Source organism: Pholis gunnellus, assembly GCF_910591455.1.
Source record: "Pholis gunnellus genome assembly, chromosome: 18".
NCBI lineage: Eukaryota > Metazoa > Chordata > Actinopteri > Perciformes > Pholidae > Pholis > Pholis gunnellus.
Genome location: NC_136545.1, coordinates 5,070,091 through 5,214,269, shown reverse-complemented (window position 1 = coordinate 5,214,269; position 144,179 = coordinate 5,070,091). Strand labels below are relative to the sequence as shown.

Here is a 144,179-nt window from a genome sequence, read left to right as displayed (position 1 = left end):
TTTCCTTTCCCGGTCTCTCTCCTCTTCAATAGATTTCCCAATGTCAGCTCTTGTTAGTGAAATAATCAAAATTAGTCAATTAATCACTTAATCGTCGCTAAAATCAATATGCCACCTGTTTCTTGTTAAACCCCCTCCGTCACGTCTCATTACTTTCTCAACCCCCGTCATAATCGTCCCCTCTCACCTTCACATTTCCTCAGGGATGTAACACATTTGGCTAATTTATCTCCGGGCATAAAACTCTCGTCTCATGTTATGAGCTTCTTTTTGTACCTTTTTGTATTTTCATGTTTTTATTCATTTAAAGATTGCAAAGCTGGATTTATACATGAAGAGCGTGGACAAGTACAAGACGCATTAAGTCATCAATATGTACGGCTTAAGGAAGGATTCAAACGACCACTTCCAGGTCTTTACAGCTGGATATCGTGTCAGAGGCCTCTTCTTCCTCAGCTTTCTTCTTCGCTGCCCGGTTTGGGACTGACTCCCGCCCAAATATGTTACAACGGTGTAGAGACCATGATCGCTGCCGCCCATCGTTTCTATCCCAGAGGTCCAAGCCTCCAGTTCAAGAATACAAAGCCAACATTTTAAAACCAAAATCCTGTTTGGCACAGGCAGCGTTTCATTCACACCCAGGCAGAAAAGCCTTCCCCAGTGGTTGTGCAGCCATATACGGAACGACATGCAAGAGTGGATCGTGCATGACCCATATAGAGAGCCTGGAAGCAGAATTTTCAGTTAGAACCAATCAAGATGCCTGTTTGTGTTTCAATTTGGAGCTGTGAGACCCCTCCCTTGTCTCCTGCAGGTGTCTCACATCTGCTCGCTACGTGAGGACAGGACAGCCTGCCGAGGCCCGAGGCGGTTTTGCTTTCGTTTACGGTGACTGTGGATGTGGTCTGTCTTTCAGGAGTGCTGGCTGTGTAGTCCCAAATTCATCCTCGGGCTTCTGAGTCCCGGGGGGCCGGAGTCGCAATGACCAGCAGACCCGAAAGTCAACATGGAATTACCCGGAGATCAGTTTCAGCCTCGGTTACTGAGACTGCGGTCGTCATCTACAGAGAATGCACATGCAGTTTATGTGTGAATGCATAAACAGTCCCAACCTTAAGGAAGCATGCAAGCAGACAAATGTGACTTTGCAGGACACATTCTTACAAAACCGTCTTTGAGTTGGGCCCCGATGGCGCCATGAGATCACGTCACCTTTAGAGGCGTCCTGAAGAGCCCAACCAGCCTGAATGTCAGAGAGTCGGGGTTGTGGTTTGGTGGCCTGTAGCTGAATCCAGTAATACTGCTGAGTATAAGCTTATGGTCCTGCAGCTCCCACAAGCGAATATAAATGCACATGCAAAATGTATGGGAATGTGATGCAGTGCAGCGCTGCAAAACTACACACTCAGCAATCCCCTTGGATAAGTAATGGTTTTAAAATAGATTAACAAGCATCATAGATTTTGTTACCAATTGAGCATATATATATATTTTTTAAAGTCTCTTGATTTATCGAGAAAAGTATCGTCTAATTTGCATTTAAGATTCTTCACGTTAGCGCAACTTCCAAACAAAAGTGCATACATGTGCAGGTCACTCTACATACTTTGATTCAAACGGACTACCAGTTGGTGAAAAGGAAATGAAAACCGGAGATCCATTAATCAAATCGAACACACACACACACACACACACACACACACACACACACACACACAGTGTGGTGCGACATGACTGGAGGGTTGCATGCGTGTGTTCTTTTTAAGCAATCGGCTTCATGCGTTGTGAGCGATGGACAGAAGTGGCACGAATGACTTGTTGTCATTGGAGCTGCGGCATTGATCAATCACGCCCCCCCCTGAGGTTGTTGGTCGGTGCAGAGTGGCGTGTTGCGTGTGGCATGATGGGAGGAGTGCAGGTCACAAAGGGCACGTTCTCTCTCTGCGACATGCGCAGTGCAAGGCTAGACGGGGGGGGGGGGGGGGGGGCTTCAGGCCTCAGCAGTCCAGCGTGTCGTCTATCAATGGTAAAACAATTAAGACAAAGCAGTAAAAGTCCTGCATTCAAATTATGACCTCAAGTGAAGAGTGAGAGAGGCATTATCAGCACAAGTGCGTTGCTTTCCTAACTTTCCGCTAACGTTCGCAGTGCGTTGCTTTCCTAACGTTTATAGATTGTTCCGCAAATCTGAACCTGCCATGTAACCAGTAACATTACTCTGTCACGTAAATGTATTACGACAATGTTTTCCTCTGAAGTAGAAGTACACAGTAAGTCGGCGGCCATACAGCTGAATTGTATATTTCTAAGTGCTTTGGGGGCCTTTTGTAACTTATTTCAGGGTATGATGTGTTAGAGTAGAGTAACAGCATGTATTATAAACAGCATAATACATCTATAGCTGTTCTATTTGGGGGCCCCAGGTCCAGGTCGCTAACGGTTAATCAGACTGTATCACCGGTGTCTCTGACTTGGGTGTTTGAAGCAACAAAGGCATGGCAAGTGTATATTGCTCAGGACACAAGGAAGTGCAGTGTCCAGTGTTTTGTATGAGCGGTGCAAGCATCAACACTACAGACATATAGGGATAACAGATATCCCCATGAAACTTACCAAGTTGAATACTTAACATTAAGAGAAGTATATATATTTTTTAGAAGTTTTCTGAACATGTAGGTTTAAATATGCAAATGATGCATAATCTTATTACGTATGTGCTAATTTACATATATTTCCAGAATTGAAATCTGAGCAATGGATGAAGCCAGGTTCATAATTCATTTCATTTTGTTGACGTATTAAGAGTCAAAGGTTTATTATGATGAGAATTTTGGATCTCTTTTTATCATAAATCAGAAAATACTGTCAACAGCCATTTTGCCATGTTTTGATTGATAAAATGTTTTAGAGATCAGGCTATGAATGATGTATGACCTAAGCCCTCAGTGAAAACCGTCAGAATACACAGGAATGGGACGTTTGGTGTATGGAAGTGCAACTGAAGCGGAGATTTGTGGCTCAGAGTCTGAGAAAAAAACTCATTTTGAGTAAACGGCCTTTAAAGAAATGTTTTGTAAAATTCCATTCATTTCGCAAGACACTTTAGGTGAATATTAAACTAAAGACATCACCATGAAACTTTCCCCAGTTCATTACTTACATTGAGACAATTACATTTTCTGAAACTTTATGCTCAAATATGCAAGTGAGGCATTATCTAATGCTAACTACAGACACGAAGAGACAAAGTAGTAAAATGAACAGCTAAATGTGTATTTTGGAAGTTTTCTTTCCACTAGTCTGAAAAAGACGACATGTTATTGAAGCAAAATAGCCCATAATAAAAATAAAAACAACTTTTCACTCTTCACTTAATGAAAATCACTTCAAGCTATATTTTCTTATGAGTAGATTGACAAATAATATATAATAAATGCATAAATAATAATCCATCCCAACTGCAGTATTTTCTAAAATACAACAGTGAAACCATGAAAAGTTATCTTCATAAAGCTGAGGATGGTGCATGATGGCCATCTCCTGGCTGATTGACTGAACTGCAAGCTCCGTTTAGCCACAGATTTCCAGTTTACTCTTTATCTTCTCTCCGCCAACATGAGACAGTCCTTCAGTACCACGGTCCTCTCACACTCACACACAGACATACCTCCAGTACCACCAGAGCAGTTGGCAGGCCAGCTGAAAGTGGAGTCAATGTTTCAATCAGGAGGGCTTTCTGTCACTGTGGTGCAAACTGTGGACTAAAGAGCACGACGTTGAGGGCACTTTACACCGACCCTGTCAAACAAACACAAGGCCACTGTTGTGCTTTTACTTTTATTAACAAAATAGAAACAGGAGAGCTTAAGCAGACAGATGAAACATCAGCTTATCACAAGTAAATTCATATTAACAGCAACCAAATAAAAAAACATGGTTCGAAACAAGAACTTACATACGTGTTGTTTTTCTTTCATGCTGTGGTTCATTTGCAACAAATGGCATTCCTGCTGTGTGGGCTGTTTCTGTTTTTTGAACATGGTTTTTCCAGGCCTCAGTTAGTAGTTTTATTTTGTTCAAACGGAATACAAAATCTAATTGGCATGATTTCGGTAGCCATAATTGTAGTGTTTACAGGTTAAAGAAGACAGCACATCGCCATGCAACATACTGGCAGGGGACATAAATAACAGTGGACATGATCTTCACTTTGATGGATCACCGGACTCAAGTCTCTGCAAGTTGACTTTCATACCACGGCGCTAAGAAGCCTGGAGGGGAAGACACAGTTAAAGCACTGCATCATGGGGAACATATTCAATGGAAGTCATTTGTAGTAAATGGACTACGCCGTGCTAAACACCGGTGTGGCCCTTCACAAAGGTCACGCAGTGGTTTGTTTTAAACTGCTCTGCTTGGAACAATAATCACGGACGGCACCCATAAAGGTGAAAGTCAAACGACATTCATGAGGAGACTTGAAATAAATAAAACTAAACGTGTTAAAAGGTAGAAAATAAAATTGTTACGTGCATTTAGTGCTGAACAGTTAAAAATGTATGTAGTGGGAAAATGTTTCAATATTCATTTTCCAGTTTCTTCCACAACTGAAACAGACAAGTACATAATACATGTGTGGAGCTGTGAACCAAAATCCTTCTCCCCACCCTCTCCATGCTTTCTAATGAACAAGACTAAATGCATACCATATTGTCATCATAAAGATGAATACCCATGTCACAGTCTCAAACAGCAGCCTTCATAACTGCAGCGTGCTTGAGACTAAATATGTTTGTTCATAATCATGTCCTACAATAGAAACTTGCTTCTCTCGACTTGAAGAGCTGCTATTGAGAGCCGTCTCGTGCAAGAATTGGAGGTGGAGTAGAATATTTCAACGGTGTGTTTGAAAAAGGTGTGGGTAAAATGAATGACGGAGACAGGATATTAAACTCAGATGTTATGAAATGTGCCCCAGTGAATTTATAACATCTGATAAGAAACACCAGCGCCGGATATTACCATTTATTAAGGAGTGAGAAAGGCCACGCTGAATAAAAGGAAGTTTCCTTTTCCAAATATTTCAACATAAGACAAATAGAAAAATAGGGATGATTAACAGTTGTTTTGGTCACAAACAAAGAAATAAATAAAAACATTACAGCCGTCACGAGTCGCCGTTTTCTGAACTGGAGTCACTGGAGGTGCTGGTGGCCGAATCTGAAGAAGTGCTGCAGCTGACGTGATGAGACGCAGCATGACTGCCTTTCTCTGGATGGAGGGAAGTAAAGGAAGCACCATCACCAAATCAATTCTACAGATGCTGAGGGCATTTAAATGTTTTGTTGTCGTCGATGTTTTGTGAGCACATTCATTTCAAACAACGGTGCACTCAGTTGGAGTGCAGATCTCCGCCAGGTGTGTGTGCAACAACCACTGCTGTAATGATCGATTGAATGAATACAACTCACAATTGTCTCGGCAACTGTCTAGACAACAAAGGGCTGTAAGGTGTCGTGAAACACACTTAATTCAAACTCAAAAACAACGGGTGATGTATGCAGGCAATCGGATACAAGTCGTCGTATGAGATATTTCATACAGTCTCTCTAAACTCACCAAGCTGTCTGCTCGCATAGCAGCGGCTGAGTGGGGGCGATGTACTCAGCAGTGTGTGTACTGTGGGCTGAGTGGCAGCGATGTACTCTGCAGTGTGTGTACTGTGGGCTGAGTGGCGGCGATGTACTCAGCAGTGTGTGTACTGTGGGCTGAGTGGCTGTGATGTACTCAGCAGTGTGTACTGTGGGCTGAGTGGCAGCGATGTACTCTGCAGTGTGTGTACTGTGGGCTGAGTGGCTGTGATGTACTCAGCAGTGTGTACTGTGGGCTGAGTGGCAGCGATGTACTCTGCAGTGTGTGTACTGTGGGCTGAGTGGCTGTGATGTACTCAGCAGTATGTGTACTGTGGGCTGAGTGGCGGCGATGTACTCTGCGTCGATGTACTCAGCAGTGTGTGTACTGTGGGCTGAGTGGCTGTGATGTACTCAGCAGTGTGGGAACCAGTAATTATGTTAGCTGTTAGCCAAACAAAGCTTCCTAAACACAGGAGTCAGTGGTATAAAACGGGCAAAAAAAAAAAAAAAAGGTGTGAGTCACTGCAACAACGAAAGGTCCTTGAGCATGCAGCCATATCTGCCAACCCAAAAAACAATGTAGTTTGCTGCAGCAAAATACAAGATTGGACAGACACAGAGGTGCACACACACACACGTCACCGATCGTATGATCCTCCTGGCGGAGAGAATACTAATGATTTGAGGGAAGGTGGGAGGACGGCTTCCTACTTACTTTGACATTTCTTGAACTTCTTATACAGACAAGACTTCACGTATTGCTCCAGCTCACGCAGAGTGGACGGCTTCAGTAACTCGAAGTCGATCTCCATCTCTTCGGGGCTGGTGTCGTGCATTGAGGGCTCTCGTCTCTGAATGATGTGCACCACGCGGCCCAGCTTCAGGCCGGGCAACCGGTTAATGTCGAGGCTCAGCTGCTGCTTCTCGTCGTACGTCATCTGCAGAGTTTCATCATCTGAATCGCAGACGTTGCTTCCCAACCACGACCGCCTGGAATTCCAAGACAAAGGTCTCTACGTGGTAGTGACATACTTTGATAATAGAGTTCTTCAGTTCTGTGAAACATCCTACCTGGAGTTGTAATTTGCCCCGCCTTGATGCTGCCTGCGGTCGTCTTTCTGGTCCTTTTCTTTCATCTTCTTTGGTCTAAGCGCAGGGACTTCACAGTATGCAGAGAGCTGTTCGTGAACAGTTTGAAGCCGTGTCAACAAAAAACAAAAGACATTTGCTTTTTGTGGTACATGTGGTAGTATCAAAACAGTAAGTGAGAGGAAAAATAGCAACAGTAGGAAATCATGCCAGAGAGTAGTTTCTGTGTGCGAGCATGCTGGAGTGACATAAAGAGTAAAGATAAGGAAGTGTCATTGATCGATTTACTGTCTGCTGGGCCGAGTTCAGCTCAGCATGTGATCATTCAACAGTCAGAGAAGGAGAAAAAAATACAAGTCTTCTGATATACTTAATGCAGCTATTTCTCCCTGTTGTATATTTGAGAGCCAGAAAATAAATCTCAATGCACACCCAACGCTGCTTCCTGTATTGTGCATACTTTGTTAATATGATGCCATTGGGTTTATATACACAGCATGATGCCAGTTACATGTTGACAAACCTGACGCTGCAGGACACAAAACATAATGTCTGCTCCAGAAAACTCGGTCATCTCATCTCATGTGGAAGTGAAGAAAAAGTCCTGCTGACTTGAGATGTGGTGAAATTTGAACTTCTATAAAAGCTATATTTTCATTGCATTTTTCTTTACAGGTAGAATAGATGCTATGCCAGCATTTGTAAGTAAAGGCAACACTTTAGATAATTAAACTAGAGGTCAATGAATCTATCAGGAAACCAGAGGCGTCGCAAAGCCAAGAGGAACTCTGGAGTTAGAGACGTGTGCAGAAGCCCACCTGTTCTTGAACCTCAGCAAGTCGGGTGGGTGTGTCCCGCTCGTCCGCTAAGTCTGATTTGTCGGCGTTGTAGGAGCCGTTCCTGCTAAAGCCCGCTCTCTTGGCTGGCGACGGCAACTCCACCGGCTCGTCCGGTATGTTTGCGAACATCTTCTCGAACACACCCTGAAGCAAACGCATGCACAGTGACGAAAGGAGGATCGAGTGAAATCCTAAAACAAAAACAGCAAAACCTTTTTTTTTTTTTTTTGTCAATTCAAAGAGCACCTGAAGCTTTATGGCCTTAGTGACAACATCATGATGCGGCGGGTTGTATTTGTAGCAATTGGAAAAAATCAGCCTGACGTCTCCAGCGAAGCCTTGTGCGTCCTGGTACTCTCCTCCATCCATCTTTTTCTGGAAATGGAAAAAAAGTCATCAAGACAACAACCGTCATGCCCGTGAGATGAACCATGAAGGGCACGCACTTGCACTTGCTCGTACCTTCACAGTGCTCAGATCCATGGGGTATTTGATGATGAGGTGGTAGTCGTGGAGCTGCAGAGCTTCAGCGTCGACGGGCTTGTAGAACGGCCAGGCGTAGGACAGGTATTTCTTGGACAGCATTTCCTTCAGGATATCGTTGCAAATCGTGAGCTGTTCGGGTTCTTGTTCCGGCAGCTCCTTCCCTCGGCCCGCGCTTTCACGTCTCCTCTTGCTTCCTGACGAATCGCTCAAACTGGTTACGGCCGCCGTGGCGGGATCAGCGGCGGCGTCCACCTTCTGCTTCAGCCCTTTCTTCTCCAATGAAACACAAAAACACACACCACAATAAGAGAAAACTCTCCTCGTGATCTGCGATTCCAAACGAATAGGAAGAGACGTAAACGGCAACTCACTTTTGTGGCGGTCTGTGACGGGTGCTTGGGCACCGAGGATGAGCTGGAGGGCGTGTTGCTGAGGCTCGGCTGAGTTGTGGGCGTCGTAGCTGAAGGACATTTGGTCACGGCTCCGTTCTGCCGACCTGCAGACGTGGATCAAACACAAACACAGGGCATTTTCAGTGATGATGTAGCTGGTATGAAAGACAGGGCATCGCAGCATACACTAATACATCCCCTTGTATTGTATCTGTTTTGGGGAGCTCTGGTGGATAGACTAGTGGTACATTATGAGCAAAAGGAAAATAAGAGAATGTCAAAATCAAAAACGTTTCACTTTTCCTCTCATTTTCCAATGTGTGTTTTCAATGACTGGAAAATTGGTCTTCCAATTTTGTTTTCCAGGACGCGTGGGAACCCTGACAAACTCAAATAAAATAGAAAAACCCCAGTAAAATATACATCTTAGTCGAAGTAGTAATATTTTATAATATCAGGTTTCAAGGTGCATCGTGTTGTAACAGGATTTAGTTTTTTCTGGCCAAAAGAAGCAGCGACAAACATCCAGTGTGTGTGTTCAATCTAAGCTAAGATTGATCGAAGACGACACAGCTTTCCGTGTCGCTGTGCGCAGGTTGTTATTTCCACTCTGATTTCTGAAAAAGCGCGCACACACACACACACACACACACACACACACACACACACACACACACACACACACACACACACACACACACACACACACACACACACACACACACACACACACACACACACACGTTGTTCTCAGTGGCCGTCGGTCTGTACGCTCCAACATGTACACGTAAACGATTTAAGAAACACCCAAAATTACCGCGCTAATAGCCGTATACATTTCCAGAGTGCAATATCATTTAGGTGGAATGAGAAAAACAACACTTTGGAAGAAATTCCAATTTGTGTGACTGCAAAGTTCAACCTCACTAAAAGGACCCACAGGGTACAGAGTATATAGTTAGAGAGCAGAGACATTTCAAAACAGACAAAAAGAAGAAGAAGAGGGGCAGAGGCTCCCTGATGCTGCACAGTGCTGGCTGAACCGTCGAGAGACTTTAGGGCGCCGCTGATTCATGCAGGCCCAAATATAAAGCTTCCACACACACAACAAGGCATGCCAAGATAAACTACAGCAGTGACATCACCATGTTTTGCGTTAAAAAAAAAGAAGTGAAATACTGAGGGATGAATTAAGGAAACATATTTGAAGGGAGATCTGGATGTAACCTTTTGATTGCATTTAATAGAACACAACATTAAAACTGAAAGCAGGACGCCTCGCTTGCCTCTCCGCTGCCCCGGCCTGGCACCTAATTGCCATGTCAATGAAATCATAACTATATACTAATGATGGTTTTTATAATTATGGCCTATATAATTAGTATTATTATATGACAACATGTAATTATATTATTGTTGTTAGCATATCGCTGATGGATATATTTATTTACACTTCCACTACATCTTTTGTCTTTCTGCCACACATCTCATAGACTACTCACACGTATGCTGTTGCCTCTTATGCACGCACACACACACACACAAAAAATATGTTTGTAATGAAACCAAATGTAAGGAAAGTGGCCTGAAGCAGTGTTGCCTGTTCATACCACACACTGTACATCCGATGGGTTCGTGCGCGTACCTTCATTACCGGGGGGGCTACTTTTCTTGCCCTTCCCCTTGGCGGCGTGAGGAAGAAGCTCCACTTCCCTCGGCTGCATCTGGGCAACTTTTTGCAAGAAAACCTTTTCCACGGCGAGCGCCATCAGCACAATGTCATCTGTGGGCTGGAGGACAGTTTTCTTAGTTTTCATGTGAGGCGAACCGCCGCATTGCATTCCCCGTCACGGAGCTCCTCACCTTGTTGTATATGTAGCAGTTGGTGAACATGGTGTTGAAGTCTTGCATACATTCACCGGCGCTCACGTAGTAGTCGTTCTCCAGTCGTTTCTTGATGGTTCCCAGGTCCATGGGAGACGTTATGATCGTATGATAATCCTGATTGAGGAAAAAAAAAGAGTCAACGACTAACGTTAATAACACCCAATGTTTAATAAACTAGAATTCTTCTTTAACGAGGTATCCAGCCATAAGAGATAGTTTTGGGTTTTATTTGTCCATAATTTAATTAGTAGTCATTCTATAATTGGAGCAAATACTTAAAAGTATTAAGTCATTAATTAAGTACTGACTAGCACGTAAAGACAGGTATGAAAACACAGTTATACAAGTTTAAGGTTATTTCTGAAGATTCTTAAGGTTATTCGTTATGTTATATTTAGAAGCAGTTTTACTTCAGGGAAAGAAAAGAGGAAAGCAGACTCTCTCCAGCGCGACGAGACAATCACGTGTGTGACGGTTACACAGTGGGATTCCATGTGTGCACAAAATGTACCGAGTTCAGGCATCAGTAGGCAAGAGGCTACTTTAATTTGGTTGTGAATAACATCGTTTTTTTTGTTTATTAGACCCTGAAAAAAAGTATTTCGTAGCAAATATACAGCTGCCTTTATCAGGGATGACTATCACGATTGTAGTTAGTACAACACCATATAGTGAAGTTGTGTTGTTTTACCTCAGGATTTATTTTCTGATGTGTTGTTGACTTTTAAATTTAGGGCAGGTGGTGAGCTACATAAAAAATGTCTAATAAGTACTTAATGTTAACAATCCGTCCAATTGTCATTAAAATACATTAGAATACATAAATAATTAATTGATATAAATGTCTTTTTTTACTAACAACAAGCACTACACACTGCAATGTGTTGTGGTGCATTCTGGACTGAAAGCATCTATAGAAGCTAGAAGAACATTGAAATCACTTTAAACTACTCACTGGCAGCCCAAGAGCGACTGCATTAACCGGCTGGTGAAAAGGCCAGGAGAACTGGTGCCGCCACAGGGACTTCATCACTACACTCTGCATGTAATGCAGCTGGTTGGTCCTCCGGACGGGCCCGTTGGGGTTGGTGACCTCGGGGGGCGGAGGGTTCACAAACCGCGGGGGGTCCGGGCGAGCGTCTGCCGACATGGCTGGGACCGGTCTCCCCGACAGAACGCGACCTCTGCTGGTTTGTGTTATCTCCCGTGAATCCCGCAGCTTTCGTCCGTCAGCTCATCAAAGGCTCCGAGGGAACGCCGGCTCGCTTCATTCATAGTTTTCATAACACACGATGTGATCTGCCGACATGAAAACAGAGAGGTCAGAGGTCATCACTATGGTTCAGAAATATATACAAAACAAGCCGCTACTACTGCTAATGTGTGATGTAACTACGGTTGATCTTCTATCAAATGGGGATGGCTTCTCAAAAAAATACAAAAATGGCTCAGTCGAATACACAATCTTGCAAACACGTGAAGTCTAGATTTGCACAACAGACTCCAAAGTTAAGTTAAAGCTGGCAACTCTGAGTACCACTTGGTACGTAGCATAAGACATCATTGCAGTTGCAAAGATGTTTATGAAGAGCTCACGTGAATGAGTCTGTCTGGTGATTCAGTTATCAGCTGCATGTTGTTCAACTGCTGCCATAGATTCAGGAGTTTTGGTGCACATTGTGTATAGGCCAAGGAGGGCCTAGAGGAGTGTGTGTTCCACTTGTTCATTGTTATTTTATTGTTAAACTGTGGCTTTCCCTTATCATAGTATAAACTGTGATTCTGGGCTGTTTTATCGTCACTTTTGCACGTGGCAAGGAGGTCAAAGGTCATCAAGGTGGTGATTTTCAAAGGAACGACGAGATGTTTAACAAGGTTTAAGAGGGGTTAGACAGTGACGCGCTAAAGGTAAGTACGGTAAAGTGTAACATTATAGCATTAAATAAAGGTTACTGGCTTTAACATGTAAACACTGATTTGTAACTCGACAAACAGCAAAAAGAAGAGCTTGACAGTTGTTGTTTTTAAGTGTAATAAACAGAGCGCCATACCAGCTACAGGACAAGCCTGTGATGTGCTGTTAGCTGTACTTCAGCTAGCTAGCAGGAGAAACTAAACGTGCACCGTGTCATCACAAGTCGCCGTTACAAAATAATGAATAGTCGTTCGAATAAAGTCTTATATAGCCTCCTCGGGAATTTGGCATACACGAAGTCAAGTCCGAGAGTCGTGCTTTGCTGTGAGGAGGTTTACGTTTCAGCTCGCAGCTTTAACACGGAGCCTTAGAGGCGCTACCTTTCGAGCTAATGTTACCTGTTATCCTCACACAACGGCAACTTAAACTGTCTCGCGAGGGGGCGGGGGGGTCGCGGACAAAAAACTAACATTTAGATAACTACAGGAGTTTTTACTAACTCCTTTTCTTAGCAAGGCACGTTGAAACGAGAGTTTAGGGACACCACGCACACAAGAAAACAGACTTTAGAGAGCACCGTTTGACCAACTTTGAAACTTTGTGACCGAAACAACAAACCTGAAGCCAGGAACGTGCGCTCCTCCCCAGACAGCTTCACTGGCGGATTGTAAACCAAAGGTCCACACCGCCACCTACTGTGCTGGAGTGTGTTGGGCCATGTTAGTATATTATTATGTCACAAAGGGACGTCCACGTTTCAGGCTAACGTTATATCCTTTGACAAATATCCTTGACAACATTTTATTATACTGCCATCAGCTTTTAAATAACATTATCAAACTTTATCTGCCCTGAGGTAAATTAGTCAAATGTTGATGTAATGACTCCCACTAATTGAGCCCAATACATAATGGTCTCAAGAAAAACAACATATGCAGGACATACAATCCACAAACCTACACTCTATCACTTTCGATTTATTTGTAAAAGTGCACTTTCAAACAAAATAAAACATCAAAATGATCAGGGTCACCTGGAACACCACTACTAAAACTCACAAGTAATGAAATAGGTACATTTGCCTTTGACACTTATTGTCCCTCATTGGCCTCCGTTACTTCTGAGAGTGACACGCATGCGCAGAGACGCACCAGCACACCACATTCCCCGCTTCTCCCCTGGCTTCTCGTCGCAGGCGAGCACCCAGCAGCCAGCCTATTGATTAACGCGTCCTCCATGGTCGTCCGAGTAAAAAAATACTAATTTCTCCCTCCAATCTTCACGAGGAGTAGCAATCTGACCGCGAAGCTGCATCGAATCCCCGTGAGTATCCGCTTACGACTGAATACTCACCGTTTGAATGGAGGGCCCCTCCGTGGCAGCTCAACCAATTTGTCAACAGCGTTAATGCTTCGCGAGCAGACTGCTAGCATGTTGGGACTCACATTAGCTCTCATGTTAAACCAGTGGATTCAACATTGACTTGTTGTCCATCTCTGTCTGGGCTTCAAATCGTAACCGTGTAAATGCTCAATATTCAGCATGACGACAGCTACTGTCACAGCTGAACTAACCAACGAAAGGGTTCCGTGTCGCCCTTTGTTTAATATTTCTTATTTTGGCTTTTGTCGCATTTAAACACGAATAAACTTGAACGTTTTAGTAATTGATACCAACTAGCCACACGTATAGTCTTAGCTAAATGTATTACATGTTTCTATTCAGTCCCTTTTAACCGTAACTAGCCAGATGACGGTAGCTAGCTAACTGCTAGCTGAAATAGCTAATTTTTTTTACATAACGCTAGCTATTTTAAAGTAGAAAGCAGCCACACAGGTCATGTCTGTTTAACGACTAAATACTAAGAATAAAGGCATCTTTTAACGGCCGATCTAATGGCTGCGTTTGTATTGAGTTAACGTTACAGTATCAAACACCCGTTGTCTCCCCTCCATATGAAATATCTACCATAGTTTACATTAAAAGCATACATATCGGGTGGATCGCGTCATTTATAAACTGTACAGTTAAACTCGCTTGAAGTGAATTATCTATGTATCCACTGTAGAAATCAGTCCTTTAATCATCATGAAGACCAACCAATGCAATCATTGTTGTGCATGTTCTAATTTACTACCATTCACTAATTAATACTCTAATGTCAATGCTCTAATGTCAATACTTTAATACTCTAATGTTAATACTCTAATGTCAATACTTTAATACTCTGTCAATACTCTAATGTTAATACTCAAATGTTAATACTTTAATACTCGAATGTTAATACTCTTAATGTTAATACTCTTAATGTTAGTACTCTAATGTTAATACTCTAATCATAAAGTGTGTGCTGAGGACACTGATGGCTGTCTGCTTACAACGCAGACGTCTGTTTCACGGCTACGTTCACATTGGTTGTCTGTGAATGCGACAGAGCTCAGACTCCTACAGGATTTCATTATTAAACTCAATATCTGTCTCCAGGAGCGTGTTCAGTAGATGCTCATTTCCTCACCATGGCAACGGAAGATAAGAAACCAGAGACCGACACGAAGCCTCCCGTCGTCCCATCAGCGTCTGCCAGTCAAAGCAAGGTCTGGGTCCCTTAAATATCTGCAACTACAGCACTTCACTTATTGGTTAATTGTGGGAATGGTGAGAACATTTGTGGGGGAAACGTAGGTTTTTCTTTGTCATTTTTCGATGAATGAATGTCTGCCTGTTTGTCGCACGTTTCTAAACGTCATGTTCTCATTCACAGTCTGCGCCCGGCAAGCCCAACTACAGCCTGAAGTTCACACTAGCGGGCCACACTAAAGCCGTCTCCTCCGTCAAATTCAGTCCCAGCGGAGAATGGCTCGCCAGCTCGTGTGAGTTCCTTTAGTTTCCAAAACCTCATGTGGGGCCACAGAAAGTTAGGGCTGCAATTCAAATTATTTCCCATTATCATTTAATCTGCTAGCTATTTTCTTGTTTAAGCGTTTCGTCCATTAATAGTTAAAAAAATATTGTGAAAAAATGACTTACGCTTTCTCATGTCTTCATCACCGCATGCTTACTGGAAGCAGAGGGTGGTGATGATTATTTCTGCTTAAAGAATGCCTGAAGAAAAAAAAAGTTGCAGATCAATCTACTAAACATTGCCGCTCTACTGTAAATCCTATTTGAAGATATTTTCTCATTTGCCTTTTATCATAAATATGTTGTGAAAAGAGTAGTGAGCTTGTGTTCACGGAGGCTGCAGCAACACTCACTGAATGCATCTTTTGTTTTTGTCTGTACAGCTGCCGATAAACTCATCAAAATCTGGGGCGCATACGACGGCAAGTTTGAGAAAACCATATCCGGACACAAACTGGTGAGTAAACAGATCCTCACCTTTTTACGCCGTGGTCGTATTATCTACGTGTGTTCCTAATCAACGCCCCGTGGACCTGCAGGGTATCTCTGACGTGGCCTGGTCCTCCGACTCCAACCTCCTGGTGTCCGCATCCGACGACAAAACCCTGAAGATCTGGGACGTCAGCTCGGTAAGAGAGCGCTCAATGAAACGCTCTGATCCACTGAGCAGAACAATCCCATCACGTTCCAGTGGTCGCCCAACACCGGGTGTGACTTCAGCAAATGAGAACGTGACATTTCTCTCTCTTTGCTTCTCTTTCTTCTAGGGGAAATGCTTAAAAACTCTAAAAGGTCACAGCAACTACGTCTTCTGCTGCAACTTCAACCCCCAGTCCAATCTCATCGTGTCCGGATCGGTGAGTACAGAGCTCCGGGCACAGAAGAAGCAGTCAGTGGGAATGATGTTCCGCTAAAGCACTGGACTTTAAGCATCTCCTCAACATGTCTGTGGTTTTTATTTGCTTCCAGTTTGATGAGAGCGTACGGATATGGGACGTGAAGACCGGCAAGTGTTTGAAAACATTGCCGGCTCATTCTGACCCAGTCTCAGCTGTAAGTTCTTATTTTTTTACAATGATATTAATATTCGAGGACGTTAGTAAGATAAACACGGTAGCAGATAACGTGATCTGTCTCGTTCTACAGGTTCACTTCAACAGAGACGGCTCCCTGATCGTGTCCAGCAGCTACGACGGACTCTGGTGAGAACAAAGCTCGTCTGCATCACACTACTCGTGCGGCAGGGCGGATCTTTAAAAGGGGAAGAGGAAAATGTATAACTGTGGTCGTCATTCGGGGGAAGTTTAAGACAAAATAGGTTTAATAATAATAAATCATGCAAGTATGAACATTACCTGCTTTGACAGTTAGTTTTATTTAATAAAGGTGATTTATTTGGAGTCTAACACCGGCTTGAAAACACGTAGGATGGGTGCTGAGTTATGAAGACTGAATATTTTAGCAAAACTAATTAAATAACTCGTATTCTTTATTATATTCAATCTATAGGAATATTTGCTCATAGCATTGTTAACATTGTTTTAAAATAGTGATGCTATGCTTCTGTTTTATTCATTGTATACCCGTTAAAGCCTAATTCCTATGTTTGGTTTATGTTCCCAGCCGGATCTGGGACACGGCATCGGGGCAGTGTTTAAAGACGCTCATCGGTAAGCTCAGCCTTCATGTGCGGGGCTATGACGGCCCTTTATCACAGGGGAAATAAATATTTATTTTGAGGTGACGAGTGACTGTTTGAATTGAGGCCTCGTAACACGTGTGTGATATTATCGTGTGCTGTATTTTGTGCTGACTCTGCTCCCGTTGTTGTTGTTTGTGTCAGACGACGACAACCCCCCCGTGTCGTTTGTGAAGTTCTCCCCCAACGGGAAGTACATCCTGGCGGCCACGCTGGACAAGTGAGTGTCAGCGCGCTGCTTTGTGTTAGAGGCCGGCGTTCATGTTGTTCAGGGTTGTCACCAGCAGAGGGCGGCGCAGCGCTACGATAGGCTTCCCTCAGCTACAGGTTTACAGAAACCGACTGTACATGGAAGTAATGAGATGAAGACTTATTGGCTTTATAGTCACATTGTTGTAGCTAAAGCTAGCCGCTCTAACGTTAGCTCTGCTGTATTTGTGTCTACTCAGCACGCTGAAGCTGTGGGACTACAGCAAAGGAAAGGTGAGCAACTATTCACTCAGGTTGATTTATGTTCTTTCACGTTTAAGCTTCCTTTTATTTTTTTTACTTTGAAAACAAATTAAGTTGCTGATAAATGTAGGTTTGTCCACGTGAAGCAGAAAATGTACTTATTGTTTTTTTTTTTACATTTCAGTGCTTGAAAACGTACACCGGCCACAAAAACGAGAAGTACTGCATATTCGCGAACTTCTCCGTCACCGGCGGAAAGGTTAGACCTGTGTTATTCCTTCATGTTCCTGGTGAACACTGTTCCTGCTATTTAACGCCTCACCGGCACACTTTATACTCATTTCTACCTCGTTCTCTTTCAGTGGATCGTGTCCGGCTCCGAGGACAACATGGTTTATATCTGGAACCTGCAGACGAAGGAGATCGTGCAGAAACTCCAGGGCCACACAGGTACAGGAGAGGCCCCGGGTCTTAACTTTTTAAAGGGGACAGTTCACCCCCAAATTAAAAATACATAGGTCTATAGCTCCTACATGAAGGTGCTCACAACAAGCTCTGTGGATTATCTTTGGGAACCGGGTCTTGATTTCTTAAAGGGACATTGCTGCAGAGTTTTTTTTTTAACGTTTTTTTTTTGGCACTCGGAGCACAGAGAAGGCAGACATCTCTATGGCAGAGATTTTGGGGTGAACTGTCCCTTTACGTGTTAATAGGCTCAATATCAGACACTTTGTCCTGATGCATTGTCAGCTGTTTTTCACTCAGATCTTTGTGGCTGAGTGCAATACGTTTATAAAACTCTCCCTCCCGTCTCTTACTCTTTCCAGACGTCGTCATTTCGACCGCCTGCCACCCGACAGAGAACATCATCGCGTCCGCGGCTTTAGAAAACGACAAAACCATCAAGCTATGGAGAAGCGACTGCTAAGCCCCCTTTTTCTTTTTGGATCTTTTGGGCCATTCATAACGAGTTTTTCTTCTGTTTTGTTGTAAGAAAAGAGGACTTTTTTTGTTTCCGAACAGAGAGCTCCTGCGGGCCGCAGAGGGCTTTCAGGTGATGAAATTCAACGAGGAGAATCAAATGAGGTCATCGACCACAAACCGTATCGGCTGAAAACCCCACAAAGCCACATCTGAGATATTCCATGCGTCCGTAACGTGTGCCAGATTTAGTTTCTTCCACCAGGAAGTTGGAGACTTTTTTATTTTTATTATACAACAATGTTGATGCTCTGTTCTGGTGCTTCAGTATTTCTGACACTGCGTTAACCCCCCCGACGTCACGGCTCCGTACCAACTCGCGTGCATTTCTGGTCTCTCACGATAAACGTAAAGCTTATTTGGCCTTTCTATGATTCGTTTGTGTTTTGCCTTTTTTTTTTTTGTTTGTCTGAGTAACTGAGTAGTGATTTCAAGGAGAAGTGACTTTGACATCAAGTATTAAAAAGAAAAGACTTTAAGGATCCTATGGCTGTTATTTATCATTCAAGGCAGCACTATCAGTTTTTTTTTGTCTTGATATTTAATTGCCAGATCTCAAATGTGCACCGCGTGCTGTAACAAGATATATTCAGTGTTTGTAAGTCCTTTAAGGGCAACAAACCAGGATTTAACGTACGAAAATGTGATGGCACAGAAATAGTTTGACATTTACAACAAAAAAGTCCCCCCCATGTCTAAATTGAACAGTTTAGGAAAGTGACCAAATGCAGCTGTTTAGTCCTCGAGCATCTGTACATATGACGTTGCCGTATTGTGATTTGATTATTTCAGCTGTCTTTGTTCTCCTCTGCTTGATTAGCTCCCTCTGTAGTTCTGCACATGAAGCCAGCAGCATCTGTTCTCCGTAGTTAACCTGGATTTATTATTTTTTTTTTTGGTGGAATACATGTTTTGACATTTGACAGCTATAACCTGCGACTTAATAAACCCAGTTTTTGTACGTTTCACGTGAACGAGTCGTGAGTTTAAAAGTTTACATCGCACACAATCAACCGGCATCAGCCAAGCTCATTGAGTTTTTTAATAACTTTATTTCTGTCCATGAAAGATAAGAACATCGGAGAACAACCCACAAAGAACAGAAGACAACAATTCCATCTCCTTAAAAAACAAATGGACAAAAATAGAATTAAAGAGGACATTCCCCGTCTCGCAGCGACGGGCTGAAAATGGCGAAGTAAAGGCGAAACAGTTTCCTCACACCTTCAACTTTCAATCTGAAAATCGCCTCGTGGAATAAGCTTTTCCACAATGTACGCGACAGCCCGCAGAAGAAAAGGGAGAGAACACAAGCAAAGAGATAAAATTACCTTTGTACAAAAATAGATCATTTTCCAAGTGTTTGTTTTTTTTGTCCTTTTTTTCTTAAACATTTTACCATCGATGCAACAAAGAAAGCAGTGATTGTGTCACAAGCCCAGCTTTTCCTGATTATTACACTTTTTGAACATACAATTGCCAAGCAACACACATTTGGGAGGGTTTAAAGTCTTTTTTTCTCTTTCACGGTTTTATTGAGGTCCCATAAACGGCTGAGAAGCTGGTTCTTTTTTGTAGCTTTAGAGCTGCTGCGGTTCTGCTGGTGGACCAGGGTTTGATAAAGTCACGGTCTGAAAGCAACAAAAACAACTTGTAGTAACTTGAGTCGTGGAACGTTTTGGTCTGACAGACTCGTCTTCCTCTTTCGATGTCGGACATACTGAAAAGAACAGATCTGTCGATATAGATTTATAAATATATACACATTTACATATTAACAAAATAGAGCTTTGTGTTATAAAGCGTTCATGGAGGTGATCCTTTCTGTATGGGGGGGGCTGAGCTCGCACGTCGTCCACTTTATGGCTTAAGAGACCTGCGCTCGGCCAATCACAGTAAAGTAAACACGGGGGGGGGGGGGGGGGGGGGTGGCGAGACGAGACATCGGACCTAAATCTGCTTTCCTTGATTCTAATCGTTCCTCTAAAAAAACAAAACAGCAAATCTAGCCCAGAATAATACTAACATTGTAAAACGTGTGAGCAAATTCAGATTCTTTCTGTTTGAACAGAATATAAATAGTGTAAACTGAGCTCAGACCTGGACGAATCGTGGTAATCAACACTGAATTTATTGCTTCTCCTCAGTTTTGCTGAGCAAAGTGATGACAGCTGACGCAGCGGGGACAAAGTGCCGTCTTCTTGTCGGAGTAAATACTTCAAGTAACGTCGCAGCGCCGCTGCTCCTCCACCAGAGGGCGCTCGCGCCTCTTAAATGGCCACCGCGTGCCCTCCAGTCCAGACTGAATGTGAATGTTGTCCTGCTTGCAGCGAGTGAACGGCATCTGACCCGGCTCTCTGCTTTATTCTAAGTGGGGAAATTGATCACTGGGATCAGCTTTACAGAGGGGGATTAACATCTGTAAAGCTGCCCACCCCCCTTTAGTGGAGGCCCTGCTGTGAAACTGGACCCCGATCACGTGGTCATGGTATCATTGGAGTCTTGGTGCTATGGAGCCCTGATGGTGCCACCGGAGTTTTTCCACCTTTTCAGATTCTAATTATCATACATTAATATGTGGATACAATTCTTTAACAGCGCGATAATGAAATACGCTCTGAGGGCGGATCAGACGCCGCCAGCCGGCCAATAGAAGCGCCTGTTGCTGCTCTGTGGTGGGACTTCATTTCATACTTGAATGTCGCTTTTATGTGAAAGCAAACGCACAATGGAAACTTTAAATGTTCACACTGAAGATGTGGAATATTCTAAAAAAATCATTTTAGGATTCTATTTCAAAATTGAATCAGTAATCAATGATTAGCAGAATAAAAACATATTTTACATTTAGTTTTTGTAATGCATGATTGAAATTCATATCTAATTAACGTTTAGTTAAATGTATTAAAATACGTAAATTGGTTATAATTAAAGACTGAAAAAGTGATGATTGAAGTGTCATTCTCGAGGCTCCATACACCAAAGACCGTTAACCATTTCAGTTCATCACAGGATGATGAAGACGCGGCGCTCACGTTCTTTCAGGTCCAGGTAGTGTCGAGGTGCTCATCAAAGCGTGTCGAATGAGCAGAAAATACTTCATCTAATCATCTTTTGGGCCTTTTTCTAATGTCGTACTTGGCAATAGCTACTATTTACCACGTCCTTAAACTTGGCTTGGCTCCACTGTTCCATAAGACGGTACAGAACGACGGGGAAAATAAAAACCTTAAACCAAGCGGTTTACATCCGGCCCAGTAAAAATATCACACCTCACAAACACTTGACCCGTTTGAGCCACGCTAACACGCTCCCGCTCTGTGGACAATCTTTGGAAATGCACTCGATGCATAGTTTCGCAGCAGCTGCAGCATTTAGAGGAAAGCAGAGGAGGAAGGAAAAGAACAACCAACAGAAAATGGGCATGAAGCAGAATTATACAGAACGTGGAGATATCGAACGTTTCAGTTCCACTTGAATGACACTGGGTCGTCCAGAGAAGTGCAGGGAGAGCGAGTGTGTGTGTGTAAGTGTGTGTGTCCCGCTGAAACTGGTGCGTCCCTGATCGGGGCCAGATTCCACCTCAGAGGTCCATCACAACATCAGCTCTCCGTTTAGGAACCCGACTCCGCCGTCATGAGGTTAAGTGCCAAGTAAACAAATAAACAAACAAACAAACAAACAGGCTCTGCTGCGACGACGAGCGCCAGGAGCCCTACGGTCGGACGGATTGGAGAACGGAGGTAATCGTGCATCGCTGCTGCTGAAGTCAAAAGAACGTCAATACTGTATTCGGTTGTAACTGTCTGTACAGGTAGATGTCGGTGTTTGGGGGGAAAAAAAGCTAATATCCCGCCGCGTGGGGGGGAGGGGGGTTTCTGAGTGTGGAGGTGTACAGATGGTGTGCTGAAAGTCACGTGAAATGAGAAGGGGAGAGGTGAAGGGTACGGAAAAAAGGGAGCTCGGAGGCCGCTGGCGAATATGAGGATGTTTCTCCCCCTCAACAGATGAGACTGTGCGCTCACTTTCTGGCCGACGTCGCCAGAAAAGGCCCAAAATGCTGTGACATGGGACGAGGCCAAGTTTCAGAGCGCCGCGCAGCGTCGTAAAGCTAATGTGCGGCCATCGGCCTGCATCTTCTCCCGCGTGCAGGCGGACTCCCGACTCGATCGATTGCCGTTAGCTGAAGGGCCGATTGACTACAAACGTCGTCCTCCCCGATGTCGCACAGTGCTGACGGAGTAAGACGTGGTCTGTATCCGTTGGAATCGGGCAGACACCTGAGGTTATTCTTCTTTTTCTTTTAAGCACTTGCAGTCTCGTGACCCCCCTCTCGTGACCCCCCCCCGAGTTTCGACTCCATAAAGTTCACAACGGCTAGTGCAAGACGTGACGTCCCTCCCCCAAAGTGAGTTCAGTCCTGAAAAAGAGAGAGAGAGAGGCTCAGGTCCAAGTCTAGGCGGCCTGAGGCTCTCCCAGTCCACGATTGTCCCCGATCACAACGCTGAGTGTCCAAATGTGACATCAACGCCGTGTTTTGTTGTTTTAAAATACCTGCAACTGTGGGTGTTAAAACCCGATCGTCTGCTTTTTGTCGTCGCCATGTAGGAAAAGCAAGGATGGAAAGGATGGAAAGGTTGGGAAGGATGGCTCAATGCGCTTCTTTTGTCTTCTGTCCGACCTTAGTTGAAGTCCACTGTTGTCACTTGTGTCGCCACGTGATTTTCATATCTATATATCTATATATATATATATTTCTTATTTATATATTTTTTACAAGGTATAAAACAGACCCACAGACATGATGCATTCATTGTCTTAAAACACATCCAAAAGGGAGAGGGTAGGGAGGAAGGGGGAGGTTCTCCATCCGTCACGTGATCTGTCCCTCGCTGGAGAGACACTGATGCCGATCCAGGGCTGGTGGTAGATGTTGGGGGGGGGGGCAACCCTCTCTGCTATTATGTCATTTGATGCGGGGCTTCTAGCATCTCCATGAGGAAGGTGTCGATGGGCGTGTCCCCGATGAGCTTGAAGAAGAACAAGTGCTCCAGACACTTGAGGCCGATGGAGCGCAGCGCTGGTAACCGCAGCAACAGTTTGGCAAACCTGTCACAACACAAGACCAAAATTAATTCTGGCATCCTAACAGCTAATTTACTCTTTTCTTTTCTAATCATTGCAATGTATTCAACCAAAGTAGTACATAATGAGATGTTTGGTAAATAATCATCAGTAATGTTGATATATTCTAAATAATTATAATTGTAAAGGGTAGCTTGAACAGTCTGGTGAGCTCAGAAAATGACATTACTTTACTGTAATAGAGCCTTATGTAAGTATGTGTAATAGAACACTACTCATATTCTGAGGCTACATCTCGCCTCGTATCCTGCCCCTAGTGAGGAGCAGTGCTGTATGAAGAGAGAGCCAATGAGGAAGAGTGTGGGGATGTGCACATGTTCATACCTGCCAGGCTGGTCGGGGTACTTCTGTTTGCAGTAGGCCTCTAAAGACGCGTACACCTTCTCTCTCAGAGCTTCCACCTCCCCTGGATTGGACAGACCTTTAGAGTCTGTGGAGACACAGAGATAAAGTACAAATAATCAACAACAACAACCCTGCCGCTACACATGCCTCTTCTCCACATTCTTGCGGTCGCTTTTGTCTCGTGAAAACTCTCGCAGCAGTTTCAAATGGAGGGCCTTACGAACTCACAAGTTGAGTTTTAACCCCGCGGGGCTCACTGTGGACGTGTGTCGCCACATTCTGGGTTAGTCCAATGAGGACGGCGCTAAGTTAAGCTCCGCTGGAAACCCCAACACAAACGCGTCATTGAGCAACATTTCGGAGGAACAAAGCGCTGCACAATTGATCAACAATGAATGAACATTTTGTTGTCAGCGGGTGGACTCCATCACACAGTGTGGGAAAGGCAGGACTGAGGGCCTTTTTTTAGCCCCCACCACCCACCAACTGCTTCCTCCGTCAGACCGGTCTTGTGAACCCCTAATTAACAGGGAATCAGGCCGAGATGTGAACCGGGGCTGGTGGGCCTGGATCTGGCCTGAACGAAACGAGGAGCACAGAGGATCAGTGTGTGCCTGGGCTCAACAGATCCACAGTGGCCCCAGAGGGACGGAGGGAGGCTCCCACACTGAGTCATTAAAAAAAAACCTGGGTCACACTCATGGGTTGGTTTGGGTTACTTTGGTTGCCATGTGGAGGAGGTTTAAATACAGAGCAGCACACTGATAGCGGGCGGGACACGCGCCGTGGCAAGACATGGGCCTCAATTAAATATAACGCGCTGTCATAAGCTTCCTTTCACAGTAGGATGTTGCATTATTATCATCCCTGCCAGGAGAATCATGCGATCGGTCGCCTGTGTCCGTGTCTATGAGTGAATCTCGCGTTCTGCTGCAGCAAACTGCACGACATTTTGGGTGGCCAGTAATGGCTGTATGCTCAAAGACCTCTGGTGGCTGCTGTGACTCGCACTTTCTCTAAACACCTTTTATTGTCTGTTTTATACTGCTGCTGACCGCCTGCTTTTCTCCTCACTCACCACTCTGGTGGGGGCCTCTAGTGATTTCACAGCTGAGTGCATCTCCAACAGTCCGGGGATAACAGTGTGCGGTGTGTTCGGCTAAGAGCTAACAGGTGACGCACTGTTGCGTAACTCCCGGACGCTACGGCTCAAATTTGATGGTTTTGAACTGTGTGTTTGGCTAAACCGCTAACAGCTAACGAAACTACTAGTACACGCACTGCTGAGTACCTCTTGGAAGCTTTTATTGTATTAAACGGTGTGACATCTAACCGCTAACACACTGCTGTACCAGCTCACCTTTACTGTTTCGGGCCGTGTGTTTGGCTAACGCAACGACTAGTGCACAGACTGCTGAGTACATCACCGCAACTCAGCAACGGGGGGCAGACAGCTTGGAATTTTGTTTTGAATGAAGTGCGATTCACAACGTGTGAGTGCACCTTCCTAGTTAAATAAATAGTTCATGTGTACGCCTTCAGTACATTCACATCAATAGAATATGCAGTCTCAGCTTTTATTTTACTCAGGAGGTGGAAGCACAGTTTTACAAGTCTCACTTTCACAAGAGAAGTCCAGAGTCAAGTTCAAAGAAAACACAGGCAAGTGAAAAGCCAGTTCCCAATTCTCGAGTTACATTAACGAGGTCAAGCTGAGTCACAAGTCCAACGCCCAAAATCTATCGCTATCAAAACTCTTTGGCTTGAAAGGTCCATATAAAACATATAAAACCACCTCAGATTTCAAGTGGATCCCAGCGGTGACACGTTTCAAATTTTTTAAATGATTTTTTCCTGCAGCATAATCCCCTTCTCCCTCTGTGTGCTCAGTACATTCAAAACATATGGCCGACTCCACTACTGCTCTGCCCTGCTATTATAAGCTCCACCTCAAGAGATGCATTCATCCACATTTGAGTGAAAATATGACTGTTTGTGAGACACTTAGAATACTGATGGGCAGTGGAGAGATTGGATTGTACTGCAGGGGCTGTTTGAGAAGGTTCTCTGGATGTTTGAATACATTTCTTTACAGCCATCTGTCCAGCATATTGGAGGAGTTAAAAATAGATTTTAGGTGGAGTATTACTTAGCTTCAAGTCCTGAATGAGTCATTCTATTTTAGGAATATAAATATCAGTTGAATGTTGTTTTTCTTGGTTATAGCTCGAAGCAATAGCGCTGTAAATAAAAAAAGTAAAAAAAGATTGGTATTCAACAAACAAAGCTGCTCAGCAACACTGTGTCGCTCTGAGAGAACAATCCCACATTGGAAATATGTCAACAGTGCTGTAGATTCTTAACATGTAGCTTGGTAACCCACTAAGCTGTTATTCTAAAGTCAAAGAACAACCGATCATCTTCAAAACACCCGATCTACAGCTTCCCTCAGCTGCCACAGCGCACGCGAGCTCACAGAGATAGTTACCTGGGTTGAAAAGGACTATAGCTCGAAGGCACCCCAGTTCCGTCTTATCCATCTGCATGTCCCTCATCTTTGACACCAGTTCTGTGAGCACTCTGCACAAAAGAGAGAGAAAAAGAAAAGAGAGTCAGAGATGTGGTTAATTCAAAATCAACTTTTTAAAATCATATTTTTCATCAGATAACGGAGTGCCAGAGAAGTTAAGCTCACAGGAAACGACGCATTGTGTGTAAACGACGCACTGTGAATTATCCAGATCCAGACTGGGGCGTTAAAAATAGGTTTTAATGACCATCTATCCAGCTCAAATCTATTTGAAAAAACAAAAACAAATACACTCGAGCATATATACGCTCAGCCCACGTTGGAACAGTTAGATGAGTGGAAAAGTTTACAACCCTGCAAAGCCATTATATTTAGTGCATGGTTTTTATAAAAGGGAAGCCACAGAGTAAACACACGCTGCAGTCCAACACCAAACACTCCCGCCGTCTGCCCGTGACATCACCGGTGGGAGTGTCGGTGCGCTGAGTCGCTCGAACTCCTCACCCCTCTTTGACTCGGTCACACCCTCTCCTCGCCCGCTCTATTTTTTTCTCTCTCTCACTCTATTTCTGCCTCCCTCCCTCGGATAGTAAAGTCAATTGTGGCTCTTAGCTCATTCTAATTCAATTTGTTCCAAGGAGGAACAACGGGGCTAGAGAAAAAAGAAGGAAAAGGAAAAAAGAAAAGACTCAAGTGTTTAAGTTAATCAGTGTCTTCATTTGTATGGTGAAGAGAGAGAGAGGGAGTAGATAAAGAAACGCTATCAGCGCCCTGCATCTTAATGCTCGCCACGGTTAATGCCGGAGATGGAACATGTCCTGTGGCTGATGATTGGGCACAGAGGCTCGGAGATCAGAGGGGCCGAGACACAAGAGGGGAGGAGGAGACAGACTGCTGTTAACATGGGTCTGATGGCAGCACCATTTACACTAAAACTGCACTTTTCATTTTCTAAATAAATCATCAAATTATAAAAAAAAAATATGATTTGCTTGTATCTTTTATAACTTTCCAAATTACGCATTCTGGGTTCAGCTGAAGGTGCGATGCTGCTGAGCAGACCCCTGTGTGAGATGTCAGTGTGTCAGACAGCTGGAATGTCGATAACAGTCACCGGGGTTGAAGTTTGTGCGCACGCCCGACCGACTTCACTGCCAGAAGCTTGTGCATGGATTTTCGTAGCAGTTTGGTGTTTCTGTGAGATCCCTGATGCGTACAGGTGTACATATTTAATATACTGGAATAAATCAATAGTTCTTTTGTGACTTCCAGTCTAGGTGTTGATATTTCAAATGTCTTGTGCTGTAAACCACCTTCTAATAAAAGTTGTATCTAATGCTTCATCAGTAGTTAATACATGATTTATTAAGACTTTATAGATCAGTAACAAGGTATTAATAATGGTTGGGGTACTTAGAAAGACAAAGCAAATGATCACAACCTGGCAAGCATTATGGCATTAATAATGGAGTATTACTGATTAAATCATTAATGCATTATTTATTAACATGAACAAAACATTACCTGTGTCTTGAGTATGGCTAAAATGTTGCCACTTTCTAATAAGGCTTACTTACCGATTGCTAAAGCTTTTATAAGTAATCTATTAGCATTAGCAAAACTTTTAGTTACAATTTATGAAACATGCCTATGATCTTATCACTTTCTGATGAGTCTTACCAAGGGGTATATCTTAATAGTTAGCATATGGTTTATGAATGCTTAATAGATCAGTAATAAGCCATTAATAACCAATGTTATAACCCAAAGATATTTTCCCAAATCTGGTAACATAGTTGTCCTTATTAAGGGCTTATTACTGACCTGTAAAACATTTATAAATCAGTTATTAACCACTAACAAAGCCATTAGTTTCAATTTATGAACCACTTATTAAAAATGTTTTGATAAGATTGAAAGTGGTGGCTGTAGGTTGCACTTATTTCATAAAAGTCCAGTAATATGGGAATAACCACCTGTCAAAGATGGCTCCCACTCCGGCACTGTGGGCGCTGTTGCGGTGGACGTGCAGCCCGGTCGCCAGCAGGATCCCGTCCTTAATCGATATCGAGCGGTGCGAAAATGATGCAATGAGGAGTTCGTTCCAACCTGCGGCAGAGATGGGGAGAAGGATGGAGGGGGGAAAGTATGAGCAAAAGAAAGAAGAGAAAAACAAAACTGAACTGGCAAATCCCGGTACAAAAGTTCACACAGCATTCAGGCAAAATGAAACTGACAACAAAGGGGGAGGGGGATTCCAATGAATCAATTAAGCTGCGCGTTAAGAGCTTTCTCAGGCATCAGGTTATTACGAAGACGTTTGAATCATGCTTTCTGGGGAGACAAGCGTGTAAAAGGGATGAACTGCGCCTGCCACCGCGATAAAGATGCCGGGCTTGACGTGCCAAAGCAGGGCCTTGACACACGAGGGGGGCGGAGGGGGGCGTGGCGAAGACACAAGGACGCCGCCTTTTGAGCGACGGGGCTCCTTTAACTGTTCTGCCTGGCAACACTCGCCTCTCCTCCCCGGAGTTGAGTTGGGTATGAGAGAGAGAGAGGAGCCCGCGATGCTTCTATCTGTGATACAGCAGAACTAAAGCGGTTATTTATAGAAAACCTGAGCTCCAGAATAATGTCTCTCTCTCTCTCTCTCTCTCTCTCTGCTTTGCTGAAGTGTCTCCATCATTGTATGTGCTGAGGATGAGGAGTGATGGGAGGATTTCTTTCTCTTTTTTTCTCAGGGTGTGTAATAGCAACTCCCCCCCCCCCCCCCCCCTCAAGGTGGATTTAGAATATAATGGTGTAATGTGGAGCGACAAGCAGGCAACGAGGGCAATATGTTGAAAGAAAACCCAGAAGACCTTTTCGTGCACGTGATGTTAGAGAATGGAAGAGAAGTGACGGATGATTCCCTCTGCGTTCTTACGCGGCTGCCTCTGTGATCCTCAGCGGTTAGCTTTGCCTCAGATACACACAGTGAGCTGTTCTGACCTTGGTGGGTCTGACTCTCGTCTCAGTCACGTGACCAAGAAGGCTATTCACCACAATGGCCAAATGAAGTCTATTCAAGTTCTGTTTGACGTTTCTACCTGGTTACAGATAGAGAGCCAGGTCTAGCATCTAGTTATTCAGTGCCTGTTCCTCTGTCAGCGGCTACAACATGTTTTTCTCATCAGTCGTATTTATCTACTGTTTCACAGTATCATAAAAATGAAAAACCTCGGCATGTTTTATTTAGCTGGCACTCAACAGCAACATATCCGACGGTTTGCGTTAGCCATTTGCAGTTTACTACATTCCTGTTTACATCTCTGCGTGTATAGAGTCTCGATTTGCTTTTCCTTTTCTGTGATGAAATAGGCCTACATATTTAATGAGCATTGTTGAAAGAAGCCTAAGATTTTCATTACCAACGACTGTTTCGTTGCAACAGTTGTTGCACATGATAACGTGAAAATAGTCCCAGAACCCACACATGTAAAAAAAAAAAAAACAGGCGCCTGCAAAAATGCGTCCCGCGAGTACGAGGCTGTAACGGGCGCGAGCTCGACCCTCCCTACTTCTTACTTATTTTTGTAACCGGCTTTTCAGACGTGACTGCCAAATAGTTCACTGCTAAAAGCCCTATAAACATGTCAAATGACTTTAAAAAGAAGGTAATTATTATTACTATTTGTTTATGCTTTAGAGCCAGGAGGTCTTAAAAATCTACATTTGAGTATATTTTTCTACCAGCCAAATCAAATTGTTCACAGGATATTCAACCTTCATTTCTTAATAATGCATTTAATACTCGACTCTCTTTTTTTACAGTGCTCGTATAAAGGTAATAAAGTAGTCCATGAATATGAGATGTGAGTTCACAGTTAATCACAATCCCTCCTCGGCATTGAGCAGGTTGGGTTAAGGCATTTTGCCGTTTACACTCGTTATCTTCTCTCTACTTCACAGTACATTTTGTTTGGACGCCCTCTGGCGTTTCGGGAATAATGCGACGAACAGAGAAATGAGCACAATCACCTTTGTGCGATCATCTGCGTAGGCTGGCGTTACACAGTGCGCGGGCGTCGCTAACCGTCCCGAGAGTTAACGGGAACGCTCAAGCTCCTTAGTTGCAAACAGATACATTCGGTTCACCGTTCACAAAAAACATGAGCATGTTAAATAGACACGCTGCTCCGATTGCATAAAAAAAAAATCAACTTCTTGCTAATCAGATTTTATGCATCTGTTATGCATATGTTCTTTATATTGTGACAGTTTTCAGTATTGCATTACATTGCATCATAAACCCTGTATCGTGATACGTATCATATCAGCAAGATTCTTGCCAATACGCAGCCCCGAGTTAAAACTGTTGTTTTATCTTTGTTTAAAGACAAGGTGATGAAATGTTAGTTAAGAAAACAGTAATATATACTCATGTATTCTTTTTTCACCACTGTGCTTGATGGATATTTCCTTTACGTTCAAATAATAAATGGCTAGATTCAAGTAGTCATGGAGCGTTTGCCAGAGTTTGCGCACTTGACTGAAGGAGTCATTGTGGAATAAAGCAGCCGGCTTTTGCACGACCCGGTTTGAGCCCTTTTCTTTTGACGGACCTGCTCGTAGAAGGATGACCTGGTCGTCCAGCGGCAGCTCAGAGAAGTGGGGGATCCTCTTGGCCCACTCCACCAGGGTGAAGAGCTGTTTGTCAGCCGCTTGACAGATATTTGTCACCGGGTCGTTGGGCTGCAGGGAAACAGATGAACGGACACAAATCTCAGTGTTAGAAATGAAAAGGTGTGACATATTTGTTTTCTTGTCTCTAATGTGGCTGCGAGCCTGGTGTCGGCTTTAGCCACCTATCAACACACACACACACACGCACACTTACATCAGTACCATGCTGATAACCTCCTAAGAGGAGCAAGTAGGAACACTAAACAAACAGTGATTCTTTCACAGCTTGTGGAGGAAATACCTGCAGAGAGCTGCTGGTGAGAGAGAGAAAAATAAATAAAAATAACGACTTTCACCAAGCAGGATCTTTCTTTGGGGACCTTTTCAGTCGACGCACAAATCAGCCTTTTCAGACGGGCGATGGGAGCTCAAGAGGCCCCTCCTGACACTTCACAACATAACAAGCACTAAAGAGCTCCAGTGGGACTTTATTATCAGGCCTTTAGGAGAACTCAGCCAATAATAGTGTGTAATGAGTGTTCATATTTACTCACAGTAAAACATACTCATGAAACAAATGTCCACCATCATTATCCGTCAGCAGCTCATATAATAACCTGGTATGGTGCAGTTATTAATACCGTTGAAAACAATTCTGAGGAGAAAAAAAAAGAAAGAATTCTGATAAATGATCAAAACAAGCAGTTCTCGGTAGTGGACCGGTCCGGCTAATGGACGTCACAGCACATTCTGCCTAAAATAGGACCGCTGACTATTTCCTCTGTGAAATAAAAAGGTGAGCCAAGGAGAAAGCTTCAATCCCTCATTGATTTCTCTGCATTAGATCTATTAAGTCTGGACGAGAGATGGGCATAAAAGCTGGAAGAAAGGCCAAAGATGAATATATTAATATGTGTTATGTAAGACATGGTGCGTATGCTTTAAAAAAAAAGAAGAGAAAGAAGCCTCTCTTCTCTTTAGGTGCTGAGTAGCGTTAAGTGTTATATCAAGGGTGACTGTGGCATATGTACTTCTGCTGTGAAAGCAAACTCAATTGCAGAACAATTGACCTCTTTACGCACACATCTATGAAAAGCTCCCATTCAAGTAAACACACATTTACCAGTGAGCAAAAGCTGGAGACAGGACTGCAGAACACGCACACACTTCGGTCTAAAAGCGGAGTTAGCTTGTGTTTATTTTAGGTTTTGTTTGTCCTAAATAAAGTGTCAAATTTAAAGAGTCTACAAAATACTGGCGTCATCCTGAATGTGCAAACTGTAAGACAGAAAGCTCAGCATTCCCAGGACTAAATAACAAGTTTAGGATCTCTGTGTCCGTAATGTTAGCTACGCTGCTGCACATGAGGAGCGCTCCTGTTGACATCATCATTTCTGTGTTCTATTGAAACGCCAGTCCAGAGAACAAGGACTGCTTGTCCTTAACCGTCACAACACATCAGATTGGGAGACCAACAGGGAGTTTATGAGCAGTGGCTGAATACTAATGCAACACACATACAGTGGAACTAACTGACTAGAATGTAAATTCATCTGGGTAGAGGTACAAAAAACAAAAAAAACAGAATACTGTCAATCTCTGACGAGTAATCTACCATCATCCCAGGAGCGCAAACCCATGATGTGCATGTGTGTAAACAAAGACTCTGTGCACACGCGTTTGTGCATAATTTCTTAAAAATCAAGTAAACATCCTTAAATTCTAAGAATCCCTGTGTGAACTCGACAAACTCGGCAACTTCTCCCGTAAACTTCCTTCTGCCCAAATCCCACAGATCGATGGTAAAAAGCTCGGAGGATCTCCGGCATCAACGGCAGCTCTCCGGAGAAGATTAGTTCAAGATGAAGGAGAAGACGTCCCTCCGCTTGCGCAGGCCAAAGACCATCCCTCCCTCTCCTCCACGCTGTGGAACTCACACTGACTGCAGAGCAGTCGCAGATATGAAGAAAAAAAAAAAACAGACCCAAAGCCGACACTGTTTTTGTAAAATGAAAGTCGTTTATTTTTTTGGGGGTTTGTTTCTTCAGGAGGGGGGGGGGAAAGAAAACAGGCATCTTATGAATATTTCAGCATCTGATCTCCGTGGGAGACGTGGACGTCGTGTCTACGGCGCGACAGATTTCAGCGAGCTGCGTTTCCCCTCTCTCTCGAACAGATGAACAGATTTCGGCTAATTCATTCTAAAGAGCGGCCCCAGCTGAAAAACTTAAGTTTAAAAAAAGAAAGAAAACGAGGCTTCGGCGTCCGGCCAACCCCTCCTAAGAACACAAGTCCCAGGGTTCTCGTTAAACACGGCGGGCCTCATGAATGTTGAATGGCTATCTTAGCCGTGTTTACGCTGACCTGGTTTCTTTTGCTCCTGTCCTGAGTGAGATGACAGGGAGGAGAGGAGCTTACACTTTCCTGCAACAATCCTTCCGGCATCGCATTACTGTACTTACTGTTCAAGTCACAGAGCGGCATTTAAGGGTGTTATGGGGGGGGCGCACCGCCATGGCCTGGGAGGGAATAACATGGGCCTCTGCGTTTCAAGTACAAAGGTCCACATGGGGATATCTCACAGCGCAACATCTTCTACCACTGTGAAGATCACAGCTGTAAAATAGGGAGCCTGGACAAAAGATGAAACTAGAGACAGAAAGCAAGAGAAGACATATTTTTGATTTTAGCCCCTTCAGCAGATCTCTAAATGCCTGCCACCAAAAAAACTAATAAAAAGGAAGTGTCTTCATTCCCAGCAAATCAAAAGGGGTTTATGGCCACTCATGCTTCCCCCGCCACGGCCGATCATCCCCGCAACTTAGAGAAATGCCAGGCTTGCATACCGTCCTATGAAATTTTCATCACTCGAGGAGAGGGAGACGAGAAGATTTGCCTTTTCAATTTTTCATTATTCAGCTTGAACCAGACTATGCTGGCGTGACAACAGAGCGAAATTCGGGCGCTCGTGCGGATCAGTGGGAAAATGAATTACTCAAGTGTCCCATATTTTTAGAATTGAAATAAAAATTAAGAAAAAAACCCACTGTCCTCATATGCTGGAGCGTGCATGAATCATCAGCTAATTACCATCCAAATAACAGCAGCGCTTCCTGCCGTGAGCTCAGGAACAGATAGGAAACTAAACGTTTAAAAGACGGCGATGCACAGATGGCGGAGCGTAAACGACGGAGGGATCGGTGAGCGATCGCGTCTCTTTTCCTCCCACTCTTCCTCCTGATGAGAACTCCTCTCCCCCGTCCGGACTGGAGGCGCATTACTAACGCCTGTTTAACTCCCGTTCTAGGTCACCATGAGATAAACACACTGCATTGGGGTTGGCCAGACCCCGGCCATTAGACAGTGGCTGGTGGCCTATTCATGGTGTACACTCATGGCCCGGGCCCTGTGATTAATTATAGCACGGGGCAGTGCCTCTCAATGGAGACCTTACAGGGAGGGGGGCGGGGGGACTCAGAGAGAAGGGGAGTCCTTGTGGTCAGGACACCCTGAACGCTGACACTCTGCCAACATCCTGGGCTCCAGTGTGGCTCAGCTCAAAGTGGTGTTTTCTTGCAAACTCATAGTCGTATCTCGCAGCGTTTCACTTGCCCGAGTTTTCAAATAATACATTTTTTTCTGCCCAGTTTTTTTTTTTTTCTTTCATTTGGAATGCCCAAATCCCCTGTCCTTGTACTAAGCCATGGGCTCCATGACGCGTGGCAACGCCAGCAACTTCTTCATTCAGCAACTTTGGCAAATGATGCGTTAATACGTAATTACGTCAGGGAGGTGTTTATATGACCGACATCAATATTGCAATATAAATAGGGATATATACCACATATATCATGTGACAACTATGTTCATTGCATTACATTGGACCAAATTATTCATATTCTATGTAAAACATAATCATGTTACAAATTAGGTTTCTGCTGTAATTATAACCTGCACAGAGTCAGGAATTTGGCCATTTTTCACGGATTGATATCGTGATGTGATTCCGATTTGCTTCCACATATAAATATAAGATTCTCAGCCCTGTACATCTGTATATTAGCGCCGTTTTCATCTCTTCGGTAGTTCTTTAGAAAAGCTCCTCTTCCTGGTGTCAGGCAGGCAGCGGGCACCGAGGGGACCCCGCCGTGGCTGAGCCCAAAAAACACACTCAGTGCATTAGTGTGTCTGAGCTGCCAGCCGATCCCCCGTGACTCCCCGCTCCTACTCCCGTTCCCTAATGTCAAGGCTCAACTCCTACATTTCTATCTGCCCCCCTCCCCCTCCCCTATAATAGCTCCCATTTACTCACATAACAGCCCTCACATTTCTACCTTGACTTCATAGGACATTTCCATCCCCTGAAGCGGATGAATCCCAGAAGAAGCCCTCCCTCCCTCCCTCTCTCTCTCTCCTCCCTCCTCAAGTCTCTGTTCCCCTCCCTCCCTCCCTCCCTCCCTCCTTTGGTAGGCTGCTGTGCAGCTCCTCTGTTTCTCATGTTGCAGCAGAATTCCTGAGGAAGCTGAGGCTTTGTGGGATGCTTTCAGGAACAGTCTGCCTGTTGCATTATTCATCACTGTTAGTCTCCTCTGTTTAAAAGACAGCCCACAGTGCCCAGCCAGTACTGAGGAGGGGGGGGGGGGGTAGCTGAGGGAACTCACAGCTGAGCGAAGGAGATAATGCGAGGTGAACAGGTAAAGCAGCGCTCCACACTACAAGCAGTCACCTCCAAAGGGACTAAAAGAGGGAGGACGAACGGTAATCACACCCATCTTTACCGGCAGGCAGCATCTTTACCGACTGACAGCCTGGAACTCCACGACACAGAGAAAATGCTTTTCAAACGGCACGTCCTCAATTCCAATCTGCATGGCAACTCTAATCACATGAGGAGCACTATGTTTGCACTGCAAAATAACAAAAGTAAATATGTGCTAGGCTGTCAGCACACACACACCAGGCGGCAACATTTCGGTTCTGAAAAGTGAAGCCAATGCTGAAGTGTCTCAAACGTGCATTCTCTCTAACGGCCATCAGGGAGCGACTCCGCTGGCTGCAAAAATAAGTCAGATTGTCTGACTACATCCACCTCTTACATCCAGTCCATGATTGCAGACACATTTTAAAGTGTGCTGTGCCTCGATTCCGCGATTCAATGCAGAAATGTGATACTGTAGGAGCTACATGCAGCTGGAAAGATAAAACTAAATGTGGACAATGGTGGCACAGCTCCAAGAAGATTTTGGAAAGCAGAAAATAAAGTATAAGCCATGAGCCATAAATCTGAAAAAACATTTAGCTTTCTCCTCTGTGAGTTTACTGACAGTAGAGTTGGATACAGTTACAGTTTGAAGTCTTGTATCATTACGTATTAGTACTTAATAATGCATTACGTTTTTTTCATACTAACCGCAACAAACACTACACTACAGAATCTGTCCCCATTAAGTCAATAACACACGAGAGGCTTTAACACAGGAAAACTGTTCGATTTCCCACATCTACAAGAGAGAAAAAGTAGGGTATGTGCTGCACGTCCACTGGTTCCAACACAACGTGATGACTTGTTGCAGAATGACACAGCGTGTGATTGTTTGAAAAAAGAATGCGTGAAAACGCCAACTCACCGAATTGGATGGCACACCAAGGTTGGTCTCGATGTAGGTCTCGGTTTTTGGTTCCACCGCCTGCTCGGCCTCCAGAATCTTCTCCACGGGCATGTCCTCGTTGGCGCAGCTGGTGGACTCCACCTCGTTCTCGCTTCTCTCCTTGGCTCGCTGGCGCTCCTCCTGAACGGCTGCATGTAACAAAACTGGTTCCGGTCACTACTGCTGTTTTTGGTTTTGGTTTTTATTTACACTCCCTAGTCACTAGCTGACCGATTTTTTTTAATGGCCGATATATCGGCATTATATATATATATATATATATATATATATATATATATATATATATATATATATATAAAAAAACACAACTTGTTAATGAAAAACGTTTTCATGCACTTCACAACTGCATTCATAGAGCAGATTGTTTGTGTTGGCTCAGTAAAATACTATATCAAACAAACAAATAAATAGACATCTGCTCTTACAAAGCCAACTGTCTATTATCTCAAAATAACATTAATTGTCCCTGTTAATCAGCATAAAGATTAATCGTTCTTCCACCAATGTCAACATGTGTTCAAGAGCATGTGCATGTTGAGAGAAAGATTCAGGATTGCAAGCTTACAGGGTTGTGATGAGGGTTTTCTACAAAAATGACTTGATACTGTACAAGTTACAAAGTGTTAAAACTGCATTAATCAATGATTTTTATGTTTACAACAAATCAAATGACTATTAATGATGTGAAAGCGGTCACTTGTAATGACTCAGATAATTAATACCCCACTCTGTTGTTTTACAGCACACTTACTGTTTTTATTCACTCTTACCGCTAAAAGTAGAGTGACTATTGGATTGTCATTCATCAGGTGTGTTTTGAAAGGTTTGTCTCGTGGCCAACCATTTATTAATGCAGCTTTAATTCTTTCTCAAAACGTTTAATGCAAGCGAATTCAAACAGATTCAGTGTGGATTCTTAGCCACTGTGACAGACCGCTAAATCCAGATTGCAGTCAATCATTTCGTCTATCATTTGTAAAAAAAATAATAATAAATACGCCAATCTGCGTGTGTGGTGGTTGTTATTCCACTCATTTCCAATCAACTTTTGTTAAAAAAAAAGTTTCCACAATGAAGTGTTCTAGTTCCTAGTGCAACAATGAGTTAAAAAATACACTTGCTGAGATGAAATGACTTGATAAGGCAGTGCAGCTGTTGAAGTAGTAGATGAATCTTCCCTTTCGATCAGATACTTATATTCATTCCTGCCCGTTTTTGAGAAACCAAACTGCCCAGTCTCTGGTGCACATCAGCAGAAAAGTGAACACTGTGTGTGCGCATGCTTGAGTTGTGTTCCCGCGCCTGCATGCGTGAGTGCCTGCTACCATCGTTGTGTACGCCAGTGAATAGTGCATGACCCAGTATGTATTATGCCTGTGAACATATCCAAGAGTTCAATCATCAATAATTGCTTCGACAGTACGGATGCAACATATTTTTGAACTTAGACCGACATGATATTATGCACAACGAAGGTAGCGTGTTCAAGGACTTCCCACAGCTTCCTCATCAAAGAGACGTGTTTTTACGTAGCGTTCAATGACAAAGAAGACAGCTCCTTTTATACACTAATCATTCATACACACATAAATAAAGCATCGTCTGTCACTCCTCTATGCAATGCGTGGTCGCCAGAACGGCTTAAAAATATTTTTTTGAAAAACAGAAATCAATGAGGACTTTGTCTAGATTTAGTTTTTTCCGTGTCGTGTGTAAAAAAAAAATAAAAAATATGGTCGAAGCAAAAGCGTGTCGGCTCTGTCGTCTGATTGGCTTGGCGAAGGAGACACAGGAAGTGGTTTGTGTGCTGAGCAGACACCGAGACTCACTATGGCGGAGGCAAGAGAAACCGCACCTCCGGCCTCAAGGGAGGATTGAAAAGCTGTGTGTGTGTGTGTGTGTGTGTGTGTGTGTGTGTGTGTGTGTGTGTGTTTGTCTTTTCAAAAGGCTATAATTTACTTAATTCAAGACACCACAGAAAAAAAGTTTATCCTCCACACATAAGAAGAAAAGAAAGTGTGGGTACGCGACGCGTTGAATGAGAAAGGGCTTTTGGAAATTCAATGTCGGCATGCAAGCTTACATACACACCTGGAGAACCGTCCTGCCTAACACACACACACACACACATTAGGTTTGCAGAATGATCTGTCTTCTTACGTTTCCCTTACTCTGGTTTCTGTTTTTGAGTCCTGTATCAGAGAGGCCGTGGTCTTGTTGGGGCGGTGAAAGGGAAGCAGGGGTAGTTAGAGGAGGAGTGGGGGAAAGGGGCCCCATTTTAGAGGAACTGCTGTCTGGCGGTGGAGGTCAGCCCAAGGGTAGAATACTTGTGTTGGAGTCAGCGAGAGGTGAGGAGGGCTGAAATCATGTTAGCTTTATTCGCCCCCCCTCCCTCCTCCCGCCTCCTCCTCCTCTCCTGACAGGGAGAGCATAAATTCATTTAATCCTGTTTTTCTGTGGATTCGCTTAGCCTTCTGGGCTACTGCTGTTCTCTAACCGCAGCCCTCGGGGTGTAGTGTGGGGGGGGGGGGGGCTTAGGCAACACAGAGAGTGAGGCGAGAGGCGCTAAATGATAATATCCTTGAAAAGGAGTAAAAGCGCCAAACAATGATATAAATAAAAGCAAGGAGGGAGGGGAGGCCAAGTAAAGGTCAAGACAAAGTGGCCTTGGATCCAAAGAGCGTCCCCCCAAAAAACATGCGTTCTTCTTGTTCACCTATGTTGTACACTTGTGCACCTGCGCGTACACACCTGGTTCACACCTCTTCAGCCCCCCCCCCTCCCCGGCTCGCTCAGCACAATCTATACACTCTATATCTGTAACCGGTAACCGTAATGGTGAGAGGCACTGATTGATTTGCTCAATGTGCGAAAGGGTGCTTAACAGCACTGCTGAGAGCGTTGATATTTTTAACACCCTCATGGAGTGTTAAAACTCACACCTCACTGCCAGTGACCCCCCCCCCCCCCCCCTCCCCCAACCACCCAATTTTTCCTCGAGGTGCTTCTTTTGCTGTAAGCGTCCAATAATCACAGGAGGTATTCAACTCCGATTTTACAAGTCAGGATAACTCTCAATGACCGGAGAGCATTTTTTAGTAAGCTTTTATCACATTTGGACTGTCAACGGTGTTCATTGATTGGCCGATGGTGATTCAGTACAGTCAGTTTAGTTTAAAAGACTCTGTGTCTGTGACCGAACAACTCTAGTCAAGGAGGATTCAAACTGTGCGGTACAAGTCAATGTTAGCTTAAGATTAGTCGCGAAAAGGTATAAAAGGTACCTCTATCTAAAAATGTATCTGTTTGGGACATTTATGACAGCATGCTAACTAAACTGTGCAGAAATGTGAGGTGATCCCATCGAAAAATATTCATCAGCTGGCCTCCACTGGGGTTTTCTAACTAACGGAAGAACTTTACAACACAAACTGCTATTTTAGTTAGTTTGTCTCTTTTTACACCAACTCACTCGACCTGGAAGTTACAAAAGAGTAGGTTTAAAAGCTCAATTTAGCAGGACTTGTAGCCGAGAGGCACTTCAGTATGACATTCATGGTAGTCAAACCTTAAATGTCACAGTTGAGGATTCCATAATCCCCAGTCTCTACTGTGAGAGGACAGGGTTTCTGCATTTGGAAGAGTGATTTAAGTTTGCAGGAAGTTTGCATCTTGAGTAAATCCTTTCAATGGTGCGATAAAGCCTTTTCTGTCCAACTCGTTACGTTATCAGACTCTAACAACTATCGACGATGCACCGAAGTGGATCGCGAAACATGCAATGTTTGCAGTCAGGAAAAAATAATTCCGTTCTTTGTTAATCTTATGGCTGTAGTTGGTAGTTGATGCACACAGGCTTCACATGAAGCCTTGTTATGTTTATGTCAAACATGCCGGTTTCAGTTAGAATATCTTGAACCACATTTGCATGGATACTAAAGATGTGATTTTAAAGAGAATGTTTAATGAAAGGTCCCGTCCTGCACCACCGCATGTTCTGTACATGTGGCCTCACCGTGCGACTGATTAAATCCCTGTGTGCTTTTGAACGAGGGCAGGAGCGGTAGGCGCGTTCCATCGGTAGCCTCTAATTTGAGGAATGCGGTGCACGCTTTACCCCATGCCGTGCAATTACGAGACATTATCCAATTGGACCGATTTGTGCGTATTGAGCATCTTAAGCAAAGAGAAATCTTTGTGTTTATGGGAGCGAGTTGGTTCACAACGACTGGGGGAGGCCGTCCCACGCAACCGTCGAGTTTATGCAAATAATTAAGAGCGCGAGGGCACGAACTGTGACTTCCAGAGGATGCAGAGGGGAGCCGACGTTCACACAGCTCCACTGTTATGTTTTCATTTCTCCGGTCTACATCGAGCTCCCAGAGGACCGCCTGTTCTCACAGAGCCTCGCTCAGCAACCAGCAGTACCGGGTTCCTGTGGCGGCAACGGCCAAATGCATTATCTCCCCGCAAAAGTAGTACTTGAAGCAGAACCGTTTTCTTTCTTTTTTTTTTAAATACAGCAAAGCCTATGGCTGCAATGAACTGTATGATGTAGCAAAGCAGAATTACAGCTGTGAGTGCAAGTGTAGTAATTAGATAGAGGCAGGATGGGAAAACAAACTGCTTTACTTCTAGGAAGCAAGAGGACAAAGGGGCATCTTCTAACCAGAGTGTCATATCTCAGGTGCTTTACATTTGCAACTTTGTATCAGTTTAACATTAAATTGGAATCACCAAACTCATCCGGCTGACAACTGTGTTCACAGTGCAAATGTCTATGTGTATTAGTAGAGATGTGAGGGGCAATGGGTAAGTGGGACTTTATCCTCTACGGTATGTGCTGTACCTTCTCTCTTCATGCCCATGGCTAAACACTTCTGGTAGCGGCAGTACTGGCAGCGGTTCCTCTGGCGCTTGTCGATGACACAGTGCTTGCTGTCCCGGCACGTGTAGGTGAGGTCTTTGCGCACCGTCCGCTTGAAAAAACCTTTGCAGCCCTCGCAGCTGTACACCCCGTAGTGTTTACCTGAGGAGGGAGAGAGAGAGAGAGAGAGAGAGAGAGAGGGAATGGGTCATCGAAATGTACAACAGAGAAAAACATCCTTAGAGTTATGGTGGTGGGAGGGCTCGTCTCCTGTTTTTGTTACATGTAATGGATGAAACGGTTTCCTTTGTTCGCTCTTTGCCGGTCGGACCACCAGAGAAGATGAATGAAGCCTCCGTGCACAGTTAAATGAAGCCTGATTCACTACTAATCGTTGTTTTGATTCCCCCCCCCCCCCCCCCCTCCTTCACCCCCACTTGCTTCCATGCGGCACCGATGATGCAGGATGACACAGAATGTCCAATGAATTACGGCTCCATCCCGGGGATGAAAACCCCCCTTTTCCCCATGAGTGACAGGTCGGGCCTGCTTTTCCCCTCTCCGACACAGCGCTTCTCTATGTCAGCCGAAGCCCAATTGAGCTTCGGCTTTTTCATCGGAGCGTGAACGATGTTTTTCTCTGCCTCACATCGTCAAGTTTCTTTCATGTGCCTTTCATGCTGCTTGCTGCTGCCCTCGTATGCAGTTTCTCATACTTCTTTCTGGCCACGCCATTTAGCCCAGAATTCCGCTGACTGTTGTCCTTCCAGGAAGATCTCCCGCAGCAAAGAAGCTGCGGTGCGTAGCTCTGCCAGAGCGGTCCGTGGGGCTGTTCTCTGACCGGAGTTCATCTGTGGAGGTTGGTCGGTGTGGTCAGTGCACCAGCTTTAGGAAGACGCTGGCTAGACCCGCTTTCTTTTCACTGGGGAGTCTTGTGAAATCATTCATAAAATTCCTGGTAAGGTTGTGACTCTTGCACTTGTTACCTCAATTCATCATTGTCATTCCATCTTTAGAACTTTAATGTATTTATAGGAGTCGATTAAGCCAACTTGTAACACTGCAAAAAACACTCATTCTACACTGCTTCCTGTGCGGACGCTGCACCCGTTTGGGCAGCGGGTGTCCGCCGTGGTTCCGTCGACGTCACTCACCTGAGGAGCGGTCGCCGCAGATGGCGCAGATGTGCTTGGTGAGCGACAGGATGGTGCCCGAGGGCTGGGCGGGCACCTTCATCACGCCGTTGAGGCCCAGCGGCGGCTTGATGTCCTCCGTGCTGCTGACCGAGTTCATCGGGGAGTTCAGCTGGAACATCAACACACACAAACACACACACACGCCGACAGGTCACAACACAGCCCCTTCTGAACTCAGAAAAAGCATAGTTAACCGATGACATTATTTATCAAGTGAGGGGCCAGAGGAGGGTTTGACTGTACACACACAAATCAATCTGAGCGGAGCTATGTCATGCAGATTGTCATGAACAACTGGCTAAATGCAGAGAGTGAAAAGCATATTTTGACTTCTGATACTCGATGCAGATGGTCGGCCGTCCCGGCAGCAGGAGTTTCTGCCCTCTTTCATTGCTCCCTCTCCTCCCTCTGTATCAGATCTAAATCTGGCGCAGCAGGATCCTGCACCGCTCCAGCCCAGCCTCTCTTTTATTCATGCTCCCGACAAGCCTCGCTCGCTCCCGAAATGTTCAGCGCTAGCATAACTGCACTGCAAAATTCAACAGTACAGCGGAATAAAGAGGCGGCATTTGTTTTAGCGGCAGTGCAAGCTGCAGCCCCGGGTCTTGCTTCAGTTGCTGCCTCCCTCTCCCTCTCCCTCCCAAAGTGACATCTCTTTTTAACTCCCGCTAAAAGTGGAGAGCAAGGGGAGACTAATTATTATAACTAGCACCATGCTGTTTCCAGAGTAGATAAACGTTGGGAGGAGGAGGAGGGGAGGATATGAATTATCCTAAAACACTAAATGTAGTGAATGGAAGAGGAGCTTTTGGAGCTAACCATTAGCACCGTCCTGTTAAAGAAGTGGACATTGGGGACAGTGGGGGAAGAAAAGCATGCATTCAAGTGGATTCCCCCCGACAAACACATCCAGGACGGAAGTGGGGGTGAGAGACGGGGCAGAGTCTTCAGAGCAGCCACATGGGCTCATGTAGCCAAACATTGCTTTTATTACCAAGCTCTAAATTTAGCGGAGGAGGTCTGTCTCCGTTGGCGGGGATCCGTCGAGGCAGACGAAATGTTTTGTCTTTACGACCACGAGGCGACCGTGACAGGTGGTTGTGGATGTAAAAGCTGATAAGCTGATTAATCGATCGTCACAACTAAAAACTTCCTCGAGCTCTAGGCCACTATGATTTTATGACTGTAATTATGAAATTATTAGTAAATAAACCCAATACATGCACATGATTAGGCATGTACGAGAGAATATGACAAATTATGAGGCTACTTTAGCAATTTAGTAGGCCTACTTCAGTAAAGTTGGGGGGACGGACACAGATCTAACCTGCAGTCCCCCTGCGTCGGTCATGCTCCCGACAGCTTCCTAACGTTTAACATTTACTATGATGCCATAAGGATGAGCAGCTGTTTGTATTAGGTACATACACATGTACATGCATGCACAAGTTCACCTAAACAGAAGCTTGCACACAGACTGTAGAGAAGTGTACGCACTCGTCACCAAACCCATTGGTTTGCAGACGATGGTTCTGATGCCTCGACATCGGCATTTGTTTTTTTTTTTGCAACCTGAGAGAGCGTGGAGCTATTAACTTTGTAAGAATGCTACGATTAATAAATCGTTTCATAAAACAGAAACACACTGCGAAAGGGATAAAGATTTTGGACAAAAACACAAACAAAGCCGCGGTAGCAACCATTAAATCACAAGTTAGCCACGCCCTAAATCTTTCCTTGCTTTATGGTCTATTTGAATCTACATGGACCATAATTTACTAAATGAACATCATGCTGTGTTGAAGAAGACTTGAAACTAGAGATTGAGACCATAAACTCATGTTCACAATGTTTACTGAGGTAATAAATCAAGAGAGAAGTAGTCATTTTCTCATAGACTTCTATACAATCTGACTTCTATTTGAAAACAGAGGAGTCGCCCCCTGATGGCCATTAGAAAGAATGCATGTTTAAGGCACTTCCGCATTAGCTTGACTTTTGACATTAGCTTGACTTTTCAGAACCAGAGGTATCCGCCTGATGGAGACTCAGATATACCACGTGGACGTGCATACGTACACACAGCCATGCACGCATAGACAGGTACCCACACTCGCTGCTGTGGCTCCTGGCATTCCATTTCACCTCACACTCGGATATTTGATTCCTCTTAAATAGCTTCAAAGTTGAAAAATATATATAAATGGCAGCAAAGCCACATACTTTCTTGCTTGAAGCTACAGCATGCATCGCTTACATGGAATGAAATATTCCAAACCGTGGCACTTTACCATCACATCAAACAAAAAATTCTAGATGTCGTCCGCATCCTTTCACACCCTTTTCCACATAATTGTGTGGTGTCATGGGAACTTGGCGAGAATTTTTTTAATATAAAGCTGATGCCGGTTCGAGCGTTTGGCTGCATTTGGAACGACGGATTCACTGGTGGGTTGAAAAGGTTAAAGAAAGCCCACCGCCACATGAAAATGTTCAATTCACACCCCGACACCCCACCGGCCTGCTCTTCACACCCTGTTTACACAAATGCACACTGAACTGTACGCAAACGCACACACAAAGCCTACGCTCCAGAATAAAAAGATTATTTGATCATGCTGCAGAGCTTTCTGTGTGGTATTTAATATTATTATTATTACCAAGGAGGGGATATTTAGCATATATCAAGTGGCCAAGGTTTATATAGAAACTAAATGTGTCGTTTAAATTCGTTTAAAGAAGACAATTTTTGGGAGCGCACAGAAGCACGCAAAAAAAAGAAGAAAAAAAGCATTGTTTGTTTGGAACCAGCTGTGGCAGCATGTGCACACACACACACACACACACACACACACACACACACACATCTCTGCACATTCGCCCACACAAACACACACCATGAGGTCTTACCTCAGTTAAAAGCCTGAGTCTAGTCTTTTTTTTCCCGTGCAGCGATATCGTCTCTATCAAACCCTCAATCTGCCAGCGGAGGACTCTTTTCTGTCAGGGAATCTATTTTCGGGAAAACCTGCAACTCAATCTCTGTAACATTGCTCCTCCACGGTGGGGTGGGCAGACTTTTTTTATTGGGGGGTGGGCAGACTTTTTTTTTTCGCTTCTGCCCCATGGCAGTGGAGGCAAGGCAGGGGGGGGATTAAAGTGGCTCAGGACTGGTTCTGGAAATAGAATACATGCGCCCACATCCATGTGACCCGTCACAGGGAGGTATGCCAGCTGTGTGCACGGCATCGTCGTCTTGGGAAACCCCTTGACGCTCTTTTTATTTTTTTTTCCTATTTCTCGAGGAGCAGAGGGCTCAGATTCAAACTTTCACAGGCCGAGGGAGAGATAAACAAACGAGGGGCGTTTAACATCAAGGGCTGGAAAATGTAGCACACAAGATTCCCTGCAGTACAATGTACGACGCGAGCGCCTGGAAACGCTCCAGCTGGATCACAGCGCTCGGTGTGCTGCGGGTGTTACGTAACGTGTTGTGGAGGACATTTGATTGGTATATCCAGTGCGGCGGGGGTCTCCCGTCTGCTCGTGGGTGTCAGATTCTGCATAGAATCGATGCATGTGATTATATGTTTTGTGCAGCCTGCTGTAATAGCCAAGTACAGTCATTTTTCAGACATGTAAAAAAGGTGATAGATTAATACTCTGAATCGAATGCAAAGATTTATGAAACATGGGGGTGTTCTGGTTCGGTTTCACAAAGACACGCAGAGCAATAAAACATGTTTTCTGGAAGCAACTGCTGCAACTACTATTTATTGTCCTTATAGATGAATCTACCCATAATTCTAAAATTCCCAGAGTTCACGGTGACGTCTTCAGATTGCTTGCTTTGTCTGAGGCACGGCCTAAAACCGAAAGATAATCAACTAACGACAACAAAAAAGAGAAAAAAGCATGTATTTTGACTATAACAATTAGTCAATTGAAAAGTATTTTTAATTGGTCAACAGAACACAATAGAAGCTAGCTTATTGTAATAAAACAAAAGAAAAATAAGCTATAATCTCAATGATCGCCGTCAGTCGGCTCGGTTTAGGCGTCTTAATCAGCCCTCCTTAGTTTTAATAGAAAGAACAACCCTGGCAGCAGAGCGGGTCCTTTTAAACCATTAGTATGCTATGACAGCACACATGGTGGTGAAACAGAGAGAAAGCCGTCCCTCGAGTGAACAGAGGAGAAAAAGGCAGGAAGAGCGGAGGAGACAGTGGAGGCCTCTGCTTAAGACGGGCTTAGCTTGATTCAGGGAGTCAGAGCACAGACTTTGCTCATAAAGACACTTCAAACGGAGACTTCAAATCCTGGCTGGTGCGCCACTCCTCACCGCACAACCTTCATGTGGAGCTTCAGTTGCTTTTACAGTTCAAGGGCACCTTTTCAGGACGCGGGGAAAGTTATCTTCGCAGTATTCTGTCAGGGCGCTCTGAACGCACTGCTTCACTCTTCCCAAAACAAAACAAAAATCTGGATCACCCCCCCTTGAACCGGGATTCATTTTTAAAAATGTTAATTCGCTTCAAGGCAGGGAAGAATTGTGGCGAGGACAGGGATCAGGTCACTAATGATAACCGCCGTGTCCCCTTTTCACCTCTGGACACCTCGTGACACAATCGCTTCCTTCGAAGAGCAAAACTTCATCTCAGCGCTGCCGCAAACTGCGGTAGGAATGAGCTGGAACTTTCTCCTCGTCCCCTATAAGTGCGAGAGTCTTATCCGGACACGAATCGGCAGGGGGGGGGGGGGTACATATTCACAGTGAGATACCCTTCAGGATCAACTACGCCACTGTTACCAGTTTGAAAGGCACCTGTTTGAACATGCAGAGAGGAAACAGAAAGGAACGCTTCATTCCAGTCACTGAAACTTGTGTCAACATGTGACTTAAAGGGGCCCTGTGTTGTTTTTTTGTAAACAAACAAAGATTATGTTACATATATGCGTCCTGGTGCACATGCATGACACACGTAGTCCATAGACACATAGCTCCATAGTGGTATAAGAGGTCAAAAACTCCTCAGGGAACCTTTAACAATCCACATCTATACCTACGCCTCAAAACCACCGAGATGACCCTTCGCTTAGTCCCGCCCTCGAACGCAGACCGGCCATTCATGGCGTAGCACTGGCCAGCTTGGACCAGGGTTGGAGAACTAACCAGCTGAGCTCTATAGATGTTCTTCATTTTCAAACTGGTTGAGTGGATTTGGGGCAAGTCGTGGTTAAACATACTCGTTAATGGGAGAGGTTGGAAGTTTCTACCTAAAATTGTTTCATATACATATTGTTGACCCTTCTATCTGCTTCTCTCTGGTATTGCTTTGTCGTTTTTTTTTTCAAAAAGTACATATTTATTCAGGGAGTGCAGTTATTGTTAGTGGTAGCTCTGACAGCTTTTGCCATCAGTCATCACTAATGACTTTATTCATCTGAAGCATTTTTTTTTACAGATCAATAATAAACTGCCCTGCCAGCTTGAATTAAAAAGCACTTTTGGGTTGCCAGGTTATGAGCTTGCATTGATCACTGCATACTTGATAATAAACCTGCGATATATTTCTTTACGTCTGTCTGTTAAATGTTATATGACTGTAGGCCATCGATAAACTCATTTTGGTCTTGATGCCTTCAATTCAAGATCGTTGGCGGAGAATCTTACAAACCAAAAAAAAGAGCATTCTTTTACACGAGGCAACCCAAAAATCCATGAATTTGAGCGACTTATTAATGATCGGTAAGTGAATTCATCAATTACATCTTCACCATTAATAAAGCCTTTAGCGACGACGTGTAAATCCTTCCGAGGTCTGCCTCGCTGTGAAGCGCTGAGCTCTAATAGAACTCGTTCTCTTCCCTCCCCCGGTGGATAGAATTCAGAAGGAGCAGACATTATTCTAGACAGCTCGGAGGTTTCCAACACTCGCCTCATGCTGTGACACAACAGATAAAATGAATCAGCGCAAGCACTGCTGCCGCTTATGTGTATGTGTGTGTGTGTGTTTTGACAGAAACTTTTGTTACAGTGAGAGAAAAAAAGGATATTAAGACTATCGGTGGCATGAAAGGCAGCCAGCCTTACAGCGGGGAAGTGGGAATACGCAGAGTGACGTTCAGCTGCTGTCTCACCTCAGCCTGTGTGTGTGTGTGTGTGTGTGTGTGTGTGTGTGTGTGTGTGTGTGTGTGTGTGTGTGTGTGTGTGTGTGTGTGTGTGTGTGTGTGTGTGTGTGTGTGTGCATGTAGGGGTTGGGTCGGCGGCATGCATGTATATTTTTAATTCCTGCGTCAGGGGTTTGTTCCTGCATTTCATTTGTGCATGCGGGTGCACAACTGTGTCCTGTTGGCTTTGTTTGTGTGTGTGTGGATGAGCACGAGGGGTGTCTCTAGAGGAAACCGTGCTGCTCCTGTGGACACTGCACTGCACCTCCTCCTCCTCCTCCCTATATAAATCCTTCATAGAGTGTTTGAATTGTCACAGCCATCTCTCTCCCTCCCTCTCTTTCCTTTGCTCTTTTTTCAGAAATAAATCACACTTTTTACTTTCGCACCTCACCTGTTTTGGTTTAAACAAACTGATGCATTCGCCTTGTCTGGCTCTGTTCGTCGGGGCTCCTGTGCAAACTGTCAATCAAACTCTGGTGTTGACGAAACAAAGGAACAAAAAAAGACGGTCTGATCAGCTTCCGAGGGGCGCGGTTTGTTTGTGGTGTGAAGGCAAAATGGGATGACAGTAGGTATGTGATTAGAGCAGGAATTCCAATATAAACTACTTTTAAACCCGTGTCATTAAAGTCAGTGCATGAGTGATTTCTGATCAATCAGGAAGTGAAAAGGTGTGCTGTACATGTATATAATTCAGTGTTTTTAAGATTCTTTTAATCACTTATATGGTACTTCATGGCCAAGCCCCTGTCTACATCTACATCTCGGTGCTACTATTTCCTGACACCACCGAGCATCCACTTAGTTACTCCATCATAAAACCAGTTGGCTGTACCGCGTGCTAAACGTTAAACATAAGGCTCTTCTGCTCCAGACTTTGCACCCAGACTTTAGAACAATCCCCCCCCCCCCCCCCAGTCAGTCATTTCTTCTTGAGCTCTTTGAGACACCACGCAGAGAACAGAAATGCACACATTAAATGCCGCATGAGGACCAAAGTTGCCAAAACTGTCTTATCAATGAGATACCTGCAGTCTGAATAACTTCATCTTTAAGTGCGAAAGCACCTTTAGACCCACAGGAAAAATAAATACACTTGAAACATAAAATACAAGTTGTCTTATTGCATAATACTATGGTGTCAGATGATCGTCAACATACTATTCTGGCTCTAATAATTGGTACAACTAACTGCACGTTAGCATTTTTGGCAACATACTAGACCTTAAGACATGAACCTCCATTCTAATCAAGGTATAATCCACAATGACTTGTACTCTTAGAAATAAATACAGCATAAAGCAAAAGTGCATATTTCTGGTTGATGAGGTTAGTGGCTCAATGAGGAGTGAAATATCTAATATATAACTTAAATATAATTTAAATATAATAAGTCTCGCACAACTGGTGCAGTATAATCCAAGTCTCATTTATCAAGTCGTATACTCACGGCTTCCCAAACACATGGATTCCTCATCTTCCTCTGTGGACCGGCCTCTACCGATGTGATCATGCTCATGTATGAATGTACGTCATTCAGTGATTAATGGAAGTATTTCCATTGTCCATTAGCAAGTCCTCCGGCAATTAACTGCCCATCCATTTCCTTTGTCAAATAAGCGATTAGCATTTCCATTGTCCAGCTGTAAATCTTAACACGAGTATTCCACTGGTGTGTCCTCCAGCGAGTCATTGAAAACTGTCCAACACATCACATGGTGACGGATAGAAGTGTTTTCAGTGACAAAAAGGAGAGCCGCCCGCTGATTCATTCTGTAGCGTGTCCATTACCGTCGTGTCGTTCATCAAACTCGCGTCGCCTGTGTGGAAATTAGTTGTTTCTTTCGTCAAACAGCATAGGACCCTGCAGTAATCTAGATTCAGATTGATTACATCCTGAAAGTCATTCAGAAGTATCATCATCGAGCAGATCACAGAGATCCACCGGCACGTTTTCCTGCTTTTCTATAGACTTTTTTTACTCGATAAACATGTCACACAGGCACTGGTACGCTGCTATTTCCCCGATTACTGACCATGTTTATTGATCAATGCTTCAGTAATAATCAGTGAGTAACTGATTAGCTCTTCAAACAAGAGGTGGGGGCTGATTAACACCAATTCTGGCAGGATGTAGTTTGACGGTCAACTTTGACTTAAACTTACTGATCCGTTTTTATGTTCCTCGTGTGGGAAAACCTGGAGTCTGGAGTTATCGGTGTATCTATGATTGTTCGGCAAAGTCCAGTAAATGACAGTGTGTCTACGTTTACAATCACCAAATATTCTGGTTATTGCCCTTATTCGGAAGAAGCCAATATTCCTGATACGCTGTTTACATCGGTGGTGGACTTGTTGGACCGTGTGAGCACAGCCTCCCTCTTTCACCTTCTTAAGAAAGGTTGGCGTTGCGATATTCGTGCATATCCAAATACCTGTTGGTATCCAAGTCCTTCATAATGCTTAAAAGTAGGTGTGTTTCTCTTTCCGACCAGAAATGTGAGCTTTTCTTTTGGGCATGCATCTCTACTGCAGCTGTGCAAACTATCGGCTAGCTGGTTTGTGTTTAACGCAGTGAGCATGTCGAAAGCAGGAGAGAAGCTGTGTGTCGCAAAGTGCCGTAAAAAACCCTGTTGAGACACATATTCCAAATGCGCTGTAAACATTTACAAAGAATGCTCCTAAAACCCGAATAATAAAAAAGTTTTCATGAGCCATACCAATTATTAGTGGAATATGAGTTAAATGTTTCATAATGCTGTTTGGTCCATGCGTGCCTCTTCTATCCTGCCTTTACAGTTGCTGTGTTGAGAGACGTCTATAACAGTGTTCTGTGCACAGCTACAAGTTTTGCAGGTGTGAAAAAAAAAAGTGTGATTAGTCGTATAGTTCGTGTCAATACACTTGGCAGACATGCCACGGCGTACATGTCTGTCCACAGACCGTATCCAGTTGCAGTAAGATCACACCGCCAGATGCAATTAAAAGCCCTATAGAGATTATTCAGAGCTTTAGAATAAACGCCTGCCTCTGAGGCATTTCGACAGCAGCGCCTGGAGCCGGCGTTAGGTAGCCGCTCTCTGAAACCTAAACCTAATCCGACTGTTTCTACTCCTTATAGCCGCCACCTCCTACATGGCTCGTCTCCTGTGTAGCCCCACACAAGTCAGGGCACACAGACGGGCCCCCAGCGCTATCACACTACATACACCGTCTGTTATCAAATCATGGTCTGTTGGGGAGAAAAATAACAGTGGTCGCGAAGAAATACCTTTGGAAAGTACCCGTGCTAAAACAGCTGCATGACAAACTCTTTACAATTAGCGTTAATTTAATTATCTTGTTATCAACTGGCTCTACTCTCTGTGCTTCAGCGTCTTTTAACAAAGCTAAACTTCCTGCCGATGTTTCAGAATAAAAGCTTTCCAGGGAAGGAAAGGGGACTGAACAGCTGGAAGTTTTAATACAGATGCAGGAAACTGGCTTCAACAGCAGCGACAGCACAAAGTTCACCTATGTCACATTCAGAAATATAAAGGTATGCTTTTAAAACTAGCAACGTTTTGTCTACAAGAGAAGAACTAAGGAACTGTGTACTCTACACTTGTAGAGAAACCCAACTAAATTAATTCTACACATTAGTTACACTTCCTTGAGCTACCAGTGCTGTCGGTGGGGGGGAAAGTGGTCTCTAAAACGGCTTCTAATTGCTACCTGGAGACAGCTTTGGCTAAAAACATTCCTCTCCCCCATCCATTTGAGGGTTGATTGACGTCGGAGAGCCTTAACTGTTCCCCTGGGACGCCACACACAGACTCTTTGTGCGGCCATTAGAGCCGTGCCACCATGATGTCATGCCGAGCGACCGCAGCGGGGTCCATCAAAGACCACAGCGGCGGAATGGACCTTTATTGCTCCCACACTGGAAGGGGCTGAGGTCCACTCTGCTCCCCCCTCCTCCATCTCTTTTTCTTTCTCCCTGAGTGTGTTGAGCTCCTGTTTCCTAGCGACCCTCAGCCAAAATAAGACGTACCCAGAGCCGGTGCATGACATCACCGCCGCCGCTAATTTAGAACTTATTAAATTTCTTGTAAAACATTTACACCTTTCTTCTGTGTTCCACTCCAGAAACACTGGAGCTTTATATGTATTTCTAAGGCGTACTGAGAGACGCTGGAGGCCTGTTGTTGGTTTGGGATTCAATGGGAGAGCGTGGAGAGCCAGAGGGGCTGCAGACCAGACGGAGTCGGCACTGGTCTGATGATAAAGAAGCACTATTTGTCCTACAAAACATTGACAGCCAGACAACTCTCGCCATTGTCATTGGAAGTGCAAAATGCATCCCAACCCCGCGTGTAATCCCTCCCAGCTGCTTGGGGAGTTGCGGTGTCTGTGATTGAGATACGGTCCCTATTGTCAGTGAGTTCAAGCCCAAGGACATGACAACTGATGGGTCTCATCCTATTGGAAATGGGCTGTGGCCTGGCATCGCCTACCCCCCCCCCCCCCGGGGGAAATGGTCCCCTTCATACTGCGCCAGGACCAAAAAAAAGAGAGAGATGACAAACCTAATAACGGCAAAAACCACCTAATGAAAGACAAAGTATGCCATTCCGCAAAGTATTCGTGTCAAAATGTGTGTGTGGCCTTCATCAGAACAATGCAGATGCCTCTCTGATCTTCAACAACACACCCGGCAGATAGCCCGGACGCAAATAATAGACGCGACAAACTAAGAAGTACGCACGAACCGCGGCGTGTCGGTGCTGTCTGGACGTTCGGGACGGAGCTCATGGGGAAGCGCTGCTGTTTGAGATGCAAGAATTGGCTGCCGATGAAGGAGCGATTCCTCTCTTTACATGTGGTTTTGGCCGTCGGAGGATGAGAGATTCCAGCAAGAATGGGAGTTTTGTTCATCCTTTCTTCTGCTTTCATCGTGTTGTCATTTACGTCTTTGATGTGGGGAATAGTTAAGGCCCATTGTTTAAGGCTTTTCATTGGCTATCCAAGTTTTAATGAGAACCAGAGCGGGTGAATCGGATTTCCACCTGGATGTTTATGTTTTTGTGTATCTAAAAAGTCTAAAAGAAAACACTGATGACTGTAGTTGATGGTAAGTAAGTTTACAGAGAGTGTGTGTGTGTGTGTGTGTGTGTGGTTAGCATAGGCGAGGGGTCTCGTCATGGCCTCTGAGTGGTTAAGTGGGAAGGAGACCGGGCTGTAACCTCGTTCAAGTCATCGCTCATGAAAGATAGCGAGTCATCAGAGTGTTAGGAGCAAGAGTCTGACTCGAATCACAAGTGCCGCACTCCCCCCCCACCCCGACACCTGTCTTTAACCTCCGAGCCGCGCTCCTCACGCTGAGCAACAGTCAGCAGCTTCCACACTCTCAGTTATGCAAAACGTTAGTACCCGTCACATTTTAAGGCCGGACACCATTTCAAAAGTTTCAACACTGGCACTCTTTTTTCACAAGGTTTTGTGGAATAACCCAAACAATACATTTTTCTATGTCTTACGTAATAAAAACAAGTTTTTCAATCATTTCTGACAGTATTTGAAATCCCCCTATTTAGCAAGTGATAGTATGTGACAAAAGCAGATACAGTATAAGTTATAATGTATTTGTCAACATCTTTAATGTGGAGGCTTGTGTATGAACAAGTAATTAATGAAAATATTGTAAAACTAATTTTTATAATTGTTGACAAATACTGTACAATAAGAAACACTTTAATCTTTATATCTGCTTACAACTACATACTACTGTGTTTTAAACAATGTAGTAAATGCTTGAACAGCTTACTGCTATATATACACATGCTAAACACCAAAAATTACAGTCCAAAAAATACCGAAATCATGATAACGCCTGAAAATATTTGGTGAAAAAAGATTTAGCAGCAATGTTAACATTCTGACCAAGCAATGCTAACTTGCATTACTGGCTGCTATAGACACAATTCAACCCAAACACTACTGAGGTTCCTGTCAGTCTGACTCAGGATGCTCTTGCCCTCAGTCTGATTCAGAGAGATACTGAATTACCACACACTGGCATATTGAAACGGGTGGGGAGCCTTAAAGAGGAAGGTGGTACCCATTTCCCCACCCCCACCCTAACCAGTCCACACTAACCCGGAAAACCGCGTTTGTATTTCTCAAAGGAGGATTATTGATAGTGAAATTTCAGTTGTCGTATGGGGAACAAGCGTCATTTTTTGACGCCTCGCTCTAATTTCCGGTTCACAGGCTGCCGTTACGAGTCACATCAATGTGTTTGTATTTGACAACTCAAAGAATTAAATGGTGAACAGCATGAATTGAAAATACAAAAAATGAAACCAGTGGTGGCAATTGGTCAATGTTCTTGCAGCTATTTACCCTTACACCAGCTGTTTCAGCGAGTTCCAACAGTGCAGCGCTGTCAAAGGTTGGAAACCAGACATGACCCGCAGCACAAGGCTAAATGCATGCGGTAATTACTGTACGTACAGCATTAGAACTGTCACCGGACAGAAGCAGCTGTTACCTGCTCTTTATACAGCTGGACAGGCCGAGAGGAAGCAAGGATAAGTGCACAGAAAGCACAACCGAAGCTTTGACGATACTTCATGGTACCCATCATTTAAAACCTATTTGCAAGGTAAATCAGTAGATGTTCAAATGTTATAGAATCCCTAAAGCTCCTGTAAAAGTTTCATTGACATGAGACAGACTGTCAGCTGTAACGACTGCTAACTAAACATCCATCCTGCATACACAGTGCGCTGCTGCGGGTCAGAAAACGGCAGCGCAGATGAAAGTGTTGGAATTAAAATGTGTAGAGGAATGAGGAGGAGGAAGGGGGATGGGAGGGGGTGGAGGCTTTCTAGCAATGAAAGACTCTGTCCGCTTTCTGAAAGTGCCCCTAATCCACCCATAACTCCATTACATGTGGGACACTCCGCCGATAAGCCCAACAATAGCGATGAGAGAGCCCATCCCAAATAGCATCACGTTGCCGAACACAATTATTCACAAACACACAAAAAAAAAGGGGGCAGCCACTGCATTTTGCAGAGTGAGAAAGGGGGGGGGGGGGACAATTTCAATTTTAGATATGGCTCCAGACGGAAACTGGGCCACTGCAGGCTTTGATGTCTTAATTGTGCGTGTGTGTTTTTTTTATTCATACCAAAGAAATTGAGGCTTATTGATGGAACAAAACATAAAAAAATGAAACAGAGAGCAAGAGACAGGAAATGGAGATGGTGTGAAAGAGACATGGAATGAGAAACGGAGGAAAAGAGGGAGAGCGAGAGAGAGAGAAGAAGAAAGACGGGATAGAGAAGACAGCTAGAATATGGAGAGAGTGACGAATGGGCCTCAGATACAGAAGAGAGAGTGACAGAGCAAAGTACTGTGGAATCCCTGCTGAATGGGTCTTGATTAACTGTGGCAAGGGGTCAAAGCAGGGCCTCCGTCTGCTGGGGCCTGGCTTAGGAAAACTACACGTGTGTGTGTGTGTCTGTGTGTGTGCGCAACTGTAATTTGCACTTCTGAGACGGGTGAATACTGCTTATTAGACGTTCGTCTGGTTAGTCAATAGGGCGGCAGAGCCTCATGAAGCCACGGTAGAGGCTGCTGAACATGTAGCTGGTAACCTCATGACTTTCTACCTATTTCTTTGTGTATTTAAAGGAATGGTTCAAAATGTTTTGGTTTATTCCCTTTCTGGCCGAGGGGTTATTGAGAGAATCGGAAAAAAGCTCCCATGTGTGTCTGTTTGTCGAGGCTACAGCATAGACTGTGTATAAGAAGTGGACGTAGTCGTCGTGACGTCACACATTGGTTTTGAAGCCTCGAGTTCAGCATTTTGTACATTGTCATCTTGGATTTTGGCCGTCGCAACCTTGTTGTTGTGCAACAAGTGAATGGAAGTGACCATAATTGGACTGCGGAGGAGTGACATATAGACTCCATATATGGCTATGGTAGGTGGCAGCAACCTGTCAATCACCAGGTAGCCACACCCTGAAGCACAACCTGCTTTATGGTCTATTTGACTCTAAATGGACCCTCATTTACTAAATGAACACCATGCTGTGTTGAAGAAGACTTGAAACTAGAGATTGTAAACATGAGTTTATGGTCTCAATGTTTACTGAGGTAATAAATCAAGAGAGAAGTAGAGTCATTTTCTCATAGACTTCTATACAATCTGAGGAGTCGCCTCCTGCTGGTCAGTAGAGGGAATGCAAGTGTGACGCTCTTCAATATTGGCTTCACTTGTCCTGACTGTGCTACAGCTAGGAGAGGGTTAGCTTAGCTTAGCATAAAGGTAAAAAAATAATAATATGTATGCATATGAAGCTATTTTGAATTCAGGGTAATTCAGCGACGTACTAGATGAAAATTCAAACAAATCAACAAAGTGTCAACAGACGTGGAGAAACCTGAAATAAAAGCCCTTTGTTGCACGCACTAGATTCTCCCCAAACTGCACAGACACCAAACTTCAATCTAACATGTACCATACAAACAAATGAACTAACCTTATCTTACTCTGACAAAGTAGCAGATTCAGAGCTCTCATAGTCTATAACCATCTAACTTGTGATGGGTGAGGTCAGGTTCATTAACTCCCGTAGCCGTGGTTTCAGGTTTGCCCGATTATATAACCTTGCAGGACAAAATGCGTGAATATGCAGCTGGAGTAAATACACTTTTCACATCCGTGGGTCTGTCACGGGCCTCACCTGGGGGCTGACGCTGGGGCCGTATCCCATGCCGGGCGAGTTCATGGAGTGGGGACCCATGGGCGAGCTGATGACGGAGAAGGGCGAGCCGAGGCCGTTCATGGGCGAACTCAGCGTGCTGATGGGAGAGTGGAGGGAGCCCGAGGGCCCCATGGAGGTCGGGCTGAGCAGAGACGGGTGCATTCCCCGGTGGGACGTGGGCGAGCACAGGGGCGAGGAGGTCAGCTGGCCCAACGAGTCTGGTCGGGGAAAAAACAAACGGTAGAGTGACATTTTTATTTTGCTGTTGATGTAAGGTTTGATTATTTTCACTGCTATCACCTCTTATAATGGATTAAGAGATCTTTCAAATGCACATTGAGACTGTAACTAAAACAACCATGTGGTTTACATACACCTTTAGATATTTTTAAAAGAATATTTTCACACTTTTTTTTCACAAAGTCGTTAACACCGAGAATCCAGCACATCTGGTTAAGTGTGAAAGCAGTTGTTAAATCTGAGCGACGTCCAGGAAAAAATGAGACAATTGAACCCAGCGGCTCTCTTGCTCTCTCTCATGCTCAACGTTGGCGTCCCCTCGATGAAGACTTTGCCTCATCGCGAGTGTTTCGCTGAGGGATCTACGAGGACAGGATGTATATCTATAATGGATGTGGTTGATGATTTAAATATAGAATAATATAATAATAGCTGAGGGAAAGTCAGTGGTAGAGGTCCTCTGACTGAGCGGGCCGTCCTCACATCGTCGCAGAAAATATGAGACAAGAGAGTAGAACGAGCACAGACGGCACTGTGTCACTGACAATTTGGGCGACGGGGGTTTGTACGTTCCCCTCTGATGAGTCCTCCGTCCTAACATACGTCCTAACATGCTCTCCTCTTACACACCGTCCCATTTGGACACTACAACTTTGCTCTCTCTGCAGCGGGGACATGGAACAGTTATGTCATGCGTGGCTTGTCTATTGCATGCCCACGTTCTCGTAAGCGACCAGATCCCTCTGCTTTCCGCGTGGCGGAATAAAACTGATGGACAGCTCGAATTGACAGCAGAGAGTAACGAGCGGTTTTGTCTCAGTCCCAGCTGACTTCGGCAGGTAAAAAAAAAAAAAAAAAAGCATCGCTGTCCGCTGCATCATCAGCAATCCTCAGAGCAGCCGATGGGCTGGCAGCTCAGCCGAGCCAAACACTTCCTGCACATCCTGCTTGCCTCACAAGCGCTTCCTGTAAGCACGCACACACGCACACGCACACACACACACACAGGCCACCATCCTTTTGAAAACAAACACACCCCCTTCTTAATAAAGGGCTAACAACGGCTCCGCATCTAGCTGTTTTAGTTCAGTGTTTAATCCTTCGACTGATACCCCTCGAGCATCTCTCCCTCTGATTACAGTTGTTTTTTCCCTCTGAAAATGCGCCCACACACATAATTCCTGAAGAATAAAATAAATAAATAAATAACTCGCCCTGAGCCAGCAATTCCCATAACCCTGCTCCAATTGGGTTTTAATTCAGGCAGATAAAGAGAGTGGTATTAGGGTTGCCAATCTGCCATTGTAGGTCTCAGCGGGGGAGCTCAGCTGACAAGCAAGGCCCCACCTAGAGGGGGTGACAGAGACAGGCTAGGGGGGTAGATCAGACTGTTTACGTCTCTCTCCCCAATACATTCCTTATGTCTCTCTCTCTCTCTCTCTCTCTCTCCAACACTCTCTCTCTCTCACCGCTTTTTTTTTGTGAAAAAGTGCAACAAATTAACAGAAAAAGGTCTCCAACATCCTGTCTGATGACTATGAGGTCATATTGTATGTGAACCATGTTGTTTATGTAGAGCCCCAAGAACATATAGATATCCCACAGCAAATGTGTGTGTGTGTGTGTGTGTGTGTGTGTGTGTGTGTGTGTGTTTATTCTTGTTGGAGTTGGGTTGCCAGTGTAGGATTACAGCAGGATGAAAAGGACTCTGTCCTAATCCTCCCCAGAGAGGAGAGGAGAAGATGAGAGTAGGGGAAACAAGGAGAGGAAGGGAGAAACTGAAAAGATGGACACAGAAACGCAAGGAGAGGTAAGGAGGAACTGAAGATATACAAGGAGAGGAGGGAGAGAGAAAAGGAAACAAGGAGAGGAAAGGAAAGAAAAGGAATGGACAAGATAGGAAAATAAATGGCAAAACTGGACTGGAAAGCAGGACAATGTAATATATAGAAAAAGGAAAGGAGAAGTTTTTTCCCACCATACAGTATAACTGTCACATTCATGCTCCTGCATGCATTTCTTCATGTACCCCATTTCATCCCAACCTGTTGCACCAGACGGTGAAAAAGCATAAAGCAAAAAGCATAAAATAAACACGCTCGCAAGATTAGATAAGAGTGTAAAGAAGAAGAAAAAATGGGCAGCGAGGGCTGAGCGGGAGCGAGAGAGAGAAAGAAAGAAAAAGGACTGAGGCATGTGAGAGCTGAGTGGCAGCCGGCCACAGAAAAAGGCTGACTCATGTTTAGATAGGGGTTGAAGTGCTTGTGAGCGCTGTCGTTCGCGGCCTGTCGATTGGCCCCGGATTCGCTGGGCACACAAAAGGCCAAACTGACAGCTACAAATAAGCAAATTAGGGCCCGTTTTACCGACAGGGGCAGACAGAGTTCTCCACTTATCACTTCTGCACTCCATACAGGCATCTCCTATTTCTAAACAACGCTCCCTTCCCTCGTCTCCCGCTATCCCTCGTTCTTTTGTTTCCGCCGCTGGGTGTGATTACACAGAGGGAAAAATGTGCCAATTTGTGTCGCGGCTGTTGCCGACCTCGCGCGTTTAGAATATGATAAATGGATGATCGAGACGAGGGCGGATGATGAGATGAAAAGGGGACGGCGCTCGACAGCGCGTGGCGTTCATCCAAAACGCTTGAAAACAAGCTTTGTTTACGCTTCATTTTTTTTCTCTTCGCTGACGGTCGATCGGCCGCGGCCGTGATTAATGGCCGTCCTCTCCAGAACAATGACGCCATCTGTCACGGCCTCAGCGGCGAAGGAGGAAATACCTGTAATAAGTTGTTCAGGCTGGCGAAGGGACTGTTTGGAGGCGTCACGATTGTCACAGAGAGAGATGGTTTGGATGCAAGTTTGATCGAGGCGTTGTGATAAACAACAAGCTGGAAATGTTTTAATGATAGAAGAGAGGCTAAAATCCACTTCAAGCTTACCTTAAAAGAACAAACAACTGGCAAACAAAGCACCCGATTTGTTCAAGTGCAGTCACCCTCAAACCGTCAACATCTTTCAAGCTCAATTCAACTAAGAAGCTGTAGATGCCGAAACCTAACCACACCTTCTCTACAGAGGTGGCGGAGCATAAAAACACTCATTTGAATCATTTTTGGAACGGTCATACCAGTCGTTTTGGGAGGTACTGACAAACACTCCAGTTTGCCGTTGAGGCAGCTGGCTTCAGTCATCCAGACGAGTTAGCGAGCTTTAAACGTGGAATCAAAACTCTTACCAGCATCAAAACCTCTCCATGTTGCATGTTATGTTGTCAAAGTGGATATCCCAGCAGCGGACTCTATTTCTACAGAATTTCCCCAGGATCAGAGAGACAGGTGTGTCGGTTTATCGTGGGGGGAACGAGTGAACCGATGACTTTCAGTCCAATGTGTCCGTGGTTGCTTGAAGCAAAAAAGCTTGTGAAGAAGCTCTGATCTCTGTCATGGTGTTTGACGCTCCGTACATGACTACAGAGAACAGATAATACATAAACACATAGTAGTTCAAAGCATCCAGTGACTCGTACACACAATTTCTCGCTGGTGTAACGCTACACGCTAGTTCTCTCCATAAACACATGTATATATCTGGTCACTAAATATTGGGCCCCTTGCTAATGTCTCTACTATATTAGCACACAGATTAGTTTTAGTACTTGTTTGTGCACACATACGTCATCCCTGTTTACAAACTGTAAGAAAAGAGTGGATAAGGCCTCGTTGAATGAAAAACTGGTTGAAGAGGAGGGTGTTCTGCGGTCTTTAGTTACACCGAGTCACTGATGGACTACTGGTTGGCCCTGGAGAGCGCATCCTGAATGAACAGCAGCAGAGGGTGCTCCGTTTGTCAGCTGAACACCGCCTGTGGTGACAGGTGACTGAGCTGGAGGCCGAGCAGGACCTCAGTAACAGACTTTACATCTCTCCTCAATTCTTCTTTAGTCTGTCGTTCACAACCTCCAGGATCCGCCCTCATGAACAAGAGAAGCGAGTCGTGCAATGAATAATGCGCCAGAGAAGAAGAAGGATTCGTAACTCTGCACCACAAAATCATTTTGGCCTTTGTAAAAGTCATTACCCCCTTCTCATAATGTCCTTACAAACATTGTTTTTTGATTGGTTTGTATAATAGCTATATCTGAATTGTAAAAAAAAACCCTATATGTTGGGCACTGAGTAGGCTACAAACTTGAGTTGTTAAACTTAAATCTACTCGATCAATTTCACTTCTCCAGGACTGAAATGAGTCATTGACGCAGAGAAAATCTCCCGTTTAGATCTGTGATGGCTTCACGCGGCTTTTATGGAGTCTACAAACGACTCCGCAGGCTGCAGAGTCACAGTCACACCAACAGTTGGTCGAACTCGCCCATTAGCTTGTGTTGCCTCTGCCAACGGTAAGGGATTATGCATTATAGATGAGAAGTGCCCCCCCCCCACACACACACACACACACACACACACACACACTCAACAGTCTGAGTCTGTACTTTTTTTTCTTTCTTAGGCCTTTTTCGTCTTTCACCTTATTCCTGGACACCGGTTAGTTTTGTCTTCTCCTTTTAAAAAAAGTAAAATTCAAACACGCATTTACAGTCACAGTGCGAGCGCCTGTACACGAGCAGACAGATGCTCACTTTTCAGTCCGCGGCTAACTCTCCTCTATTATTCATCTCCCGGTGCCACGGGGGAGATTTGGTTGGAACACGAGGACGTGAGATGCAGCGCCAAAAAAAAGACAGATGGGGAGGGCTCATGACTCTCGCATACCTGACGTGCGCTTGTCGCTGACTGTCAGTAGTCACGTCGTAACGCGGCACCAGTATGAGGTTAATACCCATACAGCTTCTGTCCCATCCCGCGCTCTCCTCGGAGACTCTTGAGAGAGCTTTTCACTACAGAACAAACACACAGTAATACGCACAAACAAACAAAAAAGATATTCAGACCGGTTCCATGCAGAGCCTCGAGCACACAATGGCTTTTTCTATACCACCCTGCTGCCAGCGGGTCAGCCGAGGACGGAGAGACAGCAGCCAGGAAAAAAAGCCGATCATGTCACGGGTTGACTTTGGCGTTTCAAATGAAGCAGTCGTGAGTCACATGCACCTTTAGAGCGCACAGAGAGAGAGAGAGAGAGAGAGAGAGAGAGAGAGAGAGAGAGAGAGAGAGAGAGAGAGAGAGAGAGACATCTGGGTGTAGCTGCGGCCTGTCAACAATAAGGCAGCCCCCCCCTGTTCTTTTTTTCCGTCTGTTGATTTGAGGAGACAGGCAGATTTTTTTTTTTTCATTATTCACAAGGACGTTTTTAAGAGGAGGCAGGTGAGTCGGTTTTTAAAGCAGAGCACAAACGCTAGTCATTAGCATTTCTCAGGATGTGTTGGGATGGAACAGAAGAAAAACCCAAGAGATCCAGTCGGTTAGATAAAAAACCCAGAATCCCAAAATAACACGAGTCGGTACAGCAGCTTCATTTTTAGAGAGTTTTTACCGCTGATGTCTATATCACCATGACGACAGCAGGCTGATGTTTTTACTCAATGGCTCGTGAAGGTCTGTGTGTTTCACTGTGTGTTTGGACAAGTAAACCATTACTCATCAGCATTCTGTTTTCAGCATCACTCTGTTAATCTGTGAGTTAGGTAAATATCGACGTCAACGTGCTTTGAGCAACACATGGATGTGTGCTCATTAATCAGGGAGACATTCCAAGCCAGTGTGAATTATGGTCAGCGGAGACATGATTGTTGTTTCTTTTTATACCTTATTCAATCAGAATATCTCATTTACCACCACGTGACGGCAAGACGAAGAGTGCACTTTTAAAATGAACGTGTGAATGCACAAAACATCCAACCTGAGAGTTCACAGTCTTACTTAATGCAGGATGCTTGGCTATAACAGGGTTTTGTTCTTAGCTGTGTGTTCCCCGTAGACTTAGTGCTTTTCATAATCAAAGAGAAAATCAAACACAATGTTTACATAAAGGTTTGTTTTCTTATCTTATCACTTTGCCTCCTCCGTCGTCGTTACAGTGAGCGACGCATGGGGAAGGTGCAAAAAGCCACGCGGCGATGCGGGCGTTCGCTTTAACGGCGGCTCCTGTCGAGGAGAGATATGATCGGACGGACCGGCTGCAACTCGAGCTGCACCTTTTGTGACAGCTCATATCAAAAGTATCCAACTGTCCGTTAAGGCCCCGATCTCCCGGCAACCACAAACAAGCTAAAAGAGAGAGCCAAGAAAAGAAGAAAAAAAAAAAAAGGGCCTTAATGTGGGATAAGTGGCAGAAAAGACCCAAAACAGGCCACCCGTAATTTCACAGTAGGTGGGCCGCTAACAGCCATCATTTGATACGGTGTTGATATAACCCGATTCTTTTTGCCTGTGAAACAACTGCCCTCATTAAAAGACTTAATTCTCCCCCCGCCTCCCTTATGGTCTTCTCCGTCTCTCGGGGGTTCCCTTTATGCCTGATAGCGTGTGGATGAAAGTGCAAGCTCCTGGGGCACTCCGGTGCCCTCGGTGACTCCTGAGGTGTCTGAAGGGGCCACGGAGCCGCGGCCGGCCGTGGCTCCGTGCCAGCTAAGCCACAGATTACTGGCTGCTGCTGCTGCTGCTGCTGCTGCCGCCTGGCTGTGCCCCGGCTGCCAGCGCTCTGATCTGCTGATATGGCCCTAATTGTTCTCTTCGGCCTCGGAGGTGATACGCCGTCGCTCGGCCGGGGAGCTCGCAGCCAAGCTGAGTAGAGCAGAGCCATCAAAACCAGACCGATGTGAAGGAATGTGGAGAGAGGACAGCTTGGTTTAGCAACGAAGAGAAGCATGTTATCCATTTTCTTCATCATGATATCATAACTGCAGCCTGTATGAAAGTTCTTTGCGATCGCCCTCCTCTGAAAGCTCTGACAGAAGTAGTGCATTCAACCATGTTTTGGCAAAAAAAGACACAGAGGGTGCTTACATTACATTTATAGTTGGTAAGGTCAATAAAACTTACTCAGACTGTCACTATGACAGTAGTACATGAGAGATAATCTGGCAAAAAAAAAATCGGATTCCTCTGCCTTCTTTAATATTAATATATACTATATTTAATATATAGATTCCACCGCGGCTAAAGAAAAAGAACCAATCAGAGGCGAGGAGTCTCTAACGCAGCTGCTTGCGAAGCTTGTGAAATCCAATATGATCAAATATGGATCGAGATTATGTTACCGCATTGCCTATTTCTTCTTCAGAATGTTTTCAGAAACATATTCCAGTGTACCGTTTAGCTGTAAAATGAGAACGTTTGCCGGTGGGCGGTGCTTAGTTTTGGCTCGACTGTTTTCAACATGGCGGCCGAGTCACGAACCTTCTCACAGCTTTCAACAGACCACTAAAATGTGTCTCATGTACTGCAGTAAAGATAACAGGCAAGTTTGAGCAATTATGACAACTTTTTTTTATATTACAGTTGCCGACTGTAGCTTGAAATCAATGAACGCAATCTGTCCAAAATAAACCGTGGAGGATTAGTATAGTAGTGGTAAATAATGTAAACTCTATCATGATGTATAAATCTTCTACGGTTAGACTTCTAAACAATCAGAACAACAACATGGCAATCAAAGTATCTCCAAGTCCGCTTTATTTCCACCACAAAAATGCACCTCTCCATCTCTACACCTATTGCTACGTCTGAAATGATCAAGAGAGCAACACGTGGAGAGACCGACACAAAGACAGGGAGAAGAGGAGGTGTAACACACACACACACACACACACACACACACACACACACACACACACACACACACACACACACACACACACACACACACACACACACACACACACACGAAGGACGGTCATGCGTCACGCTGGCCGTCCTCAGGTTGATCAAAGACGTGGTGCGGAGCGATAATTACCGCCGCAGCCTGTGGAGCTGCCCTCAGGAGAGGAAGATTACATCTGCAACCGATGCTCTTCTGTGTTGAGCACTCGTTACCTTTTCAGCAACGTGGCAGCTTAGCGAGAAGCAAAAAAAAAGGGGGGGGGGCACTAAGTTAATAAACTCTGAGATGTTAAAGAACATAGATCGATTTTTGAGGTTGTGTGAGAGCTCTAACGTTGCTCTTCCTCTTATCCTCGCGGAACACCTTCCATTAAGAAAAACAGGTTGGCTCTTTTTTCTGTTATAGATTAAGCTTAAAAAAACCATCTGATATTTGTGCAGTCAAGGGCCTCGGAGGGAAACGCAAGTCAGCAGTGATTCATCGAGCTTCCTCTTATGTTTTTGCGCCCAGAGATGAAAATCACAACACGGGCCCTTATCTGTCTCGCCCGCTGCCAAACAACACTTGAAGGCACGTGGCCGAGCATAAACACACACACACACACACACACCCTGACTGCAGAACGCAACATTGTGTGTAATTTCACAACGGGAGCTATCTGATATCTGCTTTTGGTTAATTCAGTTGGACAACATTAAACCAGGCAACGGTGATGCATCGCCTCTCTCGAGGAAGTGACACGTTTCTGCAAGATTGCATTTCTGTACTGAAATGAATGGAAACAAATGAAAGGGTAGGTAAAAGTCCCATTCAAAAGCGCTAAGCATGCTTTGGAAAATGTTTCACGTGTCATATGACTTAGCAGTGAGGTTGTTTAGCTCATTCTGGGGGGTTAGCACACCGCCTGCTCCTTTTTTCCCCATCATGCATGCTCCGGTGAAGTCATCATGGCTATTGTTTGTACTCACAGCTGTCAAGCAAGCAGCTTGTGGAAAGCTCTGGTGACTGTAAGTAAAGGTTTTGAAAAAGATTACCAACCCCGGCTTTAACGGGTCCTACTGTTATTTATTAGGACATTCATTACCAGAGAGCAATCTTAGGTAAGGAAATAAAGGGGACATTGTCCCGGTTATAGTTTCACAACACGACACGGGGGCCTAGCAGGAGGTCAGACCAGGGACTGCTTGATCATTTCCTTTGCCCTTATTTTTTATAAGAAAGAAAAAACGTGTGGAGTCTGTCGTTGAGATCGACAGTTGAGCCCAAACTATTAAAGTTCTCGCTCTTAAAAGACAGAAAGGTCTCAGGTCGTACTCCAAATGAAACGACACATGTAAATGAGGAAAGAGGAGGAAAACCGATGTGGAGGAGCGGAAGAGAAATGAATGGATGAGGCCTGCAATGGCTCAGTGGTCATGAAGCCATCAGTCAGTGGAGGAGAATAATTACTCCAATTACTGTGTGTGGGGGCAACAAGCTGTCCATTCCCTCCCGTGACAGCAGAGTGAGGAATTTGCCACTTGTTCAGAGGCATTTGGAACGATGAAGCGGCGAAACACATCAGAAGTTGGGTGCAGCGTGTGTTTGATTCCCCCCCTCCCTGCACCCCCATCCCTGGCTTTGTAGGGGCAGTATCATGGCCCGTAACGATAGTTACTGTTCTTGTGATGTAAGATAACAGGTCCTTCTCAGTTAGTGTCGGCTGAGACAAAAGAAGCTCTCATACATGAAATCATTGACTCGCTTTAGAAACCTCTGTCTCTCCCATCAGATTATCATGCTGCCGTGACGCGCCGGTCTTGTAATGAAATCCAAATGAAGAAGGCTCTGGCTCCCGGCCCTGGAGCGCCCCCTCCCCTCGTTCTCCCTCTGGGGAACAAGCCTCGGATGAAGGGGAAGGGGAGAGCATGTGATAGATGGATCAATGGACGGACACATAGAAAGCGAGAGGGAGAGATTCATAGATAAGAGAGACTCGACCGTGGGGAGGGAGAGAAAGCACCTCGGTGTCGGAGAAAGCCGGAGACCCTGGGGGCCGGTCGGAGGGGAGGGGGGGTGAGATGGGAAACTATGTGTGTACTTGCTGCAGGAAGAGGCCTTGCAAGGTGGGGGGCGGGGGGGAGACACACTGCTGTACGTCCTGGGGAGTGTGTCATGAGTGTGTTCTGTGTGCGATTGTCACCGGAGGAGTGTACTTTGGATCGGTGTGTCGACTCACAGCAAACAAATAACAGAAAATCCTGCAGGATCAAGGGGGGGGGGGGTGTATATAGTCACATTGACTGACCTTACCCCCAACCCGCCCCTTCTGTTGCTCCACTGCACAGCGACAGACAGTCTGTCCAGTACACACTAAATCAATTACCTTTTGGCCCGTTATCAACAGAATAAGTCCCATGGACAACTCAAACAGCTTGTGTCAACAGCGCAGCCTTATTCCACTGAATGCTCCGTTTCAAACGCACATTTCCCTGGGCTGGAAACTTTCCGATGAGCTCCTTACTAAAGCAACGCGAGGATGTCTTCGTCTCCAGCAAGTTTACGTCCGTTATTGAGTCCGAAAAGTCCTGTTTTCTTCAACCAAGTGGGAAGATCTAAGAATAGAAACTTGAATTTTCAAGGAGAGTCTGTATCTTCAATCAAGAGTGAATAAAGCAAATCACTTGTCAAAAAAAGCAACAACAAAAAATACACATAATTCATAATTAAAAATATTCTTGATTTTATGGCTGAAACTGACAAGTATTTAGAGATTTGGTTTGTCTTGTTGTCTACAAGTGTATGTCGGTGTATTCAAACAGATGGCTGCGCTGGAATAAAGAAGAAGAAAAAAAAAAGACGCTTGATTCCAGAAAATGAAACGCACTGATTTTGTATTTGGTGAGATTTTCTTTTTGCGTTGCAGATCATCTGCTGCGCGAGTCTTTTCTGCCAGAGAAGAATGATCACGACTGATTCACACTGTCTCAGCCTGCGGAGATGGTTTTCAGGATGGAGTCTGATCAAACAAGGACATGGCTCTCTGGTGAATTAGCAGCACGGTCCATTGTGTCGGGGTTGGGGGGGGGGAGAGCACAAAGGTGGTCAACTGAAGCATTGTGAGCATCAGCAGGCCCGTAAGAGGAGTTGGCATCCTTTGGATGTTTGTCTCTGCCTCTCTCCCCGGTGCTCATTCTCACATTTCATATTTTTTTAATCTCTCCTCTGTCCCTGTTTCCTTCCATTTCCCTCCACGTCTTTCCCTCTGCCTTCTCTGCTCATCAGCGGGACTCCCCAGAGGAGCAGCGGAGTCTTTCATGTCCTGGGAAGACACGCTGGCGAGAGCGCTGCCAGCTTTCCTCTCTTCTCTCCTCTCCGCAGATACCTGCATGTCTCTCCCTCTCTTTGCTTGTGTTTTCACCCGCGTTCTCCTTCATTACAGCCCATCGGTGCTGCCGGGGGCGGAGGAGGGGTACGTGATCGACACCACTAGCTCGTGTTTAACACAAACACCTGGGAGTCCGTCCATCTCCAGGTGTTGGAGCTAAACAGCAGCTTGGGTCTTTTGTATGCTCTGAAGGCTCCTGAGGAGCCCCTGGGAGGAAGGCTGCTTCGGAGGAGTGTGCAGCAGAGCTGTACGCTGTGACCAAACCCATTTGACTCAGGAGTGCATGTGAAGGACATTATTATCATTCAAAAGAGGTTCATGTAATGAAGCTTAGCAACCGGCCCCCTTGCGCATCCAAGATCCAAGCCCTTCCCTGGCAGTTATTTTATATCAATCCATGTCCCGACTTCTACCCATAACCAAGTGCATGAGATTGTTAACTGGCTCTGTAATCGGATCACAACAGAACACGTTGTAAAACACACTTGTAATCAGCTGTTCGGCGAGACTACGCGTGCAGAAACCTCAGCAGGCGCTTCAATGCGAAACATTTTTTTCTCCACAACTTCTGGTTTGCCTTCCTTCCAAGTGTATCACCTTGTCATCAATATAAATGAATTATCCTCCAATAAACTGGAGGCTTACTCAGATAAACAAACAGCCATCAGAAGCAGTTCAGAGAATTGCATGCATTCTAGTGATCTTATGAAGCAAAAGGCTCAACGAAGTTATATCAAAGCAGACGCAGCATAAGCTCATGATTACAGATATTATCCTCAAAGGAAACAAGTTATTTGGCAAAGTAGGTTATTTTAATATTTCTAATAGGCTTTGCACATTTAAGATTTCACTGCAACTCCTGAGACACAAACAGTTCCTATTATACTTCTAGAAAACATACACACATATATCTATACTATATATAGATAATATATATATATATATATATACACACTATACATATACACATACATACATACATACATACATACATACATACATACATACATACATACATACATACATACATACATACATACATACATACATATATATATATCTATATCTATAGATATATATATATTACACACACACACACACACACATACACACAATTCGGAGCTGCATGTACAAACACTTAAAACACATGAAAATGAGTCATTTTTCCCGGGTCTCACCACTGAACAATGATCCCTCAGTCCTCTCAAAAGGTTGCTTTACTGCAGGATACTTTTCTTTTCCGATGACGCAATGACGCAACGCACATTTGCTGTGACATTTGTGCTGGGAAAGACGTTTTTCTGGACAGTCCGTTCCCCGGCGATAAAATCCACATTTCTTTTTCTGCCCGTGCCTCTCACGGCCTGGATGCCCTGGAACTACGTGTTAGTATTGGCTTCAGGACAGAGGCCAAATAAAGCGGGTGTTATGGTTGGCATGGACAGCCACGCTGGAGAGAAACAGGTGTTGTTCATTGGCTCACACCGGTGTGGCCATAGCAGAGGAGGCTCACGATTGGTGGAGGGTAGAGCCCGCCGCACCGGGGAGGATGTTGCCGATGCCGGGCATGTTTGTGGGCACGGGATGGCTGAGGCCGAGTGAGGGGAGGGTGAACGGAGGGGGGTGGGGAGAACAGACCACCTGGATCAGGGGCCTCAAAGGCTGGCCTGACAGAGTCAATCTGAACAACAGTGAACAGAAGACAGCCAGTCTGCTGACTTCCCCTCTCTTGCATTTTCACTGGCAGCGTTCCAACACACACACGCCGTCCAGCGAAAGAACTTTCAAAAGGAGCTTCAGCTCGGATTTTTCCACCAACCTAAGGGGGATTTTATTTCTTTAACTCCGTCCAGTAAAAAGAGAAAGTAGATCAGAAGATACAAAAAGCACCAAAAATAGTTGAGAACCGATAACTACATTGAAAAAGGATAGCGGTGCGATCAAAGTATACGGATGCAACAAACATTGCTCTTTAAGAAAACAGAGTTGCAATCTTTAAGTTAGGATGCAAAGACATCAGTAGTCATATGCGGCTTATTGAAGAAGGAGAAAATACAGAAGTTTAACCTTTTTTCATACATCTTAAAACTGTAATAATAATCCATAATAATGGAACTCAGGTGGATGGTGACGAGCGTCGCCAAAAAAGTCCAGAAGACTTTCAAAAGAAGCTTCGGTTTGTCCAGCGTAGGGCTCAAAACACCAAGAACTGAAACATTGTTGTTATTTTAGGGGACTCTTTCATGTTCAGTGACTGTACTGAACCAATATTAGAGCAACAGATGTTACAAGCCTAAGGGACAGAAAACAAATCTGAAAAATCCAGAGTCCAGAAAAAAAGAAGCCTGATTTCAGAACTTGGCGTAAATCAAATTAATTTGACAGGTACGAGACTCGCTTACAAAACGACTCAAAGAACAGACTTTTTTTGCAACGTAGACAAACAAAAACTTGTTGGATAAATACTAATTTTGTGTTTCTAGAAGTGCATAAAGAAGGGCGGCGTTGTGAAAGAGTTCACAGTGTATTCATGCCGCTTGTGGTCCACGTGTGCTGTCACACATTAATCAACCACGAGCTTCCATCACCCCCCCCCCCCCCAGCCTACATTAGCGAGCACAGCTGACCTGGGCTGACCCTGACCCAGACGCTCGGTCTCAGTCAAGTCTAGGCGAAAAAGGCTTGAGATGCGGTGCAACAGGAGTTATTCCTTCCATGAACTCTTTTTTTTCTCCTCTTTTTTCGACATTTCGGTCTTTTGACGGAGCTTATTTTTCCTGCCCTCGTGACCCCCGCATCCTCCTCTATGAGCTCATTCTGCCGTGACTAACGGGGGTCCTCAGGGTAAAGAGAGGGGTGTGGGATTCCTCCTCCCTTTTCCTCAGTGCCTTCGAGGGTACTGTGTCGGAGGGGAACAAGAGAAAACATCCAAACATCAACAGAGGAGAAGAAGGGCTCAGCCAAGTCGGCGAACTGAATTGAGGCGGAGGAGGAGGCCACTGACAGATAACACACACACACACACACACACACACACAAATACACAGCTTCCTCATTACCACACACATGCTGGAGTGTTTTATTTGGACTCGACCCCATGTGATAGGCCGGGGCCCGGGTTCCTGGCTGCCTCTCTCTCTCTCTCTACAGCTGAGGGAAACTCTCGCCATGGGAGCTTCAGAGCACCCCACGCCCCCGCGGCCACACGTCGCCGCTGGAGATAAGTCACCAACACACATGCACACTGATATCCCTACCACAGAGACGTGATTAACATGCCAATTAGAGCAGGAAGCAGCCTCGAGGCCTCCTTTTTTATGTATTTTCTTCATTTTCTTTAGCCATAAATAGAATTCAAACGCATGCAAACACACCGTATAGATGCAACGGCCATGCATGGAGGCACATTGCGCACAGACCATGAAATGATCAACCCATTCTCCATTCCAGAACGCACGTCTTCCATCCACCCACAGGATATATAGATTTAGACTTAAATAATAAACACGAGGGTGACGGGCGATAGAGCTGATTGAAACAATTAGTCAAATGACAGAAAAGTCATCGACAACACCTCTAACTACAGGCGAGCTATCACGGCAATTCTGTCCAACAGGGGGGGGGGGTCACCACTTCCTGCTTCCACCTCCTGGATCGGACCACACCCATCTCCAAACTCTGCCTACATTTTGACCCCAACTACACCAGATTATCCTCATGCAACGGTTCCTATGATAAGTTACTCCTCATTTTTTGTGCGTTTTCCAACGAAAGTCCAGCAACAAGTGTACATTTCGTCTCGTTACACGCTTACGGTCTTTACAAAAACAAAAGGAAACAAAGGTTAAAGCAACAACACTACTTGGTTAGGTTGAGGAAAAGATTGTGGTTTGGGTTGAAATGACTGCAGAAGTGGCGTTACTTCTTGTTTCATACGGGTCCATGAAGGTTTTTGTTTGACACATCCACCTCCCCTCACGGCCGCCCTTTTGGACTTTTTGTGGTCTTTATACTTCCTGGTTAATGATTGTGTAGATTACATAGGAATTGATTTCGTCAGATATCTACGAATGTTTCAAAGATATCGCTGCAAACGCTGACTGAGAACTGCCTGACTACAGACCTGTAAAGTTCTGTGACTTCTTGCGTGGTGGAGACTCTCACAGAGACCAAAGATTGTTTTTTTTTTGTAGAGAACTTCTCATTTTACATTCTTCCATTTCTACCATTTCAGAAGCTGGACCCAGTGAATGTTTGGCACAACAAATCAACAAAAACAACAAATCAAAACCACACAACAAATAAAAAATAAAAAACACACAAATAAGACTAATGAACTGGAAGATGACACCTCATTCAAATGGAGTGTGGAATACGGTACGGGGGGGGGGGGGGGGGGGGGGGGGGGGGGCGTGCGGCAACGTTGTCCGAGAGACAGACGCGGAGACGAGCCACTCTTGAGCTCTGCAGGCAGCAGGCCTGACGCTGACTGATGGCTGGCTGCGGATCCTGAGGGGCATCGGGAGTTTAATCACCCATAACCGCAATTACAGACGTACACGTCGGACTCATAAAGCGCTGAAACGAGATGAGCGCCTCCCTCCTCTCCTCCCCTCGGCGCGCATCGGCCAAATTCCACTAAAGCTCGAGGAGGAGCGAGGGAGCTGAGGGCATGAGCTCACAGAGAGAGAGAGAGAGAGAGCTCTACCTAGTGCACCGCATTAGAGGGAGAATTGCCGCGCATTAATTAGTGCTTTTAATACACTCGCGAGCCATAAAACAAGTCGTTATGCGCTCGCCGTGTCTTGTTGTCGGAGCAAAGAGGTGTGCCGTGTTTCCAGCTGAAGATATTAGGAGATCTCCAAGAGCCTTGAAATGCCAGATTCAAAGGACGAAGCTTCTGTGCGGAGCGATTGCACGATGAAGCAAAACATTAGCATATCAAATACGCTGAAAGCCACGCACACACACACACACACACGCACACGCGCACCCGGGCCATGCACGCGAGCCCACACTCCTAATGATCACATAAAAGCTCATAGCACACCGTAAGACAGGCCTTAGGATGGATTAAGATGCACGCCTTTATCACTGGGTTCCCACAATCCCCTGTAGAATATCTCAACTTTCTCTTTCGTTATTTTTTTTTCCATTCGCTCCACTCCCTCTCTCCATTTCCTCCGTATCTCAGGGATAGTGCTGGGAGAAAAAAAGAAGAACAACAGAAAAGAAGCAGAAGAGAATGATGGAGGATGGTACGGAGGAAAACGTAGTTGAACGAGCACTCTAATGGGAAGGCCACGAGCAAAAGCTCTGCCGCTTGACAGCAAACAGGATCCGAAGTCGTCCTTGTTGTCACAACAAGAGCGTATTATCGAGGGCGAGATTGGTTAGTGGGTAAGTGGCTGCCAGGGGTCACCGGGTCAAACGACTGTCATCCGCAGAATAGCGAGGGAGGCGCCGCGTGATGAAAGAGAGATCAGAGTTTCCCCCATCAGTTTCAGGGTTGCATGGACAACTAACATTTTTCAAGGATTGTTATTAGACTGTAAATATGCTTCTTCAACAGTTCAACAGAGCCAAGTTCCAGTCCAAAAATCCAAAAGAGGTCATCTTAAAATGTCTTTGAGAAACTGGAACGAGAGAATGTCACATCACAACCCAACACGGCGAATTGTTTCAACATTTAAAACATTAAAAAGTAATTAAAATCTTTTCAAGATCACCGGGTTCACAAATCACCACGCTGCTCAGAGCACGCGGGTCCAGTGCACCACCGACAGAGGGCCAATTGCCAGCTTTCACCCTGTGATGTCGAAGTTCATCTCAGAGACAAGCTTCAGAGACAACCTTTGAACTCCAGAGTTGACCAGAGGGAGGGAGGAAGGGGAGGGGGGGTCACGAGATCACCCAGAGCAGTGGATTCATGAGACGGTGGCTGCACAACGCCGCCTCTGTCCCCCACACGCGGCCCCCTTCAATAAGTGAGCCCCTTTCTGCCAGGGGAGATGAAACTATACGGAACGTGAACATCACAGGAAAACACCCCCTGGTTCCTTTAATCGCCCCCCCCCCCCCCCACACCACACACACACACACACACTTACACAGAACCGAGCGTCTTGCACGTGATCGGGGCCGCGGTCGACTCTTCGGCCCCGATGAACGACGCAAGATGAAGAGGGACGAGTGTGAAAGGTCAACGTCTCGGCGAGCGCACACTGTGTAAACAAGACAGGCAGCAGGATCAATCACGCAGGACGCAGTTATTGGCTTAGTTGGCCGAGGAGGACATCCGCTGGAAAACATGATTCGGGGCTAATCGCATACAGAAAAAAAAAAAAAGAGGAAAGGGAGGCAGGGAGGAGGGAGAGGAAAACAGAGACAGGGGAGAAAAGTCAAGAGAGGGAAAGGGAGAGAAAGAGGAAGGGAGGAAAGTATGTTTATAATTTTTTATCAACAATTTCAATTAATCCCAGAATGGAAATGCCAGAAATTAGATTTTAAAAAAGGCACAACATTGCAAAAGAAAAATGAAAAGACATCAGGACGCGAGAACAAACGGTGCGCTCAAACGAAAGAAGATCAATAAAACGCAAGTTTCTTGTCATGTCTGATTTCCACGTTCATGATGACTGCGTGTGCTTCTGATTTCCCCTCATCTCCCACCTCCCCCCCACTTCCCAGCAGCACACAAACAGGAAGGCAGGGCCCTTTGTCTTCCTGGTTTTGTCGCGCTAAGGGACTTGTAACATAGAACACGGACGTAAACATGCGGAGGAACTACAACTTTGTCACACCGTCTCATCCTGTACACAGGTACGGGGGTTCGATCCCACATTATGTAACACACACGTGTCCATTACGTCTGAATGATGGCAGCAGCAGCAAATGTGAAGCAAAATTGAAACAGCCATCATTCAAAATAAGACACATGTTGTGTTTGACTACTGGAAAGGAAAAATGTAATTCCCAAAAACTGAAGTGTACTTTAGACTCCACTAAAGGAAAACAAAACGAAATTAAAAGAGAGTCAACAACATAATAGGGATGCTGCAAATGTGACGCAACACACAATACAGATTGGCTTCCACACTAATCAATGAGACCAGACATCCACGCGTTCCTCCTCCTCTGACAGAGCTGAGGAAGGAGGCTGCTTGCATCACCCCGACTGAGAGTGCCGTCTGATGTACAGTATGGAGCGGCGCATAAAACATCTTGAAGGATTCGTAAGGAGTGTCAGCATAGGCCTCTGGTAGAGAGAAAACACCAGAGAGGTTGTTTACAGTTGCTTTCATGTAGACCTTTTTCCCTCCTCCTGAAGCCTCCTGCTCCACACTCACAGCCTCTTTGCAGAATACTTTGACAAACATCTTCAATGAAAGGAGAACTTCTCTTCTCTTGCTACACACCCATGTCCATGTTGGGACTAACAGTTCACCATCAGTGGCCTTGTTTTTCACTGCAATAAGACCTGCACCGCTATGGAAACAACACAATTGGCAGTATAACGCAATTACAATGACATAAATCATAAAGAAATATATATATATATATTATTAATTTTACAAAAATTGGAAAACAATGGAATCTATACATCCAACATTTGAACAAGTGCCCACAAGTGTTAACCAGTGAGGCTCTACGTGCTATATATATATATATTGGTTCAGTAAACTAAATCACACGTATGGGGATTATCACAATATTCTAATTTTCTGAGACAGTCCTGTATATATATATATAACTACTTACAGCCTCTCCTGTGCTCTCCAGTTCAAGTGGAAGCTTCACTTGACTGTTAGTCTCAAATAAATCATGGCTTAGATGCGCGGTGGAGCGCAGAGTTTAATGTCTTTCACAGGATCTGGTGAAAGCAAAAGGTTTATTCGGGTTTTAATTAAATGAGACATGAGAAAAGTTTTTGATTAAATATATCACAATTTGAAGACTCGTTTTGGATGCTTTTTCTGACGGAAGCGTTCGCCGCACATGATGTGTTCAAGGTTCGGAACGGAGACAATCTGTCGATAACGGCGGTTTCCACAGCTTGTGGCTGGGATAAATGGTGTAGTTTTGGCCCCTGTTTAAAGAAAACATGCTTTCCTATCCTGCCGGCGGGTTTTGGGGGTTTAGAGGGCTTATTCAGCAAAATCTGTTCTTCCCTGCATGCTCCGGTATGTCAATTCTGCCTGGGATATTTCAATATTTGATATGGCACCATCTGTGAAAACGTCCCTGCTGCTCCTCCCAGAGCCTGAAGTCCATTGGACGTTCTGTGCATGTCTTGGTGTGCCGAGATGTTTCTTTGAGGATAGACGAGTCATGTAGACGGCCCCGCTTGTCCCGATGTGTCCGTCCTGGCGTCTGTCAAATTTGGTCTTTGGATGCTTGATGGCCAGTGGGAGCAACTTTCAGATCTGACAGGCATGTTATTGTTCTGAGTAATGTCTGACGCCGGTTTTCATGTTGCCGTCTTTGTTCTGGCGGCGACTAGGGGACCTCGAGACAGCCGTCACAGGAGGCCGCGTCAGTATTCCATCTTCAGACTCCTGAATGCACTTTTATAATATAATGTTGCTTTTGTTTCAACTGCTCTTCACGGGTAGACTGCTATGGAGGTGATCGCTGGGGCCCCGTCAAACATCAGTTGTACATCACTCGACCATCATTCTGTCTTTAGTTTGTTTTGAGGGTGCTTAAAAAAAGGTTCGCTTTTACAGTCTTGCACTTGCAGTTTCCTGCTTTCTCTTTGTTTGCAATTACTAATTAAAAAAGGTAAAACTATTTTTGCAATAACTTCTATACAAATCTATCAATGATACATATACATTTTACATATAAACCTTGTTACACATAAAGTTGAGGCCCAGTACATCTTGTTGTTGAATTTGTATTTGCAGCAAGAGATATCTTGTCTTGAACATAGCAGTCATTAAAAAAAGAAAAAAGAAAAAACATCCACCGGTTGTGTAAGATTTTATGGAAATCGACATCTCCGTTTTGAATTCTGCTGACATGCAAACACCGCTGGTTTGTGGTTACACATTATGTAATTCTACGAGATAAAAGATCATTTTCTTAGCCATTGAAGCCGGCCAAAGTCAACTTCTGGTCTCTCTTCTTCAGATAGTATCAACGTCTTTAAGAGATAACCCGTGTGGGTGAGATAACGAGTAGCTGAAGAGCTGTGTTATGAACAGGCTTTTGAAGCACACTGCTCAGAGAGCGTGGTACTTCTCAGGTTAGGATCATTATGTAACCGACGGCGCTGCTTTCCCCCTGGCATTCATTTTTGCACGCCCACGTACTAAATGTGTTGGGGTCACACATAATGACTATTCGGACAAGTAGCGAGAGACAAAACAAATGTTTAATTATCACATAATGCCGAGGCGTCGTCAGCGCTAATGGACTTGTTTGTTTTTTCCATAACTGCTCTTTTAACCCCTGTGAACTGTGGCTGACAGATGGAGGACAGGACAACACAGCGGGCTCTTGTTGCATGAGGCACAATTGCGTCAACAGTCACGGCTTCACAGCTTCGGCTCGCATGCTAATCACGTTTCTGCAAGTGATGTGTGCGCGTCCGTTACACACATCAATAGAATAGGTTTACCGTCTCCGTTCGGACATGTGCACTCAAAGTCGCTCGCCTTGTTCGGATTGCCCCCCCCCCCCAACGGCAGGTAAAGCGTCTGAATAATGAAACGGGTGGGAGCGGCGGTGTCGGGCGAGACGCTGCAAGAGCTTTGTGCGGCCGTTGTGTAATCAACAGGCTCTGGACGCATGCACGTGCCCCGCCTGTGTATCCCAATACACGGAGCAGATGGCCGGGAGGGTGTTTAATAAACACAAATACATGCTCACACTCTGCTTGGGTTACAGGCAGCTGCTTCTGTCTTGGCCATGGACGTTCCATAAAAAAATCCCACGGCGATGAACTCTTTACACGGGAAGGTGGGTTACAAATCAACAAGGTAATTTAGTTTGCTCTTCCTAGGTTGTGCATACATCATCTAGGACTCTATCAAGCCCAGAAGGTGGCATGTGAGCAGAAAGACACAACCACACCTTCATGCATACACAGATTGCTCCAGCAAACGCAGATACGTTATGTCTCGCGGCGGCTTTTTTTCCCCCCTTCCTGGCATTTAAGCCTTCGCCCCGATGCCGTCATCTCCCTAGGATCCTCATTTGAAGAGCATTAACAGAGAGGGACTACATGTTCCGGGGCCTCCACGTGGTTTCATGATATTTAGTGCAAAACTGTCACGTCACAAATGACTCACTCCTTCGGGGAGGCCGAGCAAGAGCAGGTGAGAGTGTGAGATACATCAGTGACATAGAATGTTAGTGGAGCAAGCTGTGTTTCCATTGTCAAGCGTATTGTAAGCAATATTATGAAAAAAAAAATAAAGCCAAAAACCACCCCGAGCAGGTTTAAAAGAACAGTTTTTTTGCAATTGAGTTTATTTAAAAAAAATGTGGCATCTTCGTTCATGCAATACATGTAATTGGAAACACGGCTAGCGAATATGTCTCAGAGCTCAAGGTGACGCTTGTTGAGAGGCAGGAAATACTTGCCGCTTTGGCTCGATAAATGACTTGATCGTCGATCGATTGATCACTTCAGCTCTGCTCTAAAGGAAAAACCTGTCAGCTCCGCTTGGCTTTTATGTACTTGTTCACATCACGCTGCCCCTCTAGTCACCTCAAAGGTTTGTGAACCAGGAAATGTCATCAGTGTGATTCATAAAAGGTCTGGTCAACTGAACCACACAGTCAAGAAGCATCCTATAAAAAACAACCTGAGATATGTCAATGCTAAGTCATCCAGTTATGATTGCCCCCCCCCCCCCCCACGTACACACACTGAAATCCCTCACTGTCCACACCGCCCTCTGTGGATATATGACTCTCTCTCTTTCTACATCCTCATCATGAAGTCTAGCCACCATTAGTGCACAAACACGTTCGTCAATTAGCTCAAAGTCGGTGATGGTAATGGACTTGTGGACATGATGCCCCTGTGGCATCTGGTGTGCGCTCTCTCACACAGGGTCTACTCACTCACACAGTCCCATTCACTAAGCCGTCTGCATGGACAGACAACTAAAAAGGTTAACTTTCCACAACAGTACCCCCCGCCTCCCCAATCCAAGGTCTCCCGGAGCCCCGTGGGCGAGAGCACGGCTGGGTTGACGGATGATTCCAGTTGGTTTCTGTTGGGAATCATACCATTTCCAAGTCATTTGTTGAGAAGTGATCAGATTCAACAAACCCCTTGGTTGGCCCAAAAAGGTTTTTTGGGAAGAGAAAATGAAGGCGAATGCCGATGCAATGCTGGTGATCTCAGGAAGAAATGACGACCAAACACTGTGATATTTAGAACCCATTTTGGATTTCGCCCCGACCCAAAACAACCGCGACGGTCCTCACTTAGACTTTGAGACGTCTAAATAGTGCTTCTCAATAGTAGTCCTGTTTGTTCGGTAAAAATTGGACCGGGGCTTTAGTGTCGCCACAGCGGCCGCAGTCTGCTCCTCCAGGGCTGCCCGGCTTCTCAGACCAACACAGAGTCCCCGACAAGATATTTCCATTAGCCGCTGAATTACCATCACCTCCCACCCACCCTCCCTTTCTCCATGCACCTCAAGACACTGTCTCTCTGAGGGGAAAACGTGGGAGTTCCAAACACCCCCCCCTCCCCCCCCGCTCCTTTCTCTCACATCCCAGCATGTACCGGCCTGCATTAGCACACTCGGGTGGGCCTGTTGCCGAGCGGCAGGGAGACATGTGACATTGGGAGGTCAGGGGCTCTGCCACTCTGCCCCCCCCCCACCACCACCTCACTCGTCCTCTAACCCCTCAGCCCTCAATGTCCCCGGCCCCGCACAGTGGGCGGAGCCTGTGCGGCAGGTGCCACGTTTCTGACCTTCCACTTCATGAGATCGGCTTCGGTGACATTCGGATCAAGCGCTCGGTTGCGCTACCCCCCCCCCATCCCCCAACCACCACCTCATCGCCGAGCCAGCTATAATGCCAAGCGTGTCAAATCACTTTAGCATCAAAATACCGTCAGTCCCCCCGGTCCCCTCTGTTCTCTCTCCTCTGCTAACTCCTCACCCCTCTTTTTCTCTCTCCCTCTCTTACTACCCCAACATCCCTGACTGTGTGTGTGTGTCTCTCTCTCTCTCCCCTACCGGGGGGGGGGAGACGCACACACAGTCTGATGATCTGTGGCTGCCGTTGCCCTTCAAAATTCCCATCGACGAGGACGGAGGCAGCTGACCGTGGTGAGAAGAGGAACAGCCAGAGCTGCCGCTGACAGCATCGCGCTCCCAGTCCACTCTAAAAGGACACCTGAGCTCCCCCACCGCCAACTTAACACACGGGCCAGTGAACAAACAAGAAGTGGGCCGAGGTGAATGAGCAGAAACTCTGCTGTAACATTATGGTGTAGAGGGGGATAGCATTAAGGGAAATAAGAAAGTATTTTTACCACGACAAAACAAACATTGTGACCCAAAGTCCGCACTGCGAAAGCATCATTTTGCAAGTTGCAAAAGGCCAAGAAAAATGTTCCCGCATTCTTGTGCTGTTGTTTTTTGTTGCTGCCAAAGCAGCGTCGGATGTCGCAAGCGAAGCATAACAACCAGGAAAAGCATAGTTCCGAGAGAAAATAAGACACGATAAATAAATCACAGAAAATTGGCCTCTTCCCTTTGGTCTGGCCTTGTCCAAATATCAGGCCCTGCCGCTGTTAGCTGATCCAGATGTTCCACGTAAACTCATTCTTTTTTTTTTCGGGGGGGGGGGGGGGGTGTTCTCCATCATTTTAAGTGAAAAGAGGAAAAACAAAGGCTCCGCAACTGATGGCAATTCTCAAAATTGCGTCTTGCTTTGCACTCTTGTTCTTCATCATGGTCATCTATCACAACCCATACGGCAGTTTTTTTTTTTTTTTTTTTTTAATGAGAGTAAATACTTTTACCTCCGTTTTGTTTCTCGTGATTTATCCCTGCCTGCGGTGTATTTTTCTGCACGAGAAGAAGACATTTCCCACTGTTTGTTTGCACAGCGGAGCACAGGGAGCCATTGTTAGCCAGCCTAGCTTTTCTTATGCAAATGTGACACAAATTATGTTCTTTTACATCCCAATCACACAATGTTTATCTGCAGGGTTCGACAAGACCAGAGCCCGCCAACACCAAAGTCAGCGTGGCCGATATAACGTCGGACTCCGGCCGACGGGAGAGCTGGAACGATCAGCTGGTCCGTAACTCAGAGGGAACCAGGATTGAGGAATCTGGGTTAAGACGCACGTATTCATTTATATTCATGCCGATCGTTAATTTGCCCGTGTATTTCAGCGGCGTACCCGACGAGCTTCACTGTGATTAACATACTGTTCTGTGTTAGGCAACATGGGGCCCCGAAGAATGAGAACTTGATTATTCATGTTTAATTGATGTTAATAAAAAATGCAGGGTTTCTTTTTCTTTAGGTTTTCTTTTCCTCTCTTCTTTTCCAGATGCAGAGCCTCACATGCTGTACTGTAAACCCTCACTCAAGGGGTCAGGATCAACTCCAGGGAGAGCTGGAATCTGTGGCAAAGAGAGATTTCACCTCATCGGCGTACACTGCCTCTGAGAGAATACATTACCGACGCGCTAAATATAACCGAGGATGCGACGGGAAATTTTAAAACAAAAGCGACTGTTTTTCTGCTTGAAACAAAACAAAGACCCACTCTCTGATTTTAAGAGGCAAAAGGAACAATGAATGCATTTGTATTCCGCTCACAAATTCATTAAGCATTCAATTATGCTGTACTCCTGATAATTTACATTTAAATGTTGTTTCCTTTGCGCCACCATGATTCAAGTTCTACTCTCAACCCTGAACTCTACCGCCCTCAATGACCCTGCGGAGATGACGACCATTTCCTGTCTGTCCCCCGGCGTCCCTGGCTGCCTGCTCACCTCGCTCTGCAACCCAGTTGGAGCTGTAACAATGAGATAGCATTTCACTGATGGTGCTGCTGGGGGGGGGGGGGGGATTATAGGCTCAGAGAGTTATCAAAGGCTTAGTCGCTCTGATTTCTGGTGACCCGCCGTGGACCGCTGCCATCGCTCTGTGCCAGCGCGGAGACCTCCATCTCTGATGCCGCGGTGGCAGCTGGCCACCAGGGGCCGTGTCAGTTTCAGGGGGGGGGATCCCATTGGCAGACATGATGGACAGGTATTATGGGTATTCAGTGAGGCCTCGTTAGATAAAAGGACTGGTGTTCGTCAGATAGTAGTACAAAGAGACACAAAAATGATGGAATTGTGAAGATATAGGGAAACTATCAAAGTTCTTAAAACTACACTAATCATAATTTTCATTACAGCAATGGATCAGTTTAGTTAAGTAACGTTTAGCAACCAGGAGTGTGTCTTGGATTCCCTTAAGCTCTACAGGGCATTGTTTTGGTTTTGCAGCCCCTGACTTTTGGAGAATCAGCAGCAAAGCTCTGCTAAGACCACTGTATGCTACAAAAGACACAGTCAAAGTTAGAAGAGACCAACTGGTGAACATAGTGGAGTTATGGAGTCAAACAAGGTGGTTTTCAATTAAACTCACAGAATAGGGAGCGATATTAATCAGGCCGGATGTTAGCACGCTATCATTGTGCTCATGTTTACGTATAAGGGACCAGGAGAGCCTCCTCCTGATAATATCATTTCACAAGATTACATTTGTGTTTTCCCATCCCGGTTTTACAACAAATGTTTGAGGCATTCTTCAAATGTCAGGGACCTTAAAGAGCAGCAGGAAGAGTTTGTATATCTTGGTAAACCACAGCCAATACATCCCACAGTATCGGATGAGCTAACAGCCAATTAACTGAACTGTTTGGCAGCTCTTATCCCAGTTATGACGAACCCCAGTCCTCTGGCCTCCAGTAAACACCCCCCATCATCATTAAAATAAAATGCTGAGATTAGCTGGTTGTTGCCCAAGATGAGTCAGGAAACTTGGAGTTTGTGTATGAAAAATAACCCGCAGTGTGTGTCCTGAATGAATGGGGCCAGGGCTCATAATCGGCAGCTTGGCGTCCTCCGGCCCCTCATGGCTCCTGACCCTAACAGGAAGCAGCCGGCGAGAGCGCCGACTCTGGCCAGCCAATTAGAGTGCGGAGCGGGCCGAGGCTAACGAGCTCCCTCTCCGTGACCCTCCTCACCTCTGCAGGACCCCACGATGGGAAATATGAGGAGCCCCAAGCTACTTTAACCCCCCCCCTCCAACCTCTTTCTTTAGACTCCTTCGTCTCCCCATCCCAACCTCTGGTCCCAAACCCTGCTGTGTGACCACAAGGTCTACAAACACATGCAGTCTCTCTCTCCAGTTCCACCACATGGCTTTTTTACTGCCGCGCTAATGCTAAAAAGCGCCACACAGAGAAAAAACTAAACAATGACCACGTACACACACACACACACACACACACACACACACACACACACACACACACACACACACACACACACACACACACACACACACACACACACACACACACACACACACACACACACACACTTGCATTCCCCTGTAGTTTACTCTGGCCCGGTTCTAGGGGCTACTTTCCAAGTACTCTGAATAGTAAATGGGCTCCAAATTAATTGGCGGGGTTTGCGAGGCAATGAGATAATTCTGAGGCACTGTAATGAAGTGGGACCGCCTCAAACACTAAAGTGGCTTTGGGCACAATTGCTATTTATGTGCACAACACATCATCAATGAAGAGTGATGAATCCAAAGCTAACAGTGCACCTGGTTGGGTTAACCTCAGCAGGTGGTGGGCGTTTCCGGCACACCGCCATATCTAAACCTAATGAAATTTTAAAAAAGAAGGGAAAAAAAAGAAAAAGAGGGGGAGCCAATAATAATCATCTACGTCCAACACCCCCACTCCCCATTTCTCTCCCCGAGGCAGAATTGGTCCCGTCATTTGGACCCTCCAAACACAGACCATATGTGGGTTCAGCCCCGGCAATCAGACTGCATTGTGGAGCAGGCGGCTGAGTTCATCAGGAAAAAATTAGCCCGCCGCTCCGCAGGCCCTCGCTCCCATTGGCCAGTCACGCGGCCCCGCTCCGTTTGAGGGCACCCCAGACATTCCTGCGGCTAATCTTTTCCATTCCTCCGCTCAGCTCGTCGAGGACAGACCAAATCACAGCACAAGGGCCCGCATTGTGAGGAGCCTTTTTCAAAAAGCCCTGTTTTCAATTCTCTCTCTCTCTCTCTCTCTCTCTCTCTCTCTCTCTCTCTCTCTCTCTCTCTCTCTCTCTCTCTCTCCTCTCTCTCTCTCTCTCTCTCTCTCTCTCTCCAAAAAAAGAACAGAACATTTTTCCCATCATGACTCTTTATTCTCATAACAAAAAACACACAAAATTATTGCTTTTTGGGAATGATCTTGTGGGAAAAAAGGTCCCCTGAACACTGCGTCTCTCACAGTCCCGTTCCAGTTTTTTTTTTTAAACCACCGAAACCAGAGCCGGGCCACATCAGTGTGCGGCCCGGAGTTCGGCAGATCGCTGCTGAATACGGTTCCCCCCGGGGGCGAGGCTCGCAAGCCTTTTCCCGGAAACCTTCCGCTTGGTCACCGCTGCACGCCCTACCCCTCCCCTCCCCTCCCTCCCCCCTCCCCTCGTCATTGCGGCCTGCTGTCCGGCGGCTGGAACACCGAGACTGGAGGACGACCACGCACTCTGGGGGGGACACTGGTGGATTTATAGTAACACGTTCCATAATTAGAAGCCAGGGTTATTACAGGGTCGGTAAACGTTGAACTTCAGAGTCTGAGGCTGTCCAGCCTCTGCTGCCGTGACTTAACAGCTACTTCCCTTTCTCTAGAAGCACACTCTGCTCTTGGCTGTATTAAGAAGAAAAGATAACAAAATCCTTTATTTTTCGACACTTTCACTCCTCCTCCGTTTGCCCCTGGATCCAAGGTAGACAAAACAATCTAACATGCCTTGTAACCCAGTGTGTTGCGGCTCATAAAATAGCCACAACACAAAGGAGGAAAACTTTTGACATACTTACAGGCGAGACTACACTTCTAATCCAGATGCTCCTAATTGTCCAGGAAACGCGTCCGCCCTTACTGCAGGCTGTGACAGTAAAAAATGCTGCAATCAATCAAGATGGCTCAGTAAAATACACAAAAGATGGGGGGGGGGGTGTAGGTGAAAAAGGCTGCGCGGCTCGCAGATCGTGCCGAAACACGTCCGCGAAGCATGCCTGTGAGAGAGAGAGGGTGGTGGGTTCTCAAAGAAAGATAAATCCTTTAGGTTCCAAAGAGAAAAATGTAATTTTACATTGGCTAGTTTCTTCTTAGAGGAGGAAGAATACAAAACGGGAGCCATTTCTTTATACATGTTGGACAAATATAAGTGTTGTCGTTTCTCTAGAGACGTTTCCAGTTACAGAACGGTCCCTGCAACAACCAGGCAAACATATATATTAGAGCAATATGCTGTCATTCACATTCCCATTTAAAGCTTATTTGTTGTTTGTGATTGTTATAATGGAATTATTTCAATGCCGAAAAAGATCCAAAGGCCGTTTTGATAGAGACGAGAAAGAACGAAAGAAATGACCTCTTTGCTTTTCAGATTCTAATTGGACAGATTTTTTGTGATGTTCGCTGTTATTTTGAAATGATAAAAGAGAACCTTGGATGTTTTTGAGGTGGGCTGTCTTAGCAGTCCTTAACAGGAATAGCACATCTTTGCAAAATAAACAAAAGGAACATTGAATCATTTTCTGGCCCTTTCATGAACATTTGAAGTGTTTTCTTTCATTTGTCCTGGTTCTGAAAACATTACATGACCACCGGAGTACTGATTCAGCAGAACGTTGAATACTATTTGCTTGTACCTTTGTAACCAACTACAAGGAGCGAATCCTACGGATGCAGCTAAGAACACTTTAAGTAGGGCAGAAATGACCGTTATCAAGCAAAGCAGAAAGGAGCGATTCATCTCTAGTGCTCCCAAAAACAGAACAAAGAGGCAGAACTGTGAGCTAATTCAAAAGCACAAGGTTTCTATAAAGCAAATGCTTGTGTTCAACAATAAATAAAAAAATATGGCAAAAAAGGTCTTCTGTATATATTGTATCTGCTCAAAGACATCCTTTCAGAACCAACACAAAACATCAGAACAAGCTTGAACGTACTTCTACTTCTTCCAGGTACTGAGAGGTTCGAGTTCCAGGACAGATGCATGAAGTGATTAAGAAGTTAATAAATTGGATCTGCATTAACCACATGTTCTGCCGCACAGCAGACAGTTCAGCTGAGGGTATCCACTGATGTCCGGCCCCAGCTCGCCTACGAGGGAGGGTTCGGGCTGGGGGGTGGGTGCTTGGAGGAAGGGGCCGATCTGGGAGCAAAACTGTTAACTTGTCCGTCACTGGGGCTCCGCATGCAAAGATATCATTAAGCAGGAAAACCAGACTGAACGCTTCCTCCAAAAAAGGCCCCCAGCCACACCTCTGACTGCAGGCGTTGGTGGTAGTGGTGAGGTGTGTGTGTGTGTGTGTGTGTGTGTGTGCAGCAGAGCAATACTTTAAAAATATAATTTTGAACTGCCGTCAATGTCTTGAGACAGACTAATCATCCAAAATAGCATCTAATTTGAGTTAGACAGTCTCAAGTACATACATTTTGTGTTCACAAGCATTCTCCTATTTTACCGACAAGTACCATGTAGCAGCTTGGCTGTTTTACACAGTGAGTGTTACCTGAGGACAGGCGACGCTGGTGGAGGTGACACATGCCGCTGAAGCAGGAACAAGCCTCGCCCGAGCGACCTCGCTGCATGGGATGAGCCAACGAGCACTGGGGCTTCAGGAACCCTGGAATGAAAGACGAAGGAAAAGTTGAGAAGACAGAAAAAAAAGATGGAGACGGAATAAAACAGAAAGAACAAAAAAAAAAAAAAAAAGGATTTAAGTAGACGTTACACAGGACAACGCCGGTATGACAAAATAAATGTGGACTCCTCTTTGGGGTGAAGAGCAAGTTTAAAAATATAACCCCCGGCCAGCATCGGGCCACCGTCAGACCCCGGCCAACCTCTTACATTCAAAGTTCTGTAGCCAGCTGGCCCTAGCTCTGGCCCCCCCCCACCCACTAGCTCGCTGCACCCCGGGGCGAGGGCTCCAGAGAGTGGAGACGGAGCCCCCCGCAGAACGGCGGGTGCGACCGGGCCCTCGGAGGAAGGGGACCGCGAAGCGAAATGCCAGATCAGGCCTCGGGTGCCTCCGGGGGGGGGGGGGGGGGGGGGGGGGGGGGGTTGGGGGGGGGGTGCTGGATGAGGCCGTCTTACTGTCTGTCTCTGGGGTCACGGGGGGTCATTTTCAATAGGGAAGTCATTATCCGGCACAATGAGGCGACTGAGTAGGCTGTCCCCCCTCCCCTCCGAACCAGCATTCACCCGTCACTGACATTCTCCAGCACAGAGAAAGAGCAATAAATAAACTAACCTACAGTAGAAATGTTTTGCTGGAATATCTCTTCAGTAAAAGCATTACACATTGAAAAAAATAAAAGTACATACACCACAAAGTTGAATCCAACAATAAATCGCAAAACTCTGATCCTGTGGCCTCTAACGGCCTTTTCTTCCTGAATGTCCCCTGTAGATGCTGTGGACTTAAAAGTGGCACATGGCTGGCATTTCACGTCACGTTGACACTGTGGCCTCAGAGCAGCAGCGTGTGCGTGAAGCCAGAGGAGGATTCGCTCCATCCTCATCTAGGCGGCTCATGCGGATCTCATCGGCACCGGCACACAAAAAAAAAATCTAAACTTTATTCGTTCCTCATGAGGACCTTTTTTATATTTCCAGCAAACATCAAGAGAGGCAGACGGAGTATCCCCCCCCCCCCCCCACCCACCACCCCCACTGTCTGCCTTCTGAGCCCAATAAAGCGCCTTTATTTCCACCATGAAAAACATGTCACTCCGGATGAGCTCAGAGAGTGACATTTAAAAACAGGCGGAGGGATATTGAATTAGTTCCCCATGATAAGCCGTCTGGGATGCTGATGCTGCTCATAAGGGTGTGCGAGTGTGAGTGTGCTCGCACGGTTATGAGGATGCCGGAAGAAAAAAGGTGTGTGTCTGTGTGTGTGAGCTTTGATTTGGCTTTGCGGATGAAGCGGGGGACTGACGATGCAAAGCAAGTCTGGACCGGCGAGAGCAAAGACGGGCAGAACGAGACCAGCCCGAACAATGGCATTAATAAGACTTATTAAAGAAGAAGCAAACACGCGTGTTGATGAGCACATTAACAATAATAACGCTATGGCTGTTGTCAGACGTTGAAAGGATCATTAGAATGAAAACGCCAGCAGCAGCGCTTAAACACAGTACCGTGTTGGAATGGGGCGTGGATGATGACAATCTACGTCTCCGTGTTTGATTCTACACAACAGCTCAAGAGATGGCTGATTCCAGTCAAGACCGTGCGTGTGTTTGTGACTAACTTCGGAAAAAGCTGTACATTTGTTGTCAATCTTTAGAGATTCATTCACTGCAAAAACACAATGAAACTCGTTTTTCACCATCTATCAACATTTCAGTATTACTTGCCAAAATGTGGGTTTATCTGTGTTTCATCAGCCCCAATTGAAGATTCTCAATGTACACGATGATGGTAGTGATGGGGAAGTAAAAGTCTACTCACGCAGACAAATAACTTATAATCCAGAATGTTAGTGCACAGATTCAAAGCTTTCTGGACCAACCCTTCCATCTTTCTATCATCTGTACATCAGAATAATGAAGGGTGATTTGTTACCCTCCGAGCGCTGAGATTTTACACACTAAAACTACCTGCAAAGTACTCCTCCTACTTGAGTCAATGCCGAAGGGGATTTTTCAGTCCTCATGAAGGAGGTGCATTTAGCGCTTTCGGTTTCTTCTTTGAAGAATCTCGGAAGATTTTGATTGAAAAAAAGAAAAGAAAAAAGGTCCCGCTCCATATATTACAATCAACCCCCCCCCCAACGTCTTTACCAAATGAATCAATTCTCCAGGAACACGGCACATTCCTGGTTGCACAAAGGGGGTTGAAGGCCAAACAATGACACATGGCATGGAGCTCGGAGCAGTGTCGCTGAACATTAAGGCATTAACATGTGAGCCCAGGCTCCCAGTCAAACTGGACTTTTCCAAAGATCAGGAGTAAACCAAGCAGACAGCAGCCCCACCCCCCCCCCCCCCCCCACACACACACACACAACACACACACACACACCACCAAAAAAGTCCAACACTGCAAGCCATACATTGGAGCAATGTTATTAAAAGTACGGTGTTCCCTCTGAGATTTCACTTGAAGTAAAACACACGTCATCTTTCTATTTCAATGTAAAATACATAAATGGCCATTTTCAGAGAAAATTACAAAACGAGTCATCAAACGGAACAAATATTTGGATTTCAGAGGCGTGTAACTGTGAATCATTCTCAGTGGAGGGGCTTCACTTTTCCGAGCCTCGAAGTGAACGATGAAAGCGCGGCAGCAGCGGCTCGGACGTGTCTGCGCAGGTTTTTTTTTTTCTTTCTGGGATCTGCCGTGATGAGCTGTGAGACCGCCGCACATCTTGTCATCAAGTCTTCCACATCAATGCGCTTCGGCCTCGTGTACTGTAAGCGGAACCTTGATTACAGGAACGTTTGATCTTGCTCTTCGCTTCTGAGCAGCGAGGATCTCATTGGCTTTAATAACTGTATGATCCAATCTACGGGGGGCGGACAAACTCAAACGCCCCCCCACCCCCACTCGGAGGCCAATCAGCATTATCCTTAGCGGCGATCGGGGGAGGGGGGATCAGAGAAATGTAAACACGCTGGCGCTTTCCTCATTAAAGATAGGCCGCTAATGAAATGGCATCCAGCGTTCACAAGCTCGTGCTAATGAAGGGAAGGCTTTGAGATGTTCCTCTAATGAAAGACGGGCTTTTATAACTGATATAAGGCTAATAAAAGAATGGCTTAATGACAAGGTTCTAATGAAACAAAGGTGTGTACATTCCCCATTATAACAAACCTCACTGATAAGACCAACAACCGAAGGGTTTTCATTAACGGCGCGTTCTCGTTTCTCACAGACGCATCAGGGAAAGTGCTCGCAAGACTTTACAAGAGCCCACAAACTGGAGCCTTTTGAATGCAACGCATTCAAGCATTTATACGAGCTAAAGGGGCTCGCAGCTCTCTTTAAGCGCAGCGATTGTCCGTGGCCCGCGTTGCCGGGGTGATCTAGCCCAAGGTCAAAGTTCATTGTGCTCTTAATGCATCTCCCAGGTGCAATAAAATAAAAAAAAAGCCTTTCCCACATGGGACTCTGTGGGCTAAGACGGACCAGAAAGAGAGCCGTTCACCTTCAGGCCTCAGAGCTCCACATGAGGAACGAAGAACCTGTTAAAGACTGTTCTGCACCCCCGTCCGTCCGCCCGTCCGTCCGCCCGTCCTCTACAACGGCCTTGGGGACTCCAGTGTTTGCCCACATGTCCTTGAGAGATCCATTTAGTAGGATTTACATGTTTCACAAGACAGAAGACTTGACAATGAACTAATACTGATTAACCATTAATCAAGCAAAAATGCCTTCCATTTGCTGGTTCGTTACTTTTCTTTTCTTTCTTTTTTTAATTATATTTTTGCATTGACTTTATAAAAGAAGTGGACGTAATCAGAGGGACATCTCTCATTGGTTTGAGTTCGGCATTTAGCCATCTTGGTTTTTGGCCGTCGGCATTTTGCTTTTTTGCAACTATAGGTGACATGAGAGGGTGGGGCTAAGTACAACCGGACGCTGATTAAGGTATTTCTTATGTGACCAAAATGTTATAATCCACTTTCATGAACTGAAAACACATTGTGAAAGGTTTGAAGTTATGAGACGAAAACGCAGCTAACACCCAGACCGGACAACTCCGTGGTAGCGCCATTTCAATCACAAGGTAGCCTCGCCCTAAAGCGTACTCTGCTTTATAGTCGGTTATATTCTATATCAGGGGTCACTAATAGGCGGACCGCAGTCCGGATCTGGACCCATCTGGATTCTGGACCTACAACCGTTAGATAAATGAGAATTATTACATTTTGACGGCACAGCTTTTCCAGCCTTTACAGCACTCGTTCAGTGGTGCAGGAAACACACCGACCAATTACATGCGTTGTAAATCACGGGATGCTGCTCAGCCAATCAAATATGTCTTTAACCAAGAATGGACAGACTATGTCACTTCTTCCCACGGGCAGTTTAAAACCACTCTCATATGTTCAGAGACCGTGGTGATTATTAAAAGCGGTAATGTGAAGCGTCACTACAAGACAAAGCACAAATCTATTGAGCAAACTCGCATCTGAAATGAAGACGCATAACAAAAAACATACTACGAGACCAATATGATCAGAATCCTAACATTAATTGACTGTCCAACAAAGATGTTAACAAAGAGGAATAGAGTAGAGTCATTTTCTCATAGACTTCTATACAATCTGACTTGTTTTCGCAACCAGAGGAGTCGCCCCCTGATGGCCATTAGAAAGAATGCACGTTTAAGACACTTCTGCATTGGCTTCACTTTTAGGACCCGGAGGATCGCCTTGGTTTGACTATTGATCAGACAAAACAAGCAATTTGATGACCTCACCATGAGCATCTGGGAACATTTTCTAGGCTAAATGATAAATTGCAAAAATCACTGCGATACTAGTCAATAAGGATAAGTAGTTGCAGCCCTAATCACCCATAAGTCAAAGCTTTCTGTAAGTGTGCCTAACACATTCCGTGTTAGTGTGTTGTGCCGTCTTCCTATAAATGAAAAGACACCAAGCAGGAGACTTAATGATCGTCTGATGTTTGCTTTCCCCCTAAAGAGAGCTAATCCACAGCACCAGCGTCTCATTACAACAACAATTACCTCTCTAACAGAGCCTGTGTTGCTGAAGCAGCTCTCCCCACTTCTTCACTTCAGCGGGCTCTCTGCAAAGAGCCGAGAGAGACGCTTCAGGACCCGTCGGCTCATAATCAAAACACTCCTCATCCCTCTCTGATCCCGGTAAAGCGTCGGACCTGCTTTCTGAGCATATCTGCTCCATCAGCAAACTGTCTTCCCTCCCCTTTAGATGACTTCCATTTTGAAGGAGAAAAAAAAAAAGAAGATGAATTTAGACATGCCTCTAAGCTGCTATTTATCTCAACCAGAACAAAGCCCGAGCAGATGCATCGTGACAACAAAGCAAACCTCGTGCAGATTACTGGGGGCAGTACCTAGATGCTGATCGTGCTGTTATATTTGCTGGAAAAATAGAATTCCTTTACACACACACACACACACACACACACACACACACACACACACACACACACACACATATATTTTGTTGTTGTTTACATGTTTCTCTGCCTATCTGGGTTGATCGCCTTCTTTCAGTTTCCAAAACACGGCCTTCGGGGTTGAAATTCCAGCCTAACGTAAACGCCGTTACTGAGAGGGTTACGTTAAGGGTCCCTGAGCAGCCAAACCTTGGGGGGGACATAAGGTGACCAATCAGAAGACTTCAGGCCTCTGCAGCATGTTGCATGTTTTTGTATTTGGTATATCGCATCAAACAAAACAGGATGCCCCTAGTATAGAGGAACAGAATGCTAACCGGCTTTCTCACTGTGGCTTCTTTAGAGCGATCATTTTCTCGGCCTTGGATGAATTAGGGCAACATCTGCCACCTGAGGGCTTCCTTTTAGCCCTAATGGAAGATTAGAGGAAATCTGCAGACACAGAGATACCCATGGAGACCTTGGCTGGAAGACATAATTTTTTCAGGTTGTCAGCCACAACAAACCAGACCACTCGCGGCAAAACTTTTTTAAAACCTCCGCGACTAAACGGCGAGGAGGTCGACGCTACGATTAGCCCTCGCTTTGCTGGAGAAACACAAAAAAAGTCACTAAAATCTGCAACTCGCATTCGTTCCTCCCCCCCCCCCCCCCGAGCTATGAGTCACAAAACCGACCTGCCGTTTGAGGTCTGCGCTGGCAGTAAAAAAGTTTAACTGGACAGCTTTATTGAATGACTTATTAAGCCACTGTGTTTTTTTGCGAGACTTTAACTGAGGCGCTTTTGAAATGAACAAGAGCACCTTTCTGTAACGGCTCTTTTAAAAAGAAAAACATGCCTTCCTACTTTGACTGAAACTGAGTCTGCACTTTCACACAGTCTCGGGATGGTGAAAGTGGCAGTTGCCCTGGTGGGGCTTTTGGAGCTGCAGAGAACGGTAGAGCTGACAAAGACGACCTTTGTAAAAAGCGTGATTTGGGACTGGTATTGTTGAGCAGCACATGTCTATCTGTAAACCTGAGGCAGTTCTCAGGAACTCTTCTTTTTAGACCTTTTTTTAACCTTTTAAATTTGAAATGTTTTACCAAATGGCAGCAAAAGAGACGGGAAATGAGGACAAAACTGCATTGACATATTGTGCCAAACAACCATCACCTCAACTCTATTTTGCCTCTATTCATACTGAACGTTGACTTATGTTCCTCTCAGTGTAAAGAAATATGTCATAATGAAACCCTGGTTGACACCAGAGTTATGACTCTCCCAGAGCCAGATGTGTAACTCTGTCACTTTGTGCAGAGAACACACCTCTGCAGACAACTAGTTGAAAGTGTGGTTGTGGCTAAAATAAATCCACCGCTGACAAAGCTCCGCCCACGGGCTCAATTTCTGCTGCGAACAACCAAACCCGCCTCCTCCGCGAGCCACTGGATTGGTCGGTGTAGAATTTTATTTAAAATCTTGGTTTGATGTCTTTCTCACACGTAAGTCTGTGCCAAACAATCAAACCCAAATTGCTTCCAGACACACAGCGCACCTGCAGACTCAACAGTCATGAAGTCATGAACAAAAGAGTTTTTTCGAATGCTGAATGACATATGGATGTATTTTGGCCATGGCTAATGTTCACCTTTTCCCACAGAGACGCAGAGCCCCGCAGAGCCCCGCCTCCTGCGAGCGTTTTGTAAAGCATTACGTTGCGTCTGGGTTAACCTTAGACGACATCGAATCGGCGACTCCTGATAATTTATAACCGCCATTTGTCTCACTCTCTGTCACGGGCTTGTGCGCGTCATAGTCTGTCTCCGGGGGCAAACCGGAGGGGGTGGGGGTGGGGGGTCAGGGCCCCTTACAGCCGCCAGAGCAGCTCCTAGGGCGAACGTCTCTAATCAAATTTGTGTGATTGGACTCGGAGAGAGCTGCGGGAGTGAAAGAGGCTCCTTTCACCCGGGGAATGGACACTAGGAAGCATTTAAAAATCTATCCCTCCGCCGATCTCTACAGTAGCCGTTCACATGACGGACGATCTGCGCGCGCCAACAGCCCTTTGGCACAGCGCACACTGACCCTTTCTCAGCCGTGAAATATTGCCCTCAGAGAGACTGGTGGGGGGGATACAACTTTGTTTTATGTGCGTCCTCTAATGGATCTCAGCTGGAAATTCATCCAATATTTTTGAGGGATTCACCCTAGATTGCACTGCTTTAATCTGGCGTGGAAACGGCTATTTTTAGCCTTGATTGATGGGTGCAATCGGATACGGTTCTGGCCTTAGTCCGTGGACCTCAGTTTCCCTTCAGCGCGGCTGACGTTTTGGTAGTGATCAAAGATAAGCACCCCCAGCGACTGATGTTAAAAATGAAGCTTGGCTTCAGAATACAGAGATGAATACTCCCGCGTGGCGGTGCAGAGTTGCAGCCGGGCAGAAAGTGAGGTGTGGTACAGCGAGGCGACCTTTGCCCCCCCCACTCATCGGCTGAGTCCTGGTGGAAGAATCCGGAGCCCGCTAAAACTGAATCCCCGTAGAGTCTCCCATTAACCTCCTCCATGCCGCGCGCGTCCACGCACCGAGGATGCAAATGTATACGAGACACCCAAGGACAAAGCGGGAGCTTTGCCGCCCACGTCTTCTGCTCTCCGCTGCCCAACAGTTTGTCCCACAACTCTGACCCAGATTTAGCCGAACAAGGTCGACGCATGCCGTAGTCGAGGCACGCACACTCTGGCAGCAACAGTTGTTAGGCATTACAAATGAAATGCAGGGCTTTTAGCTGCACTTTAAAAAATGTTTGGGCGGTTTAAGAAATGCACGGTGCAAAGCATTTTCAATGTTAGGAAAAATAGGGAGAATGCCAATTAATCAAAAACTCAGATTTTCAATTTATAGTGATATGAAACAAAGAAGCGGCAAATCCTTACATTTGAGATTGGAACTGGCTAATGTTCATCCTTAATTATGAAAAAAATGTATTTAGAAAAAAAAGGATATTCCTACACATTTGTAGAAACCTTGCAGCTGAATTCCGGAACGCTTGATTAAAACACAAATAAACATATCACGGGGAAACGGTGTGTTTGAGCCTGTTGCGTGAAACATTAACACAGAGTGGTACATAATTCAGAAACCTGAAGTGAAAACATCTGGAGCCACAGCTGCTGCGCATGGCTATGCACTAAAAAAAAACAGGACAATAAAAACACTAAAATTCATAATACTGTCGGATAAGAACTACACAAGGCACACCGGTCACATGGCGGTTTTAAAAGCAGGGATTAAGTGCACTCTTTGGCTAAAATGCCTCTTTAAACTGGAGGCATTAGATATGAATTGGGGCTTTTTAAAACCAGCAATGTGGATTCCAGCCTGTTGACTGTAAAGATCCATTAGGGAGCAGAATCCAGAATGGAAAAAAATATATATAATGAAATAATCCTTTCCAGGATTTTGAATCCGGAGTAAATTGGTTGTAAAGTGCACACCTCCGATTCTGTGTTTGACTTTGAGCCGGGCCGGACCGAGGAGAACTTGGACAGGAAACCGGTGCGCACACAGCAAAGTCAAGTTTTGGAAAGAAGAGTTTGTGGGCTCTCTCATCGAGTGAACCTTCATGTGTCAACGTTTCAGGTCTTGTTTTAATGGCATGGCTTCAGACTGCTGCACCCTGGCTATTAAAAATAAACATATATCCACCTGGCACCTAAACTTCAAGCAAGAGCACATTTTTGCATATTTTTAACCGTGTACTTGTAATTTGACTTCTTTCACAAGCCGCGACATTGAAAGCTTTACCATCCATGCTACATCACCAATTGGTACTTTGCAGAGAGATAAGAGCATGTGACAGCCGATGATGGCGACACGGAGAACAGCTCGTGAGGATGCACGTATAACAACGTGCTAAAAATCACCCAGAGGTGAGGCGTGCAGTGAGTGAGACGGCTGTGGCCGAGGCTTGTTGTGGGTTATAGTGTTACCGCTCAGCCCGGGCGATCCCTTGTGCTCTTCAGGAATGGACGCATGCCACGCATACCGAGAGGCGACCCAATCGTTACAGTGGAGACCTACCGAGCAGCCTGCAGCTGTTCTTACAGCGGCGTCCATTGAGCTACAGCGTTCACCTATCTGTTCAACAATCTGCCCTGCTCTCAGATCCAGAAGGACATGTTTCGCAAGTCGCCCCCGCTCCCTTTTTCTTTTCTCTTTATGTGGCCGCAGTGTTTAGCTGAAGATAATCGGCCTGGCTTTTTTTCCTGATCTTTCTGCGAGGTGAAGGTTGCTGTGGAAGCAAAGTGACATAATGAGTCCCAGGAAGCTTTTCACAAGCCAACCTTTCATTCAGATTAACACAAAATCTGGTCAGGTTTGTTTGTGCGTTTGGGCAGTTGTTGCACTCTGGTTCGGACTAAAACAACAATGCGAGACCAACTTATCGAACCCAAACGCAGGCTGCCTGCGGCGGCCATTCGTTGAGATGCACACAGGTAAAGAAACAGGGTGACAGTGGGAGTGGGAGAGGACCTACCAGAACATAGAGAATATACTTAATTAAGTCCAAAAAAGAGTGGCGTTTATAACGTCATTCACAATGAACTGAGGGATTCATGCACATAGTAGATCAGTGACGAGTCAAAGAGAAAATAAATATATTTTATTCTTTTCAGATTACTAGAGCACTTTTCTGATGGTGATTATGCAACTTAAGACTTTGGGTGACACAGTTAAGAGAATGAGGCTCCAAGAGACTGATCCCTGGGCTCCTCTGTCTCAGAATGAAGTGCAGACTAGACTCAATCTAGACTCCCTCATCTCTTTAAAAACTGTTTTAAAACAAAAGCTAACTGATGTTAACATAAATTGTTAATAACTTCTGTTGGTGCGCATACATCAGTCTTTACTCCGTGCTATTTGTGATGTCTTTGATATATTATTGTGAGACGTGTACTCAAGGGTTAGTCACCCCCGTCACATCACAGATTTTATAAAATCGGTTTGTCTTCAGCACATGAGCAAGGACAGAGTCATAGTTACAGGTATCAACACACCAAGAGGAGGAAGACAAATCCTTGGATCAGTCATGATAAAAAAAAAGGAACGGAAACAACAGCCAGCATGTGGGGAGGGGTTGGGGGGACAAAAAGGGAGAAGAATGGAGAGTGAAAGTGAAAGAGGGATGGAAGAAGAAGAGGAGGGAGAGCAGAGAGCCGCTCGGAGACTGTGGGAGAGAGAGAAGAGAATGAAGGGAAGGGAAAAAAATAAAAAAGAGAGAGAGGAGAGACAGGCAGAGGGAGGTATACAAAACTAGGTCAAGTCACATGACTGGGACCGACTGCAGGCAGGATTACATATCCTACAGCGTGTGGTCATTTACACAACAAATGTACTTCTCATTTCATAAATTATTTCCCTTTCCACGGGGAAGGATGGGGCCCGGCGCAGCAGAGCGGGATGCTACGCTGCGCTCTGGTTGGAAGACTGGCTTTTCAGCGAGCACAAAAAAACGGCGCATTAAAGACTCGGGCGAGCTGTTTTTTTTCCCTCTGAGACGGGGAAACAAAGCCGGAGCCTGAGATAGCATCAAAATGATCATAACAGGAGGGAACACGGTTCCAGTGTGAGATAGCCCCATTGTGACGGGCTAATGACTGTATCGTGCACTGTCCATTATCCTCCGTGAAAGCAAAGCACGGGGAAATGTTCCAAAAGAAAAGAAACAAAGATGTCGCGCGTTTTGACTTCTTACAGAAGTGACAGAGAAAGTGTGCCGGATTGTCTGGACTGGAGATCGGCTTTGATGTCATCCCGATACCCGCATGCGTGAATAAATCATCCACCCGTCACCCAACCGCCTGAATTGTTTTCCTCCGATTTAGAGACCAGCACCCACATGGCCTACTCATGATTTCAAGAAGTGAAGCCTAACTGGAGATTCCCCACCGGACAAGAGCCAATCAATGTGGTGCAACGCCACTGAAGGCCCTGGACCAACATGTGGCCCTTCTGTCCCATCAGTTTGAGCCCACCCTTACAGGGCTCACGGGGCTCACAGGGCCCGGCCCATATCAGGCAGCTGCTTGCCTGATATCAGACAGAGCTCTCAATAGTGGACTTTATCTCAGTGGATTCAAAAGGTGTGGACCCAGGCATGAAGACCAGATCTACAAGACTCGTATACTAAGGAAACTATGTACAGACAACCTTATATGGCATACCAATCCCTCGTGCTACATGAATAGACTAACTACTCTTTTTATCATGCCCTTTGCTGTATATGCACTCTCTACATTTAAGATCAATGCCTCCAACGTCAACATAATTTGGTATTTTTTGAGTGACAGCACACGCCCCCAGGTGCATAGAAACAAAAGATTCTGGTTTGTTATGATACTGTGGCGAGGTCCAGGTCGAGGCATCTTCCGAGGGGCTCGAGGCGTCCGCCTCCCGCTGAAATGTCAGCCATGACGTCTACCTGCAGACGCCCGCGAGACGCCATGAGCCAACGAGGCAGAAGACCGCTCCAAAAATACTAAATCTGCCTCCCAGGGCCAGAGCTCTTTACTCAAATAAGAGAGGACGAGCCGGAGCAAGACGTCTGCGTACATCATGACCTATAGGCGGAGGGAGAACGCAGCCCGGTGTAGAGGCCGCGTGTACTACACGGCCCTCAGGCGCTCACGTTTCAAAGGAGGCATAGACAGATTTTAGTCCAGAGCCTGGCAGTGAGATACTTCTTTCCAAATGCCAATAATAATAATGCTAATAATAATAATAATAATAATCTGTAGAAAATTGTGCCTGTGTACATCTATTTTTGTTTTGGTATTAGAGCAGCAACTAACGATTATCTTCATTATGGATTAATCTGCCGATGATTTTTTTGATTACTCGATTCATTGTTTTGGTCTATAAAATGTCAGAAAACCATCCCGGTTTCAGAGGTGATGTCTTGAAGTCTTTGGAAAAAAAAACTAAAGATGTTTATTTAATGTGATATAAAACAGAGAACAGCAGGAAATCTCCATATTCAAGAGGCTGTAAACAGCATTTTGTGCCATTTCTGCATTAAAAATGACATGGAAAAACACACACACACACACACACACATCCAGTGCTGTATCAACATCAGCATTCCTAGAAAGGATTCCAACTTGTCAGTTCAGTCATGCGGAAAGATGTAGGCCAACAGCGGAGCAACATGGGAAATAAAAAAAAATCAGCTGTGTCCACATAGAAAGAGAGCTGATGGACCAAGTGCATGTTTGCCTCCTCCATCAGATAACCAGATAAAGAAGGCAGCTTCACTGGAAACTTGCCATTTATTCTTGTTGTTCAATTGATAAAAAAATAAAAAAAGAACGTTATTGATTCAATAATAACTGCATCATATTCCTTGGATGTCTCTCTTCATCTTTCTCGTGTTCACTGTCATCTATCCCCCTCTTTGCTTCTCCTCCTCCCCCAATCTCTCACCCCATCCTCCATCCCCTCTCTCTCTCTCCCTCTGATCACTGCCCTGCTCCTGCCTATGCGTACTGCAGCTCTCATGGGGGGGGGGAGGCATCAGTAGGCCCATCAGAGGGAGACGGCAATGCGCCCCTTTTGATCAGCGCCGCATTAGCATGTACCTCCGCTCTCTCCTGCCTGTCAGCACACGCCAGCCCACAAGGAGGCCTCGCCCAGGTGAGATGGGAGGCACCGGGAGGGGGGGACGCAGAGTACAAATTGACTGTAGGTGTTGAAACAATACGGGGACTTTGTCATTCCTCTGGGGACCTCACGCCTCAGAGGGAGGCTCATGAACACGCTCTTTGTGTGTGTGTGTTTTGTTTTTTTCGGCGACAACAAACCAATACTTAAAAAAAGCTTTTTGAAAGCACACAAAGGCAGCCTGTTTGTGATCATGATACACGGTGGCTCTTTCATGGCGTACGAGGAAAGTCCACATTGGTGCCGGTCGAGGACAAAACAAAGAGGTTGTCACGCTGGGATTTAAAGTTTACCGTCTGCGGAAAGTGGAGTTTTTTTTTTTTTCTGCCGTTATTTTTACGAGTTGTGCTTGGCCAAGGAATGGTGTAGGTCTGGGTCCACAGCCGGGCGCCCTTTCACTTCTGTGCCACTTAATTAGCCCGGGCCCTGCGCAAAGGGGAGTCGGTCACATGGGCCCAATTTGGCCCCCGCTATAAAAGTCTGCAAGGACTCGACGTGCGTTACCGCGGGACTCTTTTTAATGCGCCTGCCGTGCGACTTTGAAGATGCTGAAACAGGACGGAGGAGAGGACGAAGTAAAAAGAATAAAAAAATAGGAGGGGGAAATATAACCGAAATGAAAGGAGGGACCCCTTAAATTCCAGCCGATTTTTCCAGATGTTGCTCAAATATTCTGCAGAGGCAATCCAGATGGGCTCACCCTGTTCAGTCCCCTCCTTCTGCTTGCTGTTCCAGGGACTTCTTTTTCTTCCCCTTCACTCTTTCTACAACTCCCCCCATACCTCCCCCCCTCAAGCAGCCCTCATCAGTGTGCCTCTGATAGTGCCTTTTAAGTGAAGCCGTTAATAGCCCCCGGGGCACCTTAGCATCCACTAGGATCCTGTAATAAACATCCACTCTCATTCTCCACAGCACATGCGTGTGTGTGTGTGTGTGTGCGTGTGTGTGTCAGAGAGAGAGAGAGGGAGTGGGAGTGTTTTTATCGCTCTTTGGATCAATTAACAATTACCTCTGTTACTAACAATAGCTGCTCTGATGCACAAAATGAAGCAGGACCTGAAATGAAAACAACACGCTTCCCACTTCCTTTTTCGCAGGCCTCTCCTCTCCTCACCTCTCGCACAGAGCGTGACCCAGCCACAACCCCTGACCCTCCCTGTCCCAGACAGACAGCTCACCGACTCTCAGCTGCTCAACTCCACAGCGCTCCAGAGACGCCGCTTCATGAGTCAGTGCGTCGGCGACTACCCCCTCCACCACGTACACATATACATGTTGTAGCATACACATGGCACATTGAAAGCATGCGTGTGCAGGCTTGTACACGCTGACACATGTGCATGCCCAAGCAAACGCACATACCATACCCCCTTTGTGATGCTCCAGGTTACGCAAATGTGCGGGCTGGTGGATAAATAAGTTTGTCATTTTGTCAAGCAGAAAACGTCAAAGAGTGTGGTTAAAGCTCCTCAAAGTTGTTTGAGTAAAATATCACGCAAAGCAACCAATCGGATGTTGTTATGGATCTTTTTTCGTGAATGATAAACTGGTTAGAAGAAAAACAAACAGAAAAAACATATTAATCAATAATAATTATAGGTGAGCTGCAGCCCTAGTGTATGCCTGCAGTCCTGCCAATAAAGGGCCCTCTACGCTCTATCTGTCCGGTTTAATTTAATCTGCAGCCTTCTCCCGTTTCCCCTCCGGTCCACACTGAAACAGAAGAAAGCGTCCCAAGTGTGACACTTGAACTTGTCAGGGAAGGGTTTTTTTGTCAGCACTCTGGTATGCACAACGGCGACGACAAAGACACGGCCGGCACCTGCACCTGCCTGCCTGTCTCCCGTCTGTCTAGTAAACCTGGTTGCTCAATGTTTTTTCCCCCTAAACGGCAGATTTATATACACGGTGGGGGTTGCGTCTGCGCTGGATTCTGACAGCATCGTGTGAGAGAGAGAGAGAGAGCAAGAAGGAGTGTCACTGTCATGGAACGGGGACGCGAAGCCATGTGAGTAAATCCAAACAGGACTCGGAGAACGTTTTCCTCGGTGGCACAACGCGAGGGTTTTCTCACTAATAAATAATAAAATCTAATAAAATCTACAGCCAATATAAATTCAGTCGCCACTTAATGAGCTTTCTGCATTCATTCAGTCCTCCTACTTTCAGTGAGTAAGTAGTGGAGCTCAGTTGAAAAAACAAAAAAGATCTGCATTCTGGTTTTACCGTGGTCGAGATGAGCCAATTATTATGTGTTTGACTCTTGTCTAATATCACGTGGCCTCATTGTTTTTGTATTACATGGCTCTACTCTGTGATTTTACTGTACAAAAACCCGTCTGCAAGGCAAGTTTCCCTGACAGGGCAATGAAACTAACTCAAATAGACCGAACGTTGTGGGCAGAGGAAGGGAGGGAACGGACACCTACGCGAGAAATGGGACTGTTCCTTTCAGTCGTTTGCAGCGCTGCTCGTTACGTGCATGTTCAACATACCATATCTCGTAGCCGGCGTTATTGTTGTTGTTGGTTTTTTTCCATATAGTAAGCTCCGCCCCTCTCCGTTCTTAAAAGAACACCCTTCCTGCCGTCGAGAACATTCCTGAAACCAGGCGGCCAGCAACGAGGTGTCTCAGCATAGGTGACAGAGCCCTACAGACTTCTGTGCAGACTTTCTGCATGTGCTGCACATGTCTGCCTGTGCGTGCACACACATAAAGGTGTGTGTGTGTGTGTGTGTGTGTGTGTGTGTGTTGAGGCCACAGTCTGGGCGGATGTACGAGCATGCTAGGCCTGCAGGCGTCAACAAAAAGTTAATCACTCACTCTCTCTACTGCAGGCGGAGAAAGAAAACCCACAGAGGAACCCTGTTATCTCACATGTTATCTTTGTTCTCTCTCATGCACAGCAGCCTGTGAAAATAAGGTGAAAGTTATAACCCGCACATATCTATGCCTCGCAATGAGGTGACCTGCGCCAGCGCTTTTGAGTCTTGCCGACGTCCCTCGGTATCCGTAATCAAGAGTCGTTTGGTAGCTCCTGTAATGGATCTTCCGTGTATCATAATTGCGGCCGCGGCTTTTAATCTCATGGACCGATTTGAAGAGCCGCTTTCCCGAAGTTTGAACCCAAATCAAGTTGTTTTTGAATGTGAGGATGACGTGAAAGTCTAAAAAAAAAAATAAAAAAAATTTCCACCGCTTCTTGACAGCTCGCTCTTATAGAATCTGGAAATCCTCGAGGCGATATCATTTTGAATAGCTTCGAAGGTGCTCGATCATTGCAGCAATGACTCCGAGGGAGGGGTAAATGAAAGGCGGAAAGAAAGAAAATGTCACAAATAAATAGAGAAATGTAAAATTACTGATTTGCTACTTATCATTCAAAGCAAGCAAGTAACCAATATTCCATATCGGATAGGTGCATCCCTAGAAAACTCCTCAGAGAAGTCATGTTCGTTTAGGGCAGTGGTTCTCAAACAGTGGGGCGCAGCGGTATTGCAGGTGGGGCGCAGGGGAAATGCAGAATTTTTTTTTAATATTTTTTTTATTCATATCTGCAAACTTTCGCCGTTTTTAATCAAAATATATCATCCACGTGAATCGTGTAGATCCATAGAGTTTTGTTTTTTTTTTTGGGGGGGGGGGGGGTCAACTGGCCAGCCACAGCCAGCGTTTCTCAGATTGGAGTGAGACGAGGAGAAAAGGTGATATGATCTTCACAATAAAACATCTTTGATGTGACGTGTTCAGTTCACACGGTCACTCGTTAACGTTAAACCGGAACACCGGCGGATCTGGTGGCAGGTTGTTTGTTTTGACTAAAAGTAGAATGAAAGGCCCAGATACTGATGAGATGATGAGGTCAAAGAGCTTCAGGAAGAGGAGGCTGTTTGTGTAGCGCAGCTTGACGCAGGGCTGGGATGTGAAGGAGCTGGGCCTGGATAAAGGTGGAAGTCTGAACAGACGCGAGTACAGCTTCCCGCTGTCACAGTGTTTTAAATACATCGATAAGGCAGGGTATGCTAAATGCAGCCTCTGCTCCAAGAGATAAAGTACAGCAACAAGGGCTCACGTGTCCTCTCATCACACTGCAGACACTGTTCACTGTAATGACCACAGCCAGAGTACTAACAGTCCCACGTGCAGTTAAATCAGTTATTATTTTACTCTTGATAAGATACCTTAGCCAGAGTAGATTATCATTTTAATTTAAATAATTGAACTGGATTGAATGCATATTAATTGCAAATAAAAGATTGGACACAATTCTAACAGCTGTACAGTAACAGTGGAAGTTAATATGAAGCCATACAGTAATGAAAACTAATCACTTTATTTGTACAGGCGATAAGTAAATGTCTTATCACTTAATTTTCTTCTCAGAGTTCACCAGAATGCTACATTTTAAAGCTCATATTTAAAATAAAATGCTCCTGGTATGTGTGAGCATATGGCACATCTGCACTCATGTTGTTTTGTTTTGCACAGGTTGCACGTTATTGTTGTTTTGAAAACATATGCAGTGTTAAACTCAGTAAAACTCTTTATTGCCAAATATTTGAACTTGTTTTGTTTTTCACAGGTTGCACTTCATTATTATCTTGACAAGATATTCAGTGCAAAACTGATAATTGCAGCCACAATAAGCTATTTTTTGCCAAACAATAGTTATTTTTTGCACAGATAGAACTTTATTTGCATTGTTCTAACAAAGGGATTTTTGTCTGATGGAGCAATCTGATTTACTTGAAAGTGATGCAATTTTCTTTATTCTATTTGAAAAAGCACAGATGGAAGAGTCACAAAATGTTGTTATTTCAATAATAGTTCAACATGGACCATTTTGTTACAATTTTCTTGGGGCGGTGGGGCATGAACATTTTTCTTCCTCCAAAGTGGGGCGTGACAGAAAAGGTTTGAGAACCACTGCTTTAGGGAGTATTACGGGCCCATGATCATGCCAGGTTCATCTTGCCAATACTGGCTTTTTATTGGCCAATAGGTAAGCTTTTCTTAAATATTATCACATCTGCAGGTTGGCTGAAAATGTGTGTAGTGTAAAAGCATTGGCTATTGTAAGCTACTTGTGTTTCGTGCCCACAAGGCACTGTGCCTTATTCCACCAAATTATAAATTAAATTATGGCTGTTCCCAAAGAAGTCATTATTCTGAGTATAAAAGCCTTTTCTGTGCGTTGGAATCGAGCGGATCTCTCTCTCCCTCTCTGAAGAAGAAGTAACTACATTTGGCAGTCTGAGGCGGGCTCATCGGGGTCCGATCTCATCCTCATTGCCAGTGTAAACCTCCACCTGACCGGGGAAAGAAATATGGAGGCTATCATTAGCCAGCTCTAAATGTGTTTCTTGGCAAAAATAATAATAATCTTCGTTTAAAAAAAGAAGAAAAAAGAAGAAAATAAATCTTCCCTTTGTAAATACAAAAACATTCAAGATTGACTTTAACATTCGCCATGACGATAATGGCAAACCTTCCATTTAACGGTGTAAGCCAGAGCATTAGTGGAAACGCCGTTTATCCAGCTCTCTACCTAAATCTTAAAAAAGCACACAAAAGATAGCTCGCAATTAATCTGATATGCAAAAATATAGAGTCCAGATATGCATTTGTTGGCGTGCAGGTGTAAATGCACATGACCTCCACCCTGTCCTCTCAAAACGGCTGCCTCCTGCTTACACTGACACACAGTCACCCACACACACACACACACATACACACAGGACATGACCGAGGTGTGTTTTGCATGCTGTGGGATTTCCGTGGCCCTGTGCCTAGCAGCGCGTGGAATCCCCACCCCCGCTGTCATCTGGCAAGGTGACAGACAAACATAACGGAGGCGGCAGGGCACACTGGGACACCTCCTCTGGTTCCATGTGACCTCAAAAAGAAAACCGCAACAGACAGTCTTAATTACCTCGCTAGTGCTTACATGTACATACACGCGCGTGTGTGTGTGTGTGGATGGATGTTGGCTATTTTCAGTATACGTGTGTGAAAAAGACAGTGGGGGTTGCTGTGTGTATACACCTGAATATACAGTTTTAATCAAAAAAACAACTTCTCAGTTGGAGTCCGTTTCTTTCTGTGAAGCAACATCAAACACCTCCTTCCAGCTTTTGATCAGGCAGAACACTGATACATATTATTACAACATGTAAAGCAATGATCCGCTGTAGTTTAAACTCACTTCCGACCCTATCATCTGCATGCGAGAAAAAAAATTATTCTATTCACTCCTGCTGCATTGTTCTACACAACTACTTTAAGGGAAATAAATCAACACTTATTTATTTATTTTGTAATACATCTGTGGTTCTCATCGGGGCCAATTATAATTAGCGTGGATAAAAAATAAAAAGTGGGCATAACGGAAATATAATGACACGGAGGAGCATAACATAGCTGGGATTCACTCCATTCGTCATCCCTCTCCAGTGAATACCCATCAAAGCCTATGTGCTCATAGCTTAATTACAAAACACATCATAACAGCCGAGATATTTTCAAGCATTGCGGCATCACAGAAGAGGCGGCGGTTGTTTTTATTATTGAAAACATGCCAACTTGAGATGTCAGCCACGGTTTCCTTTTTTAGAGTTGCTTTTTTTGTGCAGGGTTTTGTAATGTCACAACACGTCTGCGATACGCCGCGTTCTTCCTCGATTATATAGATCCTTTCCAGCTCAGGGTCGCCGTGATGCACGCGGAGCAGAGAAAGGAGAGTTGTGGCGCGGTGAACCGACCTTTCCTCTCGATGCGAATTACGAGCGTGATCTGGCCGAATCCACACAAGAGACTAGACTTCCACTTCAAGAGAGCAGCGTACAGCAGCCTGAATACTACCCGCCCGCAGAAGAAGAAATAAGCCATTCAGACCCTCGGAGGACCCGCAATAAACGCTGACACCAAAGGTGCTCGGATGACTCCAACGCTGAGTAGTGACGAATCCAAACTGTGAGTGTAAACGGCAAAAAACATCCTGGCTCTAGCTTTTAAAATGTGTTCATTTGCTGCTTTTCTGTGAACACTAAATATGTTAGAGGATGTGAGGATGTCACCTTGGACTCTGAGAAATGAAGGCTATTTTCCACATTTAATAGTAAAATTAAAATAATCAGTTGCAGCACCAATTTTTATCGCCACAAATCACAAATTCTGGAACTTAACACAGGATGCGGAAAAAGTATAGAGGAACACAGACAGTAAGACAAACAGAAAGAACGATCGACATGCTACTGTCTTTAGACACTTCCAACAACAGATTGAACGCCGAAGGGGAATTCCTGGAATGATCGAGCACGCGAGGAGCAGAGGTCAAGGTTCGGGGTGCAAAGTTCAGCGCGGGCCGTTATCAATAAAGACCTCCTGCGAGCGGAGCAGCTCATTGCACAAATAATTAACGAGCCATCTGAGTCATCCCATCGTTCTGTGCGTCGAGAGGCCTCTCAGAAGTTTCTGATTCGTGCTATGTTTAGAACGTAAACAAGCGAGGGGCTGCGGAGGGGAAGAGCATGACGAGCCAAAAATTGCTCCGGTTTTATCTGAAGCCAACGACTCATGCCTTGTAATGATCGGCAGAAAAAACAACAACTGGTCTACAGTTTAGTGTAATTATAAAAAAAACACACACTCGCTGTGTTCGTAATTGGAGCGTAAAGCTCGTACAGTTGGGTTTGGATGTTGGCAGGGGTGAGGGGTGGGAAAGTGGTGGAAGTTGTTCTTTGATTTGCTTCAGTAAAAGGCCTCGTGGGTGAGATTGAGAGAGAAAAAAAGAGAAAGGGGAGGGGGAGAGAGAGAGAGAGCTGTCACTTTAAGCCATTGAGTCTCGCTATAAAACTCCTCCAATAAAAATGACAGCTGCAGCCCCTTTTCTCAAAAGGGGAGCAAAAGCGTCACATCAGGAACACAAAACTGGACGGCAGTAAAAAGACAAACTTGGCCAAATGCTTTTGGCAGTGTAATTCCACCAGCCCACTCCCACCGCACACACACACACACACACACACACACACACACACACACACACACACACACACACACACACACACCCTCTCTCCCTGTGTTACCTTTGTTCCTGAGTTACTGCCAGAAAAGGAATGTCGGTCTCTCCCACACACACCATCATGATTCTCACTTTCTCATCAAAGACCATGAACTTCATTGGTTTCTCTGTGCGTGCGTGTGTGTGTGTGTGTGCTAGTGGTACCTTATGCTCCCCTAAACAGAAAGCACCAAAGAGTTGAGTTCCACAGGATTCAGGAAAGACAACACACGTGGGGTTTGACGTAACAAAAACCTGTCTTCTTTAATTTTTCTCTAAATATGAACGTAGGCTGTACATCTCACACGGTCGTCTAATAGTCTTCAAGTTCATTGGATCTAAATCACCTCAATGTATCTCTTTAGGGCTTTACAATCCGAACAAGACACTTTGCAACATCCCCAGACCCGCTGATTCAGACGAGGAGAAAACTAAGAATAAAGCCCGGAATGTGCAAACACTGAGCCGGTGAAACCTGCTTCAGGAGACTACCTACGGGGGCCCACATAATAGCCTTTAAAATTATTAAAAGACTACAGATCTGACTGGCCTTAAAGTTGAAGAGCTCTCGCTCAATCGCTCTCCGATTATTTCCCCGACAGACCGGCATGACCAGCCTCACATTGCTCCGACTAAAAGGACACAGTCTCCTCTCAATGTCGTCACTTCAGTGTTCACAGCTTTGTCAGATATTGGAGCACCAAGCACAAGGTGCCAAAGGGTGAGAGAGAGAGAGGGGGGGGGGGGGGGCTGTGGTCATCATAGCCGACAACCGATCCATAACTGTAGAGTTGTACCCACGTCAGGTCGTCTAATGCGGCGCGACAGATAATTACACCGGGCGAGCGGCTAATCGATACGTTCCAAGGACTTTCGCAGATACCGGCTGGCGTCCTTGAAGTGGCCAATTACAAATCGGCACTCAAGTGGACCTTTTGATGGGAGCAGGTTTTAAATATAAAACGGCGAGGCCCACAGATTAGGACCACGGAAGAGCTGCTGACGCAGCACACGCGGAGGAGGGTTCCTAATCATCTGAACAATTAAAGCGCCGAGCCTTCCAGATCAGGAAGTGTCTGGCATGAGCTACTCTGGCGTACATTCAGGCACTCTGAAACTTTAAGCACTTTCAGCGTGGACACGCAATACGGTGCACCTGTAATAACAGCACCCGTCGTCGGTGTGTGTGCAAACGCTGGCGGGTTGAGAGTGTTTCTGGGAAGCCTCATAAAAAAAGGCCGTGGCGGGCGACAGTGTCGGCGCGCAAGGACCCCCCCTTGTAACAGAAGAAAGCCGGTGTCTCAGAAGTACCCCCCTCCCCCCCGTGAATCTCCTTCGGTGCATCCAGACGAGACCGAGGATATACCGTGTCGAGGTTGTAACGCGACGCCCTCATGAAAAGAGCGGCAGACACAATAACAGGTCTGGCCCACAGATCTGTGCTGTGTCTCTGCTGTGTGTGGTGGTGGGGGGTGGGCAAGGGTCTGCTCTTCACTTTGACAAACTCACAGTAGCAGCTCAGCATTCATTATTTACAGTGCGGTGTGTGTGTCTGACAGTGTGTGCTTGAAAAGGAATTTTTCACAAAAAAATAAGGAGCCCTTGATGACTTGGATTAATGGTTTTCAATTCACATATGCATTCAACTTCTTTCTGGAAACTCAAACATCACTAATTGAAATGATGACAGCTGTGTAAAAGGCCCTCGTTATGTCTTGAAGTGCTTTCTGGTGCAAAAAATAAATGTGACAATTGCACTCCCTCAACAAATAGTGCCAAATTCAGTACCTTTAACCAAGCGCCCTGCATAGTTTATGATCCTTTTGCAGATTAAATTAGCTTTTTTCATCCGAACAAGATTGTTGAGGTCCCGGTGCAGTTATCCCACTCCTGCACGTGTCACCTGTTTGTACCCGAGCTCATATTTAGTTTGAAGAGACAAACTCAGGCTGTCCCGAACAAGTCGAGCAACTTTGTTTGAGCACAAGGGCCAAGTTTAAAAATCCCAATTCTTATGGTAGTGGGGGTTCATTTTCAAAACCACATGCCGGTCTGCACCTTCAAAGTCAAACGGAAGCACGTTGAACCGAGTCACGTGCAAGACAACGTAAAGCTTGAAAAAACCCCGCACAGACCGTAAATGCAACATTTAAGCTAAAAGCAGACAACGCGTGCTAAACGGGTAACAACAAGAAAAAGCAACTGCTCGTGCAAGTTCAAACCCCTCTGTTCATGCAGTCGTGTTCGAATGCAGTCCTTCTCTCTAACGCGCACAGCACACGCTAAAGTACGTTGACTCATCTCGGTTTACTAATCTCCCGACATTCATTAGAACAAAAGTTAGGAGCAAAGTTTAAAAAACCAGCCTGCATGTAATTGCAGCGCGCGCGAGGTATGCGCGCAGCTTCCTCCCGAGCGAGATGTCACTCCGTATCAAAGCGAAATGTCATCGGCTCGCACAGCAACGTTTAGATATGCAACACGGAGCGGTTATGTCTGCTTTTACTTGAAGTAACTAGCGAAAAGAAGACAACGTCCGCTTAAAGCTCGGCAAGACCTCCGAACATGTTGATGCGTCTGGCACGCGCTGTCAAGAAAAGGGGGCACAGCGCGAGGACACGTTTCACACTAATCCGCCGATAAAAAAAAAAAGAGTCCCATCATAACCCACACATTTAATACAGAGCAAGGCTCAGTCATTGAACAAACAAACTTACCCAATGACAGGAACGGTTTGGTTTCCATGACTGTCTGGTAGATTAGCTCATGCCCGCTGAGACGACCGCGTTTCGGGGAGTTTCTTTTTTTTTTCGCAGGCGGACTGCCCGGGCAGACCAGACCACCAGACCAGGGCTGCTGCTGCTGGTGCTGCTGCTGTCCTCTTTCAAGTTAAGACTCGGCACGAAGCAGTAAAAGTGACAGGTCGACGCGTGATAAGTCTCGGAAAGATAACCGAAATGTTTCTGCCCTCTTGTTTGCTCACTCAGCTGCTGCGCTCGCGCTCTCCTCTCCCTCTCCTCCTCGCGCTCGCCGTGGCAACAACTCCAACTACTGGATGTGCGCTGCAAAAAAAAAAAGGGACCCGTACAGGGGGTACTCCCACCGACGTAGAGCCGAGCTGCAGCGACACCGCAGATATGCGAGACAAGGGGAGTCTTATCGTGAACTTTGAAATTAGCAACACATGAAGAAAGTAAACACGCAGCGCATTTTTGTTGTTGTTGCATTTACAGTCTGCAGATTGCCCTCGAGGACGACGGAGGTTTTCCAAAAACACGCGGAGCCACTTTTTCAGCTAAAGAGCAGCTCCTTCTTCTCTTTCTGCTGCATATCTGCTGTTATTCTAACCTGGTCACATCTGTTGAATCAGGGCCGTTGGCTCCGGTAGATTGATGTTAGAACTGCATGTACCTATAGGCTCCTCACCGCTGATGCAATTAGCGCATCTCTCTCTCTCTCTCTCTCTCTCTCTCTCTCTCTCTCTCTCTCTCTCTCTCTCTCTCTCTCTCTCTCTCTCTCTCTCTCTCTCTCTCTAGAAACTACACTCGCCTACACAGTTTAATCTATTGATTTTTTTTTTGTAAATAAAGATCTCAAAATCCAGGGCTGACATTCAAAGCTGTGCAATGCATATTTGCAATTTTGTGATATGACTGTTAAAAGAATATGTTTGTGCATTGAGATTAAGATGTACTGTTTTCATCACAAAGCATGCCTGTTTTTTTGTGTCTTCAAGTAAAACACGTTGCCCTTGAAACAACCAAGATTGAAAAAAACATTTGTTACCAAATACAAAATTTAAACCAACTATTATAACCCATTCGTAACGATACGGTATTGTGATTCTGTTGCACAAAAACAAATCCAGACCAATAAAGTTGTGCAAGCTAAAAATCTTTTCACAGTTACAATATTGATGTTTGTCTCAAAAGTCCCCCACTCTACATCTGCTGATGCTTACTTGATTCATACTGTGTGATCTGCCAACATGGCACAACACAAGAAAAAAGAAAGAGAGAAAAGCCGCTGTATCTGTTCTGGACATGACAGTTTATACCCTAATTCAAGCCACATCCGTCTTGTGTGCGCCTCCTCCCCTTCGACACTCCGGCCCTCTACACAGAGGCAGGCGCGTGTTCCAGGAGAGTGAAAAATGGCCCTCCTTTGGCCCGGATCGAAGGACAGCACCACAGATGCAGGCTTTACATCCCCCCACCCCCACACACATACACACACTGTAATATCCCTTATGCAGTGCACTATATATGGGAGCGTGATGTAGGGTATGCATACTCCTCCTGCAGCCATCCTTCAGGCTCCCGCGATGAGCCCACTCCTGTTAAGCATTCGAAGGTGTTCACCACGTTTGCACCGAGGGCGAGATGCATAATTAATGCAATGCACGGCACATCAAAGATCAAAGGCAGTTGCGCGAAAAAAAAGGAGAAAGATTAAAGCTAAGTCTGATTGGGCACTGTTCAAAGGTGTGTTTGTGTGCATGCTTTTTTATGTGTAGGTGTGCTGATGTGTGAGGAGCGATAATTCCACTCAAGGCCTTGCTTTTGTGTGAACGCGTCCTTCATCTATCTTTCCGAGTAAACAATTGTCAGTCGTCAGAGGGTGGCGCGTTGGCGCGGAGATGTTAAGCGACATAATCGGCTGGGTGAATGCTCATTAGCGAGGGAGGGAAGGAGGGAAGAGGAGCGATTGGACATCCCATTAGTCGCCGGTTCCCGAGGCTGTTTTGCTCCCCGGGGCCTCCACTCTGTAATAGAAGACAGACACAACACGGCCTTTTCAAACACCTCCACAGGGCCGCGTTCCCTCATCTGCCCGAGCTACAACGAGCTATTTAATCCTCAACTTTTGGGCCGTGATTAATAGCGTTCCGACCCCTCCACCCACATAAATCCTCTGGAGGCCGTCGTTGGCTCTCCTCAACGACTCACACCTCTGCAGGAGGAGGCGTCGAGTCTAAACCTACCTCTTTAATCGCGATAGCTCTTGGCTCGGTTCTTTCTTTTTTCCTCTTGCGCTGTGTTTCCCTCCACTTTAAGCGACGTGTTTTGGGCCTCAGGGGGTGGGAGACCACCATTAGGATACACTCCGCTATGGTTGCTTTGACAGCCAACCTCCTCCTCTTTCGCCCGCTCTTAAAGTGGGTGATAAATGAGACAAGAGGCCTTTTGGTCGCCTTTGTACTTGGACCATTCACGACAAGCTCATCCGTAAAAGTGAATATGGCCTCTTTCAGCGGCAATGACAATGGCGTCCAATCCTGAGGAATGTTTGGATAAATATACACTGCATTTCATTCCAGTCAATTATTCATCCAATGCAATGTCAGAAGATAGTGATCGTCTTAGCCGATGTCTTCAAACAGCTTGTTATGTCCAACCATTGGTCCAAAACCCAATGGAATTCAATAAACAAACTGCAAGGAGTCTCAGTCTGTGTGTACACATGCGTGCTTGTCCTTCGATTATCTCAAGGACCGTTCATCCGATCTACTCCACACTTGGCGGGTGTATTGCTTGGGACCAAAGAGCGGGCAGTCGAAAGCAGTTGACTGCTGCCGGATAAACTCACAGCCGAACTCTTCTTCACTTCCCTGGAGCCGACCAGTGGTTCTCCAGAAGCACATCCAGCGGGGCAAAGCAAGCAATCGGCCCGCTCCGAACGGGCAATGTGATTGATTCGATTGATTATCAAAACTGTTTTGGATAAGTCGACATACAGCTGTAGCACTACTGGAATCAAATTATTTGTTTTAAATCTCAAATTAAGATAATCCTCTATAAACCAAATAGAGTAAACTACTCAAGGCAAGTAGTCAGACGAATAGTTGATTTGGTTCTTATTAGGAGGAAATACTTGACATTTGTTTGTTTGTCTGAGAAAAAGAAGAAGAAAGAAGTGTTCTACGAGGAACACAAAAGCATGTGAGATCATTAGGGCGTTTGCTGAGGTGTTCAGCATTGTCCGCCACCCGAGGGAGAGTCTTGATCGTCACGGCCCCGGGTTCACATTCCTTAACCCCTGGGTCAGGGCTTTGTCTGAGGATAGAACTGCGGCAACTTCCCCTGCGGAAATCAACAAGAGCTGACACACTGAACGCTGGAGACGCACACGGAGGCAGGAAGAGGGACCACCACACACAGACACGGCCGTAAACGTTGCTAATTCCGTCTAAAAATAGAGAAAACTTACATTTTTGCTAATTGTTTTGGTTGTGTTTTTTCCATCCGTTCTAGACTAGGTTTCCATTCATTTCTGTACAGTGTTACCATCCAATAACTAGGTAATCGTAGAAAAATATACATCCAATTTTAAAATAATCCAAAAGTGAAATGGGCTAAAACATGCAGAACCATTGGTATGGTCCACTAAAACACAACTCCGTGACAGCAGCCATGTTTTAGACTCCATCGATCTCTCATTTTCATTTAAAAAATGAAAACCTATTATACAAAGATCTCAGACCCAATACCCGGTTTCAAATGAAGCGCCCCTGAAGCACATTTCACATCACTGCTCTGCTCTGTTTTCACAGACAGAGTTCATTTCAGCGGCGGTGATAAGAGCTTTGTGGATATCTGCCCATCAAACCCAACTGATGGATGACACGAATCCAGGCCCGGGGCCAGGAAATGGTAGTTTAAAAAAGAAAACGCAGGATATTTTCCCTAAATGATCAGAGCCCATTCCACTCAGGGCTGTTATCAATATTGAACATTACATCAGCTGTATCTGCCGGGTTTTTGAACGCCGCCACGGTGCAGGCGTGACTCCCTCAGAAGGGAACATCCGATGCTCAGGCATGCATCATTCTTTAATATCATATTAAAGCGAAATTGGCTACATTCAAACAGACGCGGCGATAAATCTCGCCGGCACTTGGCAGAGGCTGGTCTCGTGTCGCGGGGCTTGGGGGGAATCAGCGTCCTCTGCAGAGCATCATCTCCTCGCCCACGACCGAGTCCGGCATTATTGCGCGATGATGGAGCTGCTGCGCCGCTGCTGCCGACAGATTGAGAGGCTGAATTATGGCTGTGCAAAGGGTTGAAGGTGTAGTCAAACATTCCCCTTGATTTTTTTTTTTTGGTCTGGTGGTTGAAAGAGGACAGGCGATGGAAGTTCACGCTGGAAGGTGAGGGATTTTATTTTCAGGTTATGATGAGTTTGGATTATTTGACACCTGAAGTCTGCAGAAAAAAAATCAGAATTTCCGTTGAGAGAACGTAATAGAAACGCTCCCCTCTGTTACCGTCTGAGCAGCACAAGTCAAAGATGCATGAAGTGTCACCTTCAGAATGACCTTTTTATCTCTTTATTTCTATAGCCAACCCGTCTCCAGCAAGACTGCCGTGTGCAGAAACTCAGAATACAGGTTTTATTATCATATTGGTGCAATACCATTGCAGTTAAGGTAGGCAGGTCTGCAGCACATTACATAAGATCTGTCTTATCCCAAGCAGCCAGGTCTGCTTTGACAGTTGAACAACCAATTCTATTGTTTCTCTCCATTGTGTGCAGAACGTTTTGCATGTCTGTACCTCCATACCTCGCCAACGTGTGCTTGAAACCACCACTCAAAGGGGTTAACCGCCACTGACTGGTTTCCCCTGAGTCACTGATGTACATTTAACAGAGAGCTGTTCATTTTTTTTGTCTAACAGTTTTGCCTCGCAAAGCTCAGCTGCTTTGCGTTGCATTGCTGCTGATCCTGCTTCCTAATCCCGCTTTGCCTTGCAGCGTTGGGACCTGCAATCGGAGCGCATCTTTGCAACAAAATGGTTGACTCCTATAGGCTGAAAGATTTGGAGGCGGGGTAAAATGTCTATTTTTGTATTAGGGTGTGTGTGTATGTGCGTTTTTTAATCTTCCCCTTATGTGCTTTAATTTGCTTCAGCTGCAAATGCACATGTGCAGTATGGGTTGGAAACATTACAGCAGTCATTACAATTACATAAAGGTAGAAAAATGCCAAAATAAACAAGTCTAAAACTAGACACATTAAGATGGTTAATGCAGCTATAAAACCCCAGAGAAGCCTGCATGTATCTGATATTGGTCAATAGATGTGTCCTAAGTGACTCTGCAGTCAGTACAGTACAGCTGGGAGAGAGTGCAACTCTGTTGGACTTCAGCTGGGTAAACATTCCCCCCGCAGAGGCCAGAGATCTTGTGTACACACGGGGTACAGCGCATGTTCAGTGAGGGGGGGGGGCTCACAGCCGCTACAAGGATGGATGGTCTAACCGGGCCAGAGTCCATGTGGGCGCAGAGGTCTGAGACCACCCCCAGTCTGCTGAAGCCATTGAGCTCCGATGAGCGGATTGCGGGCCTCGCTTTAGGGCTGTGGGCGACTCTCGCCTTCCGTACACGCCTTTCGTGAAGATGGGCGCACAAAGCGCTGTATGTCGAGCAACCCTCAGTGAAGGAGATAGACCCAATGGTGCTTAAAAGAGACCGAACAAATTTTCCCAAACAGGATTTTGTCATTCTCCAAAAAAAACATATACGTCATTAATTGTATTTTGATGCAGCTCTGGATCCAGGTATTTCCAGATCGTAAAACACGTCATTTTGTAATAATCCCATTCAAAAATGTTGCAACCTAAGCAGAATAGACGCTCTCAGGACACCACTTATTTTTATTTGATATATTAATGGCTGACCATGGATCTATAGATACAAATCTAAGAATGTGCCTCAAAAGAATGTTATGGTCCTTGGTGTCATGTAACTCAATCACATCTTAAGATCTCTAGAATTTTTAAGTTTCAAAAGTCAAGCAAGAAAGAAAAAAACTTCCGTGCCAGAACAGCTCTATCTAGTCAGCGGGCTGCCGGAGAGCCGTCCCTTTTCCTTCGCACATTATCCGCCTGCGAACTGTGAGCATAGGGCTGGATGTGCTTGTGTGTGTGTCTCTGAGCCACACTCTCACTGTGATTTACAGCTTCTCTCTCACTCTCTCTCTCTCTCTCTCTCCCCTTCTGTTGCTGCTCGCCGGTCAACTGTCACGGTGAAGGCGGCTACAATGAGCCGGCTACAGAGAGCCATAAATCTGGACACTTCCTACCACTGTCTCCCACTTCAAGGGGGAAGCCTGTCCTGTTGCAAACATGATTGACCCTCTTCCTCTCTGTCCACAAACCCTCTGCACACAACCTCCATCCTCCATCCCCCAACAAGAGGCCACGCTGCAGGGGAAAAAACTAAAAAAACAGGGCCTCCTTCACACCTCAGAGGCAATGGAACCCTCCAGATTTGCCATTCCTCCCCAACACAGGAAATAACTAATACACTATACCCTCGACTTTGTATTGGAGCTATTCAGAATGCACATAAATAAAAAAGTTACAAACAGTGTAAACAAAGCCGTTAAAAAAAATATGCAAGTATAAAAGGCAATGCTTTTTTTTTTCTTCTTGAAGATTTTTTACTTTTTTTTTATGAAAGTGCTTCATGTCTCCCAATGACACACAGACAGAAGAAGAAAAAAAAGTTTTCAAAAGGCTTTCAAACCACAAAAGACTCGTTCGAGATGAGTGAAGCGATAGTCCCAGAATGCCAATTTGCAGCTTAGTAAGGAAGTTTGCTCGGTGCTGGGAGGTTTAGAGCAGGAATAGAGACGTGTTGTCATTGAGCTGCCCGAATGCATCTATGAAATTTCAGATGAAAGTGTGTGTGTGTGTGCGCGTGTGTGTGTATGTGTGTGTGTGTGTGTGTGCTTTGTCAGTGGATAGCGGGTCCTTCAGTGAACTGTGACAGCAGACTATAACATGAGCCTTCAGCCTGCAGCCCCATATGTAGTCTGCTCCTGCCCAGTGCAAAAACACACACACACACACGTAGTCACCCACCTGCACGCAAAAGGACATACTACCTCGCGTTCCCCAGCCACCATGTATCGACAGACACAAGTGCACACACATAAACACCAGCATGCGCACTAAAAAAAGCCTGCACACACACACACACCCTCATTACTCAGGGAGAATAACACAGATGCTTGATCTCCTTGCTGTCAGTCAGGCTCTTTTTCTGAGTTCCAGCCGGGGACACTGATGTAACATTTTCTGAAAAGCTTCACATGGCCAATCAAGTCATGCCAGTGCAAAGAAAATTTGGAGCGTTGATGTAAAAAATATGAAATAAAGACATTGACTTTTCATGCCGAGTGCTAAACTATTCCAAGTGGCACGACAGGTTGGCTGTTCCATTTGTTAGTTGTTAGCGTAACAGGACAAAAGCAAACTGAACATCGCATTCACGTTTACTTAAGATGATGTGATGAGGTTTCTGAAAGTACATTGAAGGCTTTTAATCATGGTTTTTTTCAAGATAAAGTCATGACCGGTTAAGTCAGATGAGGACCATGCCATGTGGTCATTTGATTTCAAAGCTATAATTTGTCATCTGACATTGAAAATTACTCAATTTTGACCTTTAGACCTGATTCATTCATTTCACAACAGTGCCTAAATAAAGCATTGTTGGAGCCGTTTCCTCTATATGTTGACAGTCGGACATCACCCAATGTCTTGCCTCCAAGTCAGTCATGTATTGAATACACTTGTGAGATGACTGTAATGCATGGTGTGGAAGAATATGAATATGATATTTTAAATGTGAAGTAGCTGTGAAGCTGCAGCTTTAATGACAGTTGTGTGTAGGTGACTGCTGAACGACAATGCATTAGCAACCTGCATCAACACAGGAAATCCTGTATATGGCATAGGGATGTATACAACTGGCACAGCACTCGTAAATGTTAGACTCTTTCAAATAGTATTTCTGCTACCCTGATTCATGCAAACAAGACATGGACAGAAACAGTGTTAATATAACCCAGTCCAATAAAACAAAAACCATGACCTTGCATATGAGAGGTTCTATTGAGTACCCTTCTATGGTGTTATGGTTCCAACCAGAACCATCTCTGTGGTTTTATCTGGAACCTTTCCACCTTCTAAGGGTGCTGACAAGAACCAACTCAGGGCGTTCTGCCTAGAACTTTTTTTTATTCCAAGGATTTCATCTATGACCCAACCAGGGGTTTCTACTGATATCCTTTTTATATTCCAAATGTTTCATCTACAACCCCAAAGGGCCTGGGCTGATGTGGTGCAGTGGAACCCATAACAATCATGGTTCACAATCACAGTTCTTTGGGAGTGCGGGCTGGATTAAGAGCGATCACTTATAACATCCATGCTTTCAACAATCCTCCAGTGTGGTTCTTTGGATGAAAAAGGTTCTTAATGGAACTCTCAGTCCTACAAAGAACCCTTGAAAAAACCCTTCTTCAAGAGGGTTCTTCAGAAGCAAATGGTCCTTGGTAGAACATCAGCCCTTCAGAAAAGAACCTGTTTTGTGTCCCAGTCCCACTGAGAAGCTTCACTTTTAAGTGTAAAATAACAAGGCTTATGGAACACGATGGCGGCATTCAATCAGAACAAGCAAACAAACGTGGTTGACACAAGTGGCTAAATATATTATTCTACCTGGGTACCGGTTCAAAATGAGTTAATGCACAGACTAGAATGAACTCCATTATAAAGTGCGACATGTACCGTTGTCGAAACAACAGAGTGCGTTTCCATTGGCTCTCCAGCACTTCAACAGCACATTGAAAAACAGCTGCAGAGCCCTAATGACTGTACTCCAGCAAATCCAATATTCCAGGTTTAAAGATGTAATAGCATGTAATAGCATGCCAAAATAGAGAGCAAAACAAACACGAGGATGGTAAAAGCAAACAATAACTGTTATGTGTCACAGACCAATCCCCATGTCCTGTTTTCTTTATAAATACGTTTCTTTTTTTCGTGTGTGGCAGAGACACGCTTCTCTGTTGGCTCAGAGTTATCAGAAATTATTCAACTGAGACTCACTTCCTCCGATCTTCACCACCTTTCCTTCGCTAATAGAAAAAAACACTGATGTCATGAGCCCATTAGCCATGTAATGATTTACACTGGAAAGACCCGTGAAGGAGGCGCCACCTGCTCAAATATGCTCTTTTTGCCCCCGATCCCCCTGCCTCCACACCTATGCCTGAAAGCATGATGAGGTCATTATGTCATCATCACAACAATCCCATTAATGAAGCCCCGACCGCGGTACCAACACCTGTTTGATGCACCCACAGGGATGCATTCAGCAAGCAGTCAGCATCTTTTTTTTTTTTTTTTAAGCTGGGGGGGAGAAAATAAATAAGTGATGGAGCAACACTGTTTATGCAAATCTCATTTCACATGCGTCTTATGTCCTGCCACGCTTTCTTGGCAGCGCACAGCTGAGATTTCGTGGGGCAATTGACAGCGCCGAGGCTTAATGTGACTGCTTTGCTCTGTAATGATAATGCGATTGAGCGCACTGTTTGTGGCGAGCACAAAGGGCGAAATGAATGAGAGAAGGTTTGGTGTTAAAGTGCGAACGATCAGGGGCGAACCAGCCTTCTTCACCCAAGGCTCGTACATTAAAGCGTATTGTACCTCACGGGCAGAGTGCAGTCTGCTGTGTGTGTGTGAATGGATCACACACCATATGGAAGTCTTCAGTGAGTGAAGTCAGCTATTGTACTGCAGTGATCAGTGATGCATGAGTGTATCTGATGGATTGCTGTCAACATGTGGTGTTCATTGTAAATGTTGTGTCACTCTGGCTCTCACTCGTCATTGTTTGCCTCCCCCTCCTTTTGGCTTTTTAACATCTGGTGAGTGTGGACATATTATTTGAAATGTCACATTAAAGCAGATGGTTCACATATCTTCTTTTTGAATCACAAACCTTCACAGCTTCCCATGCATCACAGAATTCCTGTGGGATTTCATCAATTTGTTCTTAATTAAAGTTAGTCTTACTCTGTCTCCCAAACAACTACTTTATTTGGACTTGACATCATTTAGTTCCTGGTAGGACTTTTTGTAAAGGTTGCACATGGAACCCTTTGAGACGGTTCTACAGAGAAGCCAACTCAAAGGGTAATACCTTGAACCATCTGACCTATGAGAGGTTCTATTGAGAACCCCTCTATGGTGTAATGGTTCCAACCAGAACCCTCTCTGGTGGTTCTATCCTGAACCTTTCCACCCTCAAAGGGTGCTGACAAGAACCCACTCAGGGTTTTCTTCCGAGAATACTTTTATATTCCAAGGGTTTCATTTAGAACCCAACCAGGGGGTTTACCAAGAACCGTTTCATATTGCAAAGGTTTCATCTTGTAACCCAAGGGGCATGGGCTGATGTGGAGCAGAGCGAACCACAACCATCATGATTCACACTCACATTGTTGGGGGTTTGTGGGCTGGATTGTGTGCGATCCCTTTTAACACCCATGCTTACAACAATCCTTGAAGAACTCTTTCCTCCAGTAGAATTATTTGGATAAAAAAGGTTCTTAATGGAACCCTTAGACTTATAAAGAACCCTTGAAAAATCCTCTCTTCAAATAAAAGGGTTCTTGAGAAGCATAATGGTCCTTGGTAGAACCTCAGCCCTTCAGGAAGTACCAATTAGCCAATAATAATAATAGTACTTTTTGGGGGCTACATGAGCCTCTGGTTTGACAATGTTCTCTGTGTCACTGATTCCAGATCTAAGAAGTGTATCTCTCATCCCCTTCTGTCCAATCACCTTTGTGCATCATGCAGGTGTATGTCTCTCAGCTTGTCCTATTACAGTCCTGCAACAGCCACAGATTTGTTTGTTTTTGTCAAAGCATTTGATTTATTGGATGTAAAGAGAATTTCAACAAACAAAACAACAAAGGTTTCAAAGATGCATTCCCCACTCTAGTTTGAGATAATCACCGAACCATCTGGAAAGGCAATACCGTCTGATCCTGGCATCTGAATCTGGCTAAGCAGTCTTTGTTTTCGTCAAAGTTTTGTTCCAAGGAAACATTTTGATCAGCACTCAGAAAGCATTGAGGTTTAAGAGCCAGCCCTTTCTAATAATACTAATACTCGTTTCTTCTGCCAATTAAATATTATTTAAGCCAGATTTGATACACTGTTTCTCATACATAACAAAACATTTAACCAAACAACAAAAACACATTCTACAGCCTCAGACAAAGGTCAAAATACAAAGTGTAAAAAAAAACTAATAGAAAAAAATGAGCCATGTTATGAATGGCTATTGGATTTATAATTTATAAGTGAGCATCCGCCAACCCGTTTATTTTCAAAAGCTGTTGATTCTATCTAATCATCAAAGTCTTTCTAATTCGGTGTCAGTGAATGTGCGGATACAGAGGTGCATTAAATGAATATCAAAAAGGCGCCCGTGTGTATATTGCGTCTCGCTGACGATCGGGGCAGAACCGCAACATCAAAGTGCGATCACCCGTCACACGTCCGCGTGTTGGACGGGAAACCTCGGCTCTGAGAGGGCTGCTGTCATTTACATAGAGCGGCGGAGAGACGGAATCAAAAGGCAGAGGCATCAAAAAGCTGCCAAGATTTCATTTTTTTTGCATTTCATTTCTGCCTTTCAAACCTCTCCACCCCCCCCATCTAATCATTAACCAAGCGGCTTATCATGTCACTGCTGGGTATCCCATTCTCCTTCAGAGGGGCTCCGGACTATGTCTTTTCTTTCTCTCTTCTTCTGGGGAATCTGCCATTTTATCAGAGCGAGCAGGAGTCACCGGTCGGCTAACTTCATCGAGCGGATGGGGGTCAGGGGCAGGTCAACTCTCAGGACTCTCCAGAAAGGAGAGGCCCTGGACTGGCTATGCCCTGCGGTCCGAGAGCCCCTCATCCCACTCTGCCTCCTCAAGACCAGAGACGCTCTGGAGGTCAGCAGCCTATTTGCGAGGACACTTGGCTCTCCACGGGAGGGTGAGATATCCTTTACAAGAGCCCCTCCCTGTCATCTGGACGGTGACTAATGAACCCAGCCCGGTGACAAGTACTGATGAGCAGCCCCAGGCCGGTTCGGGCTCCGTTGCTTCTTTGCTAATGACACCAACTGTGGCAACGACTCCTGCCTTGGTATGTTTCTAAGGCGGGTGTCATCACTCGCAGGCTCTCAGGCCACAAGCACGTCAGCTTTTGTTTATTAATAAAGCTCATGTTCACGCAGTCACAAGCAGCAGCAAGTAGCCGCCGGCTCTTTAGAAACACTGGGTTCCCATGGCCTGATGCCTCATTGGCATCCACACAAAGGAGGGGGATGAATGAGCCCGAAAGGCCCGATAAAACATTAACATGGACAGTTGGTCCGATGGGAAGAGCAGCCCAGATTAAAAGATGACTCTGTTTTTTTCCCGAGGCAAAGTTTATCCACATGATTTCTCGGTGCAAAGAAAAAGGTCTTCACAGGGAAAAGCAACAAGACATTGATGGAAAACAGCAAGCTGTCGTGCCAACGTCTCATTATTTAGCGTTTGTGACTACCTGTGGCATTGGTGTTTGGCTCGCGGAGATGTAAAGGCGGACACAGAGCGGTGCTCTCTTCCACCTCTGGCACCACGTCAACTGGGGCAGAAACATCCATTATTCACAAGCTCCATGCATGAATTATGTAATGCAATAGGTCATCCCCAACTCTTTAGATGCAGGAGTTTTAATAGAAAGCAAACAAGGGCTGCCAGAGGACAAAGTCGTCCACAGTTGGGGCCCGTCCGCCAGCCCCCCCCCTGCCCCCCCTTTAACAAAAACATACGGTATGCAGCGTGAACTTCATGCTGCTCTTTCTCCTCTTTCTGTTTATCAAACAGCATGTTTTATTTTTCTCTAACATATTTCCCTGTCGCATCGCATTTCATTGGAAAAAAACAAATGCATCAGAGAAGTGATCGCGTCATGAATGACTTTAAAAAAAAGATTTTAATTAAATTCAATCCTTTTTTGTCAAAACGCTAAACTTTATTTAAAAAAAACATCCTCAGTGAATATGGATGATGAACTTTTTTGAAACCCATCATTACAACGAAGGCTGTGTATCGGCAAGAATCTGCTGATGCTTTAAACAAGGTCTTATATTGCGATTTTTTTAAACCTAATTTGAGGTCATAGTATAAAGATCACACTGTATTTTTTTAAAGCTATCAGAGCAGAGGGATCTTCATTTGCACAATGGCCCAGTCGCTGGAACATCCAACATCACAGCACCACTTTTTGTGCAATCTGAGCCACTATCTGCCACTTTGCATGTAAGCTGTAAATTAAAGGTGCTATTCATGGGATCAGGAGCGCTTCTATTGCCTCTCAACGACTATCCACACTATCGGCCACCGTTACGGTGCAAACCAGTGGGGCGCGCTCACATGCCCCAACACTCACTAAAAAGGCCCACCCCGCAGGCCCGGTTATATAAACAAGCACAGAGAAGCTCGTATTACAACACACAGAGGGAGAGCGTCTTCGCTCTATGCTCAGGTAGACATTACTCTACATCTTTAGTCAGCATATAGTGGTTTGCTGCTATATTCAGGCTGGTCTCATCCAGCATTTGTAGATATACCTACAAAAAATAACGCGCCATAATTTGTAGATATTCCACACATTTATGACACACAACTAAGTGATTATGTTGCCTAAACCTAGCTAATTATTTCACGCTCTATTTCTAAAGCTAACTAAGTGGTTTTGTTGCCTAAACCCCACTGAGTTCCCTGTCAAGACGGAAGTTTATTTTGAAAATACTGAATGCGTGTAACGAGCTGAAATCGGACGTGTGTTGCAGGCTTCCGTAGGAAAAACGCACGCAAAATGAGGCGCAACATTTCATAGGACATCACATGAACCGTTGTATGAGGATATGTTGCTCTATTCATGCTCTGAATATCAAAAATACCTTTAAAAATGTATACAGTCACCTAAAAACATAATAATACAATACTCAAGTGTATCGAACTTCTCTTACGACCATAAATCACATATTCACTCAGTCTCTGTATGTTATTTGATCCAAGTTTTTCTTTGAGAGTGAAACTGCGTATGGTAAAGCAACAGTAAAAATGCAGACACAGCTCTTTTACAGACTTACACAACCTTATGTAACACAAATGAGGAAGACAGATTTCGGTCTGTACTGACTGTTGGCATATTACCATCATATGACTTCTATGTAAAATATGATTCTCTGATTATAAAAGCACCAAAATGGTTTAAATATAATTGTACTTCTTTGGAAACCGGTTGCACCCTTTGCAGGTAGATCGGGGTGGTGTTTTGAATTTATTGAGTCCTTCAATACACCAGTCAATTGAATGTGCGCGAGGCGTATGAATATCCTACAAACAACTGCATCTCAGCATGATTTCAACTCAAACGCGGAACAGTTATCTGCAGATTCACCTCGCACCAAGGTGATATAAATGACAAATGGTCTGTCAGAGGCTCTCAGAGCACAAGGCATAATTGAAGCATCTGCACGGACATCGCTGTAAATATTTCAACAGTTATGGACTAACCGGACCATCTGTGGAGAAGTATCCCTCCTTGCTTTTCTTTCCCCTTACCGTGTTCTCCTAATGTGATTTATCAGGGGCGGGATTTCCATCTTTAGTGGCTTTTTTTTTCTCCTCTTTGTATCTTGGGGGTTTTATTCTTTAATGTGCCTATTTCTAAATATATCTAGTTTCCTAAAGAGAGGAAGGAATAAAAAAAATAAAGCACACGCTTTCTCTCTCCCTCCCCCTCACCACACTCTCCCAACCTGAAGCGCTTATAGCTCAACACCAAGGATGAGAGAGAATATTTAATTTTAAGAGATGAAAAAAAAAAGAAGAAGAAAAACCTGTCGGGGAGGCCACGGCTTGCTGCTGTTTCTCTCTTGCTCGCCCGCTGTGTGCACATGGGAGGGAGCCGGACTTATTCTTTTATTTTGGTTTGGTTTGTCTGGAAACAATGAAATTAGCCAGAGACTGCAGAGATATTCGAGGCGCCATGGAGTTCTTTGCAGTCTCTTATTTTGTTGTACCAACAGCTGTATTTGCTTGCATAATTCATTCCCACTTTTCTCGTTAGGCTCGTTGTACACTGCTAGTTAGAGGCTCATGTAGCGTGTATGCCTTACAAAATGCATGTATAGTATTGGATGAGTGGATTATTTACAGCACTCTTTACATGCACTTCCCACTTTATTGTTTGGAAAGAGTCTCTTTATATTCATCTTCTGGAATTGGATGATGACTCACAGCTATAGAAGCCTGTGGCTGCCTTTACATCCTCCATCCGACACCGTCTGCTACACGATTCACCTGAGAAATGATCTGGTATTTGGCATCAGATCTCAAACCTGGCGTCTTCTTTTACTTATTTTGTGGCCTTTCATCCCTTAAATATCTTTTAATCCCGATTCAAAAGACAAACCGTAATGCGCAGAAACAAAGAAGCTGCATTTTTTGGAAAATGTACAACGCACCCCTTTTTGTTCTTATATCTTAGAAGAAGTGGAAGAAGAAGTTAAGCCGCAATACAGAGGAACAACAGCCTGAGCACATGGACTCCTGGACGAAAGCTAATCATGTTTTCCACAGCGGGATGGAGAACAGGACCACATGACAGAATTATTTTTTTCTTACTTCTTTTCTCTCTCCTGCTCTCGTCTTTCCAAACACTGCGTTTCAGAGTACGGACCCTATGGGATTGCTCCATTTAAATTCCTATGGAGTTTGACTCGGGCCTTTGTCTGCTCATTGTTCACACGCAACAACCTACAGACCGAGTTTGTGCGAAAGAAAAGCAGCCGCGCAGAAAGAGTCATCCCGCTCACCCCCCCCCCCCCCAAAAAAAAGAAAATGACAACACCGAAATCACACATCGAAAATATGGAAAATTCCTCCGAAGTGTGACAGAAGACATGTAAATGGTAAGCCCGAGCCAGTGAATGGGGCACAGTGTGTGCCGAGGCGGAGGCCCTCGTGAGGCGGCTCAGTATCTCAGTCTCGTAAAAAAAAAAAAAAAAACCTGCTCGTCCAGGAGCCTTTAAAGCTTCTTGTCACATATACGGTACAGTATACATAAGGGAAGGGGGCCCGGGGAAGGGAGGTTTTTTTTTTTGTGTGTACACAACCCCCCATGGATCTCATGAAAAAAAGGTAATTTTTCGAGGACAGAGAAAGGAAAATGTCACGGCAGAGGAACAAGGATTCATTCTGGGAGTTGTTTTCGAGAACAGGCGAAGCAAAGACGTCTCTCACACAGTAAACAAAAAATAAGTCTATTTACTGATAGCCAATCGCCAGCATATACATTGTGAACAGTTTGGAACAGTTTAAGTCATTCATCAAGCAAAGAATGTCAAACATGTGCTTGCTGCAGCTCCTTAGTTTTGGACTGTTGGTTGGGCAAAAGCCATTTTAATACACCAACTGCAACGACAAACAATCAATTGACTCGATTATGGATAATTGTTTGTAGCAGTCCTGCACGAGGCATGAAATTCACCCTGTAACAGATACCAGAGGGGCAGGTAATTAGAGCCGAAGCGCCGTCCATCATATCCATTCTCCACCTCTATTATCTAATTAATGGGCGATCGGTTGATGCACAGGGGGAGGAGTTCATGTTGCGTTTGAAAGAAACAGGCGACCCATAGCATAAACTCTGTCCACATCAGAAGTCCTGCTCCCCGGGGCGCAGCCGGGGAAGCACGACAACCAGACTTATCGGCGAGCTTCGTGCGCGAATTACGTCCTGCGATGGATGGCTCAGCCCGTCAGCGCCCCCCAAAAGTGCTCCCAGTCCAGTTTTTCTTTCTGATGAGCGATGAGAGCGACAACAGCCTGTCGTCGGCCGCGTCGCCCGGCAACAGCAAATCTCCCGCTCAAAGTCGCCCCCTCGCTTCGACGACGGCGAGGAGGGGCGTGGGTTTAAACGCTTTGGAGTGAAATGGCGAATGTTGGGGACTTGATAGGTGCACATTTACAGGCGAAAACACAGCATGTTGACGTCTTCTCTGTTGGTTTTTTTGAGTGAATAACTGAGTTGGTGGTAAAATTCTAATTGTTGACATTTGAAGCAGAGGCACCGGCAGTTTCATTTGTCCCCAAAATACCCCAGAAGACATACAAGTTATTTGAGGGGGACGCTCAGGGCTGTAAAATAAGATTCATGCTCAAGGTTTTTTTTTTTCTCAGTGACTGTATTTCTTTGTTCCCCGAATTAAGATAGTCACAAGAAGTTTTAAGAATACGGTATTTTCAAAATAAACTTCCATCTTCACAGGAAACAGGTGAGGTTTAGGGAAAGATCTTGAATTACTAAATTAGGTTTAGGCTACACAACTACCTAGTTATAGAGAAATAGATTGCAGTTTGCGTTAAAATAACTATGAAAGTGGCTTAAGAACGGCAGTTACGTGAGAAATAAATCAATGCCATACTTCCTAGTTCAAGTTTAGGTGGATTGCATACGAATCGTTTTCTTGGGATATCTACAAATTACAGCGCATTAATGTTTGTAGGTATAGCTGCAAAAAAACAGCCTGCGTCTGCACGGTGGCTGTTTGTGGGAAACCACTGACAGCTAAAGCATTCCACTTTTATAAAAAACTGTTTAAATAGCTGCAGTCCGGTTGTTGCTGGAGAATACCGTACCAGTTGCTGTAGGACATGTTTTTCTAATCTGAGAAGCTTCAGGAGCACCGCACTAATCACTTATAATCAACTGCAAAATTATCCTCTTTCAATATCCAGAGCCTCTGTGAAGTGAGTGATGGAGAAGAGGGAGGAAAGCCCAAGCTTGACCCAGATCTAGAGTAGGGTCCCCCTCACACGGGTCTCTCTGAAGGCTTTCTGCTCTCCTGTTCAATCACCGAGTAGTGCCTTTGCCTCCCAACTCCCCCTTTGATAGCGGTTCATTCTGTGCGGCTTTGACGAGAGCAAAGAGCCGTGTGTATGAAGGAGGCAGGACATTAAAGGCCTCGAAATGTTTTATGTGCTGCATTTCTTTTCACCGAGGCTCGCTCTTGTGTACATCTGACTGTGACCAAGAGGCGCCTCGGATGTTTTTGTTGTGGAAATCGCAGTGTGAGAAGGTGGGACGGGCGGGTTTACCGCGATGGGGCTGTATTTGTGTTTTCGTTGTTGCTTTGTATTTTTTTTTCTTTCTTTTTTTTTTAACGCTTTGGGTTTGTTTCCGTTCGCTTCCCCATCCTGGATCCTGCAGAACGTCCCCTCCTCACCCGGCACTTTCACCCCTCTTCTTCTTCTTCTTCTTCTTCTTTCTCTTTCTCCCCCACTCGCTTCCTCTTTGCTTCGCTTCTCAGGAAATAACCTTCTATTGCCTTTTCCAGTCCCAGAGGGCTGAGAGATAAAAATCCCTCCACGGTCTAGGGGGTTCTGTGAAGATAGCGGAACGGTCTTCTCTCTCTCAGTTACAGCTCCAGGCTTTGCGAGGAAGCCTCTGCCCATTCCCCCCCCCCCTCTCTTTTCTCTCCCTCCCTTCCTCTTTTAAACGTTGTCTTTGCCAAATCGGAACGGTTCTCAACAAGTTGTGCAAGTTTGTAAGGCGGGACTGCGGCGCTAAAGGAGGTGGGAAGAGGTGCCAAACCCCCCCCTCCCCCCCCCGCCACATTTTTATGCTTGCAATCCTGGCTACGAATAGCCACTACTGTGTGCTGGCTACTGTTTCCACCAATTTGACTGTTTTCCAACAGTTACCACAAAGAAAATTAATTCTGGATTGTAAATATAAGAAATTTCAACCAAAAATAATCATTTTCATTTTCAACCATGCTGATGGCATGGCTCTAGGGATGGCAATATCAGTCTGTTGGATTTCAGACTGAAATATCTCAGCAACTGGATGGATTGCGATGATCATTCGTGCAGACATATTATGTTCACTCGTGGATAAAACCAGAGACAGTTCAGAAAAGTGACGGCCCACTGAGAGCCAGTTAACTGGATCTGTGTGTGACCAACGCTCCTTTAGGAGACTATTAGCGGGTCCAGAGAATAAAATTTGATTTGTTTTTCATAATCCACGTATCTTTGGAACATTCGGACACTTAAAATGGCATTTTTTCCCGAAAATCTACTTTGTTCAACATGTCTCTCGATTCTCAACGACACACTCGTCACGAGATCTGGCAACTAACGTCCTAGCTGACTAATTTTCGCAATGCTAAATATAGCTGATGTGGTCTGGCCTCTTCTAGTTGCCGTCCTGGTATCCAAGAGGAGGACAAACGATGTCCAATGGGGGTCCATTTAGGTCCACAAACGGACGTCAAGACGGGCTTGCGTCACGCAACCTGTTGCGGTTCTGGCCGGCCGTGTCAGTCACGACTGTAAATCGTCTCTCGCACGACGCACCACACACGTTTTTGAATAAGTGTTTCGCAGTTTGAATGAGGAAAATTGCTGGGCATCAGTAAGCTTTTAAAAATACATTTTAGCAACAATTACAAGTGGCAAAATAATGATCTTATAATTTTAGAGACCATTGAGGCTTTCAGGCTTTATTCTACACACAAGGCACCCGTCGATGTAAAACAGTGACGTCTATCGGCACTGAAGCATCTTTTTTTTTGCAAGTAGCAGTGAATACAACCAGTCACAGATGGCGGCACATGATGGTGGCTCAGCACAGGGCTGGACTTGGTGTGTGTGTGTGTGTGTGCTCACTGTATGTGAGTTCCAGTAGCTCTGTGGGTTGAAGCGGATAGGCCGCGGTGTTTGTTTAACCTTATCAGGGGTTGTCATCCACTCAGGTCGGCATAGAGTGGATTTCAAAAAGGAAACTCCATTTATTACCTTCATGCGAAGCTCACTTCCCCCAGAAATGAGCGTGGCGCTATGAAAACAGCCATTCCCGTGCTGTGTTATTGGAGCAGGTTTTGAAGCCTGCTCCTATGATGTAATTGTGACTTATCTTATATCTCCGTGTTTCGGAGGTTTTGTGTGCTGCAGTGTTGCAAATGTGTGTCAAGCACAGACTGAAGGCAGAATGAAAAACAGCTGTATTATTATTTATTTTTACAAAAGTGTACCCTTATGAATGAATAAAGATCCTTGTTTTAATCATCATTCATCTTTAAAATAACTTTTTTTTGGGCCCGGAGAACTCGTTCTGCAGCTAAAACAAAAACTCAAAAGTTTGAGAAAAGCTCTCTGTTCTTTTTCTTTTTCTCTGAAAAAAATGTAGGGTCTGAGAGAATGATTAAGAGGCAGTGACCTGTGTGTTTGACCTCCATTCATCTTCTTTGCTATTGTAATGAGTCAAACTCACGCTGACACGTGGCACTGCCGCCTCGAACAATAATCACAGAGCCTTGCCAAGAAGTTAAATGCCCTCTTAGCGTGGCGATTAAGGATGCTGGGGGGGAAGAAAAAAAAAGAAAAAGGTCCCACTGGAGAGATAAAGAGAGACAGAAAGTTGACTCAACACTGTGCCAACACGAATTGATTCATGACAAAAATGCATTGTTTCAAAAGAGTGGTGTACCAGACAATTTAGGGAAAGGTTGATACGGAGATATGTCAGTTTATTCAAAGAGCAAAATTCAACTAAAGTCAGCCTCTCTGCTGATGAAGTCATATTGGTAGAATTACTTTTTCCTCTGCCCGCTTTACTTTTCTCTCGCTGCTCACGTGTAGCTCACTCTGACCTTATTCTCCGTGTGCAATGGAAAGTACCTCAATCAACGCTGGAACTGCAACTGCAACAAATGACATTCATATGAAACTAATTTGCCCCGCCAGATTCACAGCCAGCGTCTTCCTCCAGTGTTCCTCCGAAGAGCGCGGTCACGTTTAGGAAGCTGCTCGGATAAACGCTGAGTCATTGTAGTGAAGTTTATGGACTTTCTGCACAGCGCAGATTTTGGCTCAGGACTGTTGCAACACGACACGACACCATAACGGAGGAGGGGCCTGCAAAAGTGCCATAATAACGCATAACATTACTGGGTAGAAAATATAGTTGCTATTATTATTATAGTTGCTATTAAATTATTATTATTATAATTATTGTTATATTAGCAATTTATAGAAACTGGTACCTGAGACATATCCCTGCTATTTTAGAGTTTTTAAATGTTTTACTTTGTTGCACATGTGCATCTATTGTGCAACAAATTATTATTTTCATTGAATATTAATTATTTTCTTGTTTAATCAATGAATCCTTGAGTATACATATATGTTTTCACAAATGAGAAGCAAGAACCAGCAAATGTGTCCTTGAAAAATGACGAATGATGAATCAATTATCAGAATGGTTTTAGTTAGTTGTAGTTCTGTTGATCTACTAGTTCATTAATCGACTAATTATTCTTCATTCCCAGTATAGTTTCAGTAACTTCTAGTCTTGGTAAAATCAACAATGTTGGCAGTCTGTTATTAATAGTTTCTTTAACACATTATGCATCCAACAAACCAAACCATTTTCAATTTGTGAAACTATTTTACTGCCAATTTACAGCTTGTTGAAATGCCTTCGAGGTAGAGAAGCGTGTCTCTCTTTTCAGGCATATTCTGATTGATGTCAAAACTCACATGCTCATTACACAAGTGCCTCTCTACTTGTTACACTAGCAAGTGCCTCGGCTGCAGCAACAGCTCTGCAGTGGAGCCCCCCCCCCCCCCCCTCCCCATAAACTCGGATTGCAGCAGCAACAACAACAACAACATCCCCCAGACCTTTGGACAGTAGTTGCACTGATTCACGTCTCCCACACACTTAAGCAACACGTGTATTTATTTATTCTTTCACACAACAGGCGCTAAACTGGAGCTGGAGTGGGATTCTTAGACAACAATGCTCCCTGTTCAGTGCTCTGGTTGGTTGATTTGTGATGATGTTGTCGCGCGATGCCCCCGAAACCGGCGGCACGGTCGCATCAGCGCCGGTGTCGTCCCACTCACTTCATCTGACAAATGCGGAGGCCAAGCCATGCCGTGGCGAGCCGCCGAAAGCACGCCGTCTATATTTTCATTGTTTTGCTGTAGAATTACACACCTCGGGGGTCGGGGTCTCAGAGTTTGTTTTCCAATTTACTTGTTGTTTTTGTTTATGGAGTATAAATATTATATGATTATCCAAAATTAAAAAGGGTTCATATTTGGGCTTGAAGCATAAAACTCAACACAACGCAAATGCAGGGTCGTTTGTGCACGAGGAGTTTGTCTAAAAGAAATCGTTGGAGAAAGAGAAATGTTTTCTTCCAGCCTCAACCTTAACCTCGAGTACAGATTGTATAAACCTGCAGTGCTTACAGACTCTACTTTCTATGACATTGTAGATATGTACTGATTGTGTGTTCCTCCTCCACAAGGTCAAAGTAATGGGCTTTGTCAGGCCCACGCAGGCTAGACTATACAACGCAGCCATGCAGGAAAGGTTATGTTTCCAGATGTGCTTTCGTGTCTATTGTGCCCTGTAATTAAAAATGTAAAAAATGCAGTGACGTCTGCGGCTCTACTGTCATTTTAGTAAAAGGATATGTTTTTCTTAGTCCGTCGTAAAAACAACAGGTGCTCATATGGACATTTGCTCACTGCCATCATTCCTCCCGTTCAAAAGAGCTATGTCCGCTCCGCACAACGCGATCGGTCGATGCCTTTATTCGTGGAGCAAAAGCATTATTGATAACGGAAAAAATGAGGTTGCTATTTCGCTGCGAAATAATCGTGTTCCGTTTCTAAGTAGTCATGAAAAAAAACAACAGTTACAAAATATATATATATTGACGTGGCAATTTATTGCACCAGAAAATGCCTGAGTGTTAAAGGCCTTTACAATTAGTATATTTTGAAATTATTTCATGCATTTTACGAGGTGTTGCTGGACATTCCTAACAAAACACACGCAAAATGAGGACTAACTTTTCATAAGATAAGGGCCGTCGCACGAGGACACGCTGACCACTGTGAAACCGTGTCGTTTTTTTAGCTGCTCTAAAATCTTGTGGCTTCTTGGACTATTGATGTGGATGTGCAATGTCATTTCTGACAAAGAGTGAAGCAAAGCACTGGTTCACTTTGTTTCCCTCTGCCTTACAGTGTACATCCTCAAAGCGACGGGGGCGGAGTTTGTGCAGTTCAGTTTGACCTCCTAACCCTGTGACCCCCCCCCCCTCTCCTTCCATACCCAGAAGCCTGCTAAGTCGAGCAGAAGAAAATAAACAGCAAACACACAGTGACCACAGCTTCAACCTTTCACTGCTCCATTCACAGAAAACCCACCAGCGCTGCCTCATTCAAATCCCCCATCACACGAACACACTCCCTCAGATGACATCGTCCGTGGAACCGAGTCACTCGGCACATTCACACCGCTCCCCTGAAGTTGCAGGATCTTTGCTACGTATGCTATTTTAAGATTGTGACAATCGCCTCGCTGTGACCGCACGGCCCGTAAACATTTCAGAAAGCCGTACAGGAAGCGTTGTAATGCCTTACAGCCCCAACGTAAATAGCTGCATACAATTTGGGGAATTTTTCCCGGACGGACGTGGCATCAACGCGTCCCTCTAAGAGGATGCAGGATGACGCCCTGTGAGAGAAGCTTTAAAAAGTTTGTGGATGAATAAAACCTCAAAAAGCAAGAGAAAGTGCCCAGAAGATTGAGTCCATAATGGGGCTCTGCGTTACAGATAATAGCAGATAATAGATGATTGGATGCTTTGTTTGCATAAGGAAACATAAACACAACTTAAAGATGTCACCTGAGGTAACATCCGTCACTGCTCCGGCTATAGGGCACAATGGTTTGTTTATGGTTCAATAGTCGTTTGTTTACTGAGGATTCTGACCTTTCTCTGGACCCTCACTCTCCATTATGCTCCCATCCCCGTTATTAGTGTGTGTAGGTATGTGTGTGTGCGCGTGTGTTTGTGGTGGATTTGCATTATGTTGCTCCATAATCATCAAAATTGCCATCTCAAGCGTTCCTAAGGTCAATAATCGCATATGGCAGCAAAAATCACAACATGTTCCTATTAATAAAACTGATTTTAAAGCATGTTTTACTTCCTCCCTAAACTTTTTTTGGGTCACAAGCTTTAGATCCGCACTGTAAATGAGGCAGGAATTAAACAGCAGCGTCAGCCTCTCGCCGCACCCCTCCCGTGTGCGCAGGATGTTGAAAGTGTAAAACAACAAGCTGGCAGAGGAAACACGAGTAAATAGTGTGGGACTGTTGCACAACGACCACGCAGTCATGCAGAGTGCTCGAGAGCGGAGGTTTCGCTTCAGCTCCCTTCTCTTTTGGGTGGAAATCCAGCGAGACCGGGCCCAAAACGTCACACCTAAAAACGCCTGCTCAGAGATGAAGAAGCCGCGACTTGAATCTTGTTTTTTTCTTTTTAACCTTTGCGGTCAATGTGTTGTATTAAAGGGAAGCTGCCCGCATGGTCTGCTTTTGTGCCGCTCACACAAACCAGTCATTCGGCTCATTTGCGGGTTGGCAATTTTCTTTTTTTTACTCGCTCTGAAAATTTTGTTTTTCTGTGGCACAAGTCACACTTTTTATAGCACTATTTCCGTGTATGGGTTAAAGTGCGGTGCAGACAAAAGAAAGAAAACCACTCAGCTGGCCCAACTTCCTGTTTTCTCACATGGTGCCTGCTACTTGGGAGTAGAAGCAGAGAAAAAAAAAATATATAGACTGTATATATATATTGAAGTGTTGTTACATGGGTGATTTAACAAAATGCACGCCTGAGTGCTCTTTAAACAATTATGTGTGTTTGTACGTGGCTAGAAAATAAATTGAGTATTTCACAAGAGAGAAAATGTCACTTTTTTCCCCAACGGTGAAAGCGCACATGTATTTTTACCCTCCTACCTAGGAACAGGTATACAGGCTAGTGGTGGTACACTGCCGGTGCTAGGGCAGATTGCGCCTCTGAGTGCTTTTACAGTCGGTGTGTTTTCACACGGCTCGGAAAATCGATCGAGCATTTCACGAGGTAGAAAATGCCACTCGTTTCCAGGAAAGCTTGGCAGCAAAATGATGCATTCACTTGGCACGTTCCTCTCATCCTCCCAATTTGGCCTCAATCACTCTCTTAGTAGCTCTCACCTCCTACTTAGTACCCCTCCATTACTACTGATGATGAAATATAGAAATCACAGCGGCAATGTGAAAGCTTGTGGGTTTAGTTAGAGATGGGGACCCAGTAAGATGAAACAGCGGCGCACGTGTGTCAATTTACTCAGATTCTGTGATGACGTCCTGCGAAACGACGCAAACAAACTCACTAAAGACTTTTTGTTCATCATTTTTATGTCTGCTCCCCCAACACAGTATCTGAAAATTAGGGATAATGTCTACTTATTTAACCTAGATTGCACTCTTGTTCCATGAAAGTGGCATTATTCGCAAATTTCTCCACGCAACCACCTATTTTCACTTCTGTATCTCAGTGAAATGCTTGTTGCTTTATAAAAACAAAAAAAATGAATCCAGTCATAGACAATGACGACTCCATAAAAATAGCATAAACCGTAAATCTTTAAAAAAAACAGTTTCTCAAACTAACATCTGGACATAAACCTGCAGCACATTTAAGCTGTAGAGAAATGAAAATATATGTGTGAATATTTTTTCCAATAACAGACCCAGGATTTGAAAGATAAAAAAAGAAACTCTCCTCCACGACCTGAACATAATACACCTGCACACACGCACACTCAATCCCTTTTAAAAACATCTGACTACATGGCATTGGTTCATTTTTTCCAATGTGCTACTGAAGAACTTGTACTGTGTGTGTGTGTGTGTGTGTGTGTGTGTGTGTGTGTGTGTGTGTGTGTCAGTGCAAATCATCATGTTGTGCGTTCACCCACTGCCAAACGGTGTAGCTTGAAGCTTTGGAAACGGTAATGAACGGACAGACTAGTGCACAAAGCAAATCCACATATGACACGTCGTAGCAGGGTAAACACAGGCGTTATTGATAAAATGAATGATGGTCCCATTCTATTTTGTGTGTCACAGCAATTCCGTAATGAATGTTTATCCTGCAATGACATGTCAAAACGGCTGCTGTGAAAAGGGTCTGTAGTAGAGATATGTATCTGCAGAAAGAAACCTGTGAAAAAGTCTCTTTATTGTTACTCAAGTATGTAATGAATTTAAAAGAAAAAAAGTTGTGAAAAATGTTCATCAAAAGTTCCCAGAGCTCAAGGTGACATCTTCAAATTGCTCCTTTTGTCCCACCAAAAGTCAGAAATCCACAGACATGTATTTAAAAATGCTATAAACACAGTGGAATGCATAAAATCCTCACATTTGAAAAGCTTGAACCAGAGAATAGGCTCTGGCGTGAGCACACACGCTCAACCTACAACATAACAAGCGGTACTGCTCCTCAAACCGTGTGTTCCTTAACAAAGAATGGTCACAAGCCTATAGGAGCATTCAGATACAGATGCAGAGCTGATGGGAAAAAGACCCTGCTCAACCTCACGATGAGCTCTTTATTCCAGAGAACCCTGCTGTCAATCACATGCAGAACCCCCGATCGACAAAGCCCTCAGTCAGCGGCCGAGTGTTCAACAGGCTTCACGACAAATTACAGCATGTGATCCAGATCGCACAAACAATTTGGTCCACCCCCAACAGAAGATCACATGATCAAACACAGAGGTGTCGGCTCTCTGTGCGGTAGCCGTTGGCCGTGTCCTCCGAGGAACGCTGATAAGGCTTCGGAGGCGCGATTCCACGGAGCTCGGAAAAGGGGCTCGGCACATGAGTGGAGATTCATCGAAACATATGTGAAGTGGTCTTGCAGCTGATTGAGGGCCTGATATCCTCTCCTCTGGTCCTCATTAGACGGAGGAATGGGGGGAAGGCAGGGGGGTTCCTCACCGCGGGGACTGCAGCGCTCGAAGCACCAATTCCCAGCAACTGGGTCAGGCAGAGTGGAGCCTCCGGCCTGTTGTGCACATTTCTGCGTTATTTGAGGCCTCTGCTTCGTAGCAGTTCACTATTGGTTGCTGCGTTTCTTTTGCGTTTTACACTTGCCAGTTAAATGTGTCTCGGCTGATCTGATCGCCAATATGGTGAGTCAAAGGTGGTAAAACATCTGGATCTGCAACCAAAACCGAGTATAAAATACAGTTTGTATTTGCCCTCTTGAGCGATACATGAGCATTTTTGTGAGTGTCTTCCAAGACATCAAGTTACTGTTGCAAAACTGAATCCATTCACGGATTAAGGTATGATTTGATTGAGCAGGATATAGGATAAGATCATGGTTTGGGCTAAAGTAAATCATTGGTTCAGGTTTGGGGAGATCTCGTGGTTTTGGTTAAAATAGCTACTTCATTACGGTTTGGGGGCATCCAGAATCCAGCATTGACTGCAGATGGATTTATGGGAAATGAGCCGCGATCTCCAAAGTCCAACATGTTGTTGACCTCTCCATCCACCCAGAGCTCCTTTATGGCTTCATGACAATGTTGCAGAACTGACGGGTTAGTCATAAATCCCAAGCTTTGTCCCTGGAATGTAACATATACCATTACCATGCATTTGCCTAGACTGATTCTGTCTAAATATTTGTAATTCAATTCTTCAAACTTTGGTTTTGAGCACGAAATCTCAGGTGAAATAATCATTAAATGTTTTATCTACCTCACAAAATCAACTCCGATCACAAATGGATGTGATTGCACTCAATAGAAGTTTCTGACATGGTACGTGATGTTGTGACCACAGTTTCCCACAAATACGATCCCCCGGATGCCATCAAATGTGAGCAGAGACTGACCTCTGGACTTTAGTGACCACTAAGTGGCCACTAATGTTCAGGAACTGCAATTTATCTCAAGTGGATGTAGAAAATATGATGTGAATGAAAGACGCTCGGTCTCAACAGAGCTGCAGACTCTCATTGCTGGACTGAAAGGTATAGTCAGTGGGAGGATTCCTGATCAAGACCACATCGGTCTAGGTCCAAACTGAACCGACACAAGAAATAGTTTGACGTTCATACACACCAGCAAAAAAGGGTCGTACAGGGCGATGTGGTGGGTGGTGTTTTTTTGTTTTTATGTAAACCTTTTGCATAAATATTCCAGAAAATGTTGCGTAACGCATTGGAGGTGACAAGTGGAAAACGCTCCGGTTAAAGTCTGATCAATATCACACTGAGGAGTGGTCACTTTGGTCACTCGTTTCTTTCAAAGCTGAGGTGCATCTGCGATCATTAGAAAGTGTGTTAACGTGTACAAAGTTACCTCCACATTTCCTTTCATCGTCATAAAAATGAAACAACTACATGTAATGGACGGAAACTGACATGATAAACAGGACCGAGGTGTGTATGGTTCAAACAAGGTTCTTTTGGGAAACTGAAATGATTCTTAAATCTGATGCATTTGTCGTCATCCGTATCCATTTTTTTATACTTGGAAACCATTAAGACTGCTTTCGTGCAGCTGTTGTTGACTCATTGACGAACAGGGCCCGAGATGACGAGCAGAGATAGCCACAGAATAATGGAGTAGTATCAGTCCTCTCTCCAGCTCACACACCAAAGCACATGGAAAAACAACAAAAAGTATCCAGATGGCTCACGGAACCTTTTTCATTTGTTAATTGCGGTCTGTTGCCTGGTCTGAGGTTTTGTTTTGCACAATAATGACAAAATGGCAGAGGTTAATCTTCTAATGACCACTCTACTGCATTTTGGAACACAAAATAACGTACAGTTCCCTCAGGACCGAAGCTTTAACAGGCAGGTGGGCGGTGGAACGAACCAGATTGAAAGTAATAACGTTAAAGATGGTAATCATTGGAAAAAAGCATGGCTATTAATACTTAAGTGAATGGTGTACTTGTATATTGTTACTTTACTTTATTGGCTATTTTAAGTATTCAAGTTCCCTGCCTTGTTTTCTGAGTCACTTGTAACACAGCGTCCACTCTTTCTCCCTCTTCAGACCTTCCTCATGGCAACATATGTCCGCTGTGTTCCAGGTGAGCTCAGTTCAATGAGCAGACAGGAAACAGGAAGGGGGTGGTGAGGTGCGGTAAAGAAAAAAAAAAAAAAAAGGTGCTCCAATACAGTGCATATCCAATATTCATGGTTTGAGTGGCCAGACTGTTTCACAGTCATTAGTGCACTTACTGCCTCTCTGCCGTCTCACTCCAAGGCTCGTCACCGAGCCAGTCACTCAAGACGTGTTCCCCTGCAATAAACATGAGCTCGTCCTTTCCAACAGTCCTGACAACCCCACGCAACCCGACGAGGAAGCCTTCTTTTTCTTTTTTCACCGCTAGTTCCTTAAAGAGGGAGAAAGGTGCAGTAAAAGCATTGTCAAGTTGTGAAGATTTGGACTGAGGTAATTATCAGAGCAACAGCGGTTTCAAGCCTGAGCGTTGTATAATATGATTAGCTGGATGGGAAAAAATAATCTGTCAACAAATGTGTATATTTTTGGCGTCTTTTCTCAAATCTTTGCCCATTTTTCTTGTGGCATACTATGTTTCACATCTTCAAGGTCCGGCTGTTCTTTCACCCAGGAGACGGCTGTTCTTGTCCCATGTGAAATCTTTGTGACACGTAACCTCCGTACTTAGGTAGCATCACTTCCTGTAGTTATTTTAACCCAAACCACAATCTTTTCCTAAACTTAACACAGTAGTTTTTTTTGCCTAAACTTAACCAAGTAATACAAAGTTATTTGTATTCAAACCATGTTCTTTTCCTAAACCCAACCAAGTACTTTTTTTTCTTAAACCAGTATTACAAAAGTACTTATTTTAACCCAAACCACGACCTTTTCCTTAACCCACCAAGTAGTTTTTTTTGCCTAAACGGGCATAGACATGCGCAGGTGCAGTGATTGCTCATGTTGCTTGACATTTGTAGGAAACCGTAGAAAAGGGAACTTTGTCTAAGATATCATACAAACCGCTGGATGGGCATACGTTGTGAGGGGTCAGGAGAGGCTTTTGCTTAGCTATAAAGGGTCACAGGCCAAAAGGTTTGGGTACTAGTGCATACATATTCAGAGGGAATAAATTATTAAGGATTAAAAGAATGTATACACTTTTTTAAATTCACAATTCTTGTTCAAGGCAACCTTAAAAACATCCTGTTTTGAGACAAAATGTAACGCGTACAAACTGAAAGGGCTACATGAAAAAAAAAGCAGCATGCTCTGTGAAGCTGTGTGCCTGGTTTTGACTCACAGGGTAAAACCAAGTGAATTTCATCACCTTATTGATTGAACCTATAAATTGTGCCTTGGCCATGAGGTGAGGAAGTCAATAAACAAGTCAGTGAAATCAGAGTTTTGAAGCCACCGTGGCATTGACGGTATGTAACGGTAAACAGTGTTTTTTAAATGCATCCCCAGCACAGCTGTGTGTGTGTATGTTCGTTGCATTATTAACTTGAACATATGTTTCATGAATAACATTCAGGTCTATTGTTGATGTTACTGGATGTTGCTTTGGTTGAATTTCCCTTTATGCAGCTAAATAAATATCAAAATACTCATGTCTTTAAGTGGATAACTGAAAAACATGTATATGAATCTGAACTGGAAGTTTTTAGACCATAATATTTATTGTCGTAACATTGCTTCTAGGCCAGGTTACTTTCAGGAAAGGGATTTTAATTCCCATTGTTACCTGATTGATTAAAGGGAAAGAGAGAAAAAAAAAAAGAAGATTTACTCTTTAAAGAAAAAGACCATTTCCGGTTTTGGTCTCGTCATCCGAAAATGTATGTCCTCAGATTAGGTCCAAATGTGTCTTTCTGTCACCATTTCATCCCAGCACAGCACTCGCACAATGATAGATATTTAATTGGCGCCAGTAAAGCCAAGGCTCCCATAACTCTCTTTTTTTGTGTGTGTCTCTGAAGGCCAAGTTGAAGTCCTGATCCCTTTCAGTGACCAGCTGTCCGTCTCTCTGCTTTTCTCTTCCTCCCCTTTGTTTTGTCGTCTGCGTTTGGAGCTCTCCGCGACACCATTTGTCTCCATAACAAAGTCCCGGTGAATAGTGTTTTTTTGGCGGGCCCACCTGCAGGAGCCCCGGTGCTGGTCACTGCTCACTGCGGGCCTCCCAAGACTACCCACCGAGGAGGAGGCAATTAAGGCCTGCAGAAGGGGCCATAAATCTCCATAAACTTCAGCGAGCCACTCTCCCCCACTTTCGCTGGCCACTCAGATAATGCATCTCTTTCTCAGCGGCCCCCAGACGGACTCCGGAGGAGACGAGTCAATCTCCTGATTTTCCCGCAACTGGGGAGCTTCTGCAGTCAAGGCCATGGCTCATGGTGCAACAACTTTTGACAATGTTTTTGGGCAGTGTTGCTGCCGTTTGTTGGGGTCAACAAAAGTTGAAGAATATGGCTTTTTTTGGTCTTGGTATAATTTCTCATTTTTGCTAATAAATCTCAGTGTTTACGAATATGTAATTGTGCAAACACATTGCACAAAACATGATCAATTCCCCCTCGTTGAAGCAAGAGAGACTCAACAAAAAGCCTTGTGACTATAACCATGATTATCATGACTTCATGACATAGTGCAGGCTGGAACATGAGTTATGAATTATAGAGACGCTTCCCGTCTCAGTGCAACGTTGAGCGTTTTCCCAACATGCTGTACAACATGAAACCTCTTCTCTGTGAAAGTGTGGTAACGGATCGTCTGGCGGTGCAGTTCAGCGGGGAGAGGCACTGTTCTCACCAATCAGACAGGACGTGCAACGGGAAACATCCCTCCTGAGGAGGAAATGCCTGCTTCCTCTTTATCTTATTCTTGAGGACATGCTCCTCTGCAAAGCTGCTGATGTATGGATTCAGCAGCCCCACCTATGGAGACGTAGGTGAGAGAGAGAAGGAGAGAGACTTTCCCGTGTTGGGTAATTGTAGAGTTACCAGCACTGCTGTGAGTATCAATTGCTGTACTTTTCCAAACCGTGTAGCGGTGTTGTAGTACTCCAGGTCTCTTGGTCTGGAGACTTTTTGAAGGCCTTGTTTTAGTCTTGGAGTCGACTGCCTTTTTACTCGGTCTCGTCTTGGT

The 144,179-nt window shown here is 44.9% G+C and overlaps 3 protein-coding genes across 6 annotated transcripts; 1 reads left to right on the top strand and 2 right to left on the bottom strand.

Annotated features, from left to right (window-relative positions):
* Nucleotides 1–3,836: 3,836 nt before the first annotated feature.
* Nucleotides 3,837–12,900, bottom strand: LOC306710783 (bromodomain-containing protein 3-like). Of its 2 annotated transcripts, none has more exons than XM_079179470.1 (11): nt 12,860–12,900; nt 11,282–11,625; nt 10,303–10,440; nt 10,085–10,229; nt 8,419–8,543; nt 8,024–8,317; nt 7,808–7,936; nt 7,541–7,705; nt 6,705–6,811; nt 6,349–6,623; nt 3,837–5,271 (listed from the first exon to the last, which is right to left on the bottom strand). In XM_079179470.1, the coding sequence occupies exons 2-11, from the start codon at nt 11,474–11,476 to the stop codon at nt 5,168–5,170; spliced, it is 1,677 nt and encodes a 558-aa protein (XP_079035596.1). In that variant the 5' UTR covers nt 11,477–11,625; nt 12,860–12,900; the 3' UTR covers nt 3,837–5,167. The 2 variants fall into 2 exon arrangements, with proteins under 2 accessions (XP_079035596.1, XP_079035597.1); XM_079179471.1 differs by lacking the exon at nt 12,860–12,900 and adding an exon at nt 11,923–12,215.
* A 498-nt stretch (nt 12,901–13,398) lies between these two features.
* wdr5 (WD repeat domain 5) lies at nt 13,399–19,236 on the top strand. Its single transcript, XM_079179572.1, has 14 exons — nt 13,399–13,564; nt 14,726–14,835; nt 15,003–15,111; nt 15,526–15,599; nt 15,682–15,771; nt 15,910–15,999; nt 16,112–16,195; nt 16,289–16,344; nt 16,766–16,812; nt 16,986–17,061; nt 17,291–17,324; nt 17,479–17,553; nt 17,657–17,744; nt 18,122–19,236. The coding sequence occupies exons 2-14, from the start codon at nt 14,758–14,760 to the stop codon at nt 18,220–18,222; spliced, it is 1,002 nt and encodes a 333-aa protein (XP_079035698.1). The 5' UTR covers nt 13,399–13,564; nt 14,726–14,757; the 3' UTR covers nt 18,223–19,236.
* A 3,831-nt stretch (nt 19,237–23,067) lies between these two features.
* On the bottom strand, nt 23,068–111,955 carry rxraa (retinoid X receptor, alpha a; the record flags this gene model as incomplete). Of its 3 annotated transcripts, none has more annotated exons than XM_079178488.1 (11): nt 23,068–23,384; nt 23,745–23,850; nt 26,254–26,345; nt 28,272–28,404; nt 30,900–31,029; nt 36,588–36,772; nt 41,479–41,658; nt 42,651–42,801; nt 57,608–57,846; nt 87,830–87,943; nt 111,928–111,955. In XM_079178488.1, the coding sequence occupies 11 exons, from the start codon at nt 111,953–111,955 to the stop codon at nt 23,237–23,239; spliced, it is 1,506 nt and encodes a 501-aa protein (XP_079034614.1). In that variant the 3' UTR covers nt 23,068–23,236. The 3 variants fall into 3 exon arrangements, with proteins under 3 accessions (XP_079034614.1, XP_079034615.1, XP_079034616.1); XM_079178489.1 differs by having other exon boundaries at nt 57,599–57,846; nt 111,928–111,946; XM_079178490.1 differs by lacking the exons at nt 57,608–57,846; nt 87,830–87,943; nt 111,928–111,955 and adding an exon at nt 45,603–45,662.
* Nucleotides 111,956–144,179: the final 32,224 nt, after the last annotated feature.

Excerpts from the sequence above, each read along its gene's own strand:
- wdr5 (XM_079179572.1), top strand. The coding sequence starts at position 14,758 with ATGGCAACGGAAGATAAGAAACCAGAGACCGACACGAAGCCTCCCGTC. Across the intron at positions 15,600-15,681 it reads CCATATCCGGACACAAACTG|GGTATCTCTGACGTGGCCTG; the intron begins GTGAGTAAACAG and ends GTGGACCTGCAG. Across the intron at positions 15,772-15,909 it reads AGATCTGGGACGTCAGCTCG|GGGAAATGCTTAAAAACTCT; the intron begins GTAAGAGAGCGC and ends TCTTTCTTCTAG.
- LOC306710783 (XM_079179470.1), bottom strand. The coding sequence starts at position 11,476 with ATGTCGGCAGACGCTCGCCCGGACCCCCCGCGGTTTGTGAACCCTCCG. Across the intron at positions 8,544-10,084 it reads TAGCCCCCCCGGTAATGAAG|GTCGGCAGAACGGAGCCGTG; the intron begins GTACGCGCACGA and ends CCACGTCTGCAG. Across the intron at positions 7,706-7,807 it reads CTAAGGCCATAAAGCTTCAG|GGTGTGTTCGAGAAGATGTT; the intron begins GTGCTCTTTGAA and ends CGTTTGCTTCAG.